The sequence below is a fragment of the Mercenaria mercenaria genome, chromosome 9 (genome assembly GCF_021730395.1).
Source record: "Mercenaria mercenaria strain notata chromosome 9, MADL_Memer_1, whole genome shotgun sequence".
In the NCBI taxonomy this organism is placed as follows: domain Eukaryota; kingdom Metazoa; phylum Mollusca; class Bivalvia; order Venerida; family Veneridae; genus Mercenaria; species Mercenaria mercenaria.
Window position 1 is genome coordinate 35,460,627 of NC_069369.1, and position 144,179 is coordinate 35,604,805.

Here is a 144,179-nt window from a genome sequence, read left to right on the forward strand (position 1 = left end):
GTTTTTAAAATTTGTTTAAATTATAATTATGATGTAGCAATCATTTTATTGCAATAGCATTTACCGAGAGTAAATAAAGTGAAACGATTTTAAACAATATCTGGGAGTATCTAAACATTTAATCAGTTATCGCTCCTAAAAAATTGTGTCCATTGCGCACTTTACCTCCATTGCGCGCCATTGACTTCGCACAAATATCTGCTGTTTGTGTGCCATTTTCATTTCTCAGCATTTTAACGACATTTCCATTAACTATACCAATAATCGTTCCTTCCATTGCGCACTTTACCTCCATTGCGCACTATAGGCGCATGATGAGACTTTTTCGCACATTCCGTTCCGTTTCGGGTACTAATTTGTTGTGCACGGTCAAGGTCGACAACATGGCAGAAGCTGGGGCTAGAATTTTAGTTTATGGTGGAAAAGGCGCTTTAGGATCAGTGATAGTCAACTTCTTTAAAGGAAAAAGCTATGTAAGATATTTTATTTTCGATAGGAAGCATTTGCCACGGCTGTCATTTTCTGTTTATAAACACATTAACATTTATCGATCGCCATATATTAGAAATAGTGGGTGGGGTGAATTCATGATAGTGTATTGCTTAAGGTTACAACTCACTAGATTGCTGTTCTTCTTTATTCTATATAAAATTGACATATTTCTAATGGCAGCAGCACACAACAGGACCCATTTTAAATGTCTGTAACTTACATTTTCTTGAATACATTGTCAGTGCTGAAAACAGATGAAGTTACTTGCAGCTGACATATTCCGTTCCATTGCACTTTTACCGGTTCTGGCGCTTTATTCATACTTCCATGTAAATTAAGCAAGGGGCAACCGAAGGGAAACTTACAAAGTATTATAGTTATACTTGCCATCTATCTCGTGTCGTCACTTATTTCACGGTATTCGAGTTGTGCCACCTACATTTGTGACCTATTTTACGCATGCTAACGAAAAATGTTCCTATCTACAGTTATCTTACAAAATATCTATCAATATTTATCAAAATTGTATTTTTCACATATCTGTTGCAGAAATAAAAAAAAATCCATTAACAAATATTTGCAATGTTTACAATTTCATCTACCAGCTGCTCTGCATTTGTCCTCATTAATTATGCAAATAAAGTCTCACCATATATAAGAGAACCCCAAATTTTACGTAACATTTTCCGGTTAGACAAAACAGCAGGGCTTTTCATCAGGAAATTGGGAAGAGGCCTTGGCCTTCCAAATTGGGAAATTTAGGCGCGATAATTGTCCATTTTGGGAAAAAATATCAACCGAAAGTAAACATCGAAAGACGAAGCAAATTGATCTCCCCTGAAACATGGACTAAAATCCAGGCCATGGAACATAATATATTAGACTGGCTATGTGTCACAACTGGTTCTGTGGGCTGTTAGGCTATTGTGCTACAAGAGACAAACGCTTCCTCTGGAAATACTAAAATGTAAACAAAATCTTAACCATCTGTTGCATGATTTTGGGAAATTTTACCTTGCATTTTGGGAAATATCTCTGCCACAGTTGGGAAAAAATAGTATATTTTTGGATTGGGAAGAGGCCTTTTATAGGCCTCTGTTATATAAGGATGAAAAGCCCTGTTAAACATAATGAACAAAATATCAATATTAGGCTATTAAAACGTCTAAACTCTACGGACTTTAAGGGGGGAGGAGGGGATCAGGGCCCTGTGACCATCTCCACAAAATACACCCACGATACTGAATAGTGAATTGGAACATGTTATATAAGTATCAGGTAGAAAATATTCATATTCATTTATAATACAATGCTTCAGCTCCAATACATTATGACCATGCCCGCGACCTTGTGGTTTACTTGCAAAATATCTGGTGTGTTCACTGCCCAGAGGAGTATATTTCTGATAGTGCCAATGTAAAACAATTCATATAAAACGTTTAAATTGACATTTAATGACTTTTAAGTGTTCCTGTTAGTTTGACTTTGGTAGCTTTTCAGTTTTTAGATAATATTTATTGTTCTTTATCCTGTGGTAGATTGATTGCCACAGTTGTTGGCCTATACCGCGAAATTAGTGATGTGACGTGACGGTGGCTAGCTATTGTTGTACACAAAGTCCTGATTGTTTCTTGAATGATTTCTGATTCATTTTCTCACAGTTAATAATATTGATGCATTATGACATGAAATGTTGTGGTAAAGACAAGAAATTCTCTGTTGTTTTGTTTATTGTTTAATGTCAAGTCGAATGTTAAGCGCTGCGACAATATAGATGGACAGTATAAAGATAGCTTAACACTCTTGAGTGTTCAGGAAGTGCAAAATACAAATTAAAGTACAAAATATATGTGAAGCCTGTTCTGTAATATCTCTTGGCAAAACATAACCCCGTAGAAAGTCATGTTTGAGATAAAAATAAAACATTGTGTATTACATCTAAAAGAATATACACTCGAAACCCTTTGTAATGCTATTCGATATATTGCGGTATTCGGTATAATGCGGTACGCTCTTGGCTCCCAAATTAAAAAAAAAACGAGTCCGCGGATGTTTTTTAATTTGATCATAACCACCGTTAAAACTGCATATACCTGTGTACTTTAACACCTTTGTCATGACAGCTGTGACAAATAATCAATAACTGTCTGCTAGCTTACTTGTTTGCGTAACGCCTTTGTTAAATTTTGAATACATGCAGACATGTGACAATTAGGCAATCAAGACCGTGTCAAAATTAGATTGTTTGCATTGATAACAAACGTGTATCATTGGTCAGTCAACTATCAAACCATTTAAGTTTGCATCAACAACATGCCCAGTTTCATAATAAAATGCAGCCGTTTTCGTAATAATCCCATTCTCTCTTTATTATCATAGATCTAGTTTAGTTTACCATTTTCGATCTTATTTTATCCATTTTGAAAAACTGTGCGCGTTTTTTCTCATTCGTACATTTTATTTATTTTCCATGTGTTTAAAAACCCGCGCTATTGTAATTTTCATGACCGCGCGCTTCTCACACAGCGTTGTATGTTTACTCCCGGGATTCAGAATTTCAACTTTCTTTTAGAATTACGACAAAATGGGAAGATGAAACAGCATTATATTTTTTTAAATGTATTTTCCAGTAGCATATATATAAGGTAAATAAATGTCCCGTTTATACACTTAGAATTTCTTATATAACATGAAGCAGTGTTCAAAATACGTCTAATGCGTTACGAATGGGTGGGTTATTGCATACTTGGCATTTACGGCCAGCCCGTGTTATAAATATAACCCCACTAGATCCACGGGTCTCGAAACTTGGACCCCGATGACAGCGTTATAAAGGGGTCCCAGTGTACAGCAAGATATAACCACCAATGAACACTTTGTAAAAGTAGGTTTGTAATATACTAATATGTATGAAGATAATGCTGCGTTGGTATTGGTGCCAGCTGTTGAAGGGTTCACATCAAGCATGCATGGAAGGCCAAGCTCAATAAAGACTGTCAACTGCATTTTAAAATTTTAATCATTTAAATTCCTATTTGTCATGTTCAAATGTGAATTTTAATATGAAAGGATATGGGGGCTTTGTCAGTGAAAAGGTCAAATGAAAAACACCACATGCCAGAGTTTAGATCCATGACCTGTATGTATGAAATGCCAAGTTGTCAACTGTGAATATGTTATCAAACCAGATTTTTCAAGTACACAACTTGAAAACATACAAATATAAGTACGAAAAATGTCCTAGGCCTATAAATAAGACCTGACATTTTTAGCTCAACTATACTAAATATATGGAGTCTGAGAGAGCTATCCTACTGACATCCTGGCATTGGCAGCGTCTTTCCGCGTCCCCTTCTTGGTTAAAGTTTTTTGTACACTTCCTCTTTTTTCTCCTTATCTCTGTAATTACTTGATGGATTTGCTTTAAACTTAAAATAGGTATTCCTCACCATCACCCACATCATCTGTCATAAGGGCCATAACTCTCACACCAATCTTTCATGAATTATTCCCCTTTTTACTTAGAATTTCAAGTTAAAGATTTGGTGCACTTTCACTCTATCTCAGTTATATTACTAGATGGATTTGATTCAAATTTAAAATAGTTGTTCTACACCATCACCCACATCATATGACACAAAGTCCATAACTCTGGCACCATTTTTTCATGAATAATGCCCCCTTTTTTAATTGAAATTTCAGGTTAAAGTTTTGGTGCACTTTCACTCTATCTCAGTTATAACTAAATGGATCAGATTTAAACTTAAAATAATTGTTCCACATCATATGACACAAAGTTCATTACTGTTGTACAAATGTTTCATAAATTATGCCCCCTTTCTACATAGAATTTCAGGTTAAAGTTTTGGTGCACTTTCACTCTATCTGTTATTACTAAATGGATTTGATTCAAACTTAATTGTTCAGCATCATCACCCACATCATATGGCACACAGGCCATAACTCTTGCACCAATTTTTCATGAATTATTCCCCCTTTTGACTTACAATTTCAGGTTAAAGTTTTGATGCACTTTCACTCTATCTCAGTTATTACTAAATGGATTTGATTCAAACTGAAAATAGTTGTTCCACCTTATCACCCACGTCATATGACACAAGGTGCATAACTCTGGCACCAATTTTTCATGAATTATGTCCCCTTTTACTTAGAATTTAAGGTTAATTTTGATGCATTTTCAATATATCTCAATTATTACTGTATGGATTTGATTCAAACTTGAAGTAGTTGTTCTACATCATCATCCACATCATATGACACAAGGTGCATAACTCTTGCACCAAAATTTTATGAATTATGCCCCCTTTTTGCTTAGAGTTATACTTATTTAGTGTTTTGATATACTTTATCTTTATCTCTCTTATTACTTAATATTTTTGACACATAGTCAAGCTGTTGTGCAATATCTTCATCCACCATTCGAGTCATTAAACACTCCAGTGACAGCTCCAGCTTCCTCAGATATGCCCAGTTTCACTATCCAACATCGAAATAGTCGAGCGTGCTGTCTACTGTGACAGCTCTTGATCATTTTGACGTCTGTTGGTTATGTCAGGTCTCATTGGATTGCCATGCATAAGAAGTAGTGAGCATCCAACAAACCTTGTTGCCTTAAATCTTCAAGTTATTACATTCGGAAGGTAAAGAACACTGCTTACACTGAAAAAAACTCCTTTTTTCAACTGCCTAGATAAAAAATTACCAAAATCTACTTTTTTATGTACAAACAGGCCAAGGGATGTAAAAAAATTTCCCACCATTTGCCCTGCAGAACCAGTAGCCAGTAAAATCTACTCGCCTTTAGTGAACAGTCACTTGCCCTAATAAAATAACAAGTTGAACTATCTTGGTGCTCAGCATTAAGATGATAGGTTTAGGACTGGTAAGTCTGGAATCAGTATAACTTGACTGGATGGGGTATCAGAGATCATTTATATTTTCATAAGAAAGAAGAAGTGACATTCCTTGTAATATAAAGGGTGTGAAGAGTTTGTTCCAGTGAAGAAAACAGTTATATTATTTCACTGAGTTGTAATAGACATTAATTAGGTTCGGAGTTCTGTTAACTAGAAGACTATCTATGATCATGTTGTGGGTTTTATTACTGGATAGGTTCAGATAAGTGTATTGCACTTGGTGAACAATATTGTCGAAAATAGATTTTTTTCACTTTAGCATCATGGGCAGGATAGGACACTTCACAGATATATATAGGAATCATTTTTTGGATTTAAATTAAAGTGTATGAGTTTGTATTGTACATACAAGATTTAAAGCTGACTGTAGAATAAACTAAAGTAGCAATGATTGTTTATTTTCAAAAGTTGAAATTTTCTGAATTAATGAATTATGATTATGTAAATTCAAAAACCAGTGCAGGCTTGTCAAAACATATTTTGCTTTAATAAGCTTCTTCAGCTGACATATGTACAATATATGAAACATGGATGTGACTTTGGCATGCCAAATGTTAAGGTGCTACAAATGGCACAAAGATGTATAGCACAATCTGAATTTACATTAAGGTTTTTAGGCCCCTTTTCTTAGTAAAATAGTAAAGCCCTGTCATTAAGTATGACTGAAAAAAAGTATGACTGAAAAAGCTATGTATGTCTTGCCTTGGCTTCCATGTTTTTGCCATGCTGGTTTACTTTTCCAGTTGGAACAGACTTTCCTAAACACTTTTAGACTTTAAAAATTAAATTAGTAGGTTGACACTTTAGTAGGTTTTCCTAGATTTCTTTATCATATCCTACAATTAACACTTGCTAATATTTTTCCTGTTATTTTGATAACTGGATCCAGATGCACAGTTTACTGCTTTATGCCCTCAAGATACACATTATTAATGCTATAATGTTTTAGTGGGTTGGTTCCATCGATTTGGCACCCAATGAGCAAGCAGACGGTAATGTTATAGTAAAACCTGGAGATTCCTGGACAGAACAAGAAGACCAGATCACCAGCGGTGTTGAAACTTTGCTCGGAGACACCAAACTTGACGCCATTCTGTGTGTAGCGGGCGGCTGGGCTGGAGGAAATGCAGCTAATAAAGGTGAAGTCAACTAAATGAAACTATTATGTAAATGTTTTGTGATTGATTTTAGATTTCAGTCTTTTATTATGCAATTTTTATGGCTGCTGGCCTTATACAGCACCAGTCTATTAGCGTGATACATTCCAAGATAACTAGGCTAGTACTTGGTTAATTTGCACTGTAATTATGTCTCCCCACATGTGGGTTAATATATTGTTTGTCAGTTTGTTTGTTGATCCGTGCGTCCATCTGGATTTGTTTGTCCCGGACCATAACTTTGACATACATGGAGCAATCTTGTTTATATTTAGCATGAATGTTAACCTCAGTGAGACGGAGTGTCTTGCGCAAACCACAGGTTCCTATCTCAAAGGTCAAGGTCACAGTTGGAGGTCAAAGGTCGTGTCAGATCTTGTCAGGCCCATAACTTTGACATGCATTGAGGAATCTTGTTATATTTAGCATGAATGTTTAACTCATTGAGACGGTCTCAAAGGTCAAGGTCATAGTAAGGGGTCAAAGGGCGGGCTCGACATATTGCCTATGGGCATCTAGTATTATCTATGGTCTTATTACCTTATAAATTGCTATTTGTGTTTCAGCATTTATCAAAAATGCAGATGCAATGTGGAAGCAAAGTGTATGGACATCTTCAATAGCTGCAGGTTTAGCTGCTAAGTACCTGAAGGAAGGGGGACTACTCACATTGCCAGGGGCTCAACCAGCATTAGAGGGAACAGCAGGTGAGTGACTTCATTAACTGCAAGTTATGTCCCAATGCAGATATCTGAAGAAAGGGGGACAACTCACACTGTCACATGCCCTATCAGTACTGAGGGAACAGCAGATAGGTGACCACAGAAGCTACAAGAATAGCAGCTAAATATCTGAAGGACCAAAATCAGAAGCAACAGCAGGTAAATGACCTCTCCATAGCTGCAAAGTAAGCAGCTAAACATGTGAAGGAAGGGAGACTACCCACACTTTCAGAAGTCCAACCAGGGTAACAGGTAAGTGACCTTCATAGATACAAGGTAGATAGCTAAATTTGTGAAGGAAGCGGGACAACTCGCATTTTCGGGAGCCCCACCAGCATGAAAGGGAAGTGCAGGTAAGTGACTAAAGAACCTGCAAGGTTAGCAGCTAAATATGTGAAGGAAGGGGTACTACTCACACTTCCAGGAGCCAGCATTAGAGCACACAGCATGTAAGTGATCTCAATAGCTGCAAGTTTAGCAGCCATGCAAGTTTCTGAATGAAGGTGGACTTTTCGAATAGAATAATAGCGGACTCTGATTGAGTCTAAATTTCAGACTTAAAATGTTCATGGTTTTAGGCCAAAGAAATATACTTCATTCAAGTATAAAGCCTAAGTGTGTAATATAATTGATTAAATTTACCAGGTATGATTGGATATGGTATGGCTAAGGCAGCAATTCACCAGCTAGTGAAAAGTTTGGCAGCATCAAACAGTGGCCTTCCAGCTAATTCTACCTCAGTAGCAATACTTCCGTAAGTATTACACAAAGTAGGTTCTCTTGAAAAAAATTTCTTACCCTCAGCCTCTGATAAAATGCCAAATGGTTTATTGTTATTAGATGTTTTATTACAATACTAGTGAAATTAAAATTTGAAAGTTTGAATTTTATGGGAATAAAGAAAGCTACAGCATAAATTTGATAGTTACTATTATCTTGTGACCATCTGAGAATTTACATGGTTAGATTCTCCATCCTGGTGAACATAATGCAGTATTTCCCTCCTTAGAGAACCATAGCCCCATTGAGAGAACAACCTGGATCAAAAAGTTTGTGACAGAGGATAATCATTGTTATTAATCCCAAAAAGTAGCCTGTTGGTATTGTATAATGAAGCCCTTCTTGCCTGGAAATTCTGAAAAGTTTAACAGCCATGAATAGTGGTCTCAGTCCAGAATAATTTCCATCTGTTTTTAATGGTTCTTTAAACCTGAAACCTGTAAAAGTCAACTTTTCTTTTGAGTTTCAAGACTGTTCAGTTTATAGTGTTTTTACTGTATTGTATTGTTCAATTGATTTGTTGTTTTTTGAACTAGTGTAACTCTTGACACACCAATGAACAGAAAATGGATGCCTGACGCAGACCACACTACATGGACTCCACTAGAGTTTATTGCCGAGTAAGTATAAAGTAATGAGATAATAACCAGGCCCGTGTGCAGGAATTTTTTGCTGGGGGGGCCGAACCTGGGGTGGGTTCGGGAGGGGTATCCCCTCCCGATTGCGAATTTTTTTTAATATGGCACATGAATAGATGCATTTTCCTGCTACCTGAAACACCTTTAAGGATGCATGAATGTATCATATATTTAAGGAAAAGTCTACTTTTTAATCATTTCATCGTGCCTTTTTCAGTGTATGTATGATTGTACAGTCACAGTGTATGGACTTATTTTTCTGTATGATACCCAGTTGAAAAAAATGTTGAAGTTTTAAGATGATTATTAAGAAGACTAGCTCCTAGACTATGATATTTTTTTCCCATTTTTATGTCATATGATTTTTGAATAAAATATGTATTAATTGTCATCATGTCGCTTGTCGCGTCAGAAGTAACGACTGTTGTCGTCGTTGACTGAATTAATGTTTTATGTCTAGGTAGCTATTTGTCCTTGCAAATATCAAATGTTTTTATGTTTGAAAATTGGAATACTTTTCACCATGATTTCAAATGCTGACCTCTGTAAAGTCAAGAAACATAAATCATTGCTTTTGAAGATTTATGCTTTTGTACTTGAAAAATATCAGATTCTGATTAAGTTATATTTTAGTGTCATAAATCCCCTAACTACTAAAGTATTTGCTTTGAAACTGGAAATACTTTTAAACCATGAAATTTAAGTAAGGTTATTGCAAAGATAATAACTGCCATACTTCTTTTTTAGCAAATAATTGGAATGGCCTTTGTAGAACAAGAAAACCATCAATTATTGGTTTAGTTTATTTTAGATCATTTGATTTCTAAACAACCAACAGCTATCATCTTTGAAACTTGAATACTGTCAAACCATAATACAGAACTGTACATCAAACCAATCAAGTACCATCTGCGATAGAAGCTCACAGATAATTATTACCTTGAATGCCTAGGCAAATATTTCCATGGACAGTTTTATGTCTTTAGCTGTGATGCTTGTTCAAATACCAAGTTCTTATCAAATTTGCTATTGAGCTAGTATAAAAATGCAACAGCACCAGTGTTCACCCCCCCCCCTACTGGACCGTCCTATACAGCATGTAAGTAATACCATCATTCTGCTTTGCAAGATTAAAGACCTTTGGATCTTAAAAATATCAAGATTTAATGTATAAGTTTTATTCTGTGTCAAACTTTATCTCTTTAAACTATCAAAGCTATTGCTTTGAACTTGCAACACTTGTCACACATAAGCTGACCTGGTACAGCAAGCAACATAACCCATCCTGCTTTTTGCAATAATTATTGCCCCTTTTGGACTTAGAAAAATCATTTTCTTGGTTGAATATTATGTTTAAGTCAACTTTTCTCATAAACTATCAGCTATTGCTTTAAAACTTGCAACAGTTTTTCACCATCATAAGTGGACACTGTACATCAAGAAACATAACTCTATCCTGCTTTTTGCAAGAATGATGGCCCTTTTTAGACTTAGAAAATCATGGGTAGGACAATATTTCTATTATACAAAAAAAAATCAGATGAGCGTCAGCACCCGCAAGGCGGTGCTCTTGTTATGATTTCATGTAGTGAACTGAGCCAGTCTATATACTATGTCCAATATTACAATTTTAACATCAGTCCTCTTAGAAAATCTCTAGAATAGACTGACTTTTGTCTCTATGAACATAAAAAAGAAAAAAAATCATAGAAATGTCGTAATTATCAGTCTAGTGGCTAGTCTAATTATTAAGGGTATCCTATTTGCAAAATGGCCAAATGTTTTTAGATTTCCAACAAAACAAACGAAATATTATGACAATTACTATTTACATCATAGATTTCAAATGACAATGAACTCTTAACTGTACCAAAGATCTATAAAAATAAATAGATGTGTATTTTATACTTCTTTGACTGTACAAACTATAACATCACAGCACATATTAAGTGATATTTTTATGTATAAAACCCCTCATAAGTAACGAGTATTAGATGCGTTTTGTGAGATTTACTGAGAAACTACTTTTAAAACTATGAGAATTTTTAAGTAAGGTTATTGGACCCAAAAGAGTAAAATTGATACAGTAGTTTCAAATTCATAATTGTGGTAAAATAAAAAGATCAATTTAATAAATTTGGGGAATGTGCCTTAATGTAGAAACAAAATACAACCATCATAATGTTTCAATTTTCAGATTCATTTTAAGATTTAATTAAACAAAACCAACAATGTTCTGATCATTTTATAACACTTCCAAAGAGTAAAAAACATAATACATGAATAGTTTCTCCACTACCCAATCAAGTACCGATCAAGCGATCAACGAAGCATGCACAGATAAACTTTTACCTGTGACATGCCGGGGGCTAATTTCCACTACCGGACACGGTTTTATGGCTCTTTAGCCTGTGTATTGCTGTCAAATCAAGCCAGTTGCGCTGGTGTATAAATTTGTAAATTGAGGGGCCCATAGTAATAAAAATCGTAACTAGGCAGCCAGCTGGGGGGGCCCAGGCCCCCTGGCCCCCCACCTGGACACGTGCCTGATAACAGACTGGTAGAGTGAATATGTTCCCATCAGTTCTGCACCTACAACCAGTAAAAGAATCGTGTAATCCAAACAAACAAGACTTGAATGTATAATTCCCATTCATTCCTGTTCAAAAGCTGTAATCCATGAATTGAAGGAAAGATAAAATCATTATGTGCTTGACTTTAGAAAGGAACAAGAAGAAAACGGCTGATTTGAGGGTTAGTTCGAGCCTCACTCGGGGCGTTGAACTCTTCATGTGAGGAAGCCATCCAGCTGGCTTACGGAAGGTCGGTGGTTCTACCCAGGTGCCCGCTCGTGATAAAATAATGTACAGAGGGGCACCTGGGGTCTTCCTCCACCATTAAAGCTGGAAATCGCCATATGACCTATCATGTGCAGGTGCGACGTTAAATCCAAAACAAAACAAAATGGCTGATTTGGTAAGTTTGATATTTTAAGGATTACGCATATTTTTATCCATGCAAATGTATTTGATATTACACTACTGCTGTACAGTACTGTCAAATCATTTAATTTAGTGAGCATGAAATTTTGGGTCAAAATAGCAATTTGTGAGGGGGGGGAGGTGGGGGGTGCAATATTGATTGTGGATTTCATCTTTTACAGATAAAATGTAGATGAATTTTATGTGTTTGTTGGGATTTTGGTTCTTAAATTGTTGCAGCCTTGAAATACATGAAAATTAGCCTCCCATGAAATATTAATGCGTTTTACATAGTGTTGGGAACGAATACTGAAATCAATATTAGAATATTCGGTTTGCCTTATTCGAATATATTCAAATACTCGGTTTGTTTTAATGAAAGCTTTAAATTCTTAAGTGATTGGCATAAATACAATGTATCCATTTGTTTAAAGGGTGAATCATCGTTCGTAATAAGGCCTAAAAAATGTTTTTTTCGGGTAACCCAACCCTAAACCCGCCAACCCTAGCGTTTTATTTCACGATTCTGTCAGTATAATGATAAGCATATTTACCTAATTCTGTGTTTTAGCTTCCAAATGATACAAAAAAAAAAATCAAATTGATTATAATTTGGACTGTCGCATTTGAATCTAAAAATAGAAGGTCGTCCCATTTAAGCATGTGTCGCGCTGTTGTATTACCGCCGCCATTTTGAAAGTTTTCAGTCGGCGTGTAAAAAAGCAAGTAAGGCAGACTTAAACCTCCTTCAACATGATCTTTTGCATCAATCATATGTTATTTCTTGATTTATTATAAACTACTTAAAAATTATTTCGAGTACAGCCGATTGCGGATAAAAACTGATTCTGTGGACGGTCTGAAATGTCGCACAAAATATTGTAAAAAGATCGACAATATCTACAAGTTTGGTATGGTTTTCGAAAAAAATAAATTCTAAAACTTGTTACATAAAACAGGCGCCAATTAAAATGAACAAAAGATAAAAAAGGTATCACATTTACGCCCAATGCAAACTGTTAATCCGTAACGATGACCCCAGCTAATTATGCTGTGCAATTTTCTTGTTAATTGGACATCTTTTGACATACATCTGACACATTTACGATGTTGCAAACTGTTAATCTGTAACAGTGACCCCTGCCAATTATTGATTGCTATTTTCCTGTTAATTGGAGAGCTTTTGATACGCGATAAAAATACGACAGAACCTATGGTTTTATTCTGTAGAATTAGCATTTATTTATTGCCCAAAATCAATAATACTTATTTTGAAAAGAATAAATAAATAAATAACGAATATTCGAATTTGATTTTCATATTCGAATATTCAACCTATTTTCGAATTTCGAATATTCGTTCCCATCCCTGGAACTTTTACTTTTACAGTATTTGATTTATAACAAACCCATGTCATGTCACACTTTCAGGACATTCCTTAAGTGGATTAACAATGAGGGTCGACCAGAAAGTGGAAGTCTCATACAGTTGATCACAAAGGACAGCAAAACAGAGCTATGTCCGGCCAAATAGTGTGACACAGAGGATGAGGCGGAGGCATGATTGATACTGCTTTTATGTTTGAGTGAGAAATGTAATTTTAGAACTAACAAGTTAAAATGTCCTGTCTGGTGAATCATTGGTAGAAAAAATGCAATATTTGTACCCACCAACTGCCAGCTGTTTACCAAAACAAGATAGGGATAATTAATTCAGGGTTTCTATATGGGACTCTATATTGTTTTTGTTTTAGGATAATTATGTTATTGTTTTTGTGGTTTTAAACTCAATCAACTTGTTTTGTTTTATGCAATAGCATTTGTGAGTATCTGTAGATAATGATATTTTTCAGAAGCATGTATCGTAATTAAAAAGCATTTTGAAAAAGTGCTTTAATTTAAACATTATTTGGCTCATTTTGATCTTAAGTAGATGGTTTTTTATCAAAATGTTACAGTTTGTGAAGAAATTTAGGCAGACGTTTAATTTTTACAAAACAAATTTCAGGTATTATGTATAAGGATAATTAATATACTGTGTATTATATTGAACATTTTCAATTATTGGTGTGTTTCACAACATGCGCCCATTCTCAAAGGTGAAAATAGAATTTAACAAAATAAGGGCAAATACGATAGTTCGCTGTAGATATTTAAAACTGCAAATTTTATACTAGCCAAAAATAAAATCCAAAAGGTGTTTTGTAAATTTGTCAAAATTGGACTTTACAAAATATGTTAAAAGTACAGTGAAACCTTGTTATAAATGCATTTATTTTAGGTGAGGGTGTTACTGGTATGTTGCATTGTAACAATAAGTATGGTAGTTAACCCTTAGCCTGCTGGCGGCAGATGATTCTGCCTTTGCGACCAGTGCAGACCAAGATCAGCCTGCACATCCGTGCAGTCTGATCATGGTCTGCACTGTTCGCTATTCAGTCAGTAAATTTTCAGTGAAAACCCCTTTGAGTAATAAGTGGTACTGTCCAAATTGAAAGACGGACCAGTCCATTATAGAAATATAGCAGGGTAAGGGTTAATATCAATTCAGGGTAGACTAATTGTTGTGCACTTGTTGTAAAAGTAAATATTTGACTGACTATTTTTCTAATTTAGTTATTATTTACAAAAATAAATGTATTACTGTTTAGCAGTAATTTATCTTGCCAATTGTTTAACCTAGTCAAAGGTTTACCAAGCCTGTATTATTTTGGAACTTTTACTTTCAACAAAAATCGTTCTTTAAATTTTGAAACTTAACAAGCTTGCATAGTAATGATTAATGTGAGTTTAAGGGGATGCAAATAAGAAATCTTTTTTTTTATAGTCGAGACAAGCAAAGGTGTTTCTTATTTAAAAAGGATCTGGCTTTTCACAAAATTTGCATTCGAAAAGATATATTATTTCATAACAAAACAAAATTTAAAAAAATTTAATCAGTACAACTCTCACTTGTTTTAAATATCTGAGAAAAACTTGCCTGTTTTTTTTTGTCATCCCTTTGACATTTCATACGTTTTAGTTTTAAGTAAACAGGAAAAAGAATGTCCCTTTTTTGTTTTTCAAACTTCAGGGGAGATAATATATGAAGATCACTTAGAAACATTTATAAGTTTAAAAATCTGTTGTTCCTTTCTACTAGGGGTTTGAACAGAGTAAAATCTTACAAAGCAAATTCTGAAGATGTGAATAGGATCCTGATTAAAGGATTGTTTAGAATTTTATTCTTAGCTTCTTTTTTGTCTAACAGTTGATTGGAGAGTGCAAGTATAATTCATTAATTGTGTAGTATTTTCCTATGTCACAAATCTTACAAACTGTGATGCAAAATATATATCATTCCAGAAGTGCTATTATTGATAGGTGCCAAGCATTATATTTTCATATAGTCCATGACTCAAGTTTGAAAAATTTCATCATGTGTAATTCATCCATTTTAGACCGAAAGTTTTGAAGTTTAGGGATATAAAATATACTGTTTGGAAAACTTATTTGTTAGCTGCATTTTGTTTGATTTTACAGTTCCGTTAGTTTAGTGAGAGGCTAACTGTAATGGTATTATTTTAAGGAGTACAATATGAACCTGGTACTACATATATTAAGATTTTATGGTAGAACTTGAATAGGCAACAATCTGAGTGACAGGCTTATTGCATGCAATTTTGTCACTGATTGTAGGATCTATTAAGAAGTTAATTGTAGGTCAGCCTTTCAAATGTTTTTGCTGCTTGCTTACAGGCCAGTTATATAGGTTTTCAGCAACTGTCTTACCTATGCACATTTCATTATTAGACATGTGCTAAATAACAGACGAAGTTTGCTATGTTTTCCTTTAGTTTTGTAGTTGATGAAACCCCACCCCCCCTCACACCCACCCCCAAACAAGCTTGTTCTAAAAGATTCCATTCCTGGACCAGTAGTTTTCATCCCAATATTTTCTTGTCCACATACATTTGCATAGACAAAACTCAGTATTTTCTTTCTTTAGTCTCACCAGAGAATAATATTCCATTCAAGTAGTTTTCATCCCAATATTCTCTTGTTCACATACAGTTACCTAACCAACACTTTGTATTTTTAGCTCGTCTGATTTTTAAAAAAAAATATACAAGGTATTGTCATTTGATTGTTGGCTTTGGCGTTGGTTAAAATTTTTGTTTAGGTTCAGCTTTTCTCAAAAACCATAAGAGCTACAGCTTTGAAACTTGGCACACTTGATAGTCATCATTATGTGACTAAGTAGGCCAGGAACCATAACTCTGATATGCATTTTGTCAAAATTATGGCCCTTTTTGTACTTAGAAAATTTGAATTATTTTTAATTGAAATCGTGCTCGTTTTAAATGAAATAGCTACAGTACAATACATTTTTGTAACTGTACAATGTCTTTGGTGTGTTTTTGATTAATTTGTTTTATTGAGATTATTTAGATAATACTGTACTTTCGGATTGAGATTTTTACTGCTGACTTGTTCAGGTTTACTAAAATGCATTTTTGTTATTTACATTTAAGGCCCCATTCCTTTGGCTGCTCAGAAGATTCTGCACATACTCTTAGAAAATGAATGGAGTGAAAAAGAGTACTGTTCTGGAATGTTTAGAATGTGCGTGGAATGCTCTAAATAAAATCTGGTGCAGAAAGAACAGTCAGTTGTTAATATTTCCAACAATGGAAATTAGGTTTTGGTTCCTAATCTCAAAATGACTGGGCACCAGAACAGAACAGCGTACTGTACTGTTCCTTTGACAACATTTAGAAGATTACTCCAGAATTTTAACCTTTTGCCTGCTATCGGCAAGTGATTCTGCCTATGCGACCAGTGCAGACGAAGATCAGCCTGCACATCCGTGCAGTCTGATCATGGTCTGCACTGTTTGCTGTTCAGTCAGTAAATTTTCAGTGAAAACCCCTTCGAATCATAAATGGTATTGCCCATATTGAATGATAGACCAGACCATTTTAGAAATTTAGAATGTTAAGGGTTAAGAACCCTGTTCTAAGTAGTCAAAGGAATATAGCCTTTGATTTATTTTCTAATAATGTTTAATGTGGTATATTCATGCTTTTATGTGTAATCAAAGTATTGTATTGTAATCAAAACTAGTCTGACATGATAGTATAATTATGTTGTATTTTGGTGAGATTAAGGCAGCTTGTTCTTCTATAATAGTCAAGATGTAATAATAAACATTCTCAGTATTATCAGCTGGTTTGAAAATGAAGTGAATATATAATAATTATCACTGGTATATACAGTGTGAGACAAAGATTCACTTTGGAAATTTTCAATATTTTGAACATGTGCATCGAATGGGTATTTTCCATTGAAAGTCAAGAAATGTAACTTGTTTAAAAACAGAGTAGTGATTCAGAGTAGTTACTTCCCTTGATTGACTATAATTTAAAGATAAGATCATTTTTTGAAGTGTTTAAAACACAGCAAAACTTGTTTAATTTCCAGTATACTTTGCAAAGGAAATATAGTGACCAACAGGGAGACTAAAAGTGTTTTCTTGATCAGAGACAATTTAATTGTGATACTCAGCCAGTAAGAATGAAAGTAGCATGTCCATGACATAGTCTCACATAGGTCACATTGCAGTTCTATTTTTCTATTTTGGAAGCTTATGAATTTTAAATAGATTAAAATTTTGGCCACATTTAAAATACCTAATTGAGTTCTACTGTTTGGTGCAAAATATAGTGATAAAACTTATATTTCATATTTTGTCTTTTTATAATCATGTTGTGACAGACCAGATTATATTTAGATTTTTTGTGTCAACCAGGATGGTAATGATGTTGTTTACTGGCTGTAATTTTGTTGTGAAGACCTCAATACAATCTGATTGAAGGTGGTTACATAACTTTGTTTTTTTTTCTTTCTCCGTTTTTAACCAGTATCCTCTGTTTGATAGGCAAGAACTTGAAAACTTATGGAAGTTCATACCTTTTGTTGATGGGGTTTATCCCCTCCCCCAACTCACAAAAACATTAATAGCAAAAAAAAAAAACAAACAACAACCAAAATTGAGACCTTTGTGGTAGATACCTTATCAGACTTCTCCTGCTGTTCCCCACTGAGGGTTTGTGCCTTGCTGAGAGTTGAATTGATCTGTGGTTCTACCTAATAGAGGTTTATACATGTACATGAAAACCAGATCGAAAGGGGCACATTAGGCATTTATACAGGTGGCCGCAGTGACAATAAATGGGTTTGATGGTTTGAATTTTAAATGTTTCCAATAGGTGTCGGAGCTTTGATCTGACTGACGTGACAAGATTCATCCACACACGCCCACCCCGATCAGACAGAGACTTGCTCTGTTTCCGACTACTTTGACGTTTAAGCATATATTAACAAGATCACGTACTGTTAAAACACACTTTTATGCACCCTTTTGAAGAATGAGGTGTATATTGTTTTGTAGATGTTGGTCCATAGACCAGTCTGTTTCCTGATAATAACTCGAGAACGCTTGGGCCTAGGATCATGAAAGTTGATAGAGGGGTTGGCCATGACCAGCAGATTGACCCCTATTGATTTTGAAGTCAAAGGTCAAGGTCACAGTGACCCGGATTATTTTAACCGTTTCCGGACAATAACTTGAAAACACTGTGGCCTAGGAGCACAAAACTTAATAGGGAGGTTGATGATGACCAGCAGATGACCCCTATTGATTTTGAGGTCAAAGGTCAAGGTCAAAGTGATCCGGAACAGTTAAATGGTTTTCGGATGATAACTTGGGAATGTTTGGGCCTGGGATCATGAAAGTTGATGGAGAGGTTGGTCATGACTAGCAGATGACCCTATTGATTGTATGTAGCATTGCCTAGTGGATCTCTGTTGGGTGAAAAGAGGCCCCGTCCTTGGAGTCACTTGTTATATGAGTTATACAAGAAAAAATTCTTCAGAAAATATCAGATCATATTTCCTAGACTGTTTAATTATAATTACCTGATGATCCCAAGTAGTTAGGGGTCACTTGACTGTGACCTTGACCTACTGACCTACTTTCTTGTTTTTTAAGATGCAGCCTTGAAATTTGGATGACATGTACAGTTTAGCACACCGATCTTAAAACTGACTTTCAGTGACCATGAATTTGACCTAATGACCTACTTTCTTGTTTTTTAAGATACAGTCTTAAAATTTGGGTGACATGTACAGTTTTGCACGCCGATCTTAGAACCGATTTTCAGTGACCTTGAGTGTGACCTGTTGACCTACTTTCTTGTTTTGTAAGATACAGCCTTGAAATTTGGATGACATGTACAGTTTTGCACGCCGATCTTAAAACTGACTTTCAGTGACCATAAATATGACCTACTGACCTACTTTCTTCATATTTTAGAATCAGTTTGACATTTAAAACATGAAGCTCATATTACTCAGGTGAGCGATCCAAGGTCATCATGACCCTCTTGTTACTATATGGATTTGATTCATATTTAAAATGGTTGTTCCACACCATCACCCACATCATATGACACAAGGTCCATAAAACTGGCACCAATTTTGAATGAATTATACCCCTTTTTTACTTGAAATTTCATGTTAAAGTTTTGGTGCACTTTCACTCTATCTCAGTTATAACTAAATGGATTTGAATCAAACTTAAAATAACAGTCCACATCATCACCCACATCATATGAAACAAGGTTCATAACTCTGGCACATTTCTTTCATGAATTATGCCCCCTTTTTACTTAGAATTTCAGCTTCACTATGTCTCTGTTATTACTAAATGGATTTGATTCAAACTTAAAATAATGGTTTGACATCATCACTCACATCATATGGCACAAGGTGCATCATTCTTGCACAATATTTCATGAATTATGCCCCATTTTTGCTTAGAATTATACTTATCTAATGTTTTGATACACTTCATCTGCATCTCTTTTATCACTTAATACTTTTGACACAGATTCAAGCTATTGTCCAATATCGTCATCCACATTGGAGTCATTAACCACTCCAGCGACAGCTTCAGCCTTCTCAGATGTTCCCAGTTTCACTATCCAACATCGAAATAGTCGAGCGGACTGTTTCCTGTGACAGCTCTTGTTATTTATTTTATTGCAGAAAACCGTAACTGCAGAATCCATCTTGGTAGTTATTACTCGAAAACATGCGTTATCCCTACATATTAAACATCTACAGGATGTTGAGGTTATGGATGATCAAATTTAGTATGTTCGAAAATTTTCAAGGCTTTGGCCATTGATTCAAATAACCGTTTTTATATCGTTTATCAAATATTTGTGGAAGTAAGTTTTTAAAATTGATTTTAATTTTTTATGGTACATTCAAGTCAAATCATATATAAAATGTTTGGATGAATTTTTATAAATATAATCTGAAGCAATAAATTATATGAGTTTTTCTGAGAAAACATTGTTTATAAATGATTTGAAAAGTGTATCTTTAAACAACAGTCTGAATAGGAAAAAAAGTCCTTTTCTAGAATATTTCACTCAATTTCCTCGACAAAGCCTCGGACGGCAAATACGTGAACATAGTAGCTTGCCCCGTTCCATATAGCAGTTAGACTGAGCAACAAGATACACAGCCAGTTGATGGTGAAAGAATAGTAACACAGTAAGGACCCCACCAAGGTTACTGCACAGAATATCCAGTTCCACACGTAAAACATGCCGCATCGGTACCTAAAAAAACCAAGCAGATAATAAAGTTGATGCTGCAATAGTAAGCAATACCACCCGCCATTTACTCAAATGTTTCTTGATTAAACATACAGTTTCTGCGTTTACAGGAACCGAGACAGCTATACACATTATTCTTCATTCCCTAAATCCGCCGTATTAGTTTGCCCTTTCGCCATAAAACATCCTACTAACTCAAACATAATTATAGCACATATTTGGGTTATCGTCCCCTCACATACGTACTGCCAGGCTACGCGTGTACTACTCCAGCCGCTTAGTCCAAATAATAGGGCGTTTAGGGACAGCTTGGTAACTTTTGACTGTCGCTGTCCCGTCAGAGGGATGGCAACTATAAAATTTCAGATCATAAAATGAGCCATCCGATAGTCCAACTAGCCGCTATACACCTTATTATCCCACCAGCTATCACCTGCCACACATGTTCACTGATATACTCTACCAGCCGGCCAAAACATCAACCACCCTGTGTCTACTTACCATCATCCGACACTTCAACACAGACTAGATAATATTTTTTTTTTTATATTTCATTCAATATCATGTTAAGCTACGGAAATCTGAATAGTCAGAAAAGTTATAAGCTATCCTGTTATGCTTAAAGGCATACTGAAATACCAACATCTACCACATAGCACCCTCTTTTACATACTTACCTAGGTCCAACACAATTAAAGAGTTTATATAGACAGCTATCTTCTTTCTCCCCTAGATAGTTATAGCTGGATACAGTCTCGTTACTGGAAGTGCTGAATACATTCACCACAAGAGAATAAATTGCCTGCAACAAAAATATACGAATAACAAATGATACAAACACTATGACAAGAGTTTCATGTATATTTTCCCATTTAGTGAGTGCTTGCTTTTCATTAGGCAGAATTACTAAGTTGAACCCTAACACCCATCAGGTGGAGGACAGTCGTGTTTTGTTATATTAATGACAATCTGGACTCGAATTCGAACTTTAGCGGATGCACTTTCTCCACAAGTCAAATATCGTGGCATCCACTTTGTTTTATTTTGGAAGACTTACAGAGGTCAGGGGGATAGACATGGAAGGCTGAAAGACTATATAAAATTATATAAAAAAAGAAAGTAAGCACTATGAGATAAATCTGTACAAGATAAAATCCATAAAACTTGTTTTTCACCTTAAGCACGCGCTCACTGAAAAGGTAAATTAATACTGACGCCAAGGAGTTGAAAGACTTAATGTTTTGTCTTAGATTTGATGATATAGTATCTTTAAAAGTTATTACTTACACTATGAAAAACAAAGGCTAAACAAGGTACAATATATGTCCATACAGCAGAAAGCTCGGGAACCTCCGGCAGAAATTCCGTATACCAGAAGAGTGACGTTTCCTTTGGATACCACCGTACACTGAAAATACAGTACTGGCTGTGGCAAACTTGGTTCTCTTTCAAGAAATTAATTGCCTATACATGTAATTTTGCCATTTTGTTAAGATTAGTAAATGGCTCCGAGGAAGTCATGAGAGGCTGGTAAATATGCACATAGAGACTCAATGCGTTTTTGCTACATCTGAGGTTGTAAATTTGTAAACAAAAGCTTCATCTTTCTCATGTTTAAAGAACGGTATGAAGATGCGATATAAAAAGCTGTTACTTACACAAAAGAGAGTATTGGTGGCAGAATGTGAATGTACGTGGAGGTTACTTTATCCACGCTGTGCAGAACCAAAGAGTTTCTATAAACTGGTACCGCCCATATCAGTGGTCCAAGCGACAGTGAGAACATTATTGAGAACACGTATTCACTGCTTGGAAAGCTGAGAGAAGAAACAAGTAATAATTACGTTATGAGAAGCAGTCTGAAAATTAACGGAACAATTCTAATACCTGTCAAAGTCAGACCCGATTTCAAGGAAAGCAGTAGTTTTTGCGAAATTTTCCGAGCGGAAGAACTATTTGCAGAGAATGAATTCCTTCTCATATTAGACGCAAGTGATACAGTGAAACAAAAAGACCAGCTTGAATCTGAAATATTTTTGCTGTTCAATTATTATCTAATCTCTTTACCTTCTTAACACTTAATGAATTCATTAATTGGTCGTAAGTTTGGCAATTATATCATGAAATACACTTGCCATAGGAAAATCAGACAAAACATGTTAGCGAAGTAACAGAAATCCAGCAAGAAGAAGTGCCATCTTTTCCTCCTGAAATGAAAAAATATTGTTTCTTTTGCTTTTACTATTTCATAGACAGTCATTGCAAAAGTTGAGTTATTTATTAAGCGGTTTTCTCAAGTTGTGTTTTAATTAAACTTTAGATAACAAGGTTTTATTTTTCGAAACTGTACCACCAGCCCTTTGATTGCCTGTTTGGTTCGAAATAGTTGGCCGCTGCACCTTTTTTCTTTCTCATACTCACAAAATGAAAATACATTGTCTAAATAGAAATAATTCCTAACTGATTTTGCCAAAATGAAATTAAAACAGTTAAATGGCTATTTGAACTGTATTCCAATTTTTGAAAATTGTAAACACAAAGCACGAGGAGGGTGATACCAATCCGCCCAAACTAGTGGTTCCGGTACTGAAAAAAGAGTCGTCTCAGTCTGATTATGAAAAGGACTGTGGCGATGTATGTTTTGGAAAACATTACACAGTAAGTCTTTTTAAACTGAAAGCGGCTGCAGGCCAACCAAAACAAGAGACCGAATATCGCAGAGGCAATACAGAAGTCCCATACTGGTAAAGAAAAAAATAACTTGACCTTCAATAGTGACCTTGACCTTTGACCGACAACCATTGGTCATGTGCGCGACACAGTCTAATCTTGGGGAACATTTCTGTGTAGTACAATGCAATTAAAAGTAATGGAGCAGAAACAAATTTTTACTTGACCTTGAGCAGTGACCTTGACCTTTAACCGACAAGCATAGCTCATACCTTGACACATAGTCTCATTGTGGGAACCATTTATGAGTAGCACTAAGATAATCCATCAAAACATATAAAAGTTATTGAGCAGAAACAATTTTTACTTGACCTTCAATAGTGACCTTGACCTTTGGCCTACAAGCATAAGTCATGTACGTGCATAATTTACATATTGCCCTCTATTCACATACCAAGTTTTATGAACCTAGCTTGAATACGTTTTTGAGTTATCGCAGGATCCAGAATTGCGAACGGACAGGCGGACGGACATTCCTACATATGGGTATTTATGTGGCTACTCTTTTGTTCTTTCTGTTGTTTTTTTAGCCACGTAAAATATAAATAGCCACATAAAAGCTTACGGAATGAATAACATCAAAGAAAAAGTACAGTTACCTGTTGTTCCTATAGCCACCTAAGTATGGAAATGTGGGCTCGGACAGACGGTCAGACGGAGGGCATTCCTACTGTCCCCTCCAGTGTTCCATCGGTAGGGGACTAAAAAACGTGTTATTAATACAAAAATTGCGATCCTGGTTATGACTGACTGTTAATTAGACAGAGCTAGGATATTAGTTAATTTGTGGACAATAAGTTGATATCAAAATCATTTCATTACCAAACTGAGATTTTTATCAAACTTAAAAACAAGTAACAGGTAAACATCGGTGGAGAAAAATTTTAGAGAATGTTTGTTGTACGGGATAAATTGATTATTTTGGAAAATGGACAAATGGATAAGGAAAGGCCTTCCAGGCTTTCCAGGGAGAAATTTGGTCTTCTATGAAAAGGTTTGAATAATTAAACGGATGTATAAAGTTAATGGGTTGAAAAAATATTTACCAATACATAATGACTCGTACTGTGATGAGCAGAGGCGTTAGTAAAGCGTATATGTAAGGTATAAGCCAAGGAAAGCTGACCATTCCCTGGGATAGCAGGACGATCACTACACACGTACACACGAACGTACATTTCTCGTTTAAACGTACACCCTTCACATCTAGACAAAGAACCTGCAAGAAGACGTAAAGTATGAACATTATTGGATTAACAGAATTGATGCGAACATGTGTCGACTTTACTCGTAACATTTAGCTGAGTACCAATGGATAGTACACCATTATTCCCTTTTGACGTTCACAAGTGCAGGATGCTGTCAAGTGAATTTTATAACTGGTACCCAAACTTGTCTGTAAAGACCACCTTTGGGAGATCATAACAGAGGCTTACGTACAGCTGATTTATCTCTACGGATATACAAGAACCGATATAGATATGCTCATAATTATTTTGCGTAAAAAGTGTAAAATTCTTTAACGGTTTTTACACGGACCAGCTTTAGTATTGGTACATATAATTCCTTAAATACATTATCATTCCTTAGCAAAGAGGCTTTGCTATACCCCGGTCACAAGAACAAGAATAGGTTTTCTGTCGAATTTTGGCAAACTCGTACGGACATCGTTGACTCGTACGAGCGTCGTACGGATTTTCTGAACTCGTAGAGGACTCTGGAACTCGGTGAAAATGTTTCACCGAGATCCCGAGTTCTCTATGAGCACGTAGATGTTTTCGATGTCGGGAGCAGCTAGCAAGAGCCCCGTTAGGGAACCGCACGGTCCCGGAAGAGCTCGTACGGGCATCGCACGATGTCCGTGCGGATTTGTAAAACTGCGAGGCTTGCCGATGCTCGCACGACTATCGCAAGTTTTCAAGGTGGTATAAAAACACAGTACCTACGGACACCGTACAAGCGCCGTACGAACCCACGAGCACCGTACGAGATACGGCCGGGCTCCTTGCGAGCTCCGCACGAACTGTCTGCGGTGCCGTACGGATTTCCTACGATTGCATCCTCTAAAGATCGTACGAGGCCCGTAGGTACTGTGACCAGACGCTGCGATTGTAGGACCGTAAGGATTCTAAAACTGGTGGACTCGTACGATTTTTTAAAACCGTACGGTTTTTTGACCGAGGCATTACTGACGACTATATAATAGTGTTATTAACTTATTACTGATAACAGTAGCTTGATCTGGGATGCTGTATTCGGTTCGAGTGGATTTTGCCGAATACAAAGTCCTAGATGTAGCTACTGTTATAATGATCCTTTTATTATATACCTGCACCTGTTTGTTTTTTGTTTTGTTATCGAATGAAAGCTTCAATGTACATGGAACAGAATGTAGTTTGTTTGTTTATTTATTGAACTGTGTCAGGTCATGCACATATGATACAACAGGCGCCATACGAATTTTTTTCTGTCTGTTCATAATTATTTACTTGTGAAATACAAGCCGTAATTTTGACAGAATTTATATAGGTATATAATATTGTTTAAGCGGAATGTAAATTCTGAAAAAAATGATTATGTTGAAAACGGTCAGAAGTGGTATACTGTAGAATGTGAAAATAAAAGACGTTTATTTTATTGTGCATTAAACCAGTACAGGGCTGAAAAATCAGATTTTAATAGAAATAATATGGTAAATGCAAGATCACAGTATAAATCTTGTTTACGAAAATCTAGATATGAATATGATAAAAATGAATCTAATAGGTTAGTAGAGGCGAAATATAAAAACGCAAAGTTATACTGGAAGATGTTAAAAGGCTGTGCTGGTATCAAAGAAACAAATATACCAATAGATGTTTTTGAACAGTATTTTAAATCTGTTAATAATCCAGACGATCATTTTTTCAATGCTGACGAAGATGTATTATATTTTATTGAAAGATATGAACAAGGGGAGTTTAATATTATGTTCGAAGAATTAAATGTGCCATTCACCACATATGATTTATCGAAAGCGATAAAGCAATTAAGCACAAATAAAAGTGGTGGTCCAGATTTATATCTAAATGAATTCTTTATACCTGGAAAGTGTACTTTAACCCCAATTTTGTTATCATTGTTTAATAAGATTTTTGCAGTTGGGTATTTCCCCGAAAGCTGGTCTGAAGGGTTTGTAATACCGTTACACAAAAAAGGTAGTATAAATGACGTCAATAATTATAGAGGCATTACACTTTTGAGCACATTAGGTAAACTTTTTACAAGAATGTTAGACAACCGATTAAAAGATTGGGCTGAAAATTATAGTGTGTATATTGAGGCACAGGCAGGTTTCCGTTCTAAATTAGGCACAGTAGATAATATATTTGTTTTGCATGGTCTTATAAACCATATGATTAATAGTGGTAACCAATTATATTGTGCATTCATAGACTTTAGTAAGGCTTTTGACTTCGTAAATCGAGAAAATTTATGGCAGAAATTAATTCAAATAGGTATCTGAGGTAACATTTTGAATATTATAAGGTCAATGTACAAAACAGTAAAGTCAAGAGTTAAGTATTGTAACGAGCTTAGTGACAGCTTTGAATGTGTTTTAGGGGTCAGACAGGGTGAATGTCTATCTCCTTTTCTCTTTTCAATGTTCATCAATGATATTGAAGAAATATATGTCAAAAATGGTTTTGAGGGTATAGATGTTAATTTGTTTAAAATATTTTTGATATTGTATGCAGATGATATAGTTATATTTGCAAATAATAGAGAAGAGTTACAAGCCAGTTTAAATTTATTATTGGATTATTGTAATAAATGGAAAATGGTTGTCAATACTGTTAAAAAAAAAGGTAATGATATTTAGAAAAGGTGGTCGTTTACCAGAAAACATAAATTTTTATTATAATGATACCATTGTTGAAATTGTTAACAAGTTTGTATATCTTGGTATAGTTTTTACAACAGGTGGGTCTTTCTCAGAGGCTCAAAATACTTTGGCAGAACAAGCTCTTAAAGCTATTTTTAAGATGGACAAATATTTATATAAGTTTACAGATATATCTGTGAGACATAGATTAGAATTGTTTGATAAACTAGTATTACCTATTCTGAATTACGGAAGTGAAGTATGGGGTTTCAGTCAAGGTAAATCTATAGAACGTTTACATATGCAGTTTTGCAAGCGTATATATGGTGTAAAGAAAACTACCCAAAACGATTTTATTTATGGAGAATTAGGCAGAATGCCTCTACAGAACACAAGATATTATAATATTATTAAATTTTGGGTAAAGTTATTAGGAACAGATGAAAATAAGTACATTCAGAAAGTATATAGTAGTAGTAGTATTACGATGTTAAAACAAGATATTGTTGACCATCCCAATAGAAAAAATTGGTGCTCATTGTTGAGAGATTTACTATGTACACTTGGATTTAATGAAGTATGGTTCTTTCAGACTGTTGGAGATCCTAAACTATTCTTACTTAATGTTAAACAAAGGCTGAAAGATCAGTTTTTACAAAACTGGTCTGGTAGATTGAACGACTCAAGTAGAGCATTATTTTATAGATATATTTCAAATCATAGGTTACAACCATATTTAGATATTATTCGTATTAAGAAATTTCGTGTATACCTGTCACGCTTACGTTTATCATCACATAGACTTTTTATTGAAACTGGTCGATGGACAATCTGACTAAAGTACTTGATCTTCTAAACGAAGATCTGAGAACGACCCATTCACATTCGTCTTCTGTATATTTTGGATTTCCAGTATTGCTATTTTTATTTTATCCAATCAGACGACTTGTTCGAATGTCAAAGAGTAAGAAAAATTGCAGTCATTCTAGGGCTCGAACCCGGGACCCCTCGCTTACAAAGCAAGTGGCCTACCGACTGAGCTAGCCGGCTATCTGATACATTACGACATAAGAATTGTAAATATCAAAAGTCAAGGCTACAGGTAGATTTGCAAGATGTTGTAAGTTAGGCTCTGATTGGCTAGCGAAAGGGTCGTCAGAACGAGGCTATGAATAGGTCGTTCTCAGATCCTATGCGTAGCGTAATAGGAGATGTACTTCAGTCAGATTGGTCGATGGACTAAATGTCTAAGTCCGCGTGTCTATTTTTGTCATTTTGCTTTCGGACAAAAGTGACAGTGTGTGGATTTTGTTTAGATTGCAAACGACTTGTACATTTTATTCTTTTCCTTTTACATTCTATACTTGTCCTTTTAAGCTCAATAGATCGGATCTTGTTGTTTCGGATTTTCGGTTCAAGATTCGTACATAAATTGGGCTTACTCTTATAACGCCTTAAATAACATTACAAAAGAAAATGAAGATGTTTCAATAGAATATAGAGATCACACAATTATTTAAATAATACATATTTAATTTTTTACATGCATGTGAAATGTTAATTGTATGGTTCGATAAATGTAACTTTTGTGTTGTGTATAACTGACTTGAAATTATGTGGTAATTGGATATGTACTTGTTTTATGATGATATTATTTGAAGAGTTGTCGCCATATTTGTCTATATTGTTGTTTATGCCACATGGGTCTAAGACCTTCTGGATGAAAATGAAATAAACTTGTATAAACTTGTATAAAAAAACTTGTATAATAAATTTGTATATTGTACGCGCTAACATTTTGTCTGTGGTAGAATAATCTGTAAATAAGGGACGAGTCAAACTTTGAAGAAAAACAAAAACATTTTCCTAAACGCTTTGAAAGATTATATCGCGAAGTATTCCCTTATACACAAAAATGTTTATTATCCCTATATTGAAGAATATTTGTAAGCTACTAGTATATCTGATGTACTCGTAGTACTACTCATGAAAGACAATCCATAAGTTATAAATATTAGTTGGTCCTTTGATCACATTTTTGTCTAGTATCCTTATTCAGTAATTGTTTTCAAAACAGGAAACTGGCGCTTCTAGATTTTAAAAATAAATTTTAGTGATTTTTAAAGAGAGAATCTTTTTTATTCTAAATCAACTTTCCTTTTTTTACTTGTGCTACAAATACCTTCAGTGAAAATCTAACATGTTGTAATAGCTACGTGAACACATAAAAAAATGATCAGAAGTTAAAGTTTCGAACAACTTCATTACTTGATGAAAATCAGATTTAGTATATTAAAGTAAAAGTGAAATAAGGATCTCAAAACCAAATTGAAAATTACGGCAGATACGCTTACATGGACATCAAATGCCGAACGCCAGTAAAACTCATTTCTGAAAGATAGTCATTTATGATATAACGACTCTCATACTAGAAAACATTTGCCAAAACGAAAATAACAGCAGCAACAATAACAAAATCCGCGCACAATAAATGACTGATTGACTCACCGATTTTTTTCTTCCGCCATCTCCTAACTCAGTTCCATCTTCTTCCTCAAAATCTATCATTGGTAAATGTTGTTCTGATGATTTTTCCATGTTTCACGTATTCATTGACATGCATAATATATATGTACGTTCGTCTCCGAATTTCATCCAACTTGAAACATGACTATTTGTCCAATGATTTAATTTCCATCATATTTTGTATTTTTGCAAAGCAGATATTAAGTTATTGTCTAGAATAGGTTTCTTTGTACCAGCTGTCTAGAGAATGATACTTGACGTAATAATATCTTCCCATACTTAACGAAAAACCATAAATTTTAATATTGTATCAAATTAAACCGTTTAGTAACAATTTTAACTACTAAATTTTTAATTTTATCTTGAGAGTATTTCACATGTAAGGTAATGATATAATGCGAAAGCCTTTGGCCGATAATTGATGATAACCGATTATCTCTATCATCCGTTCATAGTCATTAAGGTCAGTTTTCGCTTTAAATGTACCTAAAATCACAACTGAACTTTAACAAATGAAAGCAGTATTATAAGTTCATTGGGAGAAAATCATTATCGATTGAACATTTCTGTATAGAAAAAAATACCAATAAATTAAATACCGACCAGAGGTCATACTGGGTCACTTCAGTCTAACGAGTCAGTTGATATAACGAAATGTAAGTATCAACCTAGTTACTGCCAATTTCAGTGCATCGATTCAATGTTTGCACCATACACATGGACTCCGAGTCCATTTTATTGGCTAATTTTGTAACAGTCATTTACATAAACTCCGCCCAAGACGCGAGACAAGTTATGTTATGTGGGGTTTTCCCGTTAATTGCCTAAACAACACATAAACTGAAAAGTCAGTCTTGCAAAAAGTAAATGTATTTACGGTTTTTAAAAACTGATGATATTGCAGTTTTTAGTCGTGTCTCAGAATCAGTTTCAAGTCAAACATTTTTTACAATCTCTACTGTATCCAGAACGGACAGAATAAACATCAACCACTCGGCCAGATTACATTATGTGTGCAAACTTATTTCACGTGTATTTGTTTTCTTTAATTGAAAAAAATTCCTTGTGACAAAGTGTTCCGTTGGGGCCATCGCAGTTTCGCGTTGTCGTCCTAAGGGCGAAATCGCGAAAACACGATATTTTTACGCGAAAACGCGATACTTTGACGCGAAAACACGATGCTACAATGCGAAAACACGATGCAAAAAATATCGCGTTTTCGCGCTGTTAATATCGTGTTTTCGAGATTTCGCCCTCGATCTGCCATCGTGGTAAGTAGGGCGAAAACGCGAAAACACGATATTGATAGCGCGAAAAAGCGATATTTTTTTATCGTGTTTTCGTGATCTTGTATCGTGTTTTCGCGTTTTCGCCCTCTCAACTGCAAAGGCGAAAGCGCGAAAACACGATATTTTAATATTGTAATTTCGCCTTCAAACGCTTGCAAGACATTTTGAGAGACCGTAAATTCGAAAGACGCGATCTTAGGATAGCTGGAGTTTGTTTTTTTTTCTTATCGGCAATAGATCCACTTTTCCAGTCGCAAATGTAACATAACATATTATTTATTTCGTATTAAAATGCGCATATACATTTATAGCCAAACTATTTTAACATAGATGAAGTATTTTTTAAAGATGTTCTGTTCAGTAGGACATGTGACCTTTTCAGACAAAATTGTAACATGAGGTATGTGTACAAAGTAAAACATAAGATATTCGATAACATTTTTGCAAACAGAAAACTTTCTACTTTGCAGATTTTATCAAAACTTCTCATCACCGTTTTGAATTATGTACATATAAATTGGAAAATATAGCCAACTAAAATGTATATTTCTATGTGTATTTTTAGATATTATGATATATGTCTAAAAATTCTGTCTGATTTGAAAACATTTTTAGAATTATTTCCTTTGTCAACATTTTACCAATTACATTTTTAAACAATTTCTTTTATTATACGCATGAACACCAATAATTCATACATAGACGTTCGATCATATATGACGAGTCTAGGCTATATTTTATGTTATCCAGAACAATGAAGTTACTTCATTACTTTCGGTTTATAAAACTGTGCAGAACTAGTTTATGTAGAACCATGCTTAAAATTGTTCATTTGCATATTCAAATGTTATAATTTCATTCAAACATTACAAAAACAAAATGACTTTGCCAGTATCCGGACATCTTTCCAAATAAGATCTGGCTTTTAACTGAATTAAAGTCACTCAGTTATAAAACAATGCAATTTTACAACGGTACCCAGTGTGCGCAATGTTAGCGTTAAATGTCGCAATGTTAGCGTTAAATGTCGCAACCACCATTAAATGGCGCAAAATCGTCTGCGGCTACCTTTAACGGTTAAATGAAGCAAAAATTTGCTTACCGTTATATGTCGCAACACCAACGCTAAATGTCGCACAGCAAAATAAGGTAAGTTCAACAGTCTTTACTTAGAGACAAGATTGGATGAGTATGCAATGAGTGATGAAATAGCATACCGTTCTGAACTGCACGCTTGCTTTTCACTGGTCCCGCGCCATAGGTACGTTAAAATTTAATATTTAAAGGTTTGAGCACTGTAGGACCACATTCGTAACGGATCGCATTTGTAACAGATTTCGAACGTATGCGATCGCATTCGTAACAGGTAAAATGTGTTACGAATGTGTTTGGCCAACATGGGGGCTGACATGAGAAGCACATATGTATCATGTTGAGTTTTATACTGCAAATGTTTGTTGGTTGTCATCGCAACATAATTGAATGACTGCCATAAGGTCAGAGACCACCAATTCAAAAAAGTACAGGGAACTTACTGGGAATGAGGTAAGTGTATACCTGGGAATAAGGTAGCATGTGTGCGTTCTGATTGGTCAGTCATGTAAACAAACCCAAGAAGTGATTATTTTTTTCAAAATAGAATATTTTTACTGCATTTACAGTATATCATTATATATTTTGACAAAATTTGTTACATTTTATGTGTATTGAAAAAAATGACAACGATGTAAACAGGGGGTCATCTCATTCACACGAAAATTACTTAAATAAAGTATCACTATTCATATGTTTTTCGTCCGATAATTTGGTGGAACTAAGATAGTTCTTGAAAAAAATGTGATTGGATATACATGTTTCGATTTATGGAAGACCGTATACGCCGTACTGTTATAATGGAAGTCTTTGGGAAAACAATTGGTGTTCTCTACCCATAAACACCATCACAAGTTAGCGTCATCGTCGTCGACGTCATTGACCTCATAAAATAATTTGAGCCGTATCATGAGAAAATGGGCCTTTGGGGAATCTTCGAGGCTTTGCAACCAGTGTGGGTCCAGATCAGCCTGCGCATCCGCGCAGTCTAATCATGGCCGACACCGTTCGTTGTTAATTCAAAGAAGGCTTATTCTACCTGAATATGAAATTTTCTGGCCCTGATTCAGATGATTAATATACAGGTCAGCCTAAATATAGACTTTACATAAATTCACGAAAAAGTCCGATATGCCAATCAGTTTCCCTTGACATGGCTCAATTTGTATTATCATTGCTGCATCCACTGCCACTACCACTATAATATGATTACAACTTCATCTACTTCTACTGTTTCCTCGACTAGCTGAATTGTAGACCCACATGCTCAGGTCACTAGTTCGAACTCGGTGGCGACATACCTCTTTCGTTATCCAAAGCTGTTTCAAGTTGGGTGACAAACAGGAAGTTGCTATGTCCTGGGACAAATTATATACAACTTGTCATGGACGGAGTCGTTAGCTTTAAGTCTAGGAGGGCCCGACCTTGTGCATGCTGCGAACCAATGTCTATGAGATTCTAAGAAAATACACCTTAGTTTTTAATTACCCTCATCCCAATGAGCCCGCTTGTAAGGTAACATGCCTTCTTTAATCACAATCCCACCGTGAAATAGCGGAGTTTGTGCGTTTGTGCAGTTATATATATATATAGGTTCTTGTCCTTGGTATAACTTGCCCATGCATAGTCGATTTTAAAATTATTTGGTACAAATGATCAGCATGGATAGAAGGTTCGTTGCGATCATGATCCATTTTGCTGTATCCAAGATCAAGGTCACAGCTTTGAACTTAGATTTTTCTTTTTTTTTCCTTTTTTTTATTTTGTTGTAATATATACGTTTGTGTCCGGATCATAACTCGCTTTAGTCAGATTTCAAAATACTTTGGTACAAATAACCACCATTTATTGACAATCTGTAGCTAGTGATCATATTTACACTAATTACTGCAAACTTCTCAAAGTTTGGCACCCTGTAGAATGGTTTTGATGAAAATTATGTTTGTTTGTTGGATTCAGAGCGCCTGTATTCAACAGTATATAGGTGATACAGTTTAGAGCAGTATATACAACGGACCAGTCCAAGATGATGATGATGATTATAATAAAAATGTCAATAACATTAAAATTAGTACAACATTATCTTTATGTTAGTAACAGGCAACTTCCCAGGTTTAAACAGCACTGATAGGCGAAAATCGCAACAGATACGAGTAGTTTTCACCCGGTCTCGAACGTGCGTCCCTTGACGCTCTAGTCGATGGTTAGTTCTTCCCATTAATTTCAATTGAAATTATACCCTGGCTCATATACGAGTTTATACTCATACGTTCGTTTACGGGTCTGGTAAAACGCACCGATACACGTAAAGTCTTAACTGGGTGGATGAGAGACACAATATCTCTGGAAATTCCGGCACTGACTGGGAATTCAACCCGCTCCGCCGGTTTAGTAATCTGTAAAACTATCCACTGCACCACCCCTCACCGATGGAGATACTTGTGTCGCTCCTATAGAGATGCAAAATAAGAGGGTTTCCAATGGGACATATTTCATTTGATGTATCCATTGTCGTCAAGTATAAGATTTTTTTTTTGATTTTTTGATGTTTAAAGCAATGCAAATTGACAAAGATAAACAAAACGAAAACGGAAAACCTATCTTGCAGCGAATCCGCGGACGCCGACGACATCAGGATCAGAACAATAGCCATGAGCAGTCTTCGAATAGTCAAGCTAGTCACTATTTTAAAGTATACATAAATGTATATATACCCGGTGTTCTACGGAAATAAGTTTTTACAAGACTTTCTACGTTAGTTGAGACTGCCTTGATCTTGATTTCAGTGCATTTTATTTGCTGTTGAAGCGATACAACTAGCCATTTGCCGTTTATAAATGTTGAATTGCATGTGGTGTGCATCTTCCCCCTTTAATTAAACATAGTCATATATTCATGCATTTAGTAAAAATGAAATCTTACAAACCAAAACCGATATGAGAAATTTATAAGTAACATGTACATGTATTACCATGCTTCTATGAACAGACCGGTCATGATAACGATATTCTTGCCAAGTTTAATTGCCAAACAAGAAACGCGTCAATGCCACGAAACCAGGTTTTCAACACTTTTCATAAGAATAAACAAGAGTGCCAGAATGTCACAATATACGCCCGTCACAGCAAATTTCTTTACTCTAGCACCTGTATTTGCAGATGTAATTTTAATTTTGGTTGTTTAGTAATCATTGTAATTCTTTTGTTTTTCTAAGTCCACAAAAAAACCCCTTACCAGGTAGAGATACCTTAAAATACACCTAAAATTAGAAAGTAACAACTATGTTGTACCACAGAAAAGTGGTCTTGGTTTTTCCCTACGGTCAATTATAAAAAAGTTACAATTTAAGTTATTTATAGTAACAACTAAGGGAAGTTAATCTTAAAAAAAAAAAAAAAAAAAATACAAAAAAAAAATTGTAAGTCCACACAGAAATCCTTACCAGGTAGAGATTGGTCAAAATACACCTCAAAATTGGATGTAACAGGCATGTTGTACTACAGAAAAGTGGTCTCGATTTTTCCCTACGTCTAGTAATGAAAAAGTTACAATATAAGCTATTTATAGTAACAACAAAGGGAAGTAATTCTAAAGAATGGAACTGCGCAAGACACTTCGTCTCATGATGGTTTATAATTGTGCCAAGTTACATCAAATCCCTCTATGCATGAAGAAGATATGCTCCGGACAAACTTTTCATTCTTGTATCCTTTGACCTCTGTGACCTTGACCTTAGACCTAGGGACCTGGTTCTTGCGCATGACACTCCGTCTCATGATGGTGAACAATTGTGCCAACTTTCATCAAAATCCCTCCATGCATGTAGAAGATATGCTAACCCTAACCCTAACCTAACCCTATTTTTAGTAACAATGACCTTGACCTTGATCCCAGAAACCCCAAAATCAATCCCAAGCTACAACTTTATGTAAGTTTTCTATACACCAAGTTTCATCATGATAGCTCATTCCTAAGTTAAGTTATTGACCGGAAACCCTTTTTCTATTTTAAGTAACAGTGACTTTGACCTTGACCCAGAAACCCAAATCAATCCCAGCCTTTGTCTTGATATAAGCTACATACATACCAAGTTTTATTCAAATATCTTTACCGAAACAAAAGTTATTGACCGGAAACCCTTTTTCTATTTTAAGTAACAGTGACCTTGACCTTGACCCCAGAAACTCCAAAATCAATCCCAGCCTTTGTCTTGATATAAGCTACATACGTACCAAGTTTTATTCAAATATCTTTACCGAAACAAAAGTTATTGACCGGAAACCCTTTTTCTATTTTAAGTAACAGTGACCTTGACCCTTGACCCAGAAACCCCAAATCAATCCCAGCCTTTGTCTTGATATAAGCTACATACATACTAAGTTTTATTCAAATATCTTTACCGAAACAAAAGTTATTGACCGGAAACACCAGTTTGACGCCGCCGCCGCCGCCGCCACCGCCCGCCCGCCCGACCGACATCTACCCCAATCTAATAACTCAGGTTTTCGTTGAAAACCTGGTTAATAACAAACCAGTACCAAGCTACCGAACCGGAAATATCCCTCTTATCAACAATAGGGTCGTCATGGCCAACTATCGCTCACATGAGTAGTACTACACTAAACATGTTATTAAATCTGCGATTTTTGCCATTTCAGGGGCCATAACTCTAAGATAAATAGCGTGATGTGGCTACTCTTCGAGGAAAAAAACAAGATCTTAATGATATGTAACTTCAATGCAAGTTTGGTCAAAATTAAATAATTAATGTGATCTATGTCATGTTCACAGTGCTAAAGTCAGCAAATTTTGTCATTTTATGGGCCATAACTCCAGGACAAATGGTGCTATATAGCCGGTTTTCGCAAGGAACCGAGATGTTATAGAAATATAAATTCTTTATAAGTTTGATCAAAATGAAATAATAAATATGGCTTCTATTGTGTTAACAAGACTAAAATAAGCAAATTTTGCCATTTCAGCCATAACTCCGAGACAAATGGCGCGATATGACTGTTTTTAAAGGAAGTGAGAAGTTTAATAAAATCAAATAATGAACGTAGTCTCCATTGTGTTGACAAGGATAAAATCAGCATTTTTTTTGCCAATTCAGGGGTCGTAACTCCAAATCAAATGGTGCAATACGGTTGTTTTTGAAAGGAACCGAGATCTCATAGATATATAATTTACGTACAAGTTTAGTCAAAATAAACAACATATAAGGTCTATCGCGTTCTCAAGGCTAAAATCAGTAATTATTGCCATCTCTGGGGCCATAACTCCAAGACAAATAAGGTGATATGGTCGGTTTTTGAAAGGAACCGAGATATCATAGATATATACAAGTTCTGTGCAAGTTTTGTCAAAATCAAATAATAAATGTTGTCTCTATCGTATTTACAAGAAAAATGTGAACGGACGGACGGTCGTACGACGGACGACGTACAAAGGATGATCACAATAGTATACTTTGTCACTTCGTACAAGTGAGCTAAAACATGTTACAAATGTGTTTCAGATGTAAAAATGCACTTTTTTGTTCATTTTACCGATTGAAAATGACATGTGACAAATGTGATCAGATGTCACATCAAAAATCGGTATCGATCACATTTGTCTCAAAAATTGTTACAAATGTGCTTGATTTCTGTTACATATGCGATCTCATTTGTAACACCTGTTACATATGCGATCGCATTTGTAACATCTGTTACAAATGCGATCTGTTACGAATGTGGTCCTACAGAGCACAAACGCGGTACTCGCCACAGTACTAAAATTATTCCAGGACTACGTAATTCTATGTGCGGTAGACACGAGAAGGGGTCTCTGTCCGTATTGTGTGTGTGTGCTATGTACAGGTATGAAATGTTGGCCTGTGGTGCATTTTTGTCTTGATATTAAGATAATAGAAGGGTACTCCCCTCATTTAAGGGAGGAGGGGGCAGAGGTTTTTCCTGGACAATTTTGAAATACAGGTATGTTGACCTCTGGTGGACAGTTTGGGTCTAAATTATTAGAAAATATTATTTCAAAAAATAGCTGTGTGCAACTTTGATGAGTATATGTAACTTTACAGCCAACTGTGGGGTAGGGAGTGGGTGGGGGGTGGGGGGGGGGGGGTGGAGCTCAACAGTGCGACACTCGGCACACGATGAGCGTCAATACGACGCGACATCGTGACATCAATGTCGCGCGTCGTGTCACATGTCATGTGTCGTACCATACTGTCATGCTTCGTGTCGCATTGGCGTGTTTCGAGAGCATGACATCTAATCACGAGTTCACGAAATCAAATCTCGATTGCACGACAACTCTTTTCGAGTTCACGACTTCTTATCTCGAACACACGTAATCTTATCTCAAGCGCTCGAGCTCGCGGCTCCTAATTTCATTTCGATTGCACGATATCTTATTCCGATTGCTTGTGATAAGTGTAAAAACAACATAAGTGTGCGTGCTATACATACAACCGTACTTTACAAATATAACATTTGTTTTAAACAGTTGCAGACAACTTACCTTTACAGTATAACAATAGATAACAAGAGCAACGCAATGCGGAGCAATATATACACGAAGGTATGGATTTTTACCTTGAAGCGAACCATCCAAAACATTCGCTCTGCACGTCGTCTCGATGTGGTGAATATTTGTGCCAAATTTCTTTAAAATCTATCAAGCAGTTCAAAATTACAGAGCGGACATGAAACAAAGTCATATGACCTTTGACCCCTAAGTGTGACCTTAACCTTGAAGCGAGCAATCCAAAACAGGCGCTCTGCACGTTGCCTCAATGTGGTGAATATTTGTGTCAAGTTTCTTCAAAACCCTTTAAGGAGTCCAAAAGCTACAGAGCGGATACGAATTTGCTAACGGACGGACGGACAGACGAACGGACGGACGCACAGACAGATACCGGTGTCATACCATAATACGTCCCTTCTGGCGTATAAAAAGCGAGTGGCTTCTATCAAATATATAGGCTAAACTAGCCCAGCCGAGCCCAATCTGTTCCTTTTTAGTAAAAGCTGTTGCAAAATATATTTTCGAACGGGAAAATGTAACATATAAGCCACCAGCTTATCGAACCTCAATGGGTTGAAAGACATTTAATCGCAATTTGATGCACATGTGAGTAATATGAACTGCACCGATCTTGTTAAGCCATTTCATATAAAGGGACGCACACGAGAGACTTAAACCTGTCCGTGTCACTTGTTATATACCCGCAGCCAGTTAACCTATACAGTGTTACTGTGTTTTATGCTAGTGCACTGTAAAAAGCGAAGGGTTCTATTTCTTTGTTGGAGGTTTACATTTAAAGTCATATGACGACTATCCAGCTTCAATGGCGGAGGAATATCCTATGTATCTTAATATCATCAGGCTTAGTCTCATTCTCCCTGTGCCCACATTATCCTCGTTTTTCCTCCATTCCAACCCCACACACATAACCCCTCTTCCTTTCCCTTTTCAAAAAATGTAAATATATTTGCTATTAATTATCCCCCGCCGATGAAATCGGGAGGTGGGGGGGGGGGGGGGGTCGGGTATTGGAATGTCGTTGTCCGTCCGTCAGTCCGTCCGCAGCCATTTCTCAGTAACTACCTGGTAGAATTTCACGAAACTTGAAATAAACATGAACCAACATACTGCGATGATGCCTGTCAAGCAATTTCCCTTAGAGTTATTGCCCTTGATTTAATGAAAAATGTCCTTCCGCAGCCATTTCTCAGTAACTAGCAAGTAGAAGTTCATCAAACTTGAAACAGATATGAACCTAGATACTGCGATGATGCCCTTTAAGTGTTTTTTTGATTGGTCGATTTCCCTTAGAGTTATTGCCCTTGATTTAATGAAAAATGCACAAAAATGTCCGTCCGCAGCCATTTCTCAGTAACTAGCAGGTAGAATTTCATCAAACTTGAAATAAACATGAGCTAACATACCGCAATGATGCCCGTCAAGTTATTTTTTGGATTGGTCAGTTTTCCTTAGAGTTATTGCCCTTGATTTAATGAAAAATACACGTCTGCAGCCATTTCTCAGTAACAAGTTTGTAGAATTTCATGAAACTTGAAATAAATATGATCCAACATACTTTGATGATGCCCGTCATTTTCTTTTTTATTGGTCAATTTTCCATAGAGTTATTGCTCTTTAATTGTTTAAAATCCACAGATTTGTACATAACAAACCAAACAATTGGAAGAATTTCATTAAACTTCTTTCATTCTTTTCCATGAACATTTATTATAAACATGTGAAGTTGTGTACCCACACCTGGTCGTCACCTTGCCTTGGTCACCCCTCAACCCCACCCCCATCACATTTTTTTTTCATTCCTTTATTTATTTCTTTTTTTAAACCTTCCATGAATATTTATCAACATGCAAAGTTGTACCATTCTCTCACCTCAGTCTTCCACCCAATCATGCTCACAACCCCGATCATGCATTCTCCCCCACCCCCTCCATTTTTTTTCATTTTTTATTTTCCATCAATATTTATAATCAAGATGTAAAATTTTGTACCCTCCCCCCCCCCTCAAAAAAAAAAAAAAAAAAAAAAAAAAAAAAAAAAAAAAAACATTCATTTTCTGATTTTCTGTTAATTTGATTTTGACTAATAAAATTATTTGCTTCTTTGTAACATTCTTAACTTTTTGCCTGATATATTTTTGCCGTTCCTCACCACAGACCCTTTCGGCGGGGGATACCAATTCATGGAATGTGCTTGTTGTCCTGGTATTTGTGTCATAGATTTCTTGTCATCATTCATCCCGTTCCCCATCCATACCAAACCCCTACAAACACACAACGCCATTACCAAATCGTATTTAGTTAGTAGAAACTTCATAATGTTTCTGTTCTAAAACACTGGCCCTACAACAAAATAATTTCACAGATATTTTTCTTGTGTGGCTATTCAAGCAAGGTGTGGAACTCAGATGAGCGATCTAGGGTCACCAATGCCGTTTTGTTTCTATACGTAACAGCACGTATTGTCAAGATAATTACTGGTATAACATAACCCTGTTAGTTCTTCTTCCCTCGAAAAAGCATACAAGAATGTATGAGTATGACTTCCGTCGGCCTTAAAGCTATATTATTTTATTATTGAAGATTCACGCTAATTACGTAAAATAAAATTTTGAAATTTATACAAGGAATTGTTTATATATGTCATAGTGTCAAATAGGAAGTGCGACACTTAGCGTTGGTGTTGCGACATATAACGGTGGGCAAATTTTTGCGACATTTAACGTTAAAGGTGCGACATTTAGCGGCAGATGGTTTTGCGACATTTAACGGTGGTTGCGACATTTAGCGTCAACCTTGCGACATTTTACGGTGGTTGCGACATTTAGCGGTGTTCCGACATTTAACGTTGCCACACCCAGGCATTGTCTTGGAATTAAAAATGTGTCTCAAAATTCAAATTTTGCTGCAGTTATGATTGATTAGCAATGGAATGTTTTACCAATAAAACAGGAACAATAAAACAATTAGTCCGATTTCAAATGTGTTTTCACTGAAAAAGTAATCACATAAAATATACAAAGATATATTCACGATTTTACCTTTTTTTCAGAACGTTTGGATACTCTCTGATTCTATACATACCAACACATTTTAAATTTGAAAATGATGTTGTTTTTTAACTTTCCTTATATGGAACTTCTTTGGTCCAAACCTTTAAATAATGCTCGACAGAATTTTATTAAAGACTTGTACATGGTATATCGTCATGCATAATTATAATAAACAACATCTACCCCAATCTGAAATTGCTTCTTTTAGTTCCCGCTAGATGTCACATGATATTTTTTTCATTTCAAGGACAGTCTATCGCAGATTCCATCTGTAGTAAATGACATACAAACATACATATATAAATATATATATATAGACAGACAGACAGACAGACAAAACGACGCACAATATATGGATAAAATATAGAGAGAGCATTTTATGACACTGGGCGTATTCCCAACCGATCACGAAACTCAAGCCGACGTGCTGTTTATATTTTTTTGCAAATAAAGTATTGATGCGATTTGGGTGGTTATTCTATTTCTATCAGTAGGGTGAAAATGTAAAAGAAACAAGTTTTAGTTCGCATAATAGCAGAATATTCAATATTTTTTTTATATTGTTGTAAATCTGAATACAAGCATTTTTCTGACTATATATAGCGCCGCATGGAAACTATAACTGACTCCCGGCATGCAGAACTTTACCAGTTTCTATCTTTTTCTGACCTTGCAGCTATTTGAGAAACGGTATGATATTAATTCACAACAATGTAAAAGTGCGCCATTGTGTTTCTCTGTAGGACCACATACGTAACAGATCGCATTTGTAACAGGTTTTACAAATACCATCGCATATGTAACAGGTGTTACAAATGAGATCGCATATGTAACAGAAATCAAGCACATTTGTAACAATTTTTGAGACTAATGTGATCGATGCCGATTTTTGATGTGACATCTGATCAAATTTGTCACGTCATTTTTAATCGGAAAAATGAACAAAAAAGTGCACTTTTACATCTGAAACACATTTGTAACATGCTTTAGCTCACATGTACGAACCGACAAAGTGAACTATTGTGATCATCATTTGTACGTCGTCCGTCGTTTAAATTCGTATATAAGCCAGGGTATAATTTCATTTAATATTAATGGGTGGAACTAACCATGGACTAGTGTGTCGAGGGATACACGATCGAGACCGGGTGATAACAACACGTATCTGTTGCGATTTTCGCCTATCGGTGCTGTTTCAAGCTGGGAAGTTGTTTGTTACTAACATAAAGATACTGTTGTACTGATTTTTATAATTTGGAAATTTTGACATTTTTATCATCATAATCATCATCATCATCATCATCATCATTATCTTGGATTGGTCCGTTGTAGGATCAATGGTAATATTAACTGCCCTTAACTGTATTACCTAAATACTGTTGGAAACAGGAGCTCTGAATCCAACAAACAAACATAATATTAATCAAAACCATTCTACAGGGTACCAAAATTTTAGTCGTTTGCAGTAATAGGTGTAATATGATCACTACAAATTGTCAACAAGCAAATTCGATGAATTGGTATCCCCCGCCGAAAGGGTTTGTGGTGAGGAATGGCAAAAAAATATATCGGCAAAACGTTAAGGATGTTAATAAGAAGCAAATAATTTCATTAGTCAAAATCAATTTAACAGAAAACAAATGTTTAATTAAAGAGTACATAATAAATGTATGATACTTTAATCCTGACTAAAGAATTTATTTTGAATGGGATATGCTTACTGTAATAAGCTTAGCTTTTAAAATTAAATGCAGTTAATTGAAATGTGAGCTTGAAGTTTAACTGGAACGAAATATTGTCTTTGAGTGGTTTGGCACTAGGTGTTGCTGTTTAACATGTATATTTGAACTTAAAAGAACAGATGTCCTTAAGAGAACACAGGTAAGATATCTTGAACATGGCTGAGGGCAAGGTTTGTGCAGTCACAACTTAACATGTTGAAGGTTTGAACATTTAAAAAAAAAAAGGAATGGCAATATATGTATGCATATATATATAGATATATGTATATATTTATTTTTTAGGGGGTGGGGGTGCAGGGGAAATGGAGGGGAAACAAAATTTCACATGTTGATAATAAATATTGATTGAAAATTAAAAATGAAAAAAAGGGTAAAAGGGCAAGTTGGCGGGGGGGGGGGGGGGGCAGAGGATGCAGAGGATGAATGATCAGTGGTGGGCATGACTGGGTGGAGAAGTGAGGTGGGGGAATGGTACAACTTGGAAGGTTTGAAAAAAATCTAAAATAAGAAATAAAAAAAAAAGATTTTTTTTTGGGGGGGGGGGGGGGGGGGGGGGGGGGGGGGGGGGGGTGGGGGGGGGGGGGGGGGTGTGACCAAGGCAAGTGGGTGATCAGGTGTGGGTGCGCAACTTCACATGTTTATAATAAATGTTTACAGAAAAGAATGAAAGAAATTTAATGAAATTCTGCCAAATGGTAAGTTTGTTATGTACAAATATGTGGATTTTTAGACAATTAAAGGGCAATAACTCTGAAGTTACAAAAGAAATCCGTACAAAATTGTCTGTGCACTACCACATTATATTGCTTTAAATTCTGTTAAAGTTTCATAGTTCTAGGTCAAATAGATCAAAAGTGATGATGCAGAAATTGCCATATCTATAGATCTATAGTACCCTATATAGTTAACACTAGAAACTTCTAAGGGCCATAACTCTGGTGTTACTTGGGCAATCTGTCTGAAACTTGATGGGCCCCATAACCTCATAGTGGTGAACATGTATATGAAGTTTGTTTGAAAAAAAATCTAAAAAAGGAATGATTTTTTTAAAAAAGTTTGGGGTGTCGTGGGGGGGGGGGGGGGGGGGGGGGGGGGGGGGTGTCGGGGGGATAGGGGGGGGGGTGGAGGTGTGTGATCAAGATAAGGGGGTGACCAGGTGTGGGTACACAACTTCACATATTTACAATAAATGTTCATGGAAAAGAATGAAAGAAATTTAATGAAATTCTACCAAATGGTAAGTTTCTTATGTACTGTACAAATATGTGGATTGGTATACAATTAAAGGGCAATAGCTCTTAATTTACACATAAAGCCGAATGAAATTGTGTGTACACAACCACATTATGGTGATCTAAATTCTGTTTAAGTTTCATAGTTCTAGGTCAAATATATCAAAAGTTATGATGCAGAAATTGCCATATTTATAGTACCCTATATAGTTAACACTAGAAACTTCTAAGGGCCATAACTCTGGTGTTACTTGGGCAATCTGACTGAAACTTGACGGGCCGCAAGAACTCATAGTGGTAAACAAGTATATGAAGTTTTAAATAAATATTCCCAACCATTTCCTAGATATGGCTCCGGACGGACGGACGGACGGACAACGCCAAAACTATATCCCTCCGACTTTCGTCGGGGGATAATAAATGGTGGTTATTTGTACCAAGGTATTTGGAAATCTGACTAAAGCGAGTTATGTCCGGACACAAATGTATATATTACAGCTAAATAACAAAACACATCTAAGTTCAAAGCTGTGACCATGATCTTGGATATAGCAACATGGATCATGATCGCAACAAACCTTCTATCCTTGCTGATCATTTGTACCAAATAATTTGGGCAAGTTATACCAAGGACAATACCCTATATATAACTGCACGAACGCACAAACTCCGCTATTTCACGGCGTGATTATAATAAACGAACGTCAATTTCCTTACAAGCGAGCTCAGTGGGGGTGAGGGTAATGAAAAACTAAGGTGTATTTTCTTAAAATCTCATAGACATTTGTTCGCAGCATGCACAAGGTCGAGCCCTCCTAGACTTGAGGCTAACGACTCCGTCCATGACAAATTGTATATAAGTTGTCCCAGGACATAGTAAGTTCCTGCTTGTCACTCAACTTGAGACAGCTCTGGATAACGAAAGATAGCTACAAATGTATGTCGCCACCGGGTTCAAACCAGTGACCTGAGCATGTGGGTCTACATTTCAGCTAGTCGAGGTAACAGTAGAAGTAGCTGAAGTTGTAATCATATTATAGTGGTAGTGGCAGTGGATGCAGAAATGATAATAAAAATAGAGCCAAGTCACGGGAAAATTGACATTCGGACATTTTTGTGAATTTCCGGAAACTGTATATTAAGGCCGACCTTGCATTTGTGCATCTGAATAAGGGTCGAAAAACTTCATATTCATGTAGAATAAGCCTTCTTGAAATAACAGCGAACGGTGTGGGCTATGATCAGACTGCGCGGATGCGGCTTAACTTGAGATTTTGACGATGACATCTTAAAGTTGATAATTTGATTTGTTATTCTATTAGTATGTTACTATTTTCTAAGTGCAGATACGGCTAAACATTGCCGTTTTATACACTTAGTGCGTGTTTCAACAAGAGCATCGCCTAGTTTCACACAATATATATATATATACTTACAAAACAGAGGAATACATTTAGATACATTTCCATGCTCTAAATAAAATACTTGTAAACTGGTACGTAAGTATATCCTTCAGACTGCCTTCTAATTACAAAACAGATTTCATGTAGAAGCACATTCAATAAAGTCTTAGCAAGTTCTACCTTATTTGACTGATTAAAAGGTAGACAGGCGAGCAAGCATATACACGAATAATACTGAATAACAGTTATCTTAATATTTAAAAAATCAAAACCTATATCACCTTCAAAAAGAAAAGATCAACTCAATCCCGATTTCATCATTCTATTACATGTTATACATAATTATTATCTTTATCAGTTCACTCTAAAATGGATTAATAACTATGCATATCAAAGAATAGGTGTTGAAAAAAGGATTAGATTGAGGTTGAAATGTCCAAGGAGGGATCGAAATGTCCAAGGAATTGGGGTTGAAATGTATCGGGGTCGAATTTACGGTCTCTCGAAATGTCTTGCAAGCATTTGCGCAAGTCCAACCGAAAGGCGAAATTACGATATTAAAACATCGTGTTTTCGCGCTTTCGCCTTTGCAGTTGAGAGGGCGAAAACGCGAAAACACGATACAAGATCACGAAAACACGACAAAAAAATATCGCGTTTTTGCGCTATCAATATCGTGTTTTTGCGTTTTCGCCCTGCTTGTCACGTAGGCGAAAATACGAAAAGACGATGGCAGATCGAGGGCGAAAACGCGATATTAACAGCGCGAAAACGCGATATTTTTGCTTCGTATTTTCGCATTGTAGCATCGTGTTTTCGCGTCAAAATATCGCGTTTTCGCGTAAAAATATCGTGTTTTCGCGATTTCGCCCTTAGGATGACAACGCGAAACTGCGATGGCCCCAACGGAACACCGTACAAATTGATAAAAAAAATCACTCACTACAAAATGCAAATTTAGTCAGCGGGTGCATATAGGTTTAAGATCAAAAGATGTAAAATTACACATATCCTAAACAACATGTGTATTTTTATCGCTAGGTCAGGGACTTTTCATGTTGAAAATAAAAAAAAATTGATTTAAACATAAATGCGCTGTTTATATACGTAACTCAAGTTATAAAGGTAATAAAGTTTTATGTGTTTGAGAATCTAGTAAGCATGTGATTGAATCAACTGGAATCATTTCTTCTCGTACATCAAAGCTGGAAAGTCGCCATAATTATGACCTATAAATGTGTCGATGCAACGTTAAACCCAAACAAAAATAAGTGCTGGACTCGGGATTCATGACTAAGTAAGTTTCCTTGCCAAGAAACTTGCTCATGACGGAAAAATCTTTTTTTCTTGGATTTAACGTCCGTTTTCAACAGTTCTTCCTGTATGTCGGGTGGGCAGTTTACCGAACCATCGCTCCTGGGAAGAACAGTACATGGCTCCCATCCTCCGTAAGAATCTGCCAACCGTTCTAACATAAAGAGATATGGCCGGTAGCAAGGCTCGAACCCCCACATGTTACAGTGATTTCAAGTCAGCGAGTAACCACTCGAGTACAGGGGCGATCACATGATGGAAGGTTACTACAATTCGGAATCTAGAAACCACATGGGTACGTAGTTGCAGTAATGCCAGACTGAAGTCAATATAGAACTTCCAAATAGATTTATGGCGATGGGTTCGACTAACAGCTTATTTTTATCTCTATTTTTTTTTTTGTTTGACTAAAGTTTTCATGACATCGCATACCACATGTCTTCAGTATGCAGTAATTATTTGACGGATTTCTATGAAATAATGTTTATCTTTTCATATGAAATCTTTTCTTATCGATGTTAATTCTTTGGTTTGGGTATTCTACAGTTTGAGAGAAAATATCGGTAAAAATGGAAGACTGGAAGTAGTAATCAGACTCGGATGGATGTATAGTTATAATGGCCGCATCACTTTGTATTTTTTACCGACAATTGTTACGTAAATTCATACCCAGGAAAGGAAATGGGTATATGTTTAATGAAAATTGGCTGCGTGTTTATCTGCATCATTTAGCAATTTTTGAACGAAGTGCTAAGATTGAACGCGGTTTACCCGGTCGCACTCAGCGTGCGTTGTGGTCCGATACACGTGTAGAAGAAATGACTTACTGAACTAAACTTAGTGCCATTGTATTATAGTAACCTGAAAGCATATTCAGTAAAGTAATATCAGTTAAGATAACATTTGCATCGAGTGGCGCCTGCGCAATAAACTTTTTATTACAAAATCGTGTGCATGGTCATAGATTTCCATTCAACCAAATGTTCTATTATTTGCATGAAGCTGCAACAGAACTATGTGCCTTTTAAAACAGAAGGGCACTACACATACTAGATATAGTCCAACTAATTTAAAGCGATCCTAGGAAATACTGAGATAATTTTTTCATATGGGCAATATCCCCACTGGTGTCAAACACTCGAAAGACCAAAATAATTTTACAATTTCCGATGAAATTTTTCATCGCTGCCGACGTTTTACATGCTCTAAGTTTAAATGCCGATTATTTCACGAACTGGCCATAAATTCAAATAAAACTTAAATGCATCGAAAGGGGATTCAATTCCTCATTGATTTATGTAAAAAATATCAAAGAATATCCAACATTACGGATTTTCTGGTGATTTAAACTTATGTATGTACTGTATGCACGAACGATAAAACCAATACCTTTACATGACTGTGTTCTGTGATTTATCCTCCATTTATATTTTGGTCCTTCAAAGTTTGACGCATAGATTGCCCGTCACAAATAATATTAAAACAATCTGAACGTCGAAATTATTTTGACTAACACTAGATATTACCAAACGTTCACAAGTCTAGGGAAAAAACTTCCAGTTAAATTTCGACAAGATACTACATGTAGTTTTTAATAAATAAATGGATGAATATTACCGAGTTTGTTTTCTCACAATTGAAAGCAAACTTATAGTTCAAAATGTGTAAATGCGATATTTTCCATGACCGACATCCGTGGACATTTTACGAAGACTGGATACATGTACATCAATTTAAAATAAATACATGAAACCTACGAGACAAAATCTGCAGTAGCAGTTGTTTTATTTCGTCGAGAGTTGCTATATAAATACATGTATACACATCAATGTTCAAATCTATAATCTACATAGATTTAAGTGTATATCTGTATATGCTGCACATGAATGCATTTATTATGCAGAATCAGAGCTATCTTGAAATAAATACCTGTGATATTTTGCTTTTGTAACTAATAGAACAATACTTTAGGGCGGAGTAAAGTACAAGCGTGATCAAATTATCCTCTCACCGATAACTAGAGTGACACCTACGTCATTTACTACCAGCGTTTGATATAAACGCCCATTCGGCGAGCTTTTCTGAAATTGGCAGTAACTTGTTATGGAAGGCCGGTGCGTCATGCTAATTGTCAAATGCTAAATACCAAATATTTAATGCTAAATGCCGATTACTTGATACTAAATGCAAAATACTTATAATTGCTAAATGGTACCTACCAAATGCTATGTCATTTACTTAATGCTGAATGCGAAATGCTAAATGTCAAATAGCTAATGCTAAATGCCAAATGATAAATGCTAATCGTCAAATTCTTTAACTTTTTCAGGTATTGATCTGTATCTCATAAACTAATAAATGTAACATTTAATTATGTGAAAACATGAGCCGCGCCTTGAGAAAACCAACATAGTACATTTGCGACCAGCATGGATCCAGACCAGCCTGCGCATCCGCGCAGTCTGGCCGGCCAGGATCCATGCTGTTCGCTTTCAAAGCCTATTGCAATTAGAGAAACCGTTAGCGAACAGCATGAATCCTGACCAGACTGCGCGGATGCGCTGGCTGGTCTGGATCCATGCTTGTCGCAAACGCACTACGCTGGTTTTCTCTTGGCGCGGCTCAACTATGATGTTCTAGCAGTCTGATTTGAAGCAATAGAAAGTTATACCGGCCATGTGCAAATAGGACCCATCTTTTGCCCCAAAATGTTCAGATTTGTTTTTAACAGAGACAAAGTTATGTTCATATAAGAAAGGCCAATGTCTATTTAAAGGATGCATTCATACACTGATATATTGAACTCTTTATTTGAATAAGCACATAGCAATAAACATTCGTATTTCGCAATTAATAATAAGCAGTAACCATTTGAAATTCAGTACTTGGCATTAAGCATTTAGCAAATAGCATTCTGGACTAACTATTTGGGATTTAGTTAGCAATCGGCAGTTAGCATGTACATATACCAAGTTGCCAGTGCTGAAGGTAGTGATATTTGTATTAATAAATATGTTTTGAAATATCGTGACACGTGTTTTTGTGATGTTCACGACTTGCTTACTGTAGATTAGTAAAAAATTCTAAAGCTAGGGATGAGTTGTTTGTTTGATGAATAATTTGTGAATAATTGTAGTGCCATCAGATAAAATAAATTTTCCTGTCACTACATGCTTTATGTTTTCTATGATTATGTTTCTCATATCATGGATTTTCTTGTATTCCACAATAAGTTTAATCGCTAAAGATACGGTAAAACCTTAAAAAAATTATCCAGCGCAAAAAACAAGCTCCGCCTCACAAACTTCCATGAATCGCGTTGACCCAGCCATGTGACTGAATTCCAGGAATTGCGCACGTCGTGGGTATTTAAACACAGGAATCGATACTTTCGTTCTTTTATTACATGACTTCCCAAGAGGTAACATCTGACTGAATTATTTTATTCCTTTAAAAATTTAAATCAATATTCATGTAGCTTTGTTTTGCTTATGATTTGTCGCTTGATAATGGCCCTTGACTTGGTCAAAAAAAAATATATAAAGGCTGTAGAATCTGGTAAATAAGCGCATATTCGTATATAAGCGCATATCAAAAGTAAGCGCATACGGCCTTACCGTTATTCCGTATGGGATAATAAGCGCATGTCATTCCCTTACCATAATTTTGTCTCGAAAGTAGGCGCATATCCGATTATTGGTAAACAAACAACAGATGCAGCAAAAAGACGTAATTACGGTATTATACCGTGATAATTATCATCAATACAGGTGACAAGTGTTCTTACCTGTTGAATAGCCGATGGGTGTTAAAAGAGTTTATTATCTGATAAAATGATAATTGTTTACGATAATCATGCTTTTTGAATAGAAAATGTTTTCCGTAAATGAAAGTAAGTTTGAATACAAGAAAAGTTGTTTGCGTTGTCATAACAGTTTGTCATTCTTTTGTAAGTCTGTGAAAACAATATGGATAAAATGTTACAATCTTAGTGTTGAACAATGATTGAATGGTGCGGGAGATTGAACATTATTTGCAAATTATGTATGAACAATTATGCTTTCATTATGTATAAACACTGTATGCAATAAAAGGAAGTAGTTCATTGCGCACGTCCATGACCATGTTTTATTTTCGTTTTCTCAACCAAGGTAAGCACTGTCAATTTTTCTAATATATCAAAAATAGGAGCACACGGCTTGTCTATAAGCGCATATCAAATATAAGCGCATAGTTTTGGCTTAAATATAAGCGCATATCAAAAATAGGCGCATAAAAGTGTCACTAAAATTATTATAAGCGTATACGCTTATTTACCAGATTTTACAGTATATAAAAGTTCATTCGCACATCTCAAAATATATTTGACCTAGGTCATTGACCATATGAATATTCAGCATGTGAAGTTGTGCACCTGGGACTTTTTTCCGGATTTCTGTCAGTCCGACCAGAGGTATGTCAAAACTAGAGCTATCACTGAAGGTGACGAATGTACTCCCCGCATGCACTGACACTGTACATTGCAATTTGACGCACACAAGATTGCATAAGTATGTGGACTGTATGATTGCATATGCAGAGTATATTAACAAAAAACAAAATCCCATAGCTGTGCAGAATTTTTTTCTGAAAGAACCTAACATGCACCTTGCACAACTAAGGTTACTACTGATCACTTGTGTGAAGTTTCATTAAATTGTGTGCATGGGTTCAGGAGATTTAGCGCGCACAAGATTGCATATGCAGACTCTATGTATATAGTATAGTAACAAAAAACAAAGTCCTTTAACTCTGCAATTTTTTTCCCGAAAGAACCTAACATACACCATGCACAACTACTGTTGTTACTGATCACTTGTTTGAAGTTCCGTTAAATTGTGTCAAGGGGGCGAGGAGATATGGTGCGCACAAGATTGTGTCTACAGACAGACGGACAGACAGACCTGAAACCAGTATACCCCCTTACAACTTCGTACCGTACAGATATGCATAAAGGGGATACAAGTTTGTTTCGTATGTATCTCAAAGTGTTCGACTTACAGCCATTAAACATTAGGGGATTGTTACATAGCATGTGAAGTTGTGCATCCGATTTTCTGTTTGGGACCAGACTGGAGTTATAGGCCTTGACTCAGTGACAAATACACATAAAGCTCTTAAAAAAGTTAGTGTTGCATTTATTTTCCAACAAGTCATTTGATTAAATGGGGTAAAGACAAGTGGTTACACTGTCAGCGGTTTTAGGGTTCGAGCCCAGATGAAGGACATATGATAGTCTTGAGACATGACTAGCTAAAAACGAGGTCAATCAACTGACACACGTCTTATTACGTGGGTGCATAACTAAACTATATGTAAGAAAAAGCTCTACAATTTTCGTTATTATTTTATTTTAATGCTTGGCATGAAAATTTCCATCATGACTGGTAATTGATTAAGATAAAATGTTAAATATTAAATTTGATTTGCTCCGACGTCGGTCGCAAAAAGTTCAACGTTATGTTAAATTTTCGCCAAAAAGGTTCTCGAAAGATGAGAGAACCTTCCGCCAAACGGTTTAACATAACGGATGACAACCCAGTCATGATGCAGACATGTGCAAAATGTATTGATAACAAAAAAAAAAAAAAAAAAAAAAAAAACTCGGTAAACTGTAAAACATCATTTAATCAGTCAATCAATAATTCAATTAATCAGTCGTTAGCAATTTGATAATACGTGAGATTTTTATTAAGACAGCTTTATTACTAAACGAACGAATCAATTAGTCACTGCAATGGAGGAAAAACAGGCTGTTTTGTGGTATGGAAATAATAGATTGCTCCTGAAATTGTGTTCAACATGATGTCATAGCCCATTGGTGAAAGATGAGTGTCATCATTGTCAAACATTTGTGGATTATCTTTTATATCTGGATATTTTATTAAATGGCCACCATGCCTAATAACATAGGTACTTATAGCACTGTTTATTCGTTTCCTTGCTCTTTCAGCTTGATGTACCTCAACGTACCTCCATGTACGCCGAGGAAGGATCTGGGACCATATAATTTTTGTTTCAGGCATCTTTAAATGCAGTTTGTTCAAAATGCACCTTAGCTGGCCAATTATCGCGGCTGATGTCATACTGCCAATGTCATTGCCTCCACAATGTATAATTAAGTAGTCGGGTGTTTCATTAAACTCTAAAATGTATCCTACTGACTGTTCAAGATGGTGTATTCTCATTCCGCCCATGAAATCCCACAATAACTTCGCCCCTATAGATTTGTAAAGTCCTAGATTTATACCGTCAGGCCTGTAACATAACCTCTGATATGCACCACGTACTAAAGATGAACCCAATATCCATACATTACAGGGACCTGCAAATTAAGAGATAAGTGGCCTCCAATGTGACTGATTAGATCGTCTTACCTGAAACGTATTTCGTTTTTAGGGTATGTATGCAAATGGGAAATATGGAGTTCACTTAATCAAGTACAAGTGTTATGAATTTCCCATCAAAAGTGAAATGTTAAGAAGTCCAAACAGTATGTTCCAAACAAGAAAAATTACGTAATTTTGAAATTGCATAGAACAAAATGTATGGATATCCGGGGTCAGTCTCCCTAATCGGAGCTAATATTTACAACTAAATGGATTGCCGGTCTGATAAAATATTTATATAAGCTGTAACACACACATATATATAATATGAAATAAGGCACTGCCTCAATCGGGAATCGATCAGACTTCAACTCATCCCTTTAATATTTAAAAAAAACTGTCTACTAGGGTGTTTAATAACAGGCAAATTGTTGAGAAGCACAATGACAGACTTAATGTGATCACAACAGCTCACACTGTGCTTCAGGCGAGCTAAAAATCATACAAACTGAAAAATTACTAGATTGCAACTCACTGTTAACAATACTTAACAGACAGACACACATTAACAATCTATTTGCACCACGGCAGGCTCAGTCTAGGGAGACATATAAGCCTTCTTGTGCAGGCTTGGTTTTTTCTATGTGGGTTAATTGTAATTCTGAAATTACTGGTAAAACAATTTTGTTTTTATATACACATCACAAAGACTTGCATTACACTTTATTTATTGAATAAACTGTTCACATGTTTAAGTTTTATCTGTATACACATTTATAATCATCACAGATCACAGATTACATAACTTGTTTTATCCATACATGAAATATAGCTGAACTGTGAATAACAACTTTTAATAACAGTACTGGATGCTTTTGTCAGGCTTTGAAATAAGTATTGTCAAAATAGAGAAAATGAAACTTGCTGTAATCTGTATTCTAGAATGTACAATTTCTCTTACAACAAGAACAAATAAACAAGATGGGCCATGATGGTCCTGTATCACTCGCCTGACATATTGACATAAAGATCTACATTCTGACCAAGTTACATTAAGATATGATCATAAATGTAGCCTCTAAAGAGTTAATTAGCTTTTCCTTTGATTTGACTTGGTGACCTAGTTTTTGACCCCACATGACCCAGATTCAAACTTGACTGAAAGATCATCAAGATTAACATTCTGATTAAGTTTCATGAAGATGCAGTCATAAATGTGGCCTCTGGAGTGTTAACAAGTTGTTCCTTTGATTTGACCTAGTGACGTAATTTTTAATCCCACCTGAACTAGATTTAACTTGGCCTATAGATCATCAAGATTAAAATTCTGACAAAGTTTCATTAAGATATGGTCATAAATGTGGCCACTACAGTGTTAACAAGCTTTTCCTTTGATTTGACCTGGTGACCTAGTTTTTGACCCTAGACGACCCAATATCAAACTTGTCCAATATTTTATTGAGGGTAACATTCTGACCAAGTTTCATTAAGATTGGGCCAAAATTGTGACCTCTAGAGTGTTAACAAGCTTTTCCCTTATTTTAACCTGGTGACCTAGTTTTTGACCCCACTTGACCCAGATTTGAATCTGATCTATGGATCATTAAGATTAACATTTTGCCCCAAGTTTCATTAAGTATGGGTCATAAATTTGGCTTCTAGAATTTTAAACTAGCTTTTCCTTTTGATTTGTCCTATTGACCTAGTTTTTGACCCTACATAATCCGGGATTCAGACTAGACCTTGAGATCATCAAGATTAAACATTCTGACAAAGTTTCATGAAGATAAGTCTTAAATGTGACCTCTTACTGTGTTAAAAAAGCTTTCCTTTGATTTGACTTGGTGACGGTAGTTTTTGATCCAAGATAACCCAACATCAAAAATGTGTCCAAGATTTTTTGAGGGTTACAGTCTGAACCCAAGTTTCTTTAAAAATTAGGTCAAAATGGGGTTAACAGTAAAATTGGTGACGACAGACAGACACAGGGTGATCACATAAGTTTCACCTTGAGCACTTTTTTGCTCAGGTGAGCTAAACGCAAAGAGTTGTTCACAGGAGTGACGAAATTAATACCCCTACAATAATGGCCTTATCACAGAACTAAGCCAATATCAAAGCAGCATTTTCTTGAGCTTGACCTAATGACCTCAAATTCAATCTCATAGTTTCATGATCCTCCGCCCAAGTGTTCTCAAGTTGTTGTAGGGAAAAGGTTTAAATGTTCCGGGTCATCCTGCCCTTTTGGGAACTATAAATCAATACAGGGTAATCTGCTGGTCAAGACCAACCCTTGTACTAAATTTTGTGTTTCTCATCCCAAGCATCCTGAAGTTATTGTCCAAAAACCGTTTTAAAGAATTGTTATATTTTTGTTGAACTTAACATCCACACCGAACAGGATAGGGTCATATTGCGTCTTCCATTTTTTTAATGGTGGAGGAAGAACCCCCCAGGTGCCCCTCCATGCATCATTTTAAAAGAACCGGTCAGTGTGACCTTGCCCCTGTGACCTACTGCCCCTCAACATCATTTGGGGTCACCTGATGGTCATAAATTAACCTCCCTAACAATTTTCTTGATCTTTGCTCAAGCATTCTCAAGTTATAATCTGAAAAACATTTCACTGTTTTGCCTTATTGTGACCTTGACCTACGGACCTCAAAGTAAAACTTGACCTGTATTTCATGATGTGACACCTGTGTACCAAACTTTATCATCCTAGGCTCAAGGTCCAAAGTTATCATTCTGAAACGGTTCAACTGTTCAAGATCACTGTGACCTTGACCTTAGTGACCTTGACCTTTGATCTATTGACCTCAAATTCAAACCTGTATTTTATCATGTTACACCTGTGTTGCAAAAGCTATGATCCCAGGCCAAAGCGTTTGCAAGTTATCTTGACCTTTGACCTACTGACCCCAAAGTAGAACTTGATCTGTAACTATGTACCAAAAAATATTTAAATCAGACAGACAAGCTTACTGGGTTTTATAACAGAAAATTTCTTTTTAAAATCTCCATGAAAAATTATGAGAACTAATGCCCCAGGCAATATGGTCAAGCCCACCACTGTCAAAAGGACGGGGAGGGTGGTGCATGACACTCCGGTCTCTTGAGGCAAACATTTATGCCAAATAAAAGAGATTGCAAAAGGTTTACAATATAAGTTATTCACAGTAACAATAAAGGAACGTAAAATTAAAAAAAAAAATAAATAAAAAATTAAAAAAAAAAAATTTAAAAAAAATTCTAAGTCCACACAAAAATCCGCACCAGCAGAGATAGGTCAAAATACACCTGAAAATTGGATGTAACATGCATGTTGTACTACAGAAAAGTGGTCTTGATTTTTCCCTACGACCAGTAATAAAAAAGTTAAAATGTAAGCTATTTACAGTAACAACAAAGGGAAGTAGTTCTAGGACCTTAGGCATGACACTCCCGTCGCATGATTGATGAACAATTGCGCCAAGTTAAAATCAAAATCACTCTATGCATCAAAAAGAAATGCTCCGACAAAGTCATTTCTTGTATCTGACTTTTGACCTCTAAGTTTTGCCCCTTGACCTTAGACCTGGGACCTTGTTCTTCCGCAAGACACCCCCCCTCAATGGTGGTGAACCCATTTGTGCCAAGTTTCATCAAAGTCCCTCCATGCATGAAAAAGAAATGCTCCAGACAAAGTTGTCATTCTTGTATTCTTGGGCCTAAGTGTGACCTTGACCTTAGATTTTAGGACCTGGTTCTTCCCGCAGGACACTCCATCTCATGAGGTGAACAATTTTGTGCCAAGTTACATCAAAATCCCTCCATGCATGAAGAAGAAATTTGCTCCGGACAAAGTCATTTTTGAATTTGACCTTTGACCTGTAAGTGTGATCTTGACCTTGAGATAGGAACCTGAGGCTTGCGCATGACACTCCGACTCACTGAGGTTAACATTCATACCATATAAAAACAAGATTGCTCCGCATGTCCAAAAATAATGGTCCGGGAAAAAATAAATCCGACGGATGCACGCACATACACCGAATAGACATTTGGAAAACTATGTCTTCGCTTCTGCAAGCGGGCTTGACAATAACAAAACCAATGTGATAATACATTATCTCTTGAAGTAACAGAGCTTAGTCAAACACGCGTCTCAAAAAAAATTTAGTTTTCTAAGTAAATCCTGAATTCCTATCCTGAAAAGTTTTTTTTTTTTATTAAAGTTCCCTTTTTTCTTCTGTCTTTTTATTTTTTTCTGGTGTTTCTTTCTTGCTTTTCAAGTATACGGATTTGTTGACCTTCCATTTTGTAGCTGCCTGCTCTCAAGAAGTGAACCTGTAAAAACAGAAATCAAAATATTGTAAATTGATAAAAAGAACCCCAACCACTTTCATTAAGATCTCAGGAAAAAATGTGGACCTATAGAGTGGTCACAAGCAAAAGTTTTACCGACGCACGGCGGACACCGGGACCCGACTATCACAAAAGCTCACCTTGTCACATTGACAGGTGAGCTAAAAAAATAAAATATCTGGAGAACCACTTCCTCCAGAAACCCACTAAAATGTAAATAAAATTAAACCATTTGTTGATGTGGTTTTTTGGAAATGTTACCTTGCATGGAAAAAAAAAAAAAGCAATATTTTTTATGGGAAGTGGGCCGAATTAGGCCTCTGTCATATAAGGTTGAAAAGCCCTCCCGGGCTAACAATTTCTGGACAAGAATCATTTTCAAAGTTTTTCTTTTCGGTGATTCCTATATGGAATTAAATTCTATGGGTAATTTTGAAGAGGACCACCCCATGATCATTCTGTGAAGTTTGGTGTAAATTCTGCCCAGTGGTCTGAAGAGATTTTGTACAAACCCTGTTGGCACATGACGGAACATCAACTCATGTTGTCACCCGTGACAGGTAAATCGAGCTAATAATTGTTTTAAATTGCATACATGCATGATTATATTTTAGGTTTTGTCCAGAAATGCTTTATCATCAAGAAAATTACAAAGGGTTTCTAAAAAAAAAATTTGTTTCCGGTAAAATGCTAAAAAAAATTAGGGTAGGTAGGTCGGAAAAACTTTTTCTTTGGATTTTTTAAAATTATTTTTAGGGAGACTTTTTTTGAAATTATTTTTGTGTCAAAAAATGAATACAAATAAGGGGGGTTAATGCCTCTAGAGCTTTCAATAATTGATTTATAACATCACGGGTCTATGTTTTAAAGCATAAAAAGTGCAATTTTTGCAACTTTTTGTCAAAAAGTTGAAAAAAATGTTCTCCAAGACAAAGGGGGATGCACCATCCTTTTTGGGGTCGGGCCAAAAATTTATGGTTGGTCAGGATACAGGAAACAGACAATTTTTATTTTACGCCTAATTTCCCTTGGTTTTTGATTCTACGCACTGACTCAATCGCAAAAATCTGTTCACAACAAATTTACTAATTTGGATACAGTATATCTGATCAGTTTTTGAATGATTGAAACTGCTTCCCACAGCTGCAACTATATAATAAAGAAAAAAGAAAGATAGAAAATACCTTATGAGCCGCAAGCAAGGGTTTTCAGTCTGTCAACAAGCACTTTGAAGCAGTACAACAAATACTCTGTATAATAGACCAAGATGCCTGAAAATAGTTAAAAAATGAGCAAATTAAGAAAAAAAATGGCAACCAGCTGTTTTGAAATTTCAAGGTCTAAAGGGCTAACAATCCTTTTCGCAGTTTTTTCAAATTTCATGCCCAAAAAGCTAGATGACCCCAATATCATTGGCATGGCGGGGAAAAAATTTGTTATATAAAACTTTTTTTAATGAAAATAAAACAGTAGCAAATTTGTCAAAATGTAAATTAATACAAAGAAAATGCGGTTAAAAATTTCAGTTTTGAAAAAAAAGAAAAGTCACTGTATGAGTACGTTTGTTTACACGACTGACCAGCCAGAACAGCCAAACATTACTTTAACCCAGTGAAATTCCAGGTACCTTTTTGACTTGGTGGTCTATGACCTTCCCCTTTGCTCGGTTTCATTAAAAGGCAAAAACAGACTGGTAAAGCAGCCCAGAAGAATCTGTTTCTGCCTTCCTCAGTTTAGTATGAACACAGGAGCCTACAAAATGCTACAATTGTTTATTGGTATCTGACGGTCATGATTTATAAACGTATAAATTTAAAACGTATTTGAGTAGTGTGCAGTTGTACAAAATTCAGATTTTAACTAACCCATGCTGGCAACCAGATAGAAAATTTTCCAAGCCTGACTTCAATTTCAAAATGCTGAACTTAAAAACTGAATTTTGAACCAAAAAAACCAACTGGTCTAGCTCATACCCTCAAAATACTTCATCATAAATTGAGCCGTGCCATGAGAAAACCAACAAAGTGGGTTTGCGACCAGCATGGAATCCAGACCAGGGCCCGCGCATCCCGCGCAGTCTGGTCAGAATTCCAGCTGTTTCGCTAACAGTTTCTCTAATTCCAATCGGCTTTGAAAGCGAACAGCATGGAGCCTGACCAGACTGCGCGGATGCACAGGCTGGTCTGGATCCATACTGGTTGCAAACCCACTATGTTTTGGTTTTCTCATGGCACGCTCAATTATTGTTTGGGGCATGCTCGACTGGGGATTCCTAGGAGAACAGGAAAAATGAATGCATCAGACCAACAAGTAATGTGAGGCGGCTTCAGTTTGCATTTGCAAAGCTTCAAATTTAACTTTTTTGACCCAACCATACTGCAAATTTTTTTGCATGTACTTTTTTTTCTTGTTGCTAAAACTGAATCTACTTGCAATTTTTAAATTTCAATTTAGAATGTTTAGAATATCCTAAAAAATCATGCTAGAACATCAATATTGTTTGCACGGTTTTCCTTGGCGTACAATTTTGTGCCTAATATTATAAATAGTGATTCAACTGAATACATGTAAGAATTAGTAAGATAGCCTAGATTTAATTATAAGATAGACCTCTACATTTCTTTATAATCAGTAATCCATTCAACAAAAAATGGCTAACCAAAAAAGATGTTGTGTTTTCTGTTATCCTCAAATGAAAGCAAATCTACAAACATTAACATTAACTGCAACAATTTTGACTATTATTTGTATTTGCAAAATAAACTGTGTGAAATTTTTATCTTAACATGCATTCCATGAAATTGACTTGCTTTAGCGAAATCCAAAATTTGAGCCCCGTGATTTGTGAAAGCAGGGTTTTTTCTAGCTAATTTGGGAACATAGCTTCCCCCCCAAAATTAGCAATTTTGACGCATAAAATTTCCAAAATTGGGAAATATTTAGTCCCATAGGATATAGTAAAGATGTATCTAAGCACTTTCTCATACACTTGTTTCACATTGTCGACCTATTTAACATACTTCCACCACAAAATTGTCTAGAATTTGGTCAATATTTGTGCAATTTTGATGAAATTTTTTTCAGAATGTAGATTGGGAATTTTTGCACTCATTTTGGGGAAAATACATACTTTTTGGCATTGGGAATATAGCCAAATAATGGCTTAAAAACGGCCAAAAATAAAACCCCTGGAAAGTAATTACATCCTCTGCATGATTATGGTTCTGACTAACTCTTAAATTCTTGCATTTATGGAACAGTTTGAATTCAATTCCTTCATAATTTTACAGACATAATTCTGATCAACTAATCGAGCATGCTTCAGAACTCCAGATAAGGGCTGTATTTTTGTAATTACGAACTTGTTAGGGATCAGATATATGTATGACTTTATCTTAAAATGTGGACGTATCAATACAAATTTATTCTAAAATGTGGTTGTATCAGTACGACATGTAAACAGTATTACATATATTCCAAAGAAAGATCCAGCCGAATTGCATGTCTGCGCCAAGTTGCGCTTATCAACGCTATCCCAACTGTTGACAATTTGCACAGTGTCAAATGAGTGTGGAATATATGAAACAAAATGCCAATACATAATGTAATGCCCTTACACATAATTTTTTTGGGGCTTCAAAATTATGCTTCATAAAAATCTGAAAAGGGGAAATATTCTCCAAAAAAAATTTGGAATCCACTAGCCCGTTCGGGCTACCAGACTGGAAATTTTCCAAGCCCGACACAAATTTCACTAGCCCGAACTTTAATACCTTAAAATACATAATTTTTGCACCATATAACAATTTTGTTTTTACAGACATCTCTATGTATGTTTGAAGTTATAAAAAAAAAACATACAGTACATGTTTGACATGTTTTGAAAAAATTTAACTCTAAATACTCCAGTCCCAGATCACATCGTCATAAATCCAAAAGCATCGGACATGACACTCCATGCCAAAAAAAAATCTAAACTGTTACGCCGATTTTTTAGGATCCGCACTCACCAATTACTGCAACTTGGATGTTGACAATTTGCCAATGTAATAACGGTGCTGAATACACATTTACACACACGCTGATAGCATAATTTAAAACTCCGCCTACTGCAGGTCTTGTGAGATTTTCGCGAGAAGTAAGAAAGCTAATGAAATAATCCGTTACGCAGAGGTGATTGTATTTAGCCAATTAGCGCGGTTACGTCTTTGACACTGTGTTTTTATTGTCAACACAATGAGAGCAAAACCAACAATAAATTTCCCTAAGCGTTTCTCAGTCTGGATGCAGTAGATATCTACTCGTTTAATTAGCATGATTTTTTAAACAAATTAGGAAAATTCAGTAGCCTGGTCGGGCTTGTACCTGCTGAAAATCGCGGTAGCCCGAGCTGAAATTTGGTAGCCACAGGCTGTCGGACTACCGCGAATTTCAAACACTGTAATTACTGTGTATACATGCAATGACCCTTAAGAAAAAATAATCTAAATGGCCCATTTCAAATTGATGAATAAACAAAAATGTAAAAAATAAGGAATTTCTATGCTTTTTATGGGTGGGGAGTTGGCTTACATTATTATTATACAATGGGAAGTTAGTTACTCACGTTTCTAAAAATGTCAACAAGTCCAACCATGCATGTGCTGTACTGGAGTGCCGTCCATATTCTATATAAAAGTAAAATAATTCCATTAATCAGTCATGCCTGCAAGTATCACGGATTTCTTAATTTTAAAATTCAATAAGGCCTTAGTAACAGAGAAGTTCAAAGAAACTAAAGTACCGGAAAGGAATTAAAATACGATCTGAAAAGCGACACAAAGGTGAATCTATTCTCTCATTCCCCGAGCTGAAGAACTCGTTGGAGAATGTTTTTGTTTCCTCAAATTTTCAAAATGTCGGCGCCAGTGTAAGGTGTATCCCTCTCACTCTAAATATAAAAATGTTCAAAATGTCGCCGTTTAAAAATGCTACTCAGTATTGAATAAAGCATGTTTGTATAACAAATTATATGTGTAGTCACGTTAGCTTCTGACGCAACAAAATTAACAGCTTACTTTGAATATTCTTTCGGGTCGCAGACATCTTATTGTGCGGATATTGCGTTTCGCCTACTGATCCGACGGACGCTTATTAGGGGGTTTATCACCGGCGCGAAGCGCCGGGGATGAAAATCCCCGAGACGGTAACGTCCGTATATAGATATTCGTCTTTGCTGTTTGCATATACTGAGGCAATGTTTTCGATGTTTTCCGGTTCCGGTTTATGTAAAATCCGCTGACTGGTTGTCTTTATGAACATCCGACCACCCCGAATCAGTCACAGAAACTCGTAAACCGCGCTAACATGATTATTTTACTTCTTTTTCGTAATGAAAACTGTACATGCAACTGAAAAACACTTTTAAAACAGTAAGGAAGTGTAAAGACCGTCAAGTTTCTGCGTGGAGTGCAAACAAACAAAACAAAATTCTAAAAGCTAGAGCGAGAACGCTGAATGACGTCACCGGCATGGCTTCCGTAAATTTTGCAAAGTATGATATTCGCTGTAAGAGGTATGATGACACTAAATGTAAACTACAGTTTAGAGCAAAGTTTCACTTTCTTGAGCGTTGAATATTTCTTCCTAAGCGGATATATAAAAGATAAATCCCCAATGCTAGGCGGTGCCTTAATTCATATTAACATTAACGAAGACCGTGATATCCCGAATTTCATCGGGGTCGTCGCACGCCCATGGTCTAAACCGGAACTCCATATTTTTTTATTTGGATAGTATGTGTTGTTTGGATACCCTCGTATGTTACCGTAGTGGGATTCGATCCCGATTTTCGTCGCTTCGCGACGAAAATCGGTAAGATCGATTCCCTATAAATATATCATTATATATTTGTCTTATGATTCCATCAGGAAAATATATTTATCAAGTTATTTATCAGTATATATGTTATTTATATTTACTAGACACTCTAATCTTATACTTCATTATATTATGCATTACAAATCTTCTATGATCACATAATAATTATCTGTGAACACCTAATTCAAATTGTATAGGAATCCGACAGCGGTCTTCCTATACATGGTAGCAAGTTACTAGTTACTAGCCAAAAGCGGATCGCCGGCCCAAAATAAATGTAAGAATCATTATATATTTATGCAATTGCAACTCATTATCATTATATACGGCATTTGGCAGATCCTTTACATTCATTATGATTTTGAAATGGTGTAACTGCTACCAACTGGTTTCAAACTATGACACGGCATCCGGCACCTAGATCGATCGTTTTTAAAGGGGCAACTCAATTAAACTTTATTGTTGTAGCATAAATGTGAGTATGCAAACTTCGAATTATTAAACGAAATATGAATCATTACTTTCGTAATTAATATTAAAAGTGAAAGAAGTAAAACAATTAAACAACAATTAACGAGAATTCAATAACAATGAACAACGATATGTACATTTTGTAAGGGTTTGATAAAGTACAAACTAGCTTTGCTAATGGATGAGTGCAGATTTTTTGAGAATTAATTTACGGTATCAGAAGACAAGCTTTTTAAACACTCGAAACTAATGATAGTGACCCGTCGACGGAGTCGCAATATGAGCCGGCGTCGGATTCATAGAATATCAATGGCGAATATATGACTTGTATGCGTTTGACCTCCATCTGCCTGCACTTTTTATAGTATCTACAAGACAGCCATCCCGATACATCCCAGAAGCACCACCAATCCTAAATGAATGTGATTTTATGTTCTTGTTGCTTAAGCCTATGAACTTGATGGCTTTTTTAAGAACAGCATTAAACTGAAAGGAAGTCAAGGGGGTTTCGTCAAAATGACAGAACAATGGACTAGCTTCGTCGCGCGAAGATTGAAACCTGAGATATGTCTGAATATGTTCATAACAGAACCTGTTCTGCTCATCTATATCGATATCGATAAAGGACCCGACGCCAGTTTGATCAGTCTTCGAAGATTTAAAGTACACTCGTATCTTACTCGAGCCTATAATGAGGTCTTGTTTTCTTAATACAGAGTCACGTGACCGTTTATTTGATGACGTAAACTCACTTATCCGAAGTAAAGCTACGTAAGCCAACGAAAAGGCAGCTGCAAATAACATGTTCTCATACTGAGAGCGGCAGATACATTGCAATGCCGAGATAAGCTTATGTAATATGTGTATTGTTATAGGCTGCCTTGTATCATTTGTACCTCTGATTCTACGTAGGGCTTCAAGCATACGTTTAACTATAAATTTCTTCGTGTTATCTTCAAAGTCATTAAGTTTATTGACATAGCTGATTGCGGAAATATAACTATTTATTGATTTATATGCATATTGCTGTAAAGACATGTACGCTATATATTCAGTGATTTGCTGTACATTGGGAGGCCATATAAGCTGTTGACCAGATAGAGAGCAAAAGTTTGTAAACGAGGAGATGGCAGCGCTGTACTGTTTCTGGGTATTTAAAGATAGGGACGCGGTGACAAGTCTATTTATTTCCGGCTGAAGATCCGAAGAAAGGTTTCTGGGATGTTGCATGGCTGCTTTGCTGCGTCTGTCGGTAACTCCCGGTATAATCTTGACCACTGAAAGCGACTAATAGAATCAGCAATGCTGTTTTGCTTCCCGCGCACGTGCTTACCCTTAAACTGAATATTATTCTGTAATATTAAAAGCATTAAGGGCCGGATCAAGCTCATAACACGCTTATTTTTAGACGATTTACTATTGAGGATATTTACTAAAGCCTCATTGTCAGATCTTATCATGATCTTTTTGTTTTTCATAAACGTTCCCCAAAGCTGAAGTGCTAGAACTATGGGAATGAGTTCGAGATACGTAATATCAAGAAATATGTCGGCCTCCCAGTGATCTGGCCATTGAAATACACTCCACTGACCTTGAAAGTAACAGCCACATCCTAAATTTCTATTACCAGAGGAATCTGTATATAATTCGAAGTATGTGTTTTCTAACCAATCTTTGTCATTAAACATCGCTACTCCGTTAAAATCAGATAAAAAAGTAAGCCAGATTGTCGCATCTTCACGCATCTCATTAGTAACTCTTATAAAGTGAAACGGCTTTTTTCCTTGGCACATGACATCATAAAATCTACGTAAAAATGCTCTACCGGTAGGGATGGCTTTAGTTATGAAATTAAGTAACCCCACAATGGATTGTAGTTCGTTTAACCGCACTTTTTTCAGTGTAACTAGACGAGATAATTCAATTTTTGCTTTATTTATTTTGTCTTCCGGGACATGGATTGTTTGGTGTTCAGCATCTAATTCCAGCCCTAAATACGTTATGACTTTAACTGGACCTATCAGTTTTTCAGGACATAAAGGAACACCAAGATTCGAACATACTTTTTGGAAGGAATGAAAAAGCTGTAAACAAGATTCAAAATTTACATGTGCCATGAAGAAATCGTCTAAGAGATGTGTTAGGTTATTTGTTCCAGATTCTGTCTTTACAAGCCATTCAAGAAAAGAAGCGAACTTCTCAAAGATATAGCACGCACAGGCTGATCCCTGGGGAAGCATTTTCTGAATCCAGAAACCTTGTTCTGTTTTAATACCAAGTAAATCAAAATCGCCCGGCCAAATAGGGCATAAATTGAAAGCTGATTTAATGTCTGCTTTGCAGCAGTAGGCTGTTTTCCCTAAATTTTGTACAATATTTACAGCTTCGTCAAACTGAGCATACTTAACATGACGAAATTCTTGGTCTATGTAATCATTAACACTTTGTTGTGGAGGAAATGATAAATTCGTTATAAGCCTCCAGCCACCTGTTCGTTTTGGAATAAGGCCTACTGCATTTACTCGGAGATTTGAAATCGGTGGTTTTTCATAAGGTCCGATAATCCATCCTAGTTTTTTGTCTTCAATTAATTTTCCATGTAAAATATTTGGATTTTGTTTTGCAGACACCAGATTTGACGAGAAAATCGGTATTCTGGGGCCCGAGTAATTTAGCTTGAAACCATATTTAAACCCTGACAGTAAATAGTTTGCGTCCTCCTGATTATAATCTGACAATTTTTCCCCCAAACTTGATAGGTTAATTGGCGTTAAACCTAGGTCCCATAATCTTTCTGTTTGACTGGGATACTCTTGGTGCAAATGTTGGATTTTGTGAAGCAGGGTTGTTGAGCCTGAAACGAGAGCCGTTAGGTCTTAAATAACGCCCCTGAAATTGTTGTCCCTGATTTACATAGCAGTGTAAAGCTGGGTGGTTGCCAAATCCGCATTTTATGCATTTATGAGCATAGGTACACTGTTTATTTGCACAGTATCCTTTGTTATTAAAAGTGAAACATTTTTTCAAGACAGGGGTCGCAACCGATACACCGACAGAATGCATGGGCTGCATATGTAACATCCAAAGTTCGGGATCGATTGTCTCCCATTTTAATGTTTCATTAACTGACTTCTTTAACCTGAAACGCGAATCATATGTCGACCAACCCATATGGTTGGATGCAGCTTGCCTAACATTCGCGATATATTGTAATAAATTGCTCATTTCTCGCGGATGTTTCATAATGTATATGGCAATAAAAATATGAAATGCATCAGTCCAGGTGCGAATATTTTCTAAGACCTTAGGCGACTGCTCTTTTGGTGCAATAATCAATTCCCCGTTCTCAAATTGTATTCTTTGTTTAGAATCGGACTCAGATTTATTTTTAGGAAGAAGGTGATGTAATTCTATGTACTTGTTTGCCCATATTTTTTCTTTAATAGCCAAAGGAACATGTGCGGAAAGAATGTTTGAACTATAATTATAACATGTAGGATTTACAGCACCTGATTCTCCTTGTCCTGGCTGTGGTGGATTAACAACACCCGATTCTTGTTCTGCCGGTGGTGGTGGCGGCATGTTGTGATGCAGGTCTACAGCACCTGATCCCCCCTGCTCTGGCGGTGGAGATGTTTGCATGTTGGTTCTAGACCTCTTTGTTCGGACCATGTCTGCCAATTCCTGCGTCTTTGCACGTTTCGGTGGCATCTCGTTATACGGCAGTAACATGTAAATGAAATTATCGAAATATAACTTCAAAGACTAAAGTCTGTTCCATTCCAAAGGTTTACCCCAACTTTGGTGTCATATGACAAAACTACGACACTTACCGGCAAAGTAAAGACGGTTTGATAAACTAAAAAAAAGTCACCCTCGAGAATTTTAAGGATTTTTTTCTACGTAGGTTAATATAAAAATAATTGACACTTTTATTTTTCCTACGGCAGCCCTCCATTGTATTTTCTTGTCGCCATTGGAGTTTACTCTCTAAATTAGAAGTAATACGGCAAATTCCACGTGAATCTATCGGGGGCAACTCAAAATCTGTTATTTATTTCTTTATTTATTTTGTCTGGCAATTTATTTACAATCTTGATTTCCAGAGAATGTAAATATCAAGAAAGAAACAGTACAAAAAAAAAGTTGTACTGAATGTTTCCACGCGCCTATCAGCTTACTTTCCGTTGAAACAAAAGCACAAGTTTGTTTCTACACGATGAGCAATTTTTCTCATGTTTTGCGTAACATACGGCAGTTTTTTGAAAAGGAGAAGACCACAGGCAAGCCGTGGCATATCAACAATGTAACAAAACGTTTATCTGTTGCAACAGGACTCAGTAAGACGACAATATGCAAGTTGGAAAGTCACAACAAGAAGGTAAAATGACCTACCTCCCAATCAAATTTTGATCCTGTCTCCAGAAATCCCGATTTGACACATCAATCTATATGATTCATTTAATTGAAGTTGTAGTAACCAGCTTGAAGTAAACAATCCTGTCTCATTTAATAAAAATCACTTAAAAATTTCATGTGAATTGTGATGATTTTCAGGCACCAGCTGCACCACACAAATGAAATGACGATTTATTAAAATTGACATCATTTCCAATGAGCATGGTTCAATGATGACCTGCATTTCAATTTCCTGAATGAATATACATCCGTCCTTTCGAACTGATCCTACTGAATAATCCCTGTTTCTTTTAAAAATCGCCGCAAAATATCACTGACGCATTTCCTAACCTCTCAAAACGCGTTCCGGTTGCAAATGTCTGATTTTAAACTTTACACATTACAAAACTTTACACAACAGCTGTAAACGACCAATCAATTCTTCGGAAGAAATGACGTAAACAGATTACGTAGAGCCTTATGCAAATTTTTACATGTGTTCGTCATATTTTTTTTCTCTCTAAAGCGTGTAGAAGTAGAAATGTTTAATTTTCATTTAAAACTTGTTCTATAATAGAAGAATACTTATAAATTAAGGACATTTCCTGGATATCTGTTTTACAATTTTGCAAAGTCTAACTGCTTAAATATTTAGAATCTGCAGTAGAGCGGGTGTGGGTATTTCCGAACAGTTAAGCAATAATGTTGAATGTTCGGAAATACCCACTTATATTGCCATTTAAAAACAACTTGTTTATAGAGTGATTCCAGCTGATTTAGCGTGTATAATTCCGAACTATATCAGTATACAGATATTGTCAGTATAGTGTATTGAGGATATTACCTATTGGACGTTTATTTCCGAACAGAGCGGGTAATTCCGAACAACAGAGGGGCTAATTCCGAACAGTTCCAACTTCTTAAGAACAGAACGTTTGTTTGTTTACAATGATAAACACAGACATTCTTTACAGTAGTATACTTAGATTTTTAACAAAGGAACTTTATAAAACGAAACATATAACTGGAACTTACAGAGCATCTGTATCTAAACCTAAATTTGCAGAAGCACAGCACAACATCTGTGACAACTTTCTACATGATTAATGTCCGAAACATTGAATATGGTATTAACACCCTTATACATGATGCAGTTTGCAATGTTAAAAATGTCTTATAATCTTTGTTTAAATTAACAGTATTTGCAATCAAACAGAAGTTTGTCTGTATAGCCCATTAATTCATCTGCCACACATTTAGGGTGAAATCTGTATCCACAATTGGTGCATGTAGGGTTTTTCACATGCATAGCAGTAACGTGGACCTTGTCTTGCAGGGTTGTCTTGGCACCCAAAATTTGCTTGCAACTCTTGACAAGCTCATGCTATTGCTACATGAGTCGCCGCCTCCTCTACCAGAGTCGGATCATATTGCACATGTTTAAAACGAGCCAATATGAATGAAAGGAAGTTGAACTCATTTTACAAAGTAGTAGATTTATTTATTTGTTACTGTATCTTTTTATATATATATAGAGGATAATTGTTGGTTTCGGTGTAATATCACGTTATAATTTCACCGAGTGGGCACCAAAAGTGATATTTTCACGAGTGGCGCAGCCACGAGTGAAAATAACAACTTTTGGTGTTCACGAGTGAAATTACCGTGATATTACATCGATACCAACAATTTTTCTGTTTATTTTATGTCTAAAACTCTACTTTTGTTGTGTTTATTTCAATAAAATGTCGAAATTTGCGGGAATTTTTATCAGGAAGCATCGCAAAGATGACGTCATTTTAACGACGTCATCGTCATATTGTTTCCGGCTTTCAGTACGCTCGGTAAACTTTTTGACGTTAATCCGGGTATCAGATTTGATAATTTTCACTGAGTGGCCAGTGAGTTTATCAGGATATAATTCACCGTTATATTTCGATAAACCACCGAAAAACATAAAATAAATATATATATTTATTTATCTACTTTTTTATTTATTTATAATCTAACTCTAGTTATTTGCTTCAAATATATTATAAGTCTTTATATATACTTATTTTGGATAAACTGTTCCTCATACATTGATTGTTTGGAATTAGCCACACATTAATTAACAAGTGTGTCTAATTCCGAACGGCTTTTTTGATCTTTCAACGTTTTCCATAATGAGAAATGCAGTTAACTCCCTTCCCACGTGACACTTGTGATGCAAGAATTCCATCAAAACATGGTCAGCGGTAAAAATCAATACTTTTAGATCCTTACATACTACTTGCATCAAAACACGAAAACCGATAAGAACGACATGCATGCAAGCGGTCGTATAAATTCTTGTCTGTTATTTTGAAAAGGTGCGCGACAAAACTTTGCATTCATTGCAATATGATATGGAATTCGTTGTTATCCTGTATGTGACGCCGTGGATTAGATTGGTGCCTTTCAAGAATACAAAAATGTCATTGGAAAAAATGTGTTCGGAATTACCCCCCTGTTCGGGATTACCCACACCCGCTCTACTTTATAAATTTAAGAGAACGTTAAGGCATGCGCGGATCCAGATGGGGTCCGGACCCCCTCTGGAAAATCCTAAAAGAAAAAGGAAAGGAAATGTTTCATTTTCGAAAAGGCAATATTAGTATGTAGCTGCTGCTACATACGACACCGACATAATTCATGTTTTAGAAAATCTATATGTCAGTTATCTCAAAGAAACAAAGAAGTTTACCTTTAAGGAAACTTAATTTTAATATTTTCAAATTTAACAGGTAAATCTAAACTCATAAAACATGAAAATGAGGGGTATATTGTATATAAAACAGCAGTGGAAAAGGTGTTTCTAAATGCTCCTAAAATGCCACAGAATGCAGGAAAGGAAGCGTTGTTCAAATTGCAGATTTCAGGGGGCATGCCTGGACCCCCTAGCTTGTCGGCTACTTTTCCATTTCGGCCTGTTCAACAACAAAAAAATAAGATAAATAAAAACTCGGCCACCATGTACTTGTAAACGGCTATAATCCTAAAATACGCACACGTGAAATTATTTAGTGTTAAGACATTTCATTGCTGAAAGGATTGATATGTAGACATTGTCATAATGAAGGGTTCGATCGAACCCCTCTGAGAAAATTGGTTGGATCCGAGCATTGATAGGGTCATTATGTGTTCAAGGTTTATGTCCACCTATAAAGTGGTATTCAAATACACTAACATTCTCATCCATCAGATGTTCGTCAAAATCCCGAGGAGTCACGGTAGACCTCTGGTATGCGAGAATGATACACTAACAGAAACGCAGTAAACTCAATTAATTTTTATTGAAAATTAAACATAATAAAAAAGTATGCCTAAAAGTAGGCCTATAATTTATTTATTGTCGCTTTCAGTCACGCACTTGACTAACGCACACTGTGTGTGTAAATATAGTTTCAAAAATGAGAACCTTAAAATTCTCTTGTTTTTCTCAATAGTTACAAAAGCAGGAGAAATTGGAGACTGACCATCCTGTCAGTTAGAGTTCATAAACCGTTAGCCTGCTGTCGGAAAGTGATTCTGCCTTTCAAGTTTGCGAGCAGTGGAGACCAAGACCACCCTGCACATCCGTGCTGACTGATCATGGTCTGCACTGTTCGCTATTCAGTCAGTAAAATTTGGGTAAAACCCCTGTGAATAAAAAGTGACTCTGTCCAAACTGAATGATTGATCAGCCCATATTAGAAATTTAGCAGGCTAAAGGTTAATGATTATGAACAATTGCAATGTATACATGAATCCGTCGTGTTCCCCTTTGTTTCCACTGCGGATGGCATCTTAAAGAAATAACCCTCATTATCACGATGTACTAAACGTTGAGTTTAGTTAGCATTTTGTATACAGATTTAATCGTTTGCCCCAATCACCCCAAATTTTTGATCGGACCCGATTTTTCTCAGAAACAATAGTAGATAAAGGGTAAAATGTTATAATTTGAGGGAGCATTAAAGAAGTTATTTTATTGTTGTTGTTGTCCAAAAGGAAGTTGGAAGTGCGGAAGTCGAAAGTTTGATGTCAAGAAGTTTGAAATGAGAAGCGTTGAAGTTAGAAATCTGAAGTCGAAAATCATAAGTGCGGAAGTTATAAGTCATAAGTGCGGAAGTAAGAAGTATGAAGTCAAGAGTTTGGAAATGAGAAATGCCAAAGTTAAAAGTCAAAATTGGAAAGTACGGAAGTAAATCTTTCCTCCACGGCGTTGATAATGCCCCCTCAACTTTGAAATCGCTCCTGTGTAAATTTTAGAGACATATGTGCAGGAGTCTTTGTAGAAACACCGACCTTTCGCATATATTGCCATTTTCTATATATAATAACAACAGTTTAGGAGTTGAGCGTCTGACTGATGATCCAGATGTAACAGTTTAAAGTCCTGGTAACATGGGAAATCATGCATGTTGGACAGGAGTTTTCAGTGATTTTACCGCCGCTAAGAAAATTTTGTCTTACAGCACGGGCTGTGACATATCACGTGACATAACTAAAGTGCTGTATATTATAAATGAATGCGTACTTATACACCTCTGGAGCAAAATAGTGCTTTAAGAAGCTCTTGTTTCCGTGATCTAAAGAAAGCGGTTTGTAAGAAAAAAAATCATTCTGGTTCCTAACGTATGGAAGCCCTGAGGGCCATTTGACTTTTATACTTCAAACTTCCCTATCCCGAGTTCTGTACTCAGAAATAATAAGTTTGGAAATCAGAAAGTTAGAAATCAGAAGTGCGGAAGTCGAAAGTAAGAAGTGCGGAAGTATTAGATCTTTAATCGTTCAAATGATGAAGACTAAGGACCGGTTGAATGTCCAAATTAAGAATTTTTTTGTTTTCTATGGAAGCCCTGTAGGGACAATTGATTTCCGTACTAACTTTTGCACTTCTCTCTTCCAACTTCTTGACTTCCTACTTCCTACTTCTAACTTCCACACTTCTGATTTCCAACTTCCGCACTTCTGACTTCCAACTTCCTGACTTCTTACTTCCGACTTCCAACTTCCACACTTCTTACTTCCGACTTCCAAAGAGGGAAAGTCAGAAGTGCGGAAGTCGGAAGGCAGGAAGTTAGAAGTCAGAAGTGTGGAAGTTAGAAGTCAGAAGTGCGGAAGTTAGAAGAGGGAAGTAAGAAGTCACGAAGTCAGAAGTAAGAAGTGTGGAATTTTGAAATCAGAAGTCGAAAGTCAGGAAGTTAGAAGTCAGAAGTGCGGAAGTTAGAAGTCAGAAGTGCGGAAATTAGAAGAGGGAAGTAAGAATTCAAAAAGTCGGAAGTAAGCAGTGTGGAAGTTGGAAATCAGAAGTCGAAAGTCAGGAAGTTGGAAGTTAGAAGTGCGGAAGTTAGAAGAGGGAAGTAAGAAGTAAAAAAAGTCGGAAGTAAGAAGTGTGGAAGTTGGAAATCAGAAGTCGAAAGTCAGGAAGTTGGAAGTCAGAAGTGTGGAAGTTAGAAGTCAGAAGTGCGGAATTTAGAAGTAGGAAGTCAAGAAGTTGGAAGTGAGAAGTGCAAAAGTTAGAAGTCAGAAGTGGGAAGTACGGAAATCAATTGTCCCTCCAGGGCTTCCATAGTTTTCTATATTCAAATTCAAGTGGAAAAAAATGTATTAATAGACATACTAGAGCTATGTTAAACATGTTAAATATATGCAACACTGAAACATTTCATGTATACTTGTCAGAAAGTCCGTATGGAACCATTATACCTTCAGACAACATAGAAATAACGTTTCAAGTTCCCCCGTCCCTTACCACTATACAAAAATAGAAATACGCTATGTACATGTACAACTTTACTGTGGCCATCAGATTATCATTTAACATTCACCATTTTACAATATTGAAACTTATCATGTAACATTTAACATTTAATAATATTGAAATTCATTTTGTAACTTTAAAAGCAGCGAACTTCGTAACTTGATGGTCATTGTACTATAACAATTTAGACTATTGTTTTCACTTCCTGTGTTTGAATAAGTGACATTCCTTTATACTTTTGTTTAAATGTTTTTCAGGGTGCGTCTGAATTAACCACATTCAGACCAACAGCTAGATGCAAACTGGACTCGTTCGACTTGTCAGTACTCCGGAGATGTATACATTCTTACTATAAAGAGGGTCAACATTTAACACTGGATACTTTGCAAAAACGATTGAAGGACCAGCACGACATTTCTGTGTCCAGATCATCTGTATACAGAAGTGTACTAAAAATGGGTTTCAGGTAAGTATGTCATGTTTTATTTCGTCTGTTCGCACCACTTAGAGCATTTAGCAAAACGCACCGGTCTTCCACAAATGGGGATTTCCGCAAAACACAATTTCATGGATGTGATGAAGAACCGAGTTTCATCGTTTTTGAGCTACTAACACCAATTATGTTAATCAAAATACTAGTACTTCCTGATAATATATTTGGCGTTGTCCGTCCGGCTGTTCATCCGTCTGCGTGTCTCTTCGTCCGTCTGTCTGTTCGATTTTGAAAAGGCTTGTAATAAAAACAATAGTTTAGTGGGGAAGACCAAACTGCACTTAATTATTACTTTGCACATGACCTCTATTCGACTATCTGCATTGACCAAGTAAAACAGTGTTTCCCTTTGATTTGTTACCTTTTTCATTCGTTGATCTTTATGCAGATGAAATCACCATAGGACAGTGGAGCACGTGCAACTATCGTCAGGATCACTTCTGGATAAACACAGTTCACAATTTTGATGGCCTGTGTGACACTATGATATTTACATTCTATTATATTTTTTAATCTGTATACAGTCATATCAATTCTGTAGAACAGTAAAGATGAAAAACATACATACTTTTATGCAATAAAATTACGGTTGCTATAACAACAAAAAAAGCAAAAAAAAAAAAAAAATGATGAAGATACTTCAAACATGAAACACGAATTCACTGAATGCTGACTGATGACAGTTGTCGTTTTGTTAATATTCGCTGTAACGAATTGCACTTTTCATTTAAGGTTCTACAAAAATGGATTTGGATCCAGATTTGTGAAGGAAAGGCAGGACATAGTTTGTAGGAGGCATGAATACTTGAGGAAAATAAAGAAAGCAAGACTTGATGGAGACATCATTGTTTATGTAGACGAGACTTGGGTGAATGCGAACCATTGTATGAAAGGAGAGTGGAGTGATAGCAGAGTAAGTGATACAAGTAAGTTAGTGGGGGGAGGTAGAGGCGCATGTAAGTTCACTCCATCCGGAAAAGGAAAACGTTTGATTGTACTGGATGCTGGTTGCAGGAACGTGGGTCTGATTCCCGGAGTTGGAGAAGTGTTTGTGGCACAGAATGATAGCGGTGACTACCACTCTGAAATGAACCACAAACATTTCTTCAACTGGTGGAAAAACACTCTGCTTCCTGTATTACCAGGACTCAGTACAATCGTTATAGACAATGCGTCTTATCATTCTATGCTAACTGAAGATTCCAGGTCACCCACGACGGCTTCACGTATTGGCGACATCAGGGACTGGTAACGAAAAAGACGAATTCCTTTCAATGACGACATGATTAAGGCTGAACTTTTGGAGATTGTCAGACGGAACAAGCCTCGTCCAAAGTACATCGTTGATGAGCTTGCAATGGAAGCTGGTCACAAGGTCCTTCGTTTGCCCCCACGCCATTGTGAGTTAAATCCGATTGCGCTGGTATGGGCCAAAATGAAGGGTCATGTGGCCAGGCAGAACTCCTCTTTCAAACTTAAAGATACCATGGCCCTCTTTCAGGAATCCCGCGCCCTTATAACGCCCGCTTACTGGAACAGATGTGAGGACCATGTTATTTTAAAGATTGAAAAGGAGTTGTGGCGCACTTACGGTGTGCAAGAGGACGAGGTTGCGCCTATTGTCATTCCCCTTGGTGAAGCGGACGACAGTGACAGTGACAGTGATGGAGAACTCAGTGAAGACGAAGAAGGACTGGACGACACTGACTGTCAAACGAATGGCGACAACATCTTTTCAGATGGAATGAACAGCATGGCTAGTGAGGAAGAGAGTCAGAATGAGGAGTTGGATGATGTCACAATTGTGTGCGGAAAATGTAAGTCTAGAGAGCCAGGTGTGTATGAGAACGGGGATATAGAGTGGGTTATGTGTGATGCATGCGATGTATGGTATCATTGTTCGTGTATGAATGTGAAGGATGTTTGTCAAATGAAATCTTATTTTTGTAATAAATGTGATGTTATTTTCCACACATCTATGTAAGTCAAGCATATTATATATTGTAACTTTAAGTATAATGTACATACCTGTTTTGTACTATTAATGTAATATGTTTAGTTGAGCTGTTTGATTTGTGATAAAATAGTTTTGCGACTATTAGGTTTGATATATTACAAAGGTTTACTTTAGCAGATAAATTTTGTTGTTGTCTATTATTTTTTTCGTTACTGATTCAACATGAATATTACCAAGTGGTGCTTCAAATGTCTTTTTAGAAATGAAGTTACTCGTGCATGTTTATCATGATCATTGCTTGCTCGTGCATGTTTATCATGATAATTGCTTGCTCGTGCATGTTTATCATGATAATTGCTTGCTTTCGTTTGTAAGTACATGGACACCATAAATTCTTTCAAAAGTATGTTACTTATCTTTATAGGGGCCAGGCAGTTCGGCAGAAGTCGGAAACGCAGGCTTAGACAGATGTTTCACATTCTGTGACCCAATCACGAACATAATCGATCAGTTACGTTATATGCTTACAAACATATTCTTATAAATTTATCTAAATGTCACATAGCATGCAGTTGCAACTTCGGTAATAGTTGATACATTTTAATTGAAATCCATGTGGAGAAGTTGGCCGTTATTTGTGGATAATAGGTTATTACTGCATTGTAAAGCATCCCTGAATACTGGTCAGATAACTGTTTGTTTTAAAATATAGAAGTGTTTCCGACTTAAAATAATTCTTCAAAATTGTAGCTTTGTTGAAACTATGTTATTCCAACATGAATAACACCACTCCACTATTCACGACTGAGATATGTAATTTTCGTCGTTTGAAGTGATGAATTAGACGAAAATTTATTTCCCTTTGTCCTGTAACTCCGATAGGTGTCGTATTATTTTCTGCACGAAGTTTTCGTGCGTGTAAGAGTGAGAAGTTTTTTCCATTCAGCCTTGGGAACATTTTTTTTTTTAAGTCATTAAGGGCTGAAAGATGTGTTACCTTCAATATGAATTTGATACATTTGATATTAATGCTTTGTCGTAATTTCTTGATTATGTTGAGCATTGTCATGTATACATAATGATTTATGTTTATCTTATGATAATGTTGGAAAAGTGTATGATATGTTGTGATGGAAAAATTAAAACAGTCGGTCTGTCGGTTCCCTACGGCTTATACCAAAAACACAAGTGTTTCTTGTTTTCTAGTTCTTATGTAAACTATGGGAGGTGTGGTCTATAAGGGAACAACGTTTTATTGAACACGATCTTCAAACATCATTTAGCCGTTCGTATTTTGGCGGGGAAGCTGCACGTGTCTTCCATGGTGCTCCATCGATTAACACCCCGTGTTAATCAAAATAAAATTGCATATTCGCCGTAGGTCTTCAATCAAAAGAAACTTTCTGGTTTTATCTTTGAATTTAAATTATGTGGAAGCCCGCCCGCTTAGCTCAGTAGGTAAGAGCGTTGGTCTACGGATCGCGGGGTCGTGAGTTCGATCCTCGGGCGGGGCGTATGTTCTCCGTGACTATTTGATAACGTGACTATTTGATAAACGACATTGTGTCTGAAATCATTAGTCCTCCACCTCTGGTTCATGTGGGGAAGTTGGCAGTTACTTGCGGAGAACAGGTTTGTACTGGTACAGAATCCAGGAACACTGGTTAGGTTAACTGCCCGCCGTTACATGACTGAAATACTGTTGAAAAACGGCGTTAAAACCCAAAACAAACAAAACAAAAATTCACTGTAAGTGAACCAAATAAAAATTGGCTATATTACAGAAGTGTTCAGAAAGGCATCAAATATATGTTAGGACAATACATAAATGATTATTTCACTTAAAAATTAAATAGGATCGGCATTAGTGGTTATTTAACATATTAAATGTAGAACTATTTAGAATTCTTCTTTAGCAAAATCAAATCATGAATTTTAAAATAATGAATATTTCTTAAAATCCTCTTTGATATATCATTAAGAATGTAATTCTACGTTTGTCTACCAATTTTCAAAATGATATTTGTATTAATATGGTTTATTGGGAATAAAACGTATATATGTGGGTGTTAATCCCACCTGTGTTTTCGCGGAAAACTCAAATGACAAGCAAAATCAGCAAATACAATTTAAAGTTTAGAATATTTCTTTTTTCATCTAACTTTGACCCTCATATTTTTATAATATTTCCGCGCCCCGCCATTTATATATATAGTTTAAGATTATACTAACCCAAAATGGCGGATAGATAACTCAAATGATACGGCAGGCATGAAAAATTGCTATTTCAATGAAATATATAAATTTATAGGGTTGTCTAGGAATACCGAACTTCCGTAACCCTAGAATCGGTACCGTAATTGTAGCAACTGCCTATTAACTCAAGCATCGTAATTTTGAGTTGACCCCTAGTTTATTGCGTTACGGGCGCCGCCATATTGGATAGTCGACGTAACGTCATATTGCATTACGGTCTATGGAAAAAATAGAAAAATGCAAGATAATTTCTTTAAAAAACACTTAATTGAAAAAATGAAAAAAAGGTCTGGAGATATTGATGTATGGTATATACATGAGTTTTCTGGACGACTTTACCAATTATGATAACTCAGAAACGAGGTAAACGTAATAGGTGGAACAGACTTTAATAGACATATCCCGGTGGCATCTCTTTCTGACGGTATAAGCAAACAAACGGAGGTATTTATAGCACAAACCTTATAAATTAAAAAAAAACCTGTAAAACTGTAAACAACAAAGTGTCCTACCTATATTGTTTGAATATCTTCCTGAAAACAGGTTTCCATCCTTATCAAATCAAAACAAATATGGCGGCACTCACATTAGTGTAATATGTGTATGACGTCATCACTTTCCGCCGATATGATGTAAGCTACAGTCACTGCCCAAAAATACGGCAGTACATGTTTTTTCTTCAAAGTTTAAATTTGACACATGTCCAACAGTAACTAAACACTAAATTTGTAACGTTTTATCACTTCTTTAGGTTTTTAGCAGTTTTTTTTTATAAATGTGAACACAACAGAACACTATGTACAATGTAATGGCAAATGTTAATGTTACAGTTTACTCCTCTGTACCTGTGCACTTTGGACACAGGAAGGAGTCACCTCTTCTAATAACCCTGACTGGGGAACAGAATCCAAGGTGTACCCAGCCATTGCATTTATCACAGCATGCCCAAGAGACTATGGTTAGACTGATGCAATTCTTGAGCTCCTCAGGATGGAATTTTTGACAAATGCAGCACACATCAGTGTCATCTTCAGATTCAGAAGAGGAAGAGTATTCTGTCTGGGCTGCCTGAATACCAGATGTACTCGGAATGGGTTCAGTGACGGTATGTGTTTTCTTTAAGTTAGTTTTCTTTTTATCTGCTGCTACAACTCTTTTCCCTGGAGCAGTTTGCTTTTTTTTCAGACTTGGTTTGGCATTACTTTTTACATGTTCTTTGATTTTTTCATAGACAATTTGTTCAGTAATAGGTTTCCCACTCACAACTTTACTTAAGGTATTTCTTACCTTTTTAACTGGAACATGTTTCAAAATTTCCCCACCTCTCTTTTCCAGGAAGAGCCTTGCATCAGTATTGCAGTCATCAACAGCCAGGGCCTGTTCTTGTTCATGGTTCTCTGTGGTATCAGGTGCTGGTCTAAAAACTGAAGCAGGTGCAAGAGCAGAATCTGGCACTACATTTGGGTTAAATGGATATACCCCACAATGTTTGAAGGCGGACTGGATGTTACTTGCAGAAAGAGAAGAAGTGTATGCCTTACAGCCAATCTTGCACACATCAAATCTGGTAATCAAACAACCTCCAGACTGTCGAAGGTGTTGATGACAGGCATGATTCCAGGCAATTTCAAAAGGCCCGTAACAACTTACGTCCAGAGGCTGTAGTAAATGGCTACAGTGAGGGGGAAGAACAAACAAAACAATACCATTCTTCTGTGCCCACTCCATCAGCTCCAAGGAAACATGACTTCTGTGACCATCATACAATACGAGCACCTTACTGCCGTCAGCCCGAGAGGGTAGATGTGGCTCTAGATGCTCTGTCATATACTTTGTGAACACTTCAGTGTTAGACCAGCCAGATTCTGATACTGTTCCAGACGTGCCAGAAGTACAGCCTTCAAGTAGACCTGGAAGCATCCTAACACCAGGAAATACGAAAAAGGGCGGCACCTGTATAAAAAATGAAAGGGAGGTGATCAATAAAACAACATGAACATTGTTTTATCATTTTATATGATATTTATAGACAGATTACCTAATTATAACCAGTCAGTTATAGATTACCTAACTATTATTAGTCAGTTATATTAAGAATTTAGTATTGCAACAACTACATTTTTTGCATCTAACAAATTGTTTGGAAAAATTATACATAATACAAAATTTAAAAAATCTATGTATATATGATTGTGTATTTCATGTATGTTAACTATAAATAACAGTATGCATTAAAAATTTGCAAATTCTTAAGTGAAAATATCTTAATTAATAGTGCAACATAAAAATACGTTATGTGAAAATTTACTTGGTTTCCAACAGCATTTCCTCCACCAATCACAGTGACTGTTTTCGACTTTCCACATGTAACAGCCTGTGGTTTATAATGAGTACCTGTGACAATTTTTGGTGGCTTATGTTCAAGTGAAAGACCTTTCTCATCAATATTATAAATGCAATGTGGTTTATCTTTTAAGTTGTATTTGGTGAGAATTTTGTTTAGTTCATTGAAGTACTGGTCAATAGCCGGGCGGGTTGCACTTCTTGCTCTTGCCATCTCCAAAGATCTAGGTTTCACAACTTTAATGCTAGGCCATCGGTTCAGAAAGTTATAAAACCACTGTTTAGAAAGAGGTTTGTCTTGTTCTCTTAGGCCAAGATGCACAGCATAATCTGAGGCTAAGTTAATTGTTTCCTGCCGGGTATATCCAAAACCAATCTCAGCCATTGTAATAAGGTGCTGACTCAGAAATGCTTCCTGTTCTTGTGAGAATAGAGGAGGAGTACCAGACTTAAGGACATCTACTGATGTTTTTCCTCTTATTCTATCTTTTAATGTTGTAATTGGTATGCCAAACTGTTTGGCAACACGTTCCACAGGTAGATGGTGTTCTTTTACCATGTTATATGCATCTGTAACATCCTGAGGGGTGTAAGTAGTTCTGTACTTCCTCTTAACAGTACTTTGAAACTACAAGAAAAAATACTACCACTCATAAGAAGGTAGGTAAAAATGGATCGAATTTTTGGAAACACCCTGTACATGAAACACAAAAGTTGATGACGTCATCAATGCATATGATGTCACAATGCAGACGAGGAATGTTTTGGTTATTGAAAAAATACTTTATAATGATGAATTTTATGATTTTTTAATTGGAATTTTTGGAATTAACAAAAGAACATGTAAGAAGGTAAGTTATATATTTTTTAGAGTAGAATTACCTGTCTTATTTCCATTTTTTTATCCGGCTGTCAAAATGAACGAAACTCCTCCCCTTGTTTACAGTGCGGTCAAATCAAGCGTGAAATATCGTCTCGCGAGATTACAGAAAGCCCTAAATGCCAACCGTCAGAAAGACAAGTACGTCGGAAAGAGATGCCGAAGGGATAATTTATGCAGAGTCGTTCAGATGAGAAATTACGCGTTTCGTATAGCATTTATTTATATATTTATTTAGATCTAGATCTTTTTATTTATTTATTTATTTATTTATTTATTAGTATATCTATGTAATGTCACCCAGGACTTGGATTCATCATAATTCTGAATAGCGCGAGGATAGATCTACCACGTGGCGGACGTATGGAAATATTTAAACTTGTAGTAAAACTGATTTAAAACAATTTTTTAAACCTCCATGTCAAGACAGCAGCGATTATTAGGTGTCTTATATATAATAAAATTGAAATTATATTTAAATTATTATTTTATTAAGGAAAATTAATTTTTTAAGGATAATCGTGAAATAATATGTCCTCTACCTTCTCTCTGAGTTCCACAAACGTAAAAGGCCCGAGAATGGAAAAGTTCCTGCTTATATAGTGCGCTAAAAATAGCTCGCAGACTCAAAGACAACTGACTTGCTAGTGGTACTAGAATTATACGGTATTATACAATATGTCTGCTAGTAGCTGACTATGTGGAAAATAAATGGGTTTAATCTCTAACGATTAAACTAGTTAATATCTTAAAAGATATTTTAGCTAGAGTCATGAAACCATGTAGGAATATCATCCAGAATTTGTGCACCCGAGTTTTTTTTATTCACTTTGCAAGACCAGGGTTATAGGCCATGACTTAGTTAAAAAGTTTGTGCCCGATATTTTTCAAAATGTACTTGCCCTAGAGTCAAAACATTGTTTTATAGCATGTGAAGTTTATCTCGAAAATATTTCACATCGAGTCATGAAACCATGTACAGTGACAAGAGTGGGGGAACACCTGTGTCCTACGGACACATCTTTAAAGATTTAAAAGATGGCAACGAAAATTCTGCATTGATTGAATTTCTATTTACTACTAACTTCCACCTCATGGTTTCAGAGGAGATGTTTAACCACCATTACCCTGCTAAGTTTCTATAATGGAGTGTCTATCATTCAATTTGGACAGTACCATTGGGGTGCTTATCAAAAAGATACCGACTGATGTCAGATGACGGATGTACAGGCTGATCATGATCTATACTGGTCGCAAAAGCAGAGTTATTCGTGTCCAGTATGATAAGTGTTAAAGACAGACGGTGTGTGATCACAATAGTTCACCTTTAGCACGTTGTGACCTGATGAGGGTAAAAATTGAAGCGCAGACTTTAATTAGCTATTTCACGGGGGAGGAAGTGTTACACGAAGGATGGAGTTCTTCTGATAACCTGTCATGTTTTCTTCTGATAACTGTTACGGAGTTCCTGGAAAACGTTACAGAGTTCTTCTGATGTCTGAATGACGAACCAAGGAATCGGTGGATAAAATGGTAATTATTTATCTTAATAAGCGCCGAGCGGGTGTAGGTACGGGAGGGGGTCCTCTGCTCGTGTAAGGGGGTTTGGGGTCTCCTGAAAATTTTTGAAATATATGTATGAAATGATGGCCTCTGGTGCATGTTTTGTCTGAATTTTGAGGTACGGGAGGGGATACTCGTTTTAAGGGGGTCGGGGGTTCTCCTGGATAATTTTGAAAAATAGGAAAGTAATTGTGCCACGAGTATATAGGTCACGCCTTAGCCAACTTGTTGGGGGCCGGGCATGGATTAACGTGTTAGAGTCATTGTTATACATTGCATATCTCGAACAGCGATTTACTCTTGAATAAAATCATTTTGTCGTCAGATGCGTATTCATTAATGTATCACACGGGCTATGCATCTGTACTCCAAACAATTTTTATTCAACAACAAATCACTGCTTGGGATATACTATTTCTTAACTTGATAAAACATAGAAAACATAGCTCTAAACAATGAACAGAAACTAAGCATGTACATATTCTTCCTTTATTCAGAACCCAACAACGCATTTTAAAATGAAAATAAAAAACAAATAAAAACTAAAACAAAACAAAAAAATATCGTTTCTGTCCATGCGTTAGACTGTCTTTCTATACTTATTCTTCCTTTATTCAGGATCCAACTACGCATTTTAACATTAAAACAAAACAAATAAAAAAAAAAAAAAAAAAAAAAAAATCTTTTTGTCCCAACAACGCATTTTAACATGAAAATATAAAAGAAATAAAAACAAAAACGAAACAAAAAATCATTTTTTTCCATGTGTTAGACTGTCTTTCTGTACTTATTCTTTAATCAGAACCCAGATACGCATTTTAACATGAAAATAAAAACAAAAACAAAAAATAAAATTATCATTATTTTGTCCGTGTAATAGACTGTCGTTCCTGCGACTCATCGGAAAACCCTTCCATGCGTCATCAAAATAAGAAAAACCCTCCCTGCGTCATTAAAAGAAACAGTGTATGAATGCCAAGGCCAATACTAGGCTCGTACTGACTCGAGCAACTGAAAATACATAAAAAGTATGTAATTAATTTCATCTGGTGCAATGCTCAAACAAACGACTAGACTTACTTATAAGAGTAGATCAATTACTAGAGATGGGAAATGTCATATTTTAGTCCTTGCTCTTATCAACTAAGAAAAACTCCATTTTGTTACACAACATATCAAACAAGGGCTCCCCAAGCGGGGTAATATACGCGCCGTGCCATGGGAAAACCAACATAGTGGCTTTGCGATCAGCATGAATCCAGACCAGCCTGCGCATCCGCGCAGTCTGGTCAGGATCCATGCTGTTCGCTTTCAAAGACTATAGCAATTAGAGAAACCGTTAGCGAACAGCATGGATCCCGACAAGACTGCGCGGATGCGCAGGCTGGTCTGGATCCATGCTGGTCGCAAAGCCACTATGTTGGTTTTCTCATGGCGCGGCTCAATTACGCCCGAAGGGTTATATCAGGGAAGGGAGGAAACACATTTGAAGAAAAACAAGAGATGTCGGAGGACAGCAACGCTCGACTATTCAAAAGCCTTGTCGATTGAATGAATACGAAAGTCGAAAATGGGACATAATTTAGTAAAAAAGCAAAATAGGGTTATGGAACCTGCATAGTGCTTATCAGCTCATGACAGTGGACAAGTATGTGAAGTTTCAATCCATTCCCATTAGTGGGTACTGAGATACCAGCTTACATATAGGAATTTAACCAAAAACTCCTAAGTTGAAAAAGGGGCATAATTTTGTAAAATGTGAAGTTGAGTTATTAACCCTTTGCACTGCATGTCATATCATGACAGTGAACAAGTGTGTGAAATTTCAATCCTTTCCCATTAGTGGATACTGAGGTACCAGCTTACATACAAAAACTTAACCAAAAATTTCTATGTTGAAAAAGGGGCATAATTTTGAAAAAAAGCAAAATAAAGTTATGGGACCTGCTTTGTGCATGTCAGATTATGACAGTAAACAAGTGTGTGAAGTTTCAATCCATTCCAATTAGTGAGTACTGAGATACCAGCTTACATACAAAACGTTAACCAAAAACTTCTAAGTTGAAAAGGGGGCATAATTTTGTAAAAAAGCAAAATAGAGTTATGGAACCTGTGCAATGTAAGTCAGTTTATCACAGTAAATAAGTGTGTGAAGTTTCAATCCATTCCCACAAGTGGTTACTGAGATACCAGCTTACATACAAAACCTTAACCAAAAATTTCTAAGTTGAAAAAGGGGGCATAATTTTGTAAAAAAGCATAATAGAGTTGTGGAACCTGTGCAATGTAGGTCAGTTTATCACAGTGAACAAGTGTGTGAAGTTTCAATCCATTCCCACAAGTGGTTGCTGAGATACCAGCTTACATACAAAAACTTAACCAAATCGGGACGCGGACGCCGACGCGGACGCCGACGCATGGGCGAGTCCAATAGCTCTACTATTCTATGAATAGTCGAGCTAAAAAGCAAAATTAAAATATTTCTTTGGTGGGAGGTGTGAGGAGCACTAATGGAAGCAGGATGTGTGCTTGTAGTGGTGGTGAGGGGATACTAAATGACAAGAGAAACTATTTTTTGTGGGGTGGGTGTTGGGGGTGCGGTTATGTGCATTGTTGCAGTCTGCACATAGTCAAAGTTTCAAGTCAATACCTTTAACCTTTTTAAAGTTGCGCTCTAAACACGAACTATGATGGGCAGATTTGACCTCGCTATGACCTTGATTTCTGACCTACCACCCTGGTTCATGCACTCCGCACATCGTCTTATCATCACCTACCAACATCCGAAGTTTGAAGTCAATACCTTACACGGTTATCAAGTTATTCTCCGGACACTAAATATGACGGACAAATTTGACATTTGAGCTCAATTTGTAACCTTAACCTTCAGACCAGGTTCATGTTCTTTAAAATTGCACATTACCTCATCATTACCTACTTACATGCCAAGTTTGAAGTTGATACATTGAATGGTTAATACATTATGCTCCTGACACGAAATATGACAGATTTAACCTTTGAGCTCAGTTTGTGACCTTGAACTTTGACCTACAGAACGGGTTAATGTGCTCTGGTTAATGTGTTCTGCATATTGTCTTATCGCCATCTACCTACATGCCAAGTTTGAAGTCAATACCTTGCATGGTTTTTACTTATGCTCCAGATGTCATAGGACGCGAAACGCGTTTTATTTCTTTTGGCCTTGTAATTGTTGTCACATTGTATTTGAATCTATTGAATAAAATATGAAATCTAAATATTAGATGTACTACCTGTTATTCATTCTTGATCTTGACCAAAAGTCCCGTTATTGCCCTATTTACTTCCCTAAGAGTTAAAATGACCAGCCTATTTATTGACATGTTTATTATATACTTTCTTTTTATATTTATATCGGTATTTTCATTTTGCATACTTTTCACAAACATAAGACCTGAAAAATTCTTTGTTTCCGGTAACATGCTAAAACAAGAGGGTCATGATGACTGAATCGCTCACCTGAGTTATATGAGCCACATGTTTCAAATGACAAACTGATGCTAAAATATTAGAAAGTAGGTCAGTAGGTCAAGGTCACAGTCCAGTGACCCTTATCATTTCGGGTCATCAGGTAATTATAATTAAACAGTCTAGGAAATAAGATCTGATTATTTTTGAAGTAATTTTTCCTATATAACTCATATATCAGGTGACCCCTGAGGCGAGGCCTCTTTCACCCCAGGGGCATAATTCGAACAAACTTCTTAGAGATCAACTAGGCAATGATTAATACAAAATATCTAAGGCATAGGCCTTGAACTTTCAGACAGGAGGATTTTAATTTTTTTTCCTATATAAGTCTATGTAAAATTTGGGACCCCCAGGACAGGGCCTCTTTCACCCCTGGGGCATAATTTGAACAATTTTAGTAGTAGTCCACTAAGCAATGCAACATACCAAATATCTAAAGCATAGGCCTTGCAGTTTCATGCTAGAAGATTTTTTAAGTTTTTTCCTATATATGTCTATGTAAAACTAGGGAACCCCATGGCAGGGCCTCTTTTCACCCCAGGGGAATAATTTGAACAACCTTGGTAGAGGACCACAAGGCAATGCTACATACCAAATATCAAAAGCCTAGGTCTTGTGGTTTCAGACAAGAAGATTTTTAAATTTTCTTTCCTATACAAGTCTATATAAACCATGTGAACACCGGGGTGGGGCCATGGGGATCATTTGAACAATCTTGGTACAGGCCCACTATATGATGCTACATAATAAATAGCAAAGCCCTAGGCCTTATGGTTATAGACAAGAAGTTTGTCAAAGCTTTTCCCTATATAAGTCTATATAAACCATGTGACCCCCGGGGCGGGGCCATATTTGACCCTAGGGAGATAATTTGAACAATCTTTGTAGAAGCCCACTAGATGATGCTACATACTAAATATCAAAGCCCTAGGCCTTATAGTTTTGGACAAGAAGATTTTCAAATTTTTTCCCTATATAAGTCTATATAAACCATGTGACCCCCGGGGCGTGGCCATATTTGACCCTAGGGTGATAATTTGAACAATCTTGGTAGAGACCAACTAGATGATGCTACTTAACAAATATCAAAGCCCTAGGCCTTGCGGTTTTGGACAAGAAGATTTTTAAAGTTTTTCCTTTCGGTTGCCATGGCAACCACAGTTCTGCATGGAATTAAATTCTTTGAACAAATTGAAAGGGGACGATCCAAGGAACATTCCTGTGAAGTTTCAAGTAAATCTGCCCAGTGGTTTTGAAGAAGATTTTTTTAGAAATTGTTGACGCACGACGGACGACGGACATCAAGCGGTCACAATAGCTCACCGTGTCACTTCGTGACAGGTGAGCTAAAATTAGGGTAGGTAGGTCGGAATTTTCTCCAAGGCCTAAAAACATTTAGGGTCGGGCCAAAATTTTAGGGTAGGTCGGGATACCGGAAACAAATTTTTTACGCCTAAACATATTTGTCGATGGCATCATTATTTGTAAATCGATCTGAAAACGATAAAGCACCCTTTCACCCACCATAATCACGCTGCTAAATGACGCTAACGTCAAAACAGGCCAATGTTCCGGTTACCCAGGGTCATTATAATTATGGTGCGTTAGGCACACTGCGCCATTAGCATCCGTCAACAGCTGCAGGAATGAACATTTTCAACAGCTTTTTTATTACTATTTACAGGAAGGTAAATGAGAATACATAGTAAAATCTGTGACAAAATCTTTTGGGCTTTTGGTCAGTCAGGTTTTTGTGCGAGGATGCAATCAATCATTGAAATAAATATACATGGACGGAACAGATATATTAATGAAAATATCAAAGCCTATACCACCAGAGCAACAATATTGACGAACAGACAAATGTAACTTACCTGGAATACATGCGTCCGAGTATGGGTCAATAACCTTTAGCACATTGTGCACGGTGGCCATACGTGTCTCTTCAGCGTCATTGTCGTTAGTTGTTCCAGTCTGTTTGGCGCTCCTTTTTGCTCTGCTGCATGTCGTCTGCAACAATATAAGAATGGTATTTATATAATAATTCTATTAAATAACAAAGGGTGTTTTTGTATATTGCTGCCCTTTTTGAAAGTGTCAGTCGTTTTGACTTATTAGACACTTCTGCCTTGCGTAAATCTACCTTCCATATCGTTGCTTTTGCATGTCAGGCGAAAGGAAGTAACTTCTATAACTATAAATAGCTGACCGCTCACTAACCGGTCACATTCAAACCCATTTCAGTGTGGCTCTAACTTTTTCTCGAGGCATATATCACATCTGTCTACCATATCACAAAACCTAGAGGTATCGGTTAGTTAAACCAGTATGCCTACGGGCAGAAAGTCGAGCCCGCCAGCTGTCAAGTGTGACCTTGACCTTGGACCTAGGGACCTGGTTCTTGTGCATGACACTCCGTCTCATAATGGTGAACGTTCATGCCAAGTTACATCCAAATCCCACCATGCATGAAGAAGAAATGCTCCGGACAAACTTCAATTGGACCTATGACCTCCAACTGTGACCTTGACCTTTGACATAGGCACATGGGGTTTGCGCATGACACGCCTTCTCATTAAGGTAAACATTCATGCCAAATATAAACAAGATTGGTATATGCATGTCAAAGTTATGGTCCGGACAAAATCGGACGCACGCCCGCACATACACCGAAAGTGGCGACTATAAAATAGAGACATTGACCTTCCTAAAACTTAAGCAGACCGTTTACATCCTAAGAAATGTCTATGGAAATAACAGAAGCAAACAACATAATGGACACAAACAATCATAGTGGACACAATACTCCAAGGTAATCAGAACTCCTGACTCTTACTGACGTTTGAATGTCTTATCTGTCCAGTCTACTCGTCCAGTTAACAACAAATTGTGCTTTTTCTATTTTCCATTTCTCTATGGAAAATAGAAAAAAGCACAAAGGACACAAGTGTTTGATCACAAGTTTAACGCGATAACAGTAAGTAAAAGGACGTCCTTAATGACGTCACATGCTCATGGTGTTCTATGGTGTTCCATTGATCAGTTCCTGATATTGGTACAGTAACATAAATTTGTTTAGTATAAATTTGTCATTTTTTTACAGAGCAGTCATGATAGTACAATATATCTGGATATCCATATCGTATTAATTAACGCTAGATGTTGAAACCGTTACAAACGTTTTTCAAAAATATATAGATGAATACATTTAGCTTTTGTCCACTTATTCCAAATTCGACAAGCAAACCGGCCACAATCAACTCATTTAGGTAACAAAAAATGCACAGACTTACATCACAACTAATTGACGTAGATGGACAAACTTTCACGTCACATACAAGAAAACGTTGTCATAGTTGTAAAACTTGAACGCTGAAAGTGTCGCAGTGACTGTACCGTCGTAGGCGTCTGAAAAATGCGTGATCAGATGACTTGTAGCATTGCACCTGAAAATATAAACATTGGAATTTACCTAACACATAGCGAGTTGCTATCGTCATGCATGAAGCCATTAGCAAAACTCATCGGGGTAAGTGCTAAGATTGTGTCAGAAGAATAAATTATTGAGCCGCACCCTGAAAAACCAACATAGTGCATTTGCGACCAGCATGGATCAAGACCAGCCTGCGCCCCCGCGCAGTCTGGTCAAGATCCATGCTGTCCGCTTTCAAAGCCTATTGTAATTAGAAAAACCGTTAGCGACCAGCATGGATCCAGACCGGACTGCGCGGATGCACAGACTGGTCTGGATCCATGCTGGTCACAAATGCACTATGGTTTTCTCATGGTGCGGTTTCTTATAATGACTGCCCATCCAATCTTGGTCACAGTATAGACAAAGCTTTTTTATAGTTTGGACCGCGCACATGCCCCTCCCTCCTCCCCCACCCCTCCCCCACCACAAGAACGAATGATATAAGATGTACGTTCATTGTATGTATTAGTTCTGTAGTTAGAGTGTGAAAAAGGTCTAAGGCAATACGTTTGTACTGATTTTATTGTTGCTATAACATTTATCTGTATTTAAGATTCGATGATATACACATCTCAACTTACCCTCCACTGCTAATTAAACTGATTGAAACATTAGACAATGCATCAATTCCAGGATAACCTTCACAGCTAGTTACTTCCAGGATATATTCGCCTGAAAAAAAGTTTATCATTTTTTTTTTGGCGGAATACAATTTATAAGAGTTTCTTAAAAGGCTTACAGCTTACTACTGAATCATCTTTGTTGCTATAATATTGTAACAATTACAATTATGTAAATAAATACCGTTTTAGACCAATTCAGCAGACATTTATCGCTAATTAGCATATATGCAAAACGAGTTTAATTTGTTTCAATTACCGTAGATACTGACATTTCACGGGATGTCGCTTTATTCACGAAAACGAGCGACAGTGAAACAATCGCAAATTTTACCCAATCAATGGCGATCATTCTAGCATAGAATACATACTCGGAATACTGGTGGTCCAAGCGACTGGGTCACCAACTACGGCAGACGTTGGATTCAAAACAGATGTCACTCCAGGTGTTACAGTAATGCCTTTATGTTCAGCGACTCCCAAACTAAAAACATAACGCAAAATATGTTTAATTGTATAATCAACATCCAAAGTGAAAAGACATCAGAATTTTCACTCTGTCATGATAGCAACATTTTGTTCTGCTGATACTTTGACCAAATTAGAAAGAAATTTTGTTTGTTTTGGGTTTAACGACGTTTTTCAACAGTATTTCAGTTTTGTAACTGCGGGCAGTTAGCCTAACCAGAGTTCCTGGATTCTGTAGCCGTATACTGACCTGTTCTTCGTAAGTAACTGCCAACTTCCCCTCATAAATCAGAGGTGGATGACGACCGATTTCAGACATGTCATTTTATGATGAGAAACTTGCATCGATTGAAAATTTCAAATTTAACAAGAATTTACGTTTACTGGTTAAGGAGGGGCTAAAAATCAACGAATCAGATTTTATAGTCTTTGGACTGGTCTCCAAACGCTATCTCATAACTTTGAATACTGGACACATTTTGCCGTTACGAATTTTGTTGACCATTTGTGTTTTGTTTTATTGATCGCGTATTGAATAGGTCAAGTATATGCGCACTGGGGAAAATATTTCATGATGGACCTGTGAATTCTTTACTTGTGGGTGAAACAGGTCTCATAAGCGTAAATACGACTAGCTTCTACAGATTATAAAACATACCGTACGATTTGTTGTGAATTAACTGTTGTTGTACTTTTAGTAGTTCAACCGCCACCCTTGTTTAAGAGCAACATTTAAAAAAACCACTGTTTTTCATCCTCAGTAATAATAATAACTCCATTAATCAAAACCCACAATTGACCGACCCCTCTAGTACAGTATCTAGACGCATAATCTAACTCTATACATAGAGCGCCTACTTCACCCGATTTACATTCGGAACAGTTTCACGTGTTTCGGGCTTTTTCGTATGTTTAACATGTGATTTTTGAACCGTCCAAAGATGTTGGAAATGTTTGTCTCATTGTTTATTTTTTTGTAATAAAAATGTTACAGCTTTCATTGTCCACCACTTTTTTTCCACCCTTGCCTGAAAAAAAAAACAGTTATGAGTTTGTACACTGTTCAGACAATTGTGCTCTGTTGAAATTTAACCAAACACAAGTTTACCTGCATAAACAGAAAGCATGATATGTCACCATGCGCGGATCTAGAGGGGGGACCGGGGGTCCGGACCCCTCTGGAAAATCTTTAAAAAAGGAAAGAAGACAAGAAGGAAAGAAAATGTTTTTCGAAAAAGGCAACATTAGGACTGCATGTAAAGTATATGCGGCTGCTGCCACATACGACCCCGACATAATTCATATTATTTATCTAAAAGAAACTAAGAATTTTACCTTCAAGAAAGCTTGATTTTATCATTTTCCCAAATTTAACAGGTTAGTCCATAAAACTGTCCCAGAATGCAAAAAATGAAGTGCTAAATTTCAAAATTTCCAGGGTGGGGGGAGGGGGGGGGGCAGGGTATCGGACCCCCTCTGAGAAAATTGGCTGTGTCCGTGCATGGTCACTATACCTGTCCAGTACTGGACATTATGGTAAACGCTTCTTTCCTGCACAAATGACAATTTCGCAACTTCTCTCCGGTTTGTACAAATTTCTGGCCGCGATAAACCATTTGACTTGTTTATCTTTTGAACAGTGAGTTTCTGCTTCAGAACCCATTGTTATATATTGAAATGCATATCGAACGATATACTGCTACTTATTTATACATACAAAGACAACGTGGTACGTCCCTTGACTAAAGAAATGCGGCAATTTGACGACCAGAATAATTCCATTTCATCACCAGATTTCAAATGATAATAATTTTCAATGTTTGTTTCAAAGTTGTGATGAAACCCTTCTCCTGAAGTTGGCATTATTTACACAAAAAGTTATGTATGTTACTCAGTGAATCTGTTAATCTGGTGCTAGTCAGAAATTATTGATTTACGACAGATATGCATATATCTTCCGATACCTACAGTAAGATACAGTATCTGCTATGTATTTTTTACATGTATACGTTTTGTTTTATGTGCATGTATTTGCATGTAAATGTTGCCTTTACAAGGCTGATGCCCATATGGGCCTAGTTCTTGAATAAAATCTGAAATCTGAAATCTGACAACGGGTAACGTCCCTTGACTAAAAGAAATGGCGGCAATTTGTACGAGCCTAACGTTACTTCTTTTCTAACAACAATTTATGTATCAGTGTTTGTACGTAATTAAGTTTACTGACCCGACATTGTAAGTATTATCTATGAAATGCACTTTGCAGCTCCCTGGTATTTCGTTGCATAATATCTGTACAATAACCACATCTTTTCCTCCGTGTAGTGTGTACAATTCAATTCCATTGTAGGGCCCAATGGTGAATAAGATTGGGAAATCCTATAAATAATATATATAATATATATAATATATATATGGAATTATAACAACTGTGTAAGCTGACGTAAAATATGTACATCACAGGAACTCGTATGAAGAAAGCATGTATTTGAATCAAGGACGAGACTCAATTCTCTGTGACCGTTTACTGAGAAAAATATGAGCCGCGCCATGGGCAAACCAATATAGTGCGTTTGCGACCAGCTAGCATGGGTCCAGACAAGCCTGCGCATCCGTGCAGTCTGGTCAGGATCCATGTTGTTTGCTTTCAAAGCCTATTGCAATTAGAGACACCCGTTAGCGAACAGCATGGATCCTGACAAAACTGTGCGGATGCGCAGGCTGGTCTGGATCCATGCTTGTCGTAAACGCACTATGTTAGTTTTCTCGTGGCGCGGCTCATGTTTAAGCTCATTCGTCTTTTGCCTATGATTAACCCTTACCCAGTGTTAAATTTCTATAATGAACTTGTCCATCTTTCATTTTGGACAGTGCCATTCACTGTTAAAAGGGCTGTTTACCAAAAAAAAGAAACTGATTGAATGACGAACAGTGCAGATCATGATAAGACTGCACGGATCTACACTGGTCGAAAAGGCAGAATCAAGCATATCCAGCAAGCCTGTGGTGTGTAAGTTAACAAGAACATTAAAAAAAAACACCGAACAAATAGAAGTCATTTTGTGTGTTCAAGGTATGTTGCTGTAAAAACTATATTGGAAAGCTTTTAGATAAAGAGAAATATCCTTATTCATTTTCAAATTATTAAACGTATACTTTTTTCGTAAGAAAACATCCAAACTGTTAAACTGTAACGAAGTTCATTGTGAACAAGGCAGTCTGAAAGACAGTTAATTCCCCACGCCACTTTTATGGATGGTGAAAGGGTAAACCTTTGACCCTGAGCTGTGACCTTGACCTTGAACTGACATGGCTGACTCATAAAATATGCACATCGTCTTGATGAGGTGATTATTTGACCCAAGTTTCATGAATATCCTTCAAGGGATTTAGAAGATACAGAGCTCAAACCTTTAACCTTGAGTTGTGACCTTGACCTTGAGTTGATATGGCTGACTCATGAGTTCTTGATGAGGTGATCATAAGACCAAAGTTTGATGAAAATCCTTGAAGGGTTTTAGGAGATACAGAGTGGACACAAAATTGAAGGCTCAAACCTTAGACCCTAAGGTGCAACCTTGACCCAACATGGCTGACTCGTAAGTTCTGCACATCCTCTTGATGAGGTGATCATTTGACCCAAGTTTCATGAAAATCCTTCAAGGGGTTTAGGATACAAAGCGGACACAAATGGAAGGCTCAAAACTCTGGCCCTAAGTTGTGACCTTGACATTGATCGGGCATGGCTGACTCAAGTTCTGCACATCATCTTGATGAGGTGATCACTTGACCCAAGTTTTATAAAATTCTTTCAAGGGGTTTAGGAGATACAGAGCGGACAAAATAGAAGGCTCAAACCTTTGACCCCGAGTTGTGACCTTGAGCCAACATGGCTGACTCATGAGTTCTGCACATCGTCTTGATGAGGTGATCATTTGACCTAAGTTTCATGAAAATCCTTCAAGAGGTTTAGGAGATACAGAGCAGACACAAAATGGAAAGCTCAAACCTTTGACCCTAAGTTGTGACCTTGACCTTGTGTCAGTATGGCTGACTCATAAGTTATGCACATCGTCTTGATGAGATGATCATTTGACCAAAGTTTAATAAAATTCCTTCAAGGGGTTTAGGAGATACAGGGCGGACACAAAATGGAAAGCTCAAACCTTTGACCTTGAGTTGTGACCTTGACCTTGAGCCGACATGGGTGACTCATGAGTTCTGCACATTGTCTTGATGAGGTGATCATTTGACCCAAGTTTCATGAAAATCCTTCAAGGGGTTTAGGAGATACGGAGCGGACACGAAAGTGTTACGGACAGACGGAGACCATTCCTATAACCCCCACTACTCGCGGTGGGGGATTAAAACGTGTTGCGCTATACACACTCTCGTAATATCATTCCTAACCCGAGCTATTAAGCGAAAAGTGTTTTTATTATACATATATATATATATAAATTTCTGTCTTAAAGGTGTACGCTAGAATTCCCTGTATATGAGATGGGCGAAAATTTTCCCAATAACAGAATTTCTTTAAACTTCGGGTATAGAAGGACAATCATCTAAGAAACCAAAAAATGCAATAAAAATCATAGGTCACCGGATTCGAAAAAGAGTTATCTGCCCTTGAAAACGTCATTTTTGAAGGAAATGCCGTTTTCAAGGGCAGATAACTCTTTTTCGAATCCGGTGACCTATGATTTTTATTGCATTTTTTTGTTTTTTAGATGATTGTCCTTCAATATCCGAAGTTTGAAGAAATTCTGTTATTGGGAAAATTTTCGCACCAAATTCTAGCATACGTCCTTAAGTACAGCTTGCATTTTACGAACGGGCTGAATAAAAATCCTTTATTGTACCTTCCGTATTGTATGTTGCCGGACTACTTTCATTAATATACATGAGCTGACACAGTTATATAAATAGCGCACACAAAAACATAACTCATTTCGTTTTAACATCAACAAACATTTAAGATTTCGTTCGATTACAAATAAACAAAGTGGAGGCATATAATAAAAGAGTCATTACAAAAGTAGCTAGATCTAGGATTTTGTATTCGGCTCTTGTGGATTTTGCACGGACGGACCACACTCTGCGCTTGATGGCAAAATCCACTCGAGCCGAATACAGCATCCCAGATCGAGCTACTGTTATAATACCCTATTTTATTGACCCAAAATGCAATCAAAAGTTCTTCATAAGCTTGTTGAGCACTAAGCTTGGTGACAGTATGTCAATCAAAACTAAAGCTGGAAATCACAGTTTTGATGATTCCAGCAAAAATTATAATAACATTTATTTTCAGTAACTGACATTAACCATGACCCTATGGCATCTAAATGGTTCTTTTTTATTACCAAAAAAAGAAAAAAATAGCTGCATGTCCACAGGACACAGGTGCACCATGTGCACCACCGCCACACACACACACACTCCTGTTACTGCGCATGGTTTCATGACTGAAATACTTTTTAACTTATATGCAATACAAACTTTTAAGCACTTTATGTGCATTTATCACTAATCTTCCATCGGTTTATTTTGATTCTGGGATAAATAATTTATTTACGTTTGAGCGTAGCGAATTACGAAATAAATGTATTTTACTCACTTTAAGGCAACCAGTGATTGTCACAGCGGTAGAGTTGATGTCTGAAATACTACACTTTTCAATAGGTCCACCGTTTGTTACATTCTGTATTGCATTGAAGTAATAATCCGCGTGAAGATTGAATACATCGATGCTGTTGTTTGGATGGCAAACCACCACAATCTCTGCAAGTAGTTAATTACATATAACTGAACATTTTCTATCACGATACATGTATGTGTTGTTTCTAAATGGACTGTTTTAGAATAAAGGCGAACAGAGAAACAAGTATGCCCACGGGCAGAATGTCGAGCCCGCCAGCTGTCAAGTGTGACTTTGACCTTGTACCTGTGGTACCTGGTTCTTGTGCATGACACTCCGTCTCATAATGGTGAACATTCATGCCAAGCTACATCAAAATCCCACCATGCATGAAGAAGAAATGCTCCGGACAAACTTCAATTTGACCTTTGACCTCCAACTGTGACCTTGACCTTTGAGATGGGAACATGGGTTTTGCGCAAGACACGCCTTCTCATTGGGGTTAACATTCATGCCAAATACAAATAAGATTGGTCTATGCATGTTAAAGTTATGGTCCGGACAAAATCGGACGTACGCATGCACGCCAAAACTGCCAAAAGTGACAACTATATCGAGCTCACTGCAAGCAGGCTCGACAAAAATCAGTGAAAAAAGTCTGAGACATGTATTAGTGTCTGTTTGAGACATGTATTAGTGTCTGTTTGAGACATGTATTTAAGTGTCTGTTTGAGACGTGTATTTATCTAAGTGTCTGTTTGAGACATGTATTTGTATTTATCGAAGTGTCTGTTTGAGACATGTATTTGTATTTATCGAAGTGTCTGTTTGAGACATGTATTTGTATTTATCTAAGTGTCTGTTTGAGACATGTATTCATCTTTAGAAGTGTCTGTTTGAGACATGTATCTAAGTGTCTGTTTGAGACACGTATCTAAGTGTCTGTTTGAGACATGAATTTATCTAAGTGTCTGTTTGAGACATGTATTTAAGTGTCTGTCTGAGACATGTATTTATCTAAGTGTCTGTTTGAGACATGTATTGGCGAAGTCAACTACATATAAAGAGCTCTTTTCACACATTCAGCTCACACTTGACGGGTATTTATGCAGATTTTTGAAGTGATGTAAAAAAAAAAACATATCTCTATAATTATTTAAAGTGCTAATTGCCTATACAGAGACGTTTACCTGCGCAAGTAGGCTGGATTCCAGACCACTGGCTGTTGATACATTCACGGGTGACGGAACCGCTCGAGATGATGTAACCTGCGTTGCAGCTGTAAGTTACCGTATCTCCTTCACCGATTCCAGAACAAGACATGCTACCATAAGCAATAACCTCCGGTGTTTCGCATATAACTGTAGAAAAAAATCGACTGAGAAAAATTCTGATTTGACCTTTATTTTTATGAAACGGATGCACGATTTCAAATTTCTATATTTCAATCTTCGAGCACGTATGAACTTCCAATGTTGCATATAAAGTCAGCTTTTCAAAATTTGATTATCGAACTGGGTCGATGCAAATTTGAAATTCGATTGTTTTTAAAAACTTTAATTTCGGTCTTTTCGGCCATCTTGGCTCTAAATTCAATACCACCTCGATATTCAGCATTTTGAAAATTTGAATTTCGGTATTCGTGCTGGCTTGAAATGCAGTGCTAATTTTTAAATACATCCATGCAGTCTGATGATGGTCTGCACTGTTCGCTATTCAGTCAGTCAATTTTCAGTGAACACCCCTTCAAATAATAACTGGTACTACCCAAATTAATAAATGATGGACCAGTCCATTTTAGAAATTTAGCAGGCTTAAGGTTAAACAAGAGCTGTCTCCATAGGATGGCACATGCCCCCGATGGCACTTTGAATGAATAGACCTTTAAAGTCCAAGTGCCTCCTTGACCTTTGACCTACGGACCTGGGTCTTACGCGCGACACGTCGTCTTACTGTGGTACACATTCATGCCAAGTTATTTGAAAATCCATCCATGGATGACAAAGATATGGACCGGACAAGCCCATCAATGCACTATCATGAAAAATGACCTTTAACGTCTAAGTGTGACCTTGACCTTTGAGCTACGGACCTGGGTCTTGCGCGCGACACGTCGTCTTACTGTGGTACACATTCATGCCAAGTTATTTGAAAATCCATCCATGGATGACAAAGATATGGACCGGACACGAAAATTGCGGACAGACCGACAGACCGACAGACGGACAGACGGTTCAAAAACTATATGCCTCCCTTCGGGGGCATAAAAATTTCAAATGTTATAACTGTTACTTACTGAATTTTAGGCCAATGGTGACGCCAGCTACATCTGGGAAATCGGTAGAAATTTGGAAACCTCCACAACCACCAAAATGAATTTCAAATTGGTCTGTGAAAAAGGCATCTGGAATATTATCAGTGCTGTTCACTTCGCTCGCATATCGTACCAAACGTGAAGAAGATCCGTCTTGGCATGGGAGTAGTTTCCATAAGCCTCATTCTGGCTGTTGTACAACAGGGTGAAATAGCTGTTTGGGTTAGCGTCACAATTTGTGAAATTATAGTCTGTCCCCTGGACCTTCCAGCCCTGTATGTCTTTTGAGTGATTCACTCCGGCCTTGGGTACGAAGCCGACGTATAGATAAGGGGTCATGTGGTCATTTACCAAATTGTTATATCCAGTGGAAGAGTTATATAATACGCCGAGATTTTCGCTCGAGTATTTCGAGATTTGTGCCGCTGTAGCGTCATACTGACTTCCGTTCTGGAGCTTGTGACGTATTAACACTTCCGTTTTCTCTGTAAACAGTTTGGCTAGGTTAGGATCAACGCTAGTATTAGCGGCGATGAATGTATAACCATAGCCACTTTCAAATAAGCAGTAAACTGTGAATGAGTCGCTGTTTGCGTTTGTTAAGGTGTAAGTTCCGCTAGATGGCGGGCAGGATGCACTGCAGGACACATCGGTACAGGTCTCTGAAAATATAGGTTACATATATAGTCAACTAAGAGTGAAGATTGTTCCAGGAAAACTAAATATATCGAAAGACTTTCTTTAGCAGTTATAATTCTAAATGAATATAAGTATCCGAAATATTTTTTTAAATAGAGAGTGTCAATTTTAGTATCAATTTTTCGAAGCTGTATCCAAACTTTATCGAATGTGGTGAAGTTGTCAGCAACACACAAAGATCACGTAAGTATGGCATATGGTCGATGGACTAACAGCCACTATTGAAACTCAAAATACTGCATTTCCAACTGTGGCACGGTCTCAAATGTCGCAACCGCACTTAAATGTCGCCACAGTGTGCATGCTGAGTAGGCTATGCATTGTGTGTAGAAATGATATACTGTTCCGAACTACAAGTTTGTTTTTCGATGTTATCGCGCCAAATATACGTTATTGATTTGATATTTAAAGGTTTGAGCCTCGACGCGGTACTCGCCACAGTACTAAAATTTCAGATCTTAACTACAGAATGCAACGGCGTTTTTTCAGTAATGTCGCGCCTTATGCCGCCCATCGTATCTCTGCCGAGCGCCGTGTTGCGTCTCATTTCGAAATGTTGCGTGTTGTATCGCAGAGTGGACGGTCAACACAACGGGAAGCACAACAATGCCAGACAATACGACGGATAACAGAATGTTGTAACATAAGCTGAAATTCTTTTTACCAAATACTGATATTTGAATGGGAATGTATGATTTACTGAGTGACGTGTATCCAATTACTGTTTAACAACCAGGTAAAAAAGTTTCAAGAATAAGCTATTTATAGTAGCAACAAAGGGAAGTAAGTTTTGTTTTTCTTAGTCCATAAAAAACTCCTTACCAGGTAGAGATACTTTCAAATTTAAGTAACATTAATGTCGTACAACAGAAAAGTGGTCTCGATTTTTCCTTACTGTCAATTATAAAAAAAAGTTACAAGTTATTTATAGTAACAACAAAGGGAAGTTAATCTAAAAAAAATCTAAGTCCACACATGGTGAAAACAATTGTCTATTACTATAAAAGGAACTATATGTTGGTTTCTACTACCGAAAAATGTCAAGTTCGCTTTTTCCAAAGTATTTCCGCTAACATATATGTAAGTTGTTAAATCCAACAACAAAGGAAATCCGTTACCACTTTCAGTGGAGTAAATACGGCAATTATGAAACACTGGCTATAGAAATAGTACCTACTTTTTTCATATCATAGGTATGAAGTTAAAAAGCTTTGAAATGAAGGCAAATGTCCATATATTTCTCAAAAAAATAGATATATTGACCATATTTTAACCAGAAGCGTAGAGTTATGAGCATTCAATATTTTCATGTTAAAGAAAATTTTGTGATCAAGGAAATATAACTTTTCATGAACATGGAGAGCAGAAACATCAAAGGGACTTAACATAATGAATATTTTCTAATTGGGTGCATTTGATTTAACATTCAGCTGTGATCTGGATTTCTAAATAATCGGATCCATGATACTGTGTGCTTAAAATAGAATATCTGGAACAGTCTGTTAACAGCAAAAACATGCTGTAGCAGAATGCAAATATTTAAGCTCGAACCCAGGACCTCTCACATCTAAAGCAGACACTCCCATCATTTCCCTATAACAGCAGTAGCTATAGCTGGGCAGTTTGAGTGCACCGACGACATTACGTGAACTGGAACAATTTTGTGACAATAACATTTTAATCGGTGTACTCAGGATTATCGGCGTATTCGCTTTGTTACCTAGCGGCAATTTTCGTGTATAGAATATATAATCCAATGTTGCCAACGTTTTAATCGGTCAAAACTGCCCAAATTTCTCTGACGTGTTTTTTTTAGAGTAATACTGTGAACTTACTAACTGGCAGTACCAGTGAAATATAACTTACACTGAATGTTTTATATTTGCCCTTTTAGCAGCTGGCGAACGGCAAGGACGGAATCGTAACCGGTGCAGTTGTAAAAACCACTACTTAAAATTTGAACAAGAGGGCCATGATGGCCCTATATCGCTCACTAGAGTTGATCTGGCCTACTGACCTAGTTTTTGACCCACATGACCCAGTTTCAAACATGACCTAGAGATCATCAAGACATTATGATCAAGTTTCATGAATCTGCTCTCAAGTGTTAACAAGCTTTTCATGCGATTTGAGCATGCAACCTAGTTTTTGACCCACATGACTCATATTTGATCTTGGCCTCAAGATAAACATTCTGACCAAGTTTCATGAAGATAGGGTCATAAATGTGGCCTCTAGAATGATAACAAGCTTTTCCTTCGATTTAGTTTTTGATCCCACATGACCCAGTTTCAATCTTGACCTAGCAATCATCAAGATAAACATTCTGAGCACGTTTCGTGAAGATAGGGTCATAAAACTGGCCTCTAGAGGGTTAACAAACTTTTCCTTTGATTTGATGAGGTGACCTAGTTTTTGATCCCAAATGATCAAAATACAAACTTGATTTAAAGGTCATTAAGACAAACATTGTGACCAAGTCTCGTGAAGATAGGGTCATAAATCAACAAGCTTTTCCTTTGATTTTATCGAATGACCTAGTTTTTGACCCCACATGACAGATTCAAACCTGGCCAAGATAAACATTCTGACCAAGTTTCATGAAGATAAGGTCATAAATGTGGCCTCTAGAGTGTTAACAAGCTTTTCTTTTGCTTTGATCAGGTGACCTAGTTTTTGACTTCACATGATCCAGATTGCAACTTGACCTAGATGTCATCAAGACAAACATTCTGACCAATTCTCATGAGTTTCAAACTTAAACTGTGGACTTTAGTGTGTTAACAAGATGTTCCTATGATCTGGCCTAGTGACCTAGTTTTTGACTCCACCTGACTGTTTCGAACTTGGCCTAGAAATCAAGGTAAACATTCTGACCAAGTTTTACGAAGATGGGGTCATACATATGGCCTCTAGAGTGTTAACAAACTTTTCCTTTGATTTGACCAGGTGACCTAGTTTTTGACCTCACAACACCCAGATTCGATCTTGGCGAAGATATCAGCAAGTTAAACATTCTGACCAAGCCTCATGAAGATATGGTTATAAATGTCGCCTCTAGAGTGTTAACAAGCTTTTCCTTTGATTTGACTGGGTGGCCTAGTTTTTGACCCCACATGACCCAGAATCAAACTTGACCTAGGTCATCAAGACAAACATTCTGACCAATTCTCATAAGTTTCAAACTTAAACTGTGGACTCTAGAGTGTTAACAAGATTTTCCTTTAATTTGGCCTTGTGACCAAGTTTTTGACCCCATGACCAAGATTCAAACTTGACCTAGAGATCAAGACAAACATTCTGACCAAGTTTTACGAAGACAGAGTCATAAATGTGGCCTCTAGGGCCTTTGATTTTCCTTTGATTTGACCAGGTGACCTAGTTTTTGACCCCACATAATCCAGATTCGAACTTGACCTAGAGGTCATCAAGATAAACATTCTAACCAGTTCTCATGAGTTTCAAACTTAAAATTTGGACTCTAGAGTGTTAACAAGATTTTCCTTTGAACTGGCCTAGTGACCTATTTTTTAAACTCCATATGACCCAGATTCAAACTTGTTATAGAGATCATCAAGACTAACATTCTGACAAAGTCTCATAAAAATTGGGTCAGAAATGTGGCCTCTAGAGTGTTAACAAGCTTTTCCTTTGATTTGACTGGGTGACCTAGTTTTTGACCCCCACATGACCAAGATTCGAACTTGACCTAGAAGTCATCAAGACAAACATTCTGACCAATTCTCATGAGTTTTAAACTTAAAGAGGCACCACAAAATAGCTGTATTCTTTTGTGTTTCCATGATGGTAATTATACATGCTTTGCATGAAGAAAAGGAGAAATAACAAGTATCTAGTAACAAATTGACAGTAACGTATTTTAGGCCAAGACAATGTGTGTAATGTCTTAACATTTTATTGAATAACTGTAGCAATATGTACATAAACCAGTGTATATAGTAAAAGTTCAATCACATTGTTTCTACAGTGTAAGATAGTTATTCATCTGTTTTTGAAACTTTGCTGAAAAGAGATTGACTCTCAGTGTTAAGAAGATTTTCCTTTGAACTGGCCTAGTGACCTAATTTTTGATCCAACATGACCCAGTTTCAAACTTTTCCTAGAGATTATCAAGACAAACATTCTGACCAAGTTTCATAAAGACTGGGTCACAAATGTGGCCTCTATAGTGTTAACAAGGCAAATGTTGACGCACGACGCACACCGCACGACGCCGGACGCCGGACAATGACCAGTCACAATAGCTCACCTTGAGCACTTTGTGCTCTTGTGAGCAGCTAAACATCGAAATATGTAAGAGCTCTGGTACGGTCTCTACTGGCTATAACCATATTGACCCGCCCAGTCCACATGTAGAGCACCATTCGATGCGTGAATTTGTTGCGTACAGTTAAAAGGTCGCAATGGGGTTTGTTTTCGCATACTGACCATACATTCGAAAGTAACGATGTATGTTAACCTTTGTGACAAATAAGATGTTTGGCATGTTTAAAAAAAACAACTCAGGTTTAATAATATGTAATACGCTGAGCGCGTTAAGTCAGAAAGTCGCCTCAATTAAGAAAGAATACTTTCTACTTCAGAGGTTATTTCTAAGGTCACAGAGTTTGATTGGCCAGCTTCTCAGTCAAATTTGACTTACCAATGCATTCTCAAGAGAAGGATCAATAAGTTTATCTCCAGCACTAGACATAATCTTGAGCGCACGATATCTTATCTAGAATACATGACATTTTGCACGAGAGCATGTTATCATATCTCGAGCACACGACATCTTATTTTGATCGCTTGATGGCTTATCTCGAGTGCACGACATCTTATCTGCATTGCACGACATATCTTGAGCACTCGATATTTTATGTCGAGCGCTCGACATCTTACCTCGAGCGCACGACATCTTATCTCGAATTCACGGCATCTTTTTTGATTGAGACAATATTATTAAAACATAGGTGTGTATCCTAAACATACCGTCATACTTTATGTAGGTGTAATAAAGCTTCATACTTTGTTTGTTTGTGTTGGGTTTAACGCCGTTTTTCAACAGTATTTCAGTCATGTAACGGCAGGCAGTTAACCTAACTAGTGTATCTGGATTCTGTACCAGTACAAACATGTTCTCCGCAAGTAACTGCCAACTTCCCCACATGAATCAGAGGTGGGGTATGAATGATTTCAGACACAATGTCGTTCATCAAATCGTCACGGAGAATATACGCCCCGCCCGAGGATAGAACTCACGACCCCGCGATCCGTAGACCAACGCTCTACCTACTGAGCTAAGCGGGCGGGATGTAGGTGTAATAAAGCTAAGATTTAACATTTGTATTTCGATAGTTGCCGATAACTTCCCCACACGATACCAAATATAGAAACAAGTGATTTGTCAAAATTGTAGGCCAAACTAGCCCAGTCCAGTTAACCCCCATTTAAGTAAAAGCTGCTACAATATATATTTTCGTAACAGGGAATTGAAATGATAGACGAGACCTTAAAAGGCCTTGCCGCAATCTGATCGAACCCGATATGTTGACGGTCATACGGAAAGCCGTAGAGGACCCCAGCTAATTCAATATGAATTATATAGTAAATGCGGAAAATCTTGAAATCCCGCGCTTCTGCACCTCGCACATAGCCCCCGCGTTTTCAATGTAGTTATAGTAAATGCGGAGCTTTTGAAAATCCGCTGAGTTTGAGGACCCCCGCTGATTCAATATGAATTATATAGTAATTGCAGAAAATCGAAAAACCCGCCAATTTAGAGGACCCCAGTTGACTAAATATGAATTATATAGTAATGACGGAAAATCGGAAAACCGGCCGATTTAGGGGACTCCCGCTGATTCAGGCATACAGACACTAAAAAGAAAAATGGCGCGGAAAAAAATGGTAGTCGCATAATGGCGGATACAAATAGTCCTCAGTTTTTTTGCTCTGTAGAGCTATTTTCCTTATTTTCTTTGCAATTGTTCTGCTAAAATCACATGACAGATCTATGCTTCACATGTAGGTAGCATTTTCATAATGAAATAACATTACAAAATTTTTCATGGAAACGTAGATCATACACCACCAGTATAATTTGGGGTCTCATTTTTTAGCTGATTTTGCAGTTTGTGTGTTTGAAATTATCTTTCTTGCATCAAACATGACCCCCACATTTCTTTTGATTTTTAGTTAGTACTGACAATATTCAAAAAAATGTAGGTTACAGAAATTTAAAATGGGTCCTGATGTGTGCTGCGCCGGTCATTGGAATTAGGTCAATTTTATATAGAATAAAGAACAACAACTATTTAGTGTGTTATAACCTTCAATATAAATTATATAGTAAATGCGGAAATAAACAGGTTATCAAGGATGCAACTTGTTTTGAATTTCCCGCTCATTACGCCTTCTTTACCTTAATTTAAATTCAGATATTATTCAACACAATTCACAAACACGAACAGTAGAAAGTTTAAATTTGCAAAAAAAAAAAAAATAATAAAAACGAAATAAAGGCAAGTTCTCCAATTTGAAGAGTATGTAAATCACGTGACAACAGAAACTTTGGCACGAATTTTGTGTAAAACTGTCTTCAAATATTTTTCTGCATGGTTTATTTTATGTCACAAATGGATTAAAATATAGTAATGTAAACGGTGACATCTGAAGTTATTGTAGACTAGGTGACGTCACACTGAATTAAGTGTAAATGAGGGAAAGTATTCATTTGGCCTAAACTGTCTAGCCTAAGATATAAAATGTACTTACGTAAAGTTGTATGGCAAAACCTGGCAAGAACGATCCAGAAACATAATTGTAAAAGCGTCTTCCCTGCCATCCCGTAAACTCCAAAATTCAAATGAATGATGTTCTCGTGCTGAAAATGAAATTTGCACACAGTCGTATACTGAACAGCAAAAGAAACTATCCAGATGTATAACTTGGGTATTTTTTTAATAAAACAATTATGAATTTGACTCGTTTTCTTCATACCACATTACACTTGAAGAACTTTACGTGTTAGATTTTTTTAAAAAATCTATCAACCGTGAAGTCAGTAGTCCCAAAACAGCCGTTTTACACAAAATTCACGTGTGCGTGTAATTTATGATTTTCTTTGTGAAATTTTATTGTCATTGGAAACAATGATAATTGACTCACTCGAAAAACAGCATAAAGTTAAAATATATTGCTGGTTGCATGGCATGACTGAATCAAATTCAGCGCGAGCGCGCAATTGGGATGTTACAATGCAACAGACGCGCAGAAGATATAGCCAGAAATTCGTGCAAAACGGTTATTACGGGACTACTGACTTCACGCTTGTTCAGTTTTTTTAAAAATTTAACACGTTAAAGTTCAAGTGTAATGTGGTATGAAGAAAAGTCAAATTCACAAATTTAGGCGTGTTATTAAAAATACCCCAGTTATGCACCTGGATAGTTTCTTTTGCTGTTCAGTATACATTCAGATACGGGAAAGAGAACATATTAACTTGCTTTTTTTTCTAAAATATAGCGTGGCAAAATGTAACAAATTCAAACAAAGTTCTTACCTTCTTCTAATCAACCGACAGTGACCGATCTCCGGAAGCATATGAACTCCTAAATGTAATGGCGTTCTATTTATACGTAAATTAAATTCCCGCCTTTTTTGTTGCACGAAAATCTCGTGATTAAGGAGGTAGGTTACCTTGTTACAAGGGTAAATTCAAATTAGTTGAACCGCAGCATCTTTTTGTATTTCGTGTAATATGAAGTTTTAACTGCTAAAATCTCAGTTCCGTTTGTCTCTGTCCCTTCAAGTTCAATTTTTATCCAGGTTTGAAGAACATGACCATCCAAAGGTATTTCATATTGAAAGAAGAAGGAAAATACGGATATTTAACACTTTTCGGTGTATTTTAGTTTCATTGATATCCGTAGAAGTCAACATAATCTATAATTTTACTAGTATGCACGTTAGCTTTCTAAGATAAGCTTAAAATGTATATGTCGCGGGGCTCGTGTGTCCATGGTGACGCATTTTCTCTCAGTTTTAAACAACTATGTATAAAAATAGGGGTTTTCGACGGCTTCAGTGCCATTCTGTTAATGACCAACATGGAATATTTGGGTAATATTATTAGCAAAATACCAAGCACTATACATGGTACCCTATTTTTGTTAAAGTTTAAAGTAACCATGGCAACAGAGATGTTTAAAATGGCTTATATCTTGCTTTTTGTAGTAATTTCTTATAAAATAATATTGAATAAGATTATCTTTCTAGTTGATGTAGCTTTAAAACATATTATTTCTAACGTAAGTTATATTTTCGTGTTATCTGCATTTATTCAAACAAATTTCTAAGCTTAGAATACTTACAGCAGTACCTCTCGTCTGGCATTTTTCATGGAAAAATCGTTCAGCATGCTACTATTATTCTCATGGATAGTGTTGAAATGAAAATAAAAAGCCGAAGCTGTGTTTCTTAAATAGACTAGTGTCAACGCTTTTGAATTTTACATTTAGATACATAGGTCACGGGCTTCGTTTCCATGGTAACATCAATTCAATTCAAGAAACCACAATTTTCTACTGAAATTTGAACAATTTTAGATCTTAGTTTCAGTATATAAGTAACAAATTATCAACGGAACCTGTAAAATAGGTATTACAAATCAAACTGCTAGATTTTTTATTTGAAAATGGCCGTAACAAGTAACCTCTCACCCAACTATATTCCAAATAACATTGGTTACCATCATCCATTTTCTTACATTCCGCATAACATTTCAATATAACTACTACCCATTAAGAAGACGTTTCCCGTTTGCCAGTTTGCAGTCGTTTACTTATGAATCACTCAAACACCTGTTTGCCCTCCGTGACCTCGGTACATATCTTTGAAGCTTATCCGACATGTCATCGGGAGTTGTGCGTGTACATTTCAGTACGGACGGAGTTTATCGATAGACATGATGCAAACTCTCGATTAGGCCCAAATCAAAATTTTGTTTGTTTTCCGTTTTATTTGTTTTTATTTCTGTTCATTAAAATATTTCTGTATCAGCCTGTCGAATTTGTAGTCTTGCTATTGCTTTAAAATTCATAGAGTGCCCTTATTCGGTAAAAGTTTTACGGGGCTTCTGTTTTCTCAATACAATTTCTGTAATAAAATCGTGCTATTGGTTTGTTTTACTGTGTCATGCACTAATGTAATAGCCGACTAAGTCCGTTTATTTGACTTGGACGTGCGCACTCGTGTACAATAAACGTGCGTATGCCATGTACAGGAGAGCACAATGCTGTGAAATAACATCTACTTTTATTATTATTGTGATTTTATTTCATTATATCCAGCAACAGACACAAAAACTAAATTCGAATTAATGTAAATCAAGTATGTCATTTTGCCTGTATTGAAAATACAACGTTAGTGGTCATGGCAGCAAATAGGAGAAAAAAACACAGTCGGAAATATCGCCAATATTAATCTGTGAAAATTTTATAACAGACCGTTGAAAAATGAGGGGTGGCGCATTCTATAATAAACGAGGAAAACATATTGTGCTTTTAAACATATATTTGTTATCGGTAATATGTCATTTGTTACGACATTGACAGAAGGGTATCAATGTCTGATTCATGGAAGTGTCACATACATAGCGAAACGTGTTTTATGAGGACTGTGTTCACATCGTTAAAAACCCTTAACTGCAATTTTTACACGTCACATGTTTTCTCTGAAAAGACGTTACGAACAAATTGGATGTAACTGTTGTGCACTGGGAATTGTACCCATTTTTCAGTCGAATCTTTCCATCGCCAAAGCAAGTTTGCATCTCAAACAGCTTTTTTAGGTTGCTAAACATGTCATAATGTTGAGCTTATTTAAAGCTAATGGTGGGCAAATGATTGCAGAAATATCCCCTTTTCCGCATTCGAAATACTGTTGACAAGATCAGTGTGCGACTTTTGTCAAAAATTCGATTTATACTTTTAATAATCAAAACAGAAGTAAAACTTTTTAAAACGTGGTAAATTAATATTACATGTGCTTTTTCTGAACAGTTTCTGTCTTATTATTCATAACAATCGTCAATATTAAAAATCGTATGTCCAACATGTAAAAAGTGGTAATTTTCACGTTATACCCATATTTAATAAAAGTGTTTTAAAACCTGTTTTGCCGAGACATATACCACACGACATCCTTATCCTTAGTGTTATGGAACTGCTTGAAATTTAAGAATGAATTGGGACTATTGTTCGGGGAATCGCCAGTCTTTTCGGCGGTCATGACATACATGTACTTTTTAAAGTCAAGATGCCCTTGACGGAAAATAATTCTTTCAAAATTGTATTTTGTTGAAACAGTGTCTTATAATTTATCTACAATAACGCCATTCTGCTTTTTATTGTTAAGAACGACACAATTTCTGAATGGCTCGTAAAACAAGATCTAGTTTATACGTGTTTTTGCGGGAAAGTTGAACGTGCCTTCAATGATGTGCATATGTTGACGTACGTTACATTTTCGTGTAAATAGAAATGTTGAACGTTCATACTGCATTTGAACAGTAATCTTAAATTAGAGAAACCAATAGATAAAACAAATATCTAATTTTTTATTGGCCTACACGTTTGTCATTGTAAGAGTAAACGACAGCTGGCGACTGTGACGTATATACTGCGGTGATATCAAACTATCGGTTTTTTGTTTGAAGTAGTTCAAAGTGAAACGCGGGAAAATTGTCAAACGGGAAAGATCTTCTTAACGGGTAGTACATAAAAGAAGCAAAATATTGATTATTATTCAGAGCAAAAGACTCATAAAAAATATTTCAGCAAATAATGGTTATTTGAAAATAGTTTGAATAAAGAAAATGCACAGAATTACGTACTTTCAAGATAAAAGCTGTTAATTTTGCGCGGTAACTGACACGTAACGTCATGACGTCAATGACGTCATTTTAAGGCAACATTGTTTTGAAGCGTTTCTGCGGCAATTTATTCATTATTTCTGCATTATTAAACCATAAAGCGTCAGATCGAAGACAGGTCTATGATTTGTTTTCAGAAGAATGAATATACAAAGAAATTTAGTTTGTCGTAAACGTCGTCGTAAATTGTCACGCTAGCTTCCGGTTGGACATGCGCACATACAAATATAAAGGTAACCTACCTCCTTAACATGATTCAACTTGACAAATTTTACAACGAGGGAGGTTCGTCCTGGGTAATCAATATTTTGCAGATGATGAACAATCGATATTCACAGGCAACTAAGAATACGTTTAATGCCTGTTTGTATAAAACATCAGTGCTTATTCGTTAGTTATTTTTTTATAGTTCAGTGGTACTGACTGATGATTTATTTATTGAGAATCTAAAACAGTGTCATTTTAATGAATAGTTATTACATATTGACAAATTTAAAATGAAATAAGACATCGCGATGTTGTCAGATTTTAAATCTTTAAAAAATCTTATAACGAAGATTTTCACTATTCAAAAGAGAGTGAAAATTCGCGAGAAACTATTAGCGAGAAATTTTAGTTTATAAGGTGCCATTACACCTCGCAGCTTTATTAGAGAGTTGATAAGTATTTAAAACGCCGTTTTCTAATTTCTTTCAAAAACTGTATAAAAAAGAGAATAATAATTTATCCTACTTTTTCAACTATTTGGAATCTCTCTTGTAGAACTTTCGAAGTGATAAACAATTTTGAGCAATCAAATGACGTTCTTTCTTCACTGCGGAGAAACGACTTCCTGTCTACTAGGTGCGCCTTTGTAACTTCCGGCAAATGTTCTCTTCTCGTTACCGTTAAGCCCACTTCTCGAGCAGGTTCGTCAGCCCTGCCCTTTGAGCTCATGGTAATAATAACAAGTTAATTTGATGTGATAATAATATTTGTTTCATTTGATAATTGCCACACGTTGTTAGACATTGTCATTCATCACATGCTTTAGGTATCCGTTTTCCGTACCAAGGTTTCCAGATAGATATGACGCAAAGCAATAACTTCCGGTGTTACAAGACCAAGTCTATCGAAAAGCTATGTTGTCTAATTAGAGCCATCGCTGCATAATGTGAACTCGAAACAACGACACTACGATGTTGAAAAGTCGAAATAAGGATGATGAACACATGAAAATACGATGGTAAAAAGTTGAACATAAATTGCGATGGTGAAAAGTCGAAATAATTTCGTACTTCAATCAACGTTTAATCGTGGTTTCACTGTTTCGATTTTTTTTTTCAAAATCGTGGTGTCGTTGTTTCGACAATTCACCATGGCACTTTCGACTTTTCACCATCGTTCTTTCGACTTTTCACCATCGTAGTTCTGAGTTTTCACCATCGTACTTTTCGATTTTTCACCGTCGTACTTTCGACTTTTCACCATCGTAATTTCGAGTTTTGAACATCTTAATTCCCATGTACTGTTACACGCAATAGAACCTAATCATGTCGTCTGAAGAGGAAGGTTTGATTACATGTATAAATATACAATTGATTTGGTAGATATTTCAATCTTTATGGATTGGAGACTGAATGGAGCATATTAATCTTCATTATACATATAATGCTAATCCGTACTTTTTTGCTCTGATGAGATCGAGGCATTTTTAATTAGGACGAATACACGCTGTAAATAAGTATAAGTTAGAAAAGCAAAGTGCTTTTTTTTTTGCGTGTAAACGGATACTATAAAAGCAGTGTTAACATTATATTCGATTTATCAAACACTATAAAGTCGGTTAACTTTGTACCCAGATGCAAGGAAATACCACTGCATCAATTCTGTAAGGTTAACATGATTATCCAGGAAATGTTGCTTCCTTTTATATCCCGCATGTTTACATTTGCCAGGCCACCATCTTGTTCCAAAATTGGAAGTAACAATTAAATTTGATTGGCGGTAGACGAAAACTGATTTCCCGCCAAATATAGTCATTGCTATTTTGATTTATTTTCGTCATATTTGTATATATTCAAAACGTATCCTTATAGATTTTAAAAGTGTCTTCTAAAAATCAATGTTTATTGGCCATTGTATTCTCTTTGTATAGAATGGAAAAAGGTAAATTGCGTTCAAAAAATGGGTCTGATATGCAAATCATGTTTTCATCCGGAATACCCTTAGTTATTATCGTGTCACTATTAAAATTTTCATCGGGCTGCAAGCTGGGTAATCGTATAATTAGTAACAAATAAGGTTAAATGTTTCTTTTAATTGTATGTGCCATTTACAGCACATTTATTTTTTTTCACACTCGATGTGAAAGTTTCAATCTTGTTTGTCAGATAATGTCCATAAAGTACAGATTAAAATTGACGTCTGTAGCCGATTTTATGCTATACCAAAACTATACCAAAGAGTTATAAAAATAAATAGATCGGTAACTTGAAAGAAATCTCGCCGACATCACGTGGCAACTGAATGAGATCTCGTTCTACCGTTGTATGAAACAGACAGTAGAAGGATAAAAATTTGTGTCGTGAAAAACCTTTTTTGTTTTATACTTCTTTGGATATACGTAAATGCAGTTAGCTGTTAAGACCTGGCATAACATGAAAAATAAAAAAATGTAAAATATCGATTAAAAGGAACATATAAACTGATAAAAATTGTCAGGTCTTATATCTAGGACTAGTTTCCCCTTTATTTACGTACATAGAAAATTTGGTACGAAACATCCATTTACGTATAGATTTTACAATTGCGAGAAGCAATTTTGCGCGCCATTGCCCACCATAATTTTACTTCTCATATACAAATAAACATGTATAGATGGATAAAAGGCGTATGTGAAACAACAGGTTATGTACAGTAGGAACTTATTCCTCTGTAGACGGTTAGGCATAAAGGTAAAATGTTGACATTCCATTTCTAAATTTAGTTTTAACGGGCAACATAATAACTGCTGCAGAAGCAATATATATGTGGATATCCTTACGGGAATAAAAGCCGAATAATTATAATACTGTCTTTCATACTGAATGTGTAGGATTTGAACATAATAGAATACTTCTAGTGATTAAGAGCGAAGCGAACGTATTTTTTTGTTGAATATTCTGGGACATCTTTTTATTGTAGCCAGATAATAGCATTTTTATAGCAAACTGACCTTGGCTGGGAGGAAGTAATAAATACTGTAGTATTTACTGAGAGCGTAGCGAGTAAAATGTCTTATGAGATTTTGCAATTTATTTTCTGAACATTATTTTCTTTGTGACTGAGACAAGACTACTAAATTAAATATATATTAAGTTTTATGTTGGAACCGGAATACATAAGTATTGTTTACTTTTCTGAAACCTCGCCCCCGATTTTCTAATGGCCATCTCTTTTATTTAGATTTGAAAAGTTTGATGGGTACAAGCTTCCTATGAAATATGGTTGTGAATCCAAATTTGTGTAAACATCTCACATTGGGCGACAGAACTACGGAGCGCATATGGAAAATAAGAGATCGAGCGTAAGGACCGACAGGCAAATATATTCGATCATTTTGCAGTATTTAATTTGTTTAGAATCGTTCAGTATTCATAATGGCGATATGCAAGACCATTTCTTAGGGTGGTCAAAGCGACGATAGTTATTCGTTATTGTCTTGAGACAGCCCGCACTTTTGTCCGCAGTTCATACTATAGTACATGTACATAGTCGTGGTCTAATACATACAAGTGTGTTACCTGCGTGGAGGTACCTCAAGAAACGTAATTTAGGTAGCAAAAGAGCCCCGGAATGGCGAGTTTGCTGGAAGATTATATTCTCTGAGATTCTCCCAAGCATGATGATACTCACCGGTAACACATGAATATGTCTTTTCTAACTTATTTATCGTATGGTTAAAACAGCAATTTCAATTATCTTTTAAAAATATTTTCCCTCTATTGAGCCTCCCATAGAAACACCACATATTAATTTGCATACTGTAAGTGCGGGAGCCGAATGAGGTTCTCCTCTAATTTGACACGGGTTCAGCGCGCTGTGGCAACGGATACTTACATGAAAATCAGCCATTGACTGCATGTTTTTATTACGTTGCACCCGTGTTTTATTGTTAATTTATTTTATTTAATACTCACAAACATTTTGGGTGATTTTTTTTTCGACATGTTGATTTCCACCAACTTTGGTATAAAATGTATATATGGCACTTAAAAATGATAAAGTGGGTGAAAATAAGTTAGATATTGGTAAAAATGCAAGAAGAACGTAAAAATTTCAAAAGCGTTGCAACGCTTTACTACAATGTACCTTCTGCAGAATATGTTTATTTATAAGAATATCTTGCAAACATCTCATATCTCAATAAGTTTGTACCATTAGTCACTTTCACAGTAACGACTTTTTATGGATTTTTGAGAAATGATTTTTCACCTAACATGTGTGTGTGTGTGTGTGTGTGTGTGTGTGTGTGTTGAACAATGAATGGCAACACTTCACAATTACAAAATTTGTACATTCCAGATTTTCAGGCCTGGTGTGAACTCTACGAGGAAAAACTAAAACGTGATAATAAATTAGGGTTTGGGTTTCAAATTGAAAAACAAGCCATTAAAAACAGGGAACAACAGTAACAACTTAAACATTCATTGACGGACAGTATTTCAGTACCACGAGATAATACTGATCCTAAAATTGTAACTGTTATATCTCCAACCGAACAGACTGTACAGCAGGCAGAAAGTGTTATGAAAAAATCACGACCAATAAAAGAATCCAGAAAAAGGGCGCGAAATCTCGTGAGAAAAATAAACGTCCTAAAAAAAAGTGCGAGGGTAATAAAAATACTAAAAGTGACAAAAGTAAAGCAGCATTTAGTTATAGAAAACTAAGTGATATATTTAGCAAAAGGAAGTAGGAAGCAACGTAAATAATGTCTATTTTTTCTCCTGACGGCGGATGTGATGTCGCGCCACTTACATTGGATTTGTTTTCCGTCCCACCAAATTAAGTTGCTTGTCTTGAACAATACTATGACGATGTGAGACCAATTAGTCAGTATCAAGGAATAAATCCATTAGTTTTTGAACTCAACTTGCAAGGTGACTACTATTATACATCCCTTTCTCAGAGTCGTCTGTACCTAAAATGTAGACTGCTTAAAGCAGACGGTAGCCGGTTCGGCGATGATACAGTGGTTGTTCCAGTAAATCTGCTATTCCATGCAATGTTCTCTGAAATAGATGTGAGAATGAATGGAGGTTTTGTGTATTCCTCTGGTATTTTTTTTCCATATATCGCTTACATTCATTCGTTGTTCAACAGGGCAGGCTCCAATGAAAAGTAATCAATGACTAGTGAATTTTTTTACCCCGACACCGCCGGAGCATTTGACGAAACAAATCCTCACAGAGCAAATTATGGTTTATTCACAAGACATAGTATGACCAAAGCATCTCGCCTCTTTGAAATGGCTGGCCCTATCCTAAGTGACTGCTTTTTAATTGATAGATATTTATTAAACGGAATTAAGTTAGATATTACAATGAAACGGTCTTCACCAAAGTTTTGTTTAATTAGTCCCGAAGAACTCGGACCTGCGGCAGAAAATTATCAAATCTTAATTGAAGATGCATTTCTTAGAGTATGTAAGATTAAGATTAATCCAGCAATTCTTGTGGCTCTCAGCAAGCTGCTGAAAACAGTCACTGCAAAGTATCCATACACGAAGAGGAGTATCAGATGCTGCAATGTTCCTCCCAATCAGACTGTATTTCACCGGGATCATATTACCGAATCTCCTCTGCCTAAATTTGTTGTAATTGGTTTCTGCTACAGCGATTCCATGGCTGGAAACTACAAAAAGAGCCCATGGAACTTTGTTAACTGTGATCTTCGACAAATTAGTTTAACTGTTAATGGAAAATGTCTGCCTACGGATCCAATTTAAGTTCACTTCAATGACCAAGGTACAGGTGAACAAGTCTTGCAAGCTTTCGATTGAATTTGCGAATATACAAAAAAAATCAGGTGCTCCATTCGAACGTTCAAATATTGGTAAAGGATATGCTCTGTATTTGTTCAATTTGGTTCCTGGTTAAAACTATGCAGTTTCCGTTGCAGAAAAGTGGCGAAATGTCTGTAAATGTTCGGTTTGGTTCAGGCCTTGACAGGGGAGCTAAGTGTATCTTATATATGGAGCGTTATGGTCTGATAGAAATAGATGACAAAGGAACGTTAAAGTTCAGTAAACGAAATAACTACGAAAAACTCTGTGTATATAAGTTTATAGATTATTCAAACTTGATTGTTTCCATTTAGATTGTCCATAATTTCCCATTAATAGTATTCTTAAATTTTCATTTGAGCAAATGTATTTATTTATGTTAATTGTAAATCACTTTTATTTATTCATTAGGTCTTTTTTATTTTTATCATATATAACAGAACAATTATAAAGTTAATTACATCAAATATAGCGTATTTGTAAATAAATAGACTGTAACAATCTGGTAGCGTTTATTTTATATATTTATTTACCATTAACACTTACCCATATACCTTGAAAAGTATGTTACGTTAGAAAATTGTAACACAGCTTTGTTAAGTACTGGTCTTGGTGTTGACATTGAAAAGTAATAGTTACCCACAAAATCAAAGTGACAGTTTGGCACATACAGTTAAGAGGAGTAGTAACATGTCCTTTTTATTTGCACAGCACTATCAACTGTGAATGGATAAATGCTTCTTCTTCACATGAAAAAGTAATAGTCACCCACAAAGTGTCAGTTTGGCACATACAGTAAGGCAGAGTAGTAATATGTCATTTTTATTGGATGGATAAATGCTTCTTCTCCAAATGAAAAAGAAAGCTTGCCATTTTCAGTTGCTAACGTATACTATGTGCACGGAATTTGCAATATAATTGGATTTCTATTTTTGCAATATAATTGGATTTTTATTGGACTTGTGTGTTATGGATTTTACTTTTTGATAGATTACTTAAATGGTTTAGTAAAATGATTCAGTATACACCCGTGAAAAATGTCATTTCGAGTACCTGGTAAACTTGCTCTTGTCAAAATTCGCCAATACGACAATTTAAAACCGTACATTAAACAATATAAGACATATCGTAATAGATGTGAGAAAGCAACAAAGATAGTGAAAGAACTGTATCTTGAAATAAAAGGTCTAAAATTAAGGGAAAACTTTCAAAAAATGAGTCGGGCAGACAAAACTTTCAGCGACGTACAAATATAATTACTTCTTGTTATAATATATATTGTATGTACTTGACAAACTGTATAATTAAAAGCATGAGCTAAGGCAACAAACCAAAGCGCTAAATCGAGCATTTATTTTCAACGAAAACTAAGTTATGAAGGTAAATATGTGGGATAATGACTTTTGGACTTCTGTATATGATAAAAACTCTGTGAACGATGATGACTTTCAGAGGGAATTACAGAGAGTAAGCACTCTCCTAACAAACGACACTTTCGTGTGACAAGTGCAAAAATTAGTAAAAAAATCAAATTTGAAACGGCACATTCAAAACAATATATGCAATAAAGATAAAGCCAGGCATTCATGTAAACCTTGCAACGAAGTGTTCACAAATAAAACAGATTACATGAAACACAAGAAGGAATCACATTCAACGTATGCATGTGAAAAGTGCAAATGTACTTTTTCAGATAACTTTAACTTAACCAGGCATGTAAAGAAAAAATCGTGTGTTCCTCTATCAAAAGAGCATATTTGCAAAACATGCAACAGCCGATTTTCAAAAGCATACAATTTAAACGTTCATCTTGAGAACGGCGTATGTAGCAAAGAGGAACTCATTTGTGAAGACTGTGGGAAAAACTTTGAAAAGGAATGGTTTCTCAAAAGACACAAGGAGAATAGACTCTGCAAAAGAGGAAAGTACCTTGTGAGAAAAGGAAACTGTAATACCCTAAATGATGTTACAGACCATACAAATAAGCCAGTTTGTAGCAAATGTCGTAAATCCTTTTCGTGCAAGTCATCTTTAACGAGACATATTAATCGAAACTTATGTAGTAACATTTCAAATAATGTGTTCCAGTGCAATCGCTGTCAGAAAATCTTTTCATCGGCCGCATACCTAAAACATCACCACGTCAGAGTACATGGAATCAGGTTTGAAGCACCTGCTAACAGGGCTGAAGCACATGGCAGCGGCAGCAATTCGGACCAAAGCAGCGACGACGGTAATGATGAAGGAAATACACAAGTTATCCCGATGCTTGATGGTCCACTCCTCCAGTTCCGGCGAATAATGTTCAACAGCACCATGGTTCGGTATAAACTTATCACTGTAGATACAGAGAAATATGACCTGCTGTATTTTTTTGCAAACAGAAAGAATCAGCTGAAAGAAAACATTGTCAGATAGCTAACCCGTTTGCAAAGTGTAAAGTGGTATGTTGCCGTGAAGGTAAACATGGACAGAAGAGATATCAACGGCACGGTTGTAGACGAGGCCTCTCCAGTGTTCAAGTCCCGCACAAAGCCAGTTTTGTCTGAAGACACAATTGATTGTCAGATAGATGACGCATACCAGAAGATGACGAACAGCTTTGATGCCTTTCGTGAAACGGGATCTAATTGGCGACTTAAATCTGTTGAGTTCATGGAACAGACAATACTAAAGTATAGACCTTTAAGGGAGATCATGCTTCAATTACGTCATACCAGAGACATTGCTCCGAAAGAATTGCCTTCTAGATGTTACGGGACCACCAGCGCTGGATGAAGAATGTTTCCGCTACTCCGTACTAGCTGCTCTTCGTACTGCCCCTTACCTGCTTGGAACTATTCCATGGTCGGACCTTCGTCAGCATAAAAATACCCTGTCATTTGAAAGAATTGGGGGCTTTAGACGCCATATGCCAGTTGAAAGTTTTCAAGCTTTTGAAGAGAAAAACAAGATCTCCATAAATCTGTATGGTTCCGAGGAAAAAATATTTCCCATTTACATTTCATCTAACCATAAAAAGTCAGACATGTTGATTTGTTATTACTTCCAGAAAGAATAGGTGATGGGAATGAAAACGGTCAGTTGAAAGAAACGGAAGACGTTAATTTCAATAGCATTGTCAGATGCAGAAAGCCGCATTATAGTGCTATAAAAGACCTGAACTGCTTCGTTGCATCCCAGGTGGGTAGACATTTTACGCATATATGCAGAAGATGTCTTACTCCGCGGTATTCACAGGAGAGTATGGATGAGCACGAGCGTATATGTTCCCAAGGTGAAGATAATGTCGTCTGCGTGATGCCTAGCGTTAAGCAAAATATGGTTGAAGTTTAGAAACTACGCACAAATTTTAAAGGTTAGTTTCGTAATCGTTACCAACTTTTCCTGTTACACTTGCCCGCTGTATGACAATGATGAGGACACAGAAGGATATGAAAACCGCGAGAGGCGACTCGACCCGTGTGCATATTCATACCAGAGAATCAGTATTGATGATTCTCATCCAAAATATCCCGTTTTCTACCGCGGTGACAACGCAGAAGATACAATGGAACATCTTTTGGCTGACATGGCAGCAGAAGAAGCCGCGGTATTCCATATTTTTGAACAAACCTATCCAACTACGGTGTGTAATGAAGGCCTTGATAATATGGAGGCGTCAAATGACGTATGTTTCGTCTGCAGGGATCCTTTTTTACCTGGTGAACGGATTGTTGTAGACCACTCTCATGTTAGCGGTAAGACATTAGTACAATAATTGTTAATTAGCACTAGCGTTATTAATGATTATTTTAATTTGTTAATTTCACTGTTTTAAAATTTAAGGTATGGTCTATATCAAATGCTTGAACAATTTTCACGTGACGATGCCCATATTCATTTCTATAAAACTTGTTTATGCACAGCTTAAGTGGCAGTGTTCTATTTTAGAAATATGTTCATACACGACATGCATAAATTTGGTCAGTGATTACTTAAGAAATAATATATCTCACCCAGTGATTGTCGTTGAATAAATCATTGTTTGGAGTTCAGATGCGAAGGAATTATATCACGAGGGCGCAGCCCGAGTGATATAATAATACGCATCTGAACGACAAACAATGATTTATTCAAGAGCAAATCACTAAATGAGATATATTATTTCGATTCTAACACGTTTACAAGGATTTTTAAGTACATCCTTGACGTTATTCATTAAAAATTTGCCCGTTTTCAATCGGTTTCTTTTCCAGCGCGCCGCTATGCCGTTTGACGCCATGACGTAATAATTGTGACGTCAGAACAGTGATTTGTTGTATAATAACTCACTGTTTTCTGCCTTCTTTGTTTAATAGGAAAATGAATCGGATCGTGTTAGAATGTCATTTTTTGTTGCATGGAAAATTAGAGGAAGGTGTCACAATGCATGCAATCCGCGACTGAAGGAAGTTAATTTTCTACCAATCGTGCAGTATGTCACTAAATTAACACAATTGGAGATAATTATCTAATTTCTATAGTAAAATGTTAATAGGGTTTAAAATTTAACTCTAACCTTGTAAGTCACGTTATTAAAAACGATTATTGAAAATGACAATTCTGTTATGTATTAAATAATCGTGTTTTTAACATAGAAAAGTACTTTTCTGAAAGCAGCATTTCTATTGTACTCTTCAGAATCTGAGTAAACGCGAAGGCAGACGAATAATGCATGCTGTTGTGAAATTTAGTTCCGAGTCTATAACAGTTATTCCCCAGACAATTGACACATTTGTTTCAATATCTATCAAGCGTTGCCGCTACATAGACTTTAGTCGATTTTTGAAGACTTCCTTAGACGACTTAATAGAAAGCTTGAGAAACAAATCTGGAACTGGAGCTTTTACCTTCATGGTTAGACAGATTACACAAGAACATATAGATGTAAGTATTCGGAGGCAGTATATGTTCCACGACTACTTGGATTGTCCTGAACGTCTATGTGAAACTGATCTCTCTCCTATATCGGCATTCAGCAACAGAATCGCGGAAACCAGTCAGACTGATGAAGAGTACAGTCAGATTCAAGAGATATGGTCATCATTTAAAATGGAAAGCTTAGATGATTACCTAAAACAATACCTCATTACAAGATGTGTGTTGTTTGCAGATGTGGTAGAAAATTTCAGGAATGTTTTGATGAAAGATTTCTTCCTGGATCCCCTGCAGTACTACAGTCTACCGGGTTACAGCTTTGACTGCTACTTGTACAAGTCTGAAGTTACGTTGGATCTGATAGCAGATGAAGACATGCATAACACTATAATGCATGCATTATGGGGAGGCGTTACTGTTGTTGGATCACCACGACTTTGTACAGCCAGTTCTCCAGACCTGTCGGGATTCGACCCTGATTCTCCTATCAGCAAAACAGTATTTTCTGGATTATAATTCACTATACCCAAGCTGCATGATAGACTCTCTTTTTCCAGTATATGGTTTTCGCTATCTCTGCGATTATGATATAGAAAAACTAGATATCACACAGATTTCCAAGGATTCTGCGAAAGGCTACATACTCGTTGTTGATTTAGAGTACCCGGAGGTAAGAGAGATATAGGAAATTTGTTTCTGTCAGTGTAAGATCTAAATATATTTCACTAAGTGGACGAACACCATGTGCATTCCGATAATTTATAAATCATATTCTTCCGCATTCAAATGTAGTTCCGTACTAATGAATAATAAAAATGATATTTTCGGTAATTGAAACAGTGAAAATATTTTATTTTCAATAATACATTCCAGTATTTCACTGAAAAGCTTTAAATAAAGCTGTACAATATCTTAATTCTAAATGAAATTGTTCATTACAACGTTGCTTTTGCAATTAAAGGCGCCAGTGTATCCCTGTTATTTTTTTTTCGTTTATCATAATTCAAGCGCATGGCCTTGGCCTTGTTTGTTTGTTGTTGTTGTTTTATTTTTAAACCAAAATAAAAAAAAACAATCGTTCATATCTCCCCAGGAGCTGCATGACAGAGACGACGGCTATCCAATGTGCCCTGAAAATAAGACCGTCACGGCAGACATACTTTCTCCGTACACACAAGGCCTCGCCGATCAATGTGGTACTACGTTAAAAGATGATAAAAGTTGTGTCAAACTCTCTCCGACAAACCGAGGTATGTAAAATTTAAACATCATGCTGCTGAAATACCGCATTCATTCGTCCTACACATGTGGAGAAGTTGCCACTTGCATGTGGAGAAAGACTTAAACAAACAGTAAAAATACATATTAGTAATTAGATTCCTTACTTACATAACAAACATCTCTTACATGTAATAAGAATTATTTGTTTGATTATTATGCTTGCATTACGGACTTTTAAAAACCTGACAAAATTCATAATTTTGGAAATTATAGTATCAAATAATTACTTTTTGTACAGATATGTTGTCCATTACCTTACGCTTCAACATTACCTTGCACATGGAATGATTCTGACGAACGCCCATACAGTCATAGAATTTTCCCAGTCATACTGGCTTCAAGAATGCATGACATTTACTTGCGGGAAGCGGTAGGAAGCCACAAATGAATTTGATGGGATGCTATACAAAAATGTAGCAAACAACGTTTTCGATAAATATATATTTTTCATACAATAAGAAAACGCAATCATTTTATTCTTTTAGTGTATGCGTATTGGGGTGAATTTCAAATTATGATATATTGATTTGTTTACATTACTTATTTGTTTTATCTATCTATTTAAATTGAAACGTTTGTCGGATGAAATTTGCTTAATAATGCATAATGGAGAATATAAACAAAATAGAATATTCTATTTTTTATCCATGTTACAGGTAAGACAATAGAGAACCAAAAGAAGCGGATTAATGTAAAAATCTGCACAAATGCCGAATATTTAGAACGCCTTGTATGAAAACCAGCTTTTGCAGCTGCACGTGTCTTCTCGGAAAATCTTGCTGCCGTTCAACTTTATAATGAAAAGATTCTGTTGAACAAGCCTATCGCAATAGGTTTCTCAGTTCTTGAGCTATCAAAGCTCAGAATGTATGAGTTGTTTCATGACTTCCTTTTGAAAGAGTTCCCTACAGGTAGTGTAACAGTCTTAAGCTCTGACACGGGCAGCTGGTTATTTAACGTGCAAGGCGTTGAAGACGTCGACCAGGTTTTCATAAAAAAGAGGGATCTATTTGATTTTTCATCCTTGCCTGAAGGCCACCGTCTGAAAAATGCACAAACAGGAAAGTTCCGGGAAAACTTAAATTGGAATTGGGAGACAAAGAAATATTGGAATCCGTTGTTCTTTCGCCAAAGTGTTACTCGATATTGACTGACAATGGCACATAAAGTGCACTTAAAAGGTGCCCCACCAGATTAGCTCATGAGCGATACAGAGAGTGTCTAGAGCTTGACCAGTGTTACACTGGAAAATCGCGCTTTACAAGAAATTATGGACAAGCCCTGTACCATGTCGTAGCGGAACGTCGTATGCTTACCCCAATAGACACAAAAAAGTTTACTTTTCAAGCAAGAGATCTCTAAGCTACGGCCGTTACAAAATAGATCAAGGATAAACTAAACATACGAACTTGAGAATCGGATGTGTTCTTTCTACTGCGAAAAAAAAACACCCCAACAATTTCGTTTGTAAATAATGCTGCGGTTTTATTAAACTTACATTCAGTTTATTTTGATGTTGTTTTCAGTGTGTTCTTATATTATTGTCTTTTCCAATATTATTTCCTTGTTATACTTTAACGTTTACCCAGGTCATTATGATATCTAGCATTCCATCTTTCATGTATATTCGTATATTTCAGTTTATACATGAAATACCTTAACCGGTCACACAGGTATACGCGTGACATATAGTTGACCCGATCAAAGGGCATTGGTCAAACATATTTTTAGAAAGAAGTTAATAATAACTATGTCCTCATGTCTAGACAGTCAAAGGTCACATAATTGTTATAAAACCCATAGACCAGGTACTGTGGCGCGCCTGTTAGATAGATACTTGTAGAGTATACACATTATTTTCCCAGCCACCAATTCTGCGTCAGGGTGTGCTGATTGAAAGACATTTTGGGACTATTTTACTATTACTGTTTTATCTATTTTGACTTGTATATACGTTGATACAGAGAGAGGGCTCGCGTGTAAATTTTTTCTGCATATTCTAGTTAACAATTAATACATTATATAAACCCGACAGTGTGTTTGTTTATTTTCCATCTCTTCCGTTTCACATACATATGAGCTCTGATTACCCACCAAAGCCCAAACGCAAAGGACAAAAATTCTATACGATCACGTAACACCAGCCGTAGGGTAACAAGACTCTTTTTTGGTGCCGGACCGGGATTACGTAATCATTACAAAAACTGTGATGGACAAAAAATTACGTAATTAACAAACAGTTTCATTAGTGTCAGTGATTCGGGAGGAATTTTGGACTAATTACAGACCATTCACGTAAGTTAGATTTTATTGGCTTGAATTTCTAGAATGGCGCAAGCTAACCAACAAGCACCGTTACAACAGGGTCTAAACGGGATAGAAAATGAATGCAAACTCTTAATATGATGGGGGCACGGGAATAGATAGCATCATATCACCTTTGAGGGTGATCCTTTTCTAAATTCGGGCAGGGGGATAAGGAAATGGACAAGTATGCCATACTTGTCTCCGCAAATCAAGTAAGAAGAAAAATGATTGCTTACCAAAGCAGTAAGGGCGCTGTTTCAGATTTTATTCAAAGGTATCTAGAACAAACCCTACACATACTTGGGATCAATTAAGAACTGAACTCAGAAATAGATTCAGTGAAATCACTGCCCTCAACACGCATTACGCCTGTTTTGCGTGATGTGCGGCAAGGCAAACATGAAAATTTTACGGTCTATGCCGAATCCTTATTAGCCCGGGCAAAAGAGGCTTTCACAGGTCAGCAGGTTTTTAGCAGCGGTAAAAAACGCAGCTAATAGGTTTCTTCATTGATGGCCTCGCCCATGACTATCTAAAATTCAGGTCATGCGCGAAAACCCAAACGTTACAGGCAGCCGTTCAGTCGGAAAATCAAGAACAAAATTTAAGGAAGAGGTTTCACTCAGATCTGGGAGAGATTATGGTCACTTTGATAGGCGACCCTCACAACAGCTAAAAGGCATGAGGACCCTATGGAAATAGATCATGTACGCCCCACCCGTAGATGTCAGCTATGCAACCGAAAAGGTCCACAGGGCGAGATATTGTCGTGTACAAAGAGCCCCACCTAATACTGTTAATGCAGTACAATACAGGCAAAGGTTAAACAGAAATGCCGACATTGAGTGCTGGCACTGTAGTCAGAAAGGACATATTCGTATAAGGTGCCCTCAGTTAAAAAACACAAATAGACACGCACGACAAAACACACAGCAGCCAAAATACTCACAAAATACACAACAAGCAACCTCACATTTAAACTAACACGCCCCTCACGCTTTGAAGCCGGCTTGGGGAGCTCTAAACAACATAAGCAACATAATTAAAAAATTACATATCAAGAAATATAGCAGGCAATCCAAATTCATGTTAAGTTAAGATAGGCAAAAATAAATTACAGAGCTCTAGTAGATAGCGGAAGTGAGGTAACACTTATTCATAAACGAGTTTACGACTCGCTACCTTTTGAAACAAAATTATCTAAAAAGATCAAAAATTAAATTTGCAGTCAGTAAATGGAGGTCAATTAAAGTTTTAGGTCAAGTAAATATTCCATTTTACATTGGCGGAACAAAATTAAATCACAATTTCTATGTAGTATCTGATATGACCAAAAATGTTTTTTTTAGGAAAAGCTGGATTTAAATTTGGCGTTCGTATTTACTGCGACTTACACCGTCTTCGTATAGGAAAAAACTTATGTGCCTTTAGAATCTGACATCATATTCATTCGTTTGCTAGGTTGCACAAAAAGGTTAAATTAAAGCCACAAACTGCATACCAATGATAGGTAAACTTAAGAAAGATCCTAATTTTCCCCGGCAACATACGAAATTCACCAGTAACAGAAGGTTTCATAAGCACTGAACCGGGACTTTTGGTAACACTGTGTGGTTAAAATGTCCGTAAAGATAGGAAATTCCCGCTTGTAATTATAAACAGCACAAACAAGACGATTTGCCTGAAGAAAAATTGTATTTTTCGCAAAAGCTGAGAAAGTTAATGGGGTGGATATAATTACCTTGAAAATCAGCAAAATCAATCTTGTGAACCTGACAAAACAAAGTTTAGGTCTGAATTCGCTCCGGGCGATATCAACTGTCCGGGTAAATATGCAAAACTTATTGAACCGTTATAAACAAAACACTGATTTTTTCGCAAAGAGTGATATGGATTTAGGCCAGACTGATTCGGTTACGATGAAAATAGACACTGGGATGCTGCCTTAAAAGCGAAGTCATACTTTACTCCTTTGAAAAATAGACCCATTATTGAAAAAGCAGTTAAAGATATGTTGAAGGCGGGTATTATTGAACGCCCCTCGTTCACCTTGGTCTTCAGGAGTCGTTCTAGTCAATAAGAAAGATAATACTAAGCGATTCTGCGTAGACTACCGCCCCTTGAATTTTGTCCCCAAAGAGGAACTCGTGGCCTCCCCCTAGAATAGATGAAATGCTAGCACGACTCGGGAACGGAAAATTCTTTACGACACTGGACTTGAAAGGGGTTACTGGCGGGTCATGATGGATCCTAAGGAAAAAGAAAGACAGCATTTCAAACCCCCTTAGGCCTATTTGCCTTCCGTAAAATGCCCTTCGGCCTTTGTAATGCCCCCGGGGTGTTCCAAGAGCTTATGTCAATAGTTCTGCAAGACTGCGAAACATTCGCAATGGCCTATTTAGGACGACATAATTATTGTGTCTCCTACACTTGAATCTCATTTAGAACACATAAGCCCTGTATTTAATCGCTTAAGGCAGCACAACCTTAAACTTAAGCTAAGCAAGTGCAGCTTTATGCAACCAGAAACAAACTATTTAGGCTTGTTGTCAGTGAAAAGGGTATAAAACCTGATCCTGAAAAAGAAAAAGTAATACGCAACTTGCCCACACCGGTTTTGTGTGCGTGAAGTGAGATCATTCTCGGGATGATGGGTTACTACAGAAGAATGATCCCTGCATTTTCACGCATGGCTAAACCCCCTAATTGCACTCACACGCAAATACGCCAGTTTTAAATTGGACTCCAGAATGTCAACAAATTTTTCAAGCACTAAAAAATGACCTTACTGCTATTCCACATCTTGCTTACCCTGTGTTACGAAAGGTTACGTAATATATACCGATGCGTCGGATATCAGTATCGGGGCAGTCTTGGTGCAAACTTGTGACCCAGAAGACAGCATTCTGCCAAATGTGCCTTGCGAAAGGCCAATACACTTTTTGTCTCCAAATTAAGCCGCTCTCAGCAGCGATACTCCACGATAGAGAAGGAGGCCCTGGAAATTGAAAATTGGGCTTGAATCTTTTGATGGGTACTTAGAAACGCTCCAGTGATTTCCCGGGACAGACCATAAACCACTAGTCATCTACTTAGCTCACCAATGCCCAATAAAAAAGTTAAAATGTGGGCTTTTAGCTATTTCAGGCTATGATGTGAAAATTGAATACATCAGTGGGGCGTGAAAACACATGTGCTGACTGCTACCCCCGCATGCCACACCCTCCTCTCAGTCCTGAGGAAGAGGCGGCAATTGCCCGCTATTTTGACATTAACGATAATACATTCCAGGTCAATGTTATTAACACCAACTTGATCAATCCAAAGGAATTTGTAAGTTATGTCCCAAATCAGCCCGAGGATGTTGCAAAACCAATTTTAGACCAAACAGACATAGACATGTCGAAGAGCAATTAAAGGACGAATCGTTCAATCAGATAAGAAAGCAGTTACGAGTTCTGACCCAGCCAAAGCTATGAACAAGTACGTAGTTTTGGATGATATCTTATATTATATCTCTGCCCCAGACGGTGAACCCGTCCTCAGGCTAGTGTCCCATCCCACCTGCAAACCGCAGTACTTAAACAATATCACGAGCTGGGTCATCAGGGTGCGGACAAGTGTTACGACGTATCAAGCGGAAATATTTCGGGTCCAACTTGTACAACTGTACTTGAATATGTTTCAAAGTGTGTAGTCTGTCAAATGAGATCGAAAAAGCACACAAAAACCTCCGCTACATGACACAGAAATACCTAACTACCCCTTTTCTAAAGTCAGTGTAGACATACCGGCCCACAAACCTCAGACGTTGGCTGGAAACAAATATATACTAGCCTTTTTTGATTGGTTTACGGGGCTATTGCGAAGTGTTCCCAATTAAGAATAAGACTGCAGAAACAGTCGCCCAAATAATTATTGAGGAAAATTTTCCCTCGATACGGGAAAATTTGAAAACACTTTTAGCGATAACGGAGGAGAATTTGTAATGAGGTAATGGATTACGTAACTAAGGAATTAAACATCCCCAAAATTGAAACAAGTTTTTTTCTCCAAATGCTAATGGTAAGGTTGAAAGATTCAACAGGAGTCTAAAGGATATTCTGTCTAAAACAACAGAACCACAAAACTGGGATGTAGGTCTGCAAGCTGCTGTAGCAAGCTATCGCTTTTAGCCCTTGTGAAACTACAGGCTTTTCCCCGTTCTTTCTTATGTATGGTCGTGACCCTCATTACCTCTTGACAACTTGCTCCGCCCGCGCAGGCGATACTGGGTGAACAAGAACATAAAATTGCCCTTTAGCAACAACACAAAACATTCAGAGTTACTTATCAAAACATGAAAAAAGGGTAAACGGAAGCAGGCAGAATATGCAAACCGTAATGCCACAGAGGTTACCTTAGAGTAGGCCAGGCAGTATTTCTAAAGAATAATGCCGGAAACAAACTTGATCATAGGTACACACCATATTATCGCATTGTTGAGAAAAAAAACCCCGCTTTACTTTTGTATTAAGGCATATACTGGATGGTACCACCCTCCATGCTCTGCTCGAAACATAAAAGCGGCCAATATAATGAATGGGAAGCACCCAAGGTCAATATTGATAAAAGGACTAGGAAATCAACGTACGCAGTACCCCCTCAGACTCTGATCCAACTCAATAGTGACAATTCTAGGTCAGATTCACAAACCCTCCCAAAAAGGTGACAAAAAGGTTACGCGCAAAAGAACTGATTCGTCTGCTAGCTCTGATAGTGACCCACCACTAGCAGAATTCAAAGAAAACTACGTAGAAAAAGATACGGGAACAGTTATCGTCCTTGATAGCACTGATTAGTGAATCCGAGCTAACTAAGCTTAAGAAACAAGTGCAATCAAACGCAATAAATCAATAACTAATGTCCCGACCGATACACCATACTCTTCAGAAAATGAAAACTCTACAAGCGAATCTCCCATGGAAGTTACATGTTAAATGATCCGGAAATTAAAAACCCTTTACTGTCGCAGTGTAAAAACTACTGCTGAAATAAGACAGGTAAAATCGCCTGGAGGTGATATTCAGACAGCTTGTTCAGATTTCACGAACCAGTCACCCATGTAAATGACAAAATGCTCAGTTTAAGAACCACTTAACGCTCTAGCAAAAATGTTGTAGGAAGGCTTCGATGTAATTTTGTATATATATAAAAATATTATGTTTATGATTTTATTTTCCATTGACTCACAGGTCAAAGTAAGACAATGGCGTTTATATACATAAGAGTATATAGCCACACTTATTGTAATTTTAGTGTCAATTTTTGACTGCAATGTATAAAATTTATACAGTATTGTAATGACATTATTTACATGAATATACTGCCTTGGCGAATTAACTTGTGAAGACGGCCCCGGATTGTCATTTATATCTTGACTCAAATCAACATAGACCAGTTTATGTTAATTCACTGTATAATGATATCCTTGTGAAACCAAAAGCTGACAACACAATTCGTTTGTCGTTTCAGGTCACATTATGAATTTTTCAGATATATATTGCACTTTTGCTTGCCATATTTCCCGAAGCCAAAACTATCACGTTAAGAGATAACGTGGTGTTTATGAAAAATAATCAGGTTACTTTCACCCGTAGTGCATGGAAATTAGCACTCACTCTGGACTTAGATCCCTATGACCAATTTATCACTAACATTTCTGAAGATGCTGATAAGATCGAAAGAACTATTTGGCAAACCATATTAAAATATGACGCTATTAAGACAAATCCGAACTTCGTGCTTACACTAAAAAGTTTAGAACAGGGCTGAGTCGACTTAAGTACACTTATTTAAATTGCGCTCTAAATTCAATAACAACAAATTCATTAGGAATAAGCGATCATTTCTTCCCTTTATTGGCTCATTATTTCACGGATTATTTGGCGTGAGTACGGATGATCAATAAATGCTGTTAGGCGAAATGTTGCAAAACTGGCAGGAACCAAGAAACAATTCTGCATGTACTCGATGGAAAATTTAACAGTACTCAATGTTACGAAAAAAGGTGTGTCTGAAAATCGTTTAAACAATTAATCAAATCCTTACATCCTGGAACAGTTACACACAGATTTGTCTAAAATTTTGAAGAAAATATTCCAAAGAATTAGTTAAATTCACAGAATTTGTACAAACATACCTTCAAATATCAAACCTGATTCAAACTTCAAGGAACTAATTTCACGTGGCCTTAGCTTGTATGAACACCTTGAAAAACAGTTAGATGCCGTTGCACTGCTCATCTCGCACCAGCAAATTTTTGAGCCAGTTTCTCTCGCATCAATACTATCTGAAATTCGATCTAATTACCCCAATGTTACAACTACCGGTATGATGAAAACACTCAACTGTGGTCTTATTACCAAAAATATGCTCTGTACTGGAATGTTAGTGGACAACAAAATAATTATTATTTTGCATGTCCTGTACTTGAAAAAGTATGAGCGGTTTAACATATATAAAATGATAAACAATGCCCATCGCAATACCAAAGTAACAGCTCTCGAACACCCAAACACACAAACACTACTTGCAAAATACCAACTTGAGGGCACAGGAATTGCATTTAATACAGAATGACACGATATGCCGTTCTGACTGACAGTGAACTGGCCAGCTGCTCAAATAAGGCCTAGGTTATTGCGGGTAAAGTCCGCCCTGTACTCCCTACAAATGTTAAAACAATGTATGGTTCATTAATATTTACAAAATCGTAGGAGATAATACTTTTTGCAACAGGATAGTATGCCAAATGTTCGCCTACACTCGCGACGCAAATAACCCCAGGGATTTGGTTATTCATCACTGACCATGCAGTAAGGTTATCTCTCACTTGTCAAGATGTTAGAGGAGTAACTTCGAGTCCATTGATTCTATCACCGCCTGCGGGCATCACTAAGTTCAACGAGGTTGTATAAACGAAAGGTGATTACCTTACTTTAACGGCTCACTCTAGCTTTGACCTTCACCGACAAATAACCGACGAAAAAAGTTCGTCTTATAACCTCAAGTTTTAATATCAGTACAGAGATCCTGTGGGGTGATTTTGTAACAAAATTACCAAACTTTACAAAACAGGAACTACCTGAACACCTTTAAGAGTCTACCAGAGATTCCAATGCCATCTTTAATAAATGAATTAGCAAATTTAAGGGAGGTCGAAATGCCTGAGAGGGAGGATTACCTTTCTGGGTTTATGTTGCAATAATCTTAGTAGTACTTTTAAATTTTTGGGGGTCAGTATGTTCTATGTTGCAAATTTGTTAACCTTAAGGTACTTAAGGGTTGGCTTCGCCGAAATTCTGGAAGTAAAGGCAATAATAAATCTGACTACATGGTTGCTTGGAAGAAAGCGGATGCTGCCGACCCCTCGGGTAAGGAAATATCCTGATCTAAAAATCCCAAAATCGATTGAGGCTTCCGCTCCAACAGTTGGAAATCATTACGTCAAATTGTACCCAACGTAGAAGAGAAATAATGTCGACTGAATTTATATGACTGATATATTCTGTACATAGTGAAAATTTGAGTTACAATTGTGGATTACGTATATTTTATATGAACTTGTGTTACTGTATGACTTGAAATTTTTAAAAAGCGGAATGCTTGTACATAATGCAATTGGCATGACATGTAAATAATTTTAGTCAACGACGATGCCTCATTAGTGATGGACACTCTCTCGCAGTTTATCTGTATTTTCACCTAAGTGCGTTTCTTCCTTTCCCAAATTTAAAATTTACGACGTCTAAAAGTACGATACATTAGTTATCTGGAATGTGGACAATACTTGTACATTATAGTTACAAATTTCAGCAACAGGACTTTAGCTATGCAACGATAACATCTCCAAGCACAACCAATTACTATTGAACTTCGGGTTTAACTTTTATATGATTACTCCATGCAAACATATGTTATAAAAAACACGTTTTTAACACCATATTGGTTTATCTACATATTATTCCCAAGGCAATGAGTATCGTAAACCCCTGTGACGGATATATCAGGCGGATTTTATGGCAGGGTCGACAGAATGTAAGCCCTTAGCCCTTGGTCAAGTTCGAGATCCAACTAGTCACCACCCTTTTAGGCCACTTCAACTACTCACCACTTTCCAAGAAGACCGATGGACACAGATGAAAAAAAATAAATCGCGTGGATTATTTTGTAAATAGAAAAAAAATAACTCGCGTGGATTGTATTTTTATTTAATACTCTCTCATTTTTGTTGTTAGGTAACCTTAATATTTTTATTAGCTAAGTTAATCAAGCATATTCAGAACTGATAATTAACCCCCGGCAAAACTTTGTCGAAATATTATTGTCAAATATTCGCATATCGCTTACTTGTAAACTACCTTGTGTGCACTCAGCATAAAATTTATAGTGGACAAATACTTATTTAATTGTTTAAGACATTGGTTTTCCGCTTAATTATTTTTGTTGCCCTACTCTAGCATTTAGATTTTTGATCAGATTTTTTATTGCGGTTTTGCATTTAAGTTAAAAGCATTAAATCCATTAATATGATTTAATCCTTTTTCCTAGAAAAGGGGGGAATGTTATACTTTAACGTTTACCCCCGGTCATTATGATATCTAGCATTCATCTTTCATGTATATTCGTATATTTCAGTTTATACATGAAATACCTTAACCGGTCACACAGGTATACGCGTGACATATAGTTGACCCGATCAAATGGGCATTGGTCAAACATATATTTAGAAAGAAGTTAATAATAACTATGTCCTCATGTCTAGACAGTCAAAGGTCACATAATTGTTACAAAACCCATAGACCACGGTACTGTGGCGCGCACTGTTAGATAGATACTTGTAGAGTATACACATTATTTTCCCAGCCACCAATTCTGCGTCAGGGTGTGCTGTATTGAAAGACATTTTGGGACTATTTTACTATTAACTGTTTTATCTATTTTGACTTGTATATACGTTGATACAGAGAGAGGCTCGCGTGTGAATATTTCTGCATATTCTAGTTAACAATTAATACATTATATAAAGCCGACAGTGTGTTTGTTTATTTTCCATCTCTTCTCGTTTCACATACATATGAGCTCTTGATTACCCACCAAAGACACAACGCGAAGGAACAATATTCTATACGATCACGTAACACCAGCCGTAGGGTAACATCCTGTCAATTTTGATATTGTTTTCAGTTTATTCTGATTTTTTTCAATGTGTTCAAATATTGTTTTCAAATGTATTCATAAACGAATATATGACATATGCGTGTATATTAATATAATTGTCAATTATAATACGCGTTAAGGATAAATATTTCACATCATTCAAGAATAAGTAGTTTAATGGGATGTTTCAATGATTGCTTCTTATTTTCTTATTTAGCTATGCGGATAAAACGTAATTCTGTCTAAAGGTAAGATATACATTCATCTATAAATATATATATTGCTTATTTTATTATAAAAGACTTTACCAAGTGAGATTGCAACTTCTGTAGAATACAGTTTTTTAAAATATAGATCGTTAAAATTAACGCAAAATGAGATTGAAATATTTTAAAAAACGTGTTGTATCAATAAACAATATTGCAGACAGACTCACATCAAAGGCAAAAAAGCGTTGGATTTTCGTACAGTTCAGGTTGGAAAATTGTCCGCAAACGAAGAATTGGTTCCATCCCTTAAGGTTGCAGCACAGCCTGGATACCGCGGTGATGGTTGGTTGGCCGCCGTGAAATTCCGTGATGTGCAGTGGGAAAACATGAACAATGGTAAATGCGTGCTTTTGAATATCTAAGTCGTGAATAGACTATGAAATGGAAAGATTAAATATTTAACCTGGAATTTCATATAATAGCTAATACCTACAAATTTCCCTTTTTATATATATGCAGGCATTCCTGCTCGAGTGAAGTATGTGCCCACACCAGCTTCCAAGAAAATCAAGATGGAAACGTGTTTTACCCCAGTCAATTATGTTGGTGCCTCATCTTCTGCTAATGACCAACAGCTAGCAGACGATTAAAGAGTCCATTGCTAATGGACTGGCCAGCTTTCATTGATGAAGAAACGGTAAAGATGATAGGCGACAAGATTGTAACAACGCCAATAACGTTTACTGACTTACCTCTGTGCATATTAATTAAAATAATACTAGCTTGTGACGTCAAAAGCGCGTTGAGACTCTCGCTTTGATAGTATTGTTAATTCGTGCGCTTTTTGGGGAAAATAATTACTTTAGGACCATAAGTGTACGACCATGTACAATACAGATTATGAGACTAGATTGAGGCTTATGAAAAGCGTGTATTAGTCTTTTGTAGAAATGCCGCTAACTGAGTGAAAGAAATCATAAAAGAATCATGCTTGACATCTGATTTGAAATTCATATATTGAAAATAAAAGAAAAGTAAATATAAATATTATTTGTTATCTTCTTTAGTTCGAACAAATCTGCAGTGAAGCGTTACCTAATACTTCTTACTTTAAACACGGTTGGTTACTTCATAATCTTTCTCAAATATTGTTCAAAATCTTTCTCAAATTATGTTGAATCAAATTTATGCATTACTTTCCATATATTATCCTTGGAATTATATCAATGTTAGCAAGGAATAAATCCATGGCTCGTCCAAAAATATATCTTACGTAAGTATATAATATTATGTTTCCATACCTCATGTTTTTATTTCGATGTAAATGAGATATGAAACCAAACTTGTAGCCCTGTTTGGCGCCATATAACCTATACTGTGTTGGTGTGCCGTAAAACCCAAATAAATAAATAAATAAATATAATATTATGTTAAATTCTACGTGCGGTATATTGATAATACTTAGAGATGTTTTACTTTATCAAAAGATGACTAAGAGTAACGAAATGTGATAGAATATAAATTTAATTTATAATAACGTTATACATTGCTATTATTTTTTTAGCTCACCTGTCACAAAGTGACAAGGTGAGCTTTTGTGATCGCGCGGTGTCCGTCGTCCGTCCGTCCGTGCGTGCGTCCGTGCGTCCGTAAACTTTTGCTTGTGACCACTCTAGAGGTCACATTTTTCATGGGATCTTTATGAAAGTTGGTCAGAATGTTCATCTTGATGATATCTAGGTCAAGTTTGAAACTGGGTCACGTGCCTTTAAAAACTAGGTCAGTAGGTCTAAAAATAGAAAAACCTTGTGACCTCTCTAGAGGTCACATTTTACATGGGATCTTCATGAAAATTGGTCAGAATGTTCACCTTGATGATATCTAGGTCAAATTCGAAACTGGGTCATGTGCCATCAAAAACTAGGTCAGTAGGTCTAAAAATAGAAAAACCTTGTGACCTCTCTAGAGACCATATATATCACAAGATCTTCATGAAAATTTGTCAGAACGTTCACCTTGATGATATCTAGGCCAAATTCGAAACTGGGTCACGTGCCATCAAAAACTAGGTCAGTAGGTCAAATAATAGAAAAACCTTGTGACCTCTCTAAAGGCCATATTTTTCATGGGATCTGTATGAAAATTGGTCTAAGTGTTCATCTTGATGATATCTAGGTCAAGTTCGAAACTGGGTCACGTGCAGTCAAAAACTAGGTCAGTAGGTCTAAAAATAGAAAAACCTTGTGACCTCTCTAGAGGCCATATATTTCATGAGATCTTCATGAAAATTGGTCAGAATGTTCAACTTGATGATATCTAGGTCAAGTTCGAAAGTGGGTCACGTGCCAACTAAAACTAGGTCAGTAAGTCAAATAATAGAAAAACCTTGTGACCTCCCTAGAGGCCATATTTTTATGGGATCTGTATGAAAGTTGGTCTGAATGTTCATCTTGATGATATCTAGGTCAAGTTGGAATTTGGGTAACGTGTCTTCAAAAACTAGGTCAGTAGGTCAAATAATAGAAAAACTAGGTCAGTAGGTCTAAAAGTAGAAAAACCTTGTGACCTCTCTAGAGGCCATAATACTTATGAATCAACTTGATGATATCTAGGTCAAGTTTGAAACTGGGTCACGTGCCTTAAAAAACTAGGTCAGTAGGTCAAATAATAAAAAAAAACTTGTGACCTCTCTAGAGGCCATACTTTTCATGGGATCTGTATGAAAGTTGGTCTGAAATTCATCTTGATGATATCTAGGTCATCTTTGAAACTGGATCAACTGCGGTAAAAAACTAGGTCAGTAGGTCTAAAATTATTAAAATCTTTTGACCTCTCTAGAGGCCATATTTTTCAATGGATCTTCATGAAAATTGATCTGAATGTTCACCTTGATGATATCTTATGCCTATTTATTTGGATTCTAGCTTGCAATGCTTATCAGTTGATCAAGGCATCCGTTTAAAAAGGTTGATTGTCTTAGCATTTATCATGTGGATTGTATTTTTGTTAATATGTTTGTCTACCACCTTAAGTGTTTATGGGACACAGTTGGAAAAGACAAATTGTGAATGTAATGGTAATGCTGTTTTGTGCAGGTTACGGACTAGTGGACCACAGACCATTCTACTACCACGGTCATGCAGTAACGCGACAGTTCTTTCCGCAGTTGGTGATGGATTTGTAACGAAAGTGGAAATAACCAATGCACAGTGGGTAAAAAGGCAGAAGATGAACACTGTGTTACCACGAACGACATTGACATGCACTGAAGCTACGCAGCTGTTTAATACAAACAACGCAACACTGAATGGAAAGACATGCGCACACGTTAAAAGTACGCAGCCAACATTGTCGCTAAATAAATTATCACTTTTATATTATTATTACATTAGAATGAAACCAGATAATGTGGATGAAGGAAACAAATTTGAACATTAATTTGCCTGATTTCCTTGACGTTTATTATTTCATAATGATTTTATCATATTATTGTTATACAGTTTTATATATATATATATATATATATATATATTTTTTTTTTTTGTGTATATTGGATTTTTAGAGAATACATTTTTACAGATGATTTACTTAGTTATGTAAGTGTCATGGGCATCGCAGACATATAATTAGATTCCCCATATTTTTAATCCCTGATTTATATTAAAAAATCAACATATGTCTAAAAATTGAGTGCATAGAATTAATGCCTAATATGATTTAAAGATCTTATTAATAATAAATTATAACACTATTGTTCTTTTATAGTCCCCAGAACCGAAACCTAGACCTCCAGTCCGCCCAGTTGATGATGATGATGATTACAATAACGACAACGAAGATGATGCTGACGATAATGACGACGATGATGATGATGATGATAATGATGGTGCAGATGATGGTGATGATACCGATACAGACAGTGATGATAATGATGAAGATGATGGTGATGATGACGATGACGATGCTACCACGACATTCAGTAATGCAACTATATGGACAACAGTAACCACAAAAGGCAGTCAACCGGTGATAGGTAATTACTAAAAGTATTGTTACTATCGTTATTATCATTGTTGGTATTTCTTTTTTCTATTTTTTTTATAATAAGTTTTTCAAAGTATTTTCCACAATATAATATGTTTAAGCTTTAGATAATTTCATTATGATAGTAAAAATTAATTAATTAATTAATTAATTAATTAATTCATTCATTCATTCGTTCATTCATTCATTTCAATTCAGTTATCCGTGGGCATGCAGACGTAGCGGGACTTTTGGTTTCCTTCGTGGTCATCATATCAGCAGGTTGCGTTATAGCGCTCCTCGCAATTCGCTACAGACGCCGACGTAGGGAAGATGAGAACAACAAAGAAATAATGGAATCCGTTGTTCTTTCGCCAAAGTGTTACTCCATATTGACGGACAATGGCACAAAAAGTGCACTTAAAGGGTGCCCCACCAGATTAGCTCATGGCCGACTCAGTTTTTGAAAGTTTCCCCTTAATTTTAGACCTTTTATTTCAAGATACAGTTCTTTCACTATCTTTGTTGCTTTCTCACATCTATTACGATATGTCTTATATTGTTTAATGTACGGTTTTAAATTGTCGTACTGGCGAATTTTGACAAGAGCAAGTTTACCAGGTACTCGAAATGACATTTTTCACGGGTGTATACTGAATCAGTTTACTAAACCCTTTAAGTAATCTATCAAAAAGTAAAATCCATAACATACAACACAAATCCAATTATATTGCAAAAATAAAAATCCAATTATATTGCAAAGTCCGTGCACATAGTATATGTTAGCAACTGAAAATGGCAAGCTTTCTTTTTCATTTGGAGAAGAAGCATTTATCCATTCACAATTGATAATGCTGTGCAAATAAAAATGACATATTACTAGTCTGCATTACTATATGTGCTAAACTGACACTTTGTGGGTGACTATTACATTTTCATGTGGGGAAGAAGCATTTATACATCCACTGTTGATAGTGCTGTGCAAATAAAAAGAACATGTTACTACTCCGCTAAACTGTATGTGCCAAACTGTCACTTTGACTTATGACAATATTATACATACCAAAATTTATGACAAGAGGGATGATTTTAACTTTAGTATTGTAAATTTTCCCCATTTGGATGGGGATGTACCTCAGGCTACATCTTATGGAGTATATATTTCTCAATTAATTCGGTTTGCCAGAGCGTGTAGTCATGTCAAGCATTTCAATGAACGTTATCTATATATTACAAGTAAACTTCTTCAGCAAGGCTACCGTTATTACAAATTGCGTAAATATTTTGCTAAATTTTACTATCGTAATTCTGATTTAGTTTTAAAATTCAATAGTAATTTAAAGACACTTCTGCGAGAAGGTATTTCCAAACCCGTTTTTTATGGGAATGTGGTTTACAAACTTCGTAAGATCTTGGGTCATGGTAATTTTCCAAATGTATTTGGTAAAATTATAAACGTTTTATTAAAAGAGGTTACGACCCAACTGTTTTGAGACACACCGCATGTTTAATGTTCAACCCGTTTACAGTTGGACACTACGCTTCCCTCTTTGATTGTGTCTGACGGAAGAGGGGGAGGACTCTATGATAAGCAGTTTTTAAATCCTACCAGGACTGAACTGTTTTGATATCTGTCTTCTGGCCTGTTTCGTCGGGCCCTTAAGGGTGTTTCTCTTATTGCTCTGTCTTCTGAAAAGGCATTGAGTACATCGTTTTTGGTTCTAAATGTTTGCTTTTTATATATTTATACACGAGCATTTTTGTGTTTTACATGCCATGCGTTTTTGTTTCCATTACGTGTGTTAGAGATTCACCTGGAGGGGATTACTTTTATTTACACTGTCCCGTGTCTTTGGAACATGGTGGGGGGTAAGAGTGAGGTTGGGTGCGCACCATAAACCGGTTTAAGCTCCCCAGTGGTGTTTTTGCCACTGACCGTTCCAAGGCGGTGCCCCACTGTGTTCCTTTGTTTGTTCGTTTTGTCCTCGTGTGTTGGCTTTGTGTGTGCGCGCGCGCGTGTGTGTGTGTTTGTGGTGTGCACGTCTGCGTGCTGTAGGTTTCGTTTTGGGGAGGCTGCGATTTTGGTGCTTGGCATTCCCTGTTTGATATTTGTCTTTGTTTTTTTTGTGGGTAACTATTACTTTTCAATGTCAACACCAAGACCAGTACTTAACAAAGCTGTGTTATAGTTTTCTAACGTAACATACACTTTTCAAGGTAAGTGTTAAGGGTAAATAAATACATAAAATAAACGCTACCAGATACTGTGTTGGTGCGCCGTAAAACCCAAATAAATAAATAAATAGATTGTTACAGTCTATTTATTTACAAAAACGCTATAAACCGTATTTGATGTAATTAACTTTATAATCGTTCTGTTATATATGATAAAAATAAAACAAAAAAACTAATGAATAAATACAAGTGATTTACAATTAACATAAATAAATACATTTGCTCAAATGAAAATTAAAGAATACTATTAATGGAAAATTATGGACAATCTAAATGGAAACAATACAGTTTGAATAATCTATAAACTTAACTTTAACGTTCCTTGTATCATCTATTTCTATCAGACCATAACGCTCCATATACAAGATACACGTAGCTCCCCTGTCAAGGCCTGAACCAAACCGAACATTTAAAGGGAATATAAAATTTCAGTATACATGCATTTCAGCTATTATAATTTTAAAGTAAACACTTACCAAAGTAACAAATGTGTTATTTTTACTCTCATCCAAAATCCATACCTATTGTCCCCTTTTATCTATAGTGTGTCACGGTGTCTTAAATCAGTTACATTGAAAATATGGAGTAAAACTGCATTTTCCTTTTTAAATGATCACCATGGAGTCAATGTTGAGGCAATATACATGAAACTCCTCCTTTATTGAATGAATATAGTCCCCTTCAACCAAATACTACTTACATACACTTTTAAGCATAAATGCTACTGCAAAGAGCTATTTTCATACCCCACCCATCACAAAAAGTGTTTTTCTGCATTATCAACACATTTCTCATCCTATGGGGATTACTGAAAGAGACTTAAGCATTCAAAATACAATAAATAAACACTAGCTGATATTAACATAAAGATTACACACTATTGACACTGTCATTAGAGCATTTTGCACCTTACATGTCTTTCAAACAGACCTCTGCTGCATATTCTTTTCATCAGTTTTTGGCCACTATGCCATAGATATAAGCATTTTTCCCATTGAAAGACAATAAATTATATAAAAATGATGCAAATGTAAGCAAAAGGAGGCATAATCTTGCCAGGTATATCAATTTTGCTGTTGAAAATTGCTGTACTCTCAAATAAATGACAGTCAACCACCTCTGAAGTGCTATTTTAAGGTTGTTTTCACACATATTTTGACCATGGAAATGGAAAATACATATTTTAGAACATATATTTGCAATTAAGAATGCCTGACAAACTACTCTTGCATGAAAATAATATTGTAGAGCCCAAAATACTTCACTGAAACAGTTAAAAGCAGAAATATAAGAATTACAAACAATTAAAGGGAGATAATTCACTTAAAATATGTATTACTTTTTCATTTCTGATAACTCCTTGGCTCAATTTTGGCATTTTTCTGACAACCTGACTAACAAAAAGACTAAAAATGAGTTATAAAAGCTGTACATCATGCTGGAAAGCAAATAAAATTTGTATCAACTTACCACCAAAGAAATGTGTTCAAATGACAAATACCTCTCCTGCTCTATCCAACAAGACAGCACACAACAGACTACTGTTTGATCCTAAGAATGCCTATATAATGTAACTGAAGACTGGCCACTTAAACAATACAAGTAAAATAACTAATTTTTGTAATATTACTTCCAGCTGAACCCCACAAACAACATATTTTACTGAATAAGTGATTCTAGAACAATGTCTATCTAGCTGAGTCTTTACACAATATTCATGTGTCCTTTAATGTACATTTTGAAAAAATATTGTGAGCAGCAAGCTTACAGATATTTTAATATTCTATTTTCAATGTTATTCCTGCTTCCAATTGAGCTTTTGAGCCTCTGAATCAGTAAAAAAAATCTGAAATAAGTGATACATTATCTTTGTTCACACAAAAAGAGAAATAAAAATGACAAAAATGGCGCCCCGGAGACTTTCATTGCTTCAAGGAAAAGAGAAAAAAATTATATATATAATTTTGAAGGTTGTAGGGGCAAAACTTAAATTAAGTCTGCTTATTAGTATGTATTTTTAGTGTCATACCTCTACATTTATTTATCAGCAAGCATTCTGGCACTGTCAGTACATGGTTTTCCTACAATCTTGTTCAAAAATCTTCATGGAACCACAGCCAGTTGAGTATGTTCTGAGACCTAGATAAAAGATTTACAAGAAAATAACAATGCATTCATCCAACACTCTACCCCTCCTTAATATCCTGCTCAATGAGAAAATTCTGAATCCATGCAGACACCAAAAACGTGAAATATCACTTGGATCACATGAAAACACATATTTGATATATTGATAATAGAAAGTTTGAGCACCTCTGGTCTTGATATTGGCTAAAAGTATCTACCTACTTGTTTAAATTCCTGCAATTATAGTACTGGACAACCTTGGAAGCTTTGATTCTGCTGTAAACACCAGCAGAAGCATGTTAAATAGCTAAATCTATTTTCTGTACCTGTTAATTTTT

General features: G+C 36.3%; 5 protein-coding genes and 2 long non-coding RNA genes across 7 annotated transcripts; 2 read left to right on the forward strand and 5 right to left on the reverse strand.

The window, feature by feature from the left end:
• The first annotated feature begins 352 nt into the window (after positions 1 to 352).
• Positions 353 to 17,566, forward strand: LOC128559468 (dihydropteridine reductase-like). The gene is made up of 6 exons (XM_053551204.1): positions 353 to 473; positions 6,379 to 6,568; positions 7,153 to 7,293; positions 7,954 to 8,062; positions 8,625 to 8,708; positions 13,138 to 17,566. The coding sequence occupies exons 1-6, from the start codon at positions 384 to 386 to the stop codon at positions 13,238 to 13,240; spliced, it is 717 nt and encodes a 238-aa protein (XP_053407179.1). The 5' UTR covers positions 353 to 383; the 3' UTR covers positions 13,241 to 17,566.
• Positions 17,567 to 19,983: 2,417 nt separating this feature from the next.
• LOC128559467 (uncharacterized) lies at positions 19,984 to 29,895 on the reverse strand. The gene is made up of 7 exons (XM_053551203.1): positions 29,482 to 29,895; positions 24,155 to 24,327; positions 22,514 to 22,585; positions 22,037 to 22,195; positions 21,666 to 21,786; positions 21,056 to 21,180; positions 19,984 to 20,381 (listed from the first exon to the last, which is right to left on the reverse strand). Exons 1-7 carry the CDS (start codon positions 29,569 to 29,571, stop codon positions 20,186 to 20,188), a joined length of 936 nt encoding a protein of 311 aa, XP_053407178.1. The 5' UTR covers positions 29,572 to 29,895; the 3' UTR covers positions 19,984 to 20,185.
• A 22,921-nt stretch (positions 29,896 to 52,816) lies between these two features.
• On the reverse strand, positions 52,817 to 67,966 carry LOC128559469 (uncharacterized). The gene is made up of 2 exons (XM_053551205.1): positions 67,724 to 67,966; positions 52,817 to 53,533 (listed from the first exon to the last, which is right to left on the reverse strand). The coding sequence occupies exons 1-2, from the start codon at positions 67,944 to 67,946 to the stop codon at positions 52,938 to 52,940; spliced, it is 819 nt and encodes a 272-aa protein (XP_053407180.1). The 5' UTR covers positions 67,947 to 67,966; the 3' UTR covers positions 52,817 to 52,937.
• On the reverse strand, positions 59,067 to 63,020 carry LOC128559473 (uncharacterized). The gene is made up of 3 exons (XR_008372389.1): positions 62,942 to 63,020; positions 62,491 to 62,551; positions 59,067 to 59,155 (listed from the first exon to the last, which is right to left on the reverse strand). It is a non-coding gene; the product is annotated as an uncharacterized LOC128559473 (long non-coding RNA).
• An 11,515-nt stretch (positions 67,967 to 79,481) lies between the features above and the next one.
• LOC128559472 (uncharacterized) lies at positions 79,482 to 80,802 on the forward strand. The gene is made up of 3 exons (XR_008372388.1): positions 79,482 to 79,529; positions 79,916 to 80,190; positions 80,421 to 80,802. It is a non-coding gene; the product is annotated as an uncharacterized LOC128559472 (long non-coding RNA).
• A 3,293-nt stretch (positions 80,803 to 84,095) lies between these two features.
• LOC128559471 (uncharacterized) lies at positions 84,096 to 100,055 on the reverse strand. The gene is made up of 9 exons (XM_053551207.1): positions 99,879 to 100,055; positions 98,773 to 98,943; positions 97,562 to 97,725; positions 94,172 to 94,323; positions 91,848 to 91,960; positions 91,438 to 91,528; positions 90,675 to 90,827; positions 89,256 to 89,391; positions 84,096 to 84,882 (listed from the first exon to the last, which is right to left on the reverse strand). Exons 2-7 carry the CDS (start codon positions 98,903 to 98,905, stop codon positions 90,707 to 90,709), a joined length of 774 nt encoding a protein of 257 aa, XP_053407182.1. The 5' UTR covers positions 98,906 to 98,943; positions 99,879 to 100,055; the 3' UTR covers positions 84,096 to 84,882; positions 89,256 to 89,391; positions 90,675 to 90,706.
• On the reverse strand, positions 100,008 to 107,582 carry LOC128559470 (uncharacterized). Its single transcript, XM_053551206.1, has 2 exons — positions 107,373 to 107,582; positions 100,008 to 100,558 (listed from the first exon to the last, which is right to left on the reverse strand). The coding sequence occupies exons 1-2, from the start codon at positions 107,440 to 107,442 to the stop codon at positions 100,008 to 100,010; spliced, it is 621 nt and encodes a 206-aa protein (XP_053407181.1). The 5' UTR covers positions 107,443 to 107,582.
• Positions 107,583 to 144,179: the final 36,597 nt, after the last annotated feature.

Coding starts and splice junctions, on each gene's coding strand:
- LOC128559469 (XM_053551205.1), bottom strand. CDS start 67,946: ATGTTACTGCCGTATAACGAGATGCCACCGAAACGTGCAAAGACGCAG. Junction 53,534..67,723: donor GCCAGGACAAGGAGAATCAG/GTGCTGTAAATC, acceptor CTTAATTTGCAG/GTCCCTGTAATGTATGGATA.
- LOC128559467 (XM_053551203.1), bottom strand. CDS start 29,571: ATGGAAAAATCATCAGAACAACATTTACCAATGATAGATTTTGAGGAA. Junction 22,586..24,154: donor GTACGAGTCATTATGTATTG/GTAAATATTTTT, acceptor TTTTCATTTCAG/GAGGAAAAGATGGCACTTCT. Junction 20,382..21,055: donor TTTAATTGTGTTGGACCTAG/GTAAGTATGTAA, acceptor TGGTTTTTTTAG/GTACCGATGCGGCATGTTTT.
- LOC128559471 (XM_053551207.1), bottom strand. CDS start 98,905: ATGTCTTGTTCTGGAATCGGTGAAGGAGATACGGTAACTTACAGCTGC. Junction 94,324..97,561: donor CAATCACTGGTTGCCTTAAA/GTGAGTAAAATA, acceptor TATTATTTATAG/GATTTCCCAATCTTATTCAC. Junction 90,828..91,437: donor AGTTTAATTAGCAGTGGAGG/GTAAGTTGAGAT, acceptor TTATATTTTCAG/GTGCAATGCTACAAGTCATC.
- LOC128559468 (XM_053551204.1), top strand. CDS start 384: ATGGCAGAAGCTGGGGCTAGAATTTTAGTTTATGGTGGAAAAGGCGCT. Junction 474..6,378: donor TCTTTAAAGGAAAAAGCTAT/GTAAGATATTTT, acceptor ATAATGTTTTAG/TGGGTTGGTTCCATCGATTT. Junction 8,709..13,137: donor CCACTAGAGTTTATTGCCGA/GTAAGTATAAAG, acceptor TCACACTTTCAG/GACATTCCTTAAGTGGATTA.
- LOC128559470 (XM_053551206.1), bottom strand. CDS start 107,442: ATGGCAGGGAAGACGCTTTTACAATTATGTTTCTGGATCGTTCTTGCC. Junction 100,559..107,372: donor GTTTTGCCATACAACTTTAC/GTAAGTACATTT, acceptor CTATATTTTCAG/AGACCTGTACCGATGTGTCC.